The 143079-nt window shown below is 38.2% G+C and overlaps 11 protein-coding genes and 2 pseudogenes across 19 annotated transcripts; 6 read left to right on the top strand and 7 right to left on the bottom strand.

The window, feature by feature from the left end:
• Positions 1–15135: 15135 nt before the first annotated feature.
• On the bottom strand, positions 15136–23378 carry LOC105053777 (la-related protein 1C). Of its 2 annotated transcripts, none has more exons than XM_010935057.3 (6): positions 22685–23378; positions 21970–22534; positions 21703–21871; positions 21518–21608; positions 16594–16665; positions 15136–16029 (listed from the first exon to the last, which is right to left on the bottom strand). In XM_010935057.3, the coding sequence occupies exons 1-6, from the start codon at positions 23177–23179 to the stop codon at positions 15685–15687; spliced, it is 1737 nt and encodes a 578-aa protein (XP_010933359.2). In that variant the 5' UTR covers positions 23180–23378; the 3' UTR covers positions 15136–15684. The 2 variants fall into 2 exon arrangements, with proteins under 2 accessions (XP_010933359.2, XP_073101598.1); XM_073245497.1 differs by lacking the exon at positions 15136–16029 and adding an exon at positions 16153–16416.
• Positions 23379–46638: 23260 nt separating this feature from the next.
• Positions 46639–48271, top strand: LOC105053778 (probable aquaporin PIP2-6). The gene is made up of 4 exons (XM_029267341.2): positions 46639–47063; positions 47194–47489; positions 47621–47761; positions 47862–48271. The coding sequence occupies exons 1-4, from the start codon at positions 46772–46774 to the stop codon at positions 47979–47981; spliced, it is 849 nt and encodes a 282-aa protein (XP_029123174.1). The 5' UTR covers positions 46639–46771; the 3' UTR covers positions 47982–48271.
• An 8163-nt stretch (positions 48272–56434) lies between these two features.
• On the bottom strand, positions 56435–63703 carry LOC105053779 (probable 26S proteasome non-ATPase regulatory subunit 3). Of its 2 annotated transcripts, none has more exons than XM_010935060.4 (9): positions 63567–63703; positions 63338–63447; positions 63015–63205; positions 58334–58471; positions 58105–58241; positions 57930–57984; positions 57747–57857; positions 57261–57500; positions 56435–57188 (listed from the first exon to the last, which is right to left on the bottom strand). In XM_010935060.4, exons 2-9 carry the CDS (start codon positions 63417–63419, stop codon positions 56676–56678), a joined length of 1467 nt encoding a protein of 488 aa, XP_010933362.1. In that variant the 5' UTR covers positions 63420–63447; positions 63567–63703; the 3' UTR covers positions 56435–56675. The 2 variants fall into 2 exon arrangements, with proteins under 2 accessions (XP_010933362.1, XP_073101733.1); XM_073245632.1 differs by having other exon boundaries at positions 63338–63470; positions 63567–63700.
• Positions 63704–64123: 420 nt separating this feature from the next.
• On the bottom strand, positions 64124–67748 carry LOC140852434 (uncharacterized; annotated as a pseudogene).
• LOC105053780 (type III polyketide synthase B) lies at positions 67699–68944 on the top strand. 2 transcript variants are annotated; one of them, XM_073245951.1, is made up of 2 exons: positions 67699–67828; positions 67944–68944. In XM_073245951.1, the coding sequence occupies exons 1-2, from the start codon at positions 67747–67749 to the stop codon at positions 68942–68944; spliced, it is 1083 nt and encodes a 360-aa protein (XP_073102052.1). In that variant the 5' UTR covers positions 67699–67746. The 2 variants fall into 2 exon arrangements, with proteins under 2 accessions (XP_073102052.1, XP_029123260.2); XM_029267427.2 differs by having other exon boundaries at positions 67705–67828; positions 67959–68944.
• Positions 68945–69676: 732 nt separating this feature from the next.
• Positions 69677–73142, bottom strand: LOC105053781 (uncharacterized). The gene is made up of 4 exons (XM_010935062.4): positions 72891–73142; positions 71910–72044; positions 71697–71804; positions 69677–69990 (listed from the first exon to the last, which is right to left on the bottom strand). The coding sequence occupies exons 1-4, from the start codon at positions 73137–73139 to the stop codon at positions 69931–69933; spliced, it is 552 nt and encodes a 183-aa protein (XP_010933364.2). The 5' UTR covers positions 73140–73142; the 3' UTR covers positions 69677–69930.
• Positions 73143–79032: 5890 nt separating this feature from the next.
• LOC105053783 (DNA topoisomerase 2-like) lies at positions 79033–85062 on the top strand (annotated as a pseudogene).
• LOC105053782 (transcription initiation factor TFIID subunit 8) lies at positions 80834–81990 on the bottom strand. Its single transcript, XM_010935063.4, has one exon. It carries the CDS (start codon positions 81668–81670, stop codon positions 80948–80950), a length of 723 nt encoding a protein of 240 aa, XP_010933365.1. The 5' UTR covers positions 81671–81990; the 3' UTR covers positions 80834–80947.
• Positions 85063–85379: 317 nt separating the features above from the next.
• On the top strand, positions 85380–92203 carry LOC105054303 (uncharacterized). The gene is made up of 5 exons (XM_073245367.1): positions 85380–85457; positions 86203–86332; positions 91588–91689; positions 91770–91916; positions 92014–92203. The coding sequence occupies exons 1-4, from the start codon at positions 85380–85382 to the stop codon at positions 91913–91915; spliced, it is 456 nt and encodes a 151-aa protein (XP_073101468.1). The 3' UTR covers position 91916; positions 92014–92203.
• Positions 92204–103967: 11764 nt separating this feature from the next.
• Positions 103968–113936, bottom strand: LOC109506396 (uncharacterized). The gene is made up of 6 exons (XM_029267340.2): positions 113663–113936; positions 112618–112715; positions 107849–107896; positions 107733–107779; positions 104612–104669; positions 103968–104337 (listed from the first exon to the last, which is right to left on the bottom strand). The coding sequence occupies exons 1-6, from the start codon at positions 113934–113936 to the stop codon at positions 104287–104289; spliced, it is 576 nt and encodes a 191-aa protein (XP_029123173.2). The 3' UTR covers positions 103968–104286.
• Positions 113937–118655: 4719 nt separating this feature from the next.
• LOC105053784 (late embryogenesis abundant protein At5g17165) lies at positions 118656–120580 on the top strand. Its single transcript, XM_010935067.3, has 2 exons — positions 118656–118917; positions 120068–120580. Exons 1-2 carry the CDS (start codon positions 118793–118795, stop codon positions 120324–120326), a joined length of 384 nt encoding a protein of 127 aa, XP_010933369.1. The 5' UTR covers positions 118656–118792; the 3' UTR covers positions 120327–120580.
• Positions 120581–123425: 2845 nt separating this feature from the next.
• Positions 123426–129850, bottom strand: LOC105053786 (protein BCCIP homolog). Of its 6 annotated transcripts, none has more exons than XM_029267336.2 (8): positions 129565–129850; positions 129407–129490; positions 129050–129316; positions 128759–128968; positions 128603–128686; positions 128230–128322; positions 128096–128152; positions 123426–123902 (listed from the first exon to the last, which is right to left on the bottom strand). In XM_029267336.2, the coding sequence occupies exons 1-8, from the start codon at positions 129790–129792 to the stop codon at positions 123804–123806; spliced, it is 1122 nt and encodes a 373-aa protein (XP_029123169.1). In that variant the 5' UTR covers positions 129793–129850; the 3' UTR covers positions 123426–123803. The 6 variants fall into 6 exon arrangements, with proteins under 6 accessions (XP_029123169.1, XP_029123170.1, XP_019709130.1 ...); XM_029267337.2 differs by having other exon boundaries at positions 129050–129313; positions 129565–129849; XM_019853571.3 differs by having other exon boundaries at positions 128603–128668; positions 129565–129847.
• Positions 129851–132246: 2396 nt separating this feature from the next.
• On the top strand, positions 132247–134985 carry LOC105053788 (uncharacterized). The gene has a single exon (XM_010935073.3). The coding sequence runs from the start codon at positions 132848–132850 to the stop codon at positions 134750–134752; it is 1905 nt and encodes a 634-aa protein (XP_010933375.1). The 5' UTR covers positions 132247–132847; the 3' UTR covers positions 134753–134985.
• The last annotated feature ends 8094 nt before the right edge of the window (positions 134986–143079 follow it).

Genomic DNA, 143079 nt, shown 5'->3' with positions numbered 1-143079 from the left:
ATAAATTTGTAAATTTTCGAACTGAATATCCAGCTATTCGAATTCGATTCAAAAAATTATTTGAACTATTCAAGCACGATAATAATCAAGTTAGATCGAATTTCGATTCGAATAACTCGTAAACAATTCGACTTATTTGAATTTTTAATCATGATCATATTCTTAATCGATATTAACTGCTTTCAAACGGACTTCAATAGGAGACACATGGCTTTTTCAACCGAAATGGCACTTCATCCGGTCTCAAGGCTAAGTACTTCGAACAGCGCTGAGGTCAGATATTTAGGCCTACACCAAGATCAGGTTTGCAAATGCGCGCTATATCGCGTCTCTCGCGCGGAAGGGCTTCAATTAGTACAGTCATCTTTGTTGTTATTGGCTGTGTTGGCCCTGTATAATTGATTAATATTCTCAACTTGTATGTACGAAAGAATCTTATTCCTGTCTTCCTTCTCTAGCTGATGGAACCTTTGGACTTTGGTCTTAAACTCGTCAAGCTAAGAAAAGGAGAGACCCCAGTAAACATGCCAGCTATCCAAAAAAAAAAAAAAAAAGAGCGTGCGAGCTATCTAATCAGTACTTGGAACAAACCTATATGCAGCACGGCCACGATAGTAATAAATAAATAAAATCGCAAATAGAAGGCCCCTCAACCTAATGTGTTTAAATCCGACTAGGTTGGCAACATGAGGGATCAAATATTCTAGTGCCACGGTGACTGCAGGGGACCAAAAAAAAAAAACAAAGATCAGTTTCTCTCATGAAACTTTTAGCGTCTATCAAGGTTATCGTTATAAATAACGCATTATAACATTATAATTCACACAACTGAAATAATTATTGGCTGTTATAATGGCTAGATATGTTAAAAACAATTTTTCGAATTTTTTGTATTTATATAATAATTATTATAATGGCAGTTATAATGATATATATATATATTTTTTCGGTAGAACAGTTATAATGATATTTCCATGAAAAATAATGGACAATAACCGAAGAAAATGGGCCCTAATTTCTTTGTAATCATATTTTCCTGGAAAAAGATGTAAAATGTAATGTTTAGCTTTAAATGTTTGTCACAAAAATGTGCACATGGATTGATAAAGCTAAATAGTACAAGGGGCATCCAGCTTGGATGAGGTGAGGTACTGTGGTGCACTAAATATAATCTAGTACTGAAAGCAAAATCTTGAAATTGTTTACGAGAGTGATGATAGTTTGGTCTCGGAAAGGACTGGAGAACCAAGATGCTTTACACTGCCCATTTAAACCCTTCGTCGAAATTTTTGGTGTCCAATGGTAACGATACGGTTTATTGGAAGTGAGATGACATTGAATTCAAGTAACGCAAGGGTCCCAGATCCTTCATAGCAAGGATAAATTTGAGATCAATTATGAGAATTCATATCACAATTCGGTTATTCCAAGTCAAGATAATGTCATTAACATAGTAATAATGATCTTATTGCAGTTCATGCACGGATCATCAACAGAGCCATGTTATGTATTATCTAATGAGCTGGTGATCCCCACTTCTTGTTCTTCTTTTTTTTTTTTTTTTCTTTTCAGTTGATCAACAAAGGACATGCACACTTCAAGGAGCTCTAAATCAGAAGAGGGTAAAACATATAGTTGTTAGTAGGCATTGGATGAGAGAGCTTGACACAATACATAAATGTGCTTGGTAGAGGGTAGAGGTAGAACTAGGATAGGTCATCCCACCACTATATGCAGGACCTGTCTATGTTTGCTTGAAGGCTACGCATCTGCAGAGCCAACCTCGGCAAATATCCATCTCTAGCTGCACCCAAACACCAAATCAATGAAAACAGTTTGCTTCTTACATGAATTTGGTAGAGAGATTTCCCAGCCTTTCGTCCTCAAAGCCAAAGTGGAATGAGAATTCTGGAGTGGTACTGGAGCTATCTATAATTTCCACTCCTCCTTTCTAATGGTTTTGGGGGGAAAGCATGTTTAAGTTTTTCCCCCGTTGAACTCTAAAGTGCCATTGTTGCAGACTTCTAGGTTGGAGAGTTATGAAATGACCCATCTCTCAGTCTTCTCTTTTCACGCGCTCTGTGATGCCGAAAGCAAATAATCCTCTGGGCAGATGGCTGAGCGGTCAAACCGTTGCGCCCCGTGAGGACCGATCGAGTACGGTCCATATGTTGCTAGTTTGAAAGCAAGATTCGGAAAATCTAGCATCGATCTTGTATCGAATCCAAGTGTAGGAGTATGTATTGAACGGAGGATTGATTGTCTACCCAAAAAAGAAATATATATATATATATCCAAAAAAAAATTCCTTGATACGATTTTCTTTTTTTAATCTTCAAATGGATGTATCCCCTGGATGACCTAACCCACCTGTTCGAACAAATCTACCGCGCTCGTTTTAGCAGTTATAATAACAATCCAACTAAAGAACCCATGCAACTGAGTCTGTGGTATTGCCATAATAATTTAACAATTAATAACATACAACCGACCTTAAAGCAATCAAGGAAAACAACTCATTGCGCTTAATTCATGCTATTATTACAGTAAATTTAATAATTAGCATTTTGATGAAATAATAACACGACAGCCTGTATGGCTCTGTCAAACCATTGTTATAGCTAATGATCCCTATAAAATTATTTATTGCCATATTTTATTTTAAAAAAAAAACTATTTATTTGTTTCATGTTATTTTAGCATTGCATAAATGGTAAGGTTACTTCTATTATAGCATGGGTGCGATGGTAAGCGCATGCGGCTACACATTTTTTTATGGATGTCTTCAAAATATGCACAGCATCTTGCAGTATTTTTTGAATATCGCAGAGGATCTGATCCCTTCGAAATATGAAAATAATATATCCATACATAAAAAATAGCATTACTTATATCCCTGTAGTGCAAGGAGCCATCGATCGAGAGTGCTTTACCTAATTAATTTTAAAAAAAAATTATTTATAAAAATAATCTAATTTTTAACTCATTTATCAAAATGATGCAAACAGTATAAAATGCCATTCAAAATGATATTTTATGATGGCCACATCACCACTCTATTCCACCAACTTTTCATGTGGACGGAAAAAAATAAAATAAAATCACCAAATCAAATGACGTTTCTTAAAACGTCATTTGATTTGATAATTTTAATTTTTTTCAAAAAAAAGAAAAAAATAAAAAAAATAGAAAAAAATAGAAATTATAATTTTAATTTTTTTAAAAATAAAAATTATAATTTTGATTAAAATAAAATCATCATTTCAAATTAGCATCTCCATTTCAAATTATCTTTTTAAAAAAATATCTGAAAAAAATTGTTGTAAAAAAAATAAAAAATACCATAAAAAAAGAATTGAAAAAAATAAAAATTATAATTCTAAATCTTAAAAAAATAAAAAAAATAATTTTAATTTAAATAAAAATCATTATTTCAAATTACAATCCACTTTTCAAATTAATTTTTTTCAAAAAATATCATAAAAGAAAGAAAAATATGAAAAAATGAGAAAAAAATAAAAATTCTAATTTTAAATTTTAAAAAATAAAAATTCTAATTTTAATTCAAATAAAAAATATAATTTCAAATTATTTTTTACATTTAAAATTAAATTTTTTAAAAAAATATCCCCAAAAAATCTTAAAAAATTTTAAAAAATAAAAAATACCATAAAAAAGGAAAAAAGAGAAAGAAATGAAATAAATAAAAATTATAATTTTGAATTTAAAAAAATAAAAATTTTAATTTTAATTCAAATAAAAAACATCATTTCAAATTACTTTCTCCATTTCTAATTAATTGATTTTTTTAAAAAAATATATCTTAAAAAATTAAAGAAATAAAAAATATCATAAAAAAGAAAAAAATTGAAAAAAAATAAAATTATAATTTTAAATTTAAAAAAAATTAATTTTAATTCAAATAAAAATATCATTTCAAACTAATTTCTCTATTTCAAATTAATTTTTTTAAAAAATATTCTAAACAAAGGAAAAAACTACCTAAAAAAAGGCATAAAAATAAAAAAAATAAGAAAAAATTAAAATTAAAATTTTAAATTATAAAAGAAATTAAAATTTTAATGTGAATTCAAAAAAATAAAAAAATAAAAAATGCCATAAAAAAGTAAAAAAATATGAAAAAAATGAGAAAAAAATAAAAATTATAAATTGAAATTTTAAAAAAGATAAAAATTTTAACTTTAATTCAAATAAACAATATCATTTCAAATTACTATTGCTATTACAAATTATTTTCTTAAAAAAAATATCTAAAAAAAAGAAAAAAGTTGGTGTAAAAAAATAAAAAACATCATAAAAAAAGAAAAAAGGGAAAAGAATTGAAGTGAAAAAAATAAAAATTATATTTTTAAATTTAAAAAAATAAAAATTTTAATTTTAATTCAAATAAAAATCATCATTTCAAATTACAATCTCCTTTTAAAATTAATTTTGTTAAAAAATATCTCAAAAAATACCTTAAAAAATTAAAAAAAAATAAAAAATAAAATAAAAAATGAGAAAAAAAAATAAAAATTTTAAATTTTAAATTTTTTAACAAAAATTTAATTTTAATTTAATTAAAAATCATCATTTCAAATTACAATCTCCTTTTAAAATTAATATTTTTAGAAAAATATCCCAAAAAAATATATCTTAAAAATTTTAAAAAATAAGAAATACCATAAAAAAGAAAAAATAAGAAAAAAATAAAAATTATAATTTTGATTTAAAATGGGGATACTAATTTGAAATGAAAATTTTTATTTGAATTAAAGTTAAATTTTTTAAAAATTTTGTAATTATAGTTTTTATTTTTTTCCCATTTTTTATTCACTTTTTTATGGCATTTTTTTTAATTTTTGGAATTCAAATTAAAATTTTTATAATTTAAATTTTTAATTTAAATTTTTTTCCATTTTTATTCTTTTTGGTTTTTTTAGGTATTTTTTTCCTTTGTTTGTAATATTTTTTAAAAAATTAATTTGAAATGGGAAAAATAATTTGAAATGATGTTTTTTATTTTAATTAAAATTTATAATTTTATTTTTTTAATTCAAAATTATAATTTTTATTTTTTTCTCATTATTTTTATTTTTTTTTTATGGCACTTTTTATTTTTTTTATTTTTTAAGTTTTTTTTCATATTTTTTAAAAAAAAATTAATTTTAAATGAAAAAATTATTTGAAATTATGTTTTTTATTTGAATTAAAATTAGAATTTTTATTTTTTGAAATTCATTCAAAATTATATTTTTTATTTTTTTCTCATTTTTTCTCATTTTTTTCTTCTTTTATGGTATTTTTTTAAAAAAATTAATTTGAAAAGGGGATTGTAATTTGAAATAATAATTTTTTATTTGAATTAAAATTAAAATTTTTATTTTTTAAGAATTTAGAATTATAATTTTTATTATTTTTTAATTCCTTTTTATGGTATTTTTTATTTTTTTTACACTATTTTTTTAGATATTTTTTAAAAAGATAATTTGAAATGTGGATACTAATTTGAATTGATAATTTTTATTTTAATCAAAATTATTTTTTTATTTTTTAAAAAAATTAAAATTAAAATTTTTATTTTTTTTCATTTTTTTCTATTTTTTTCTTTTTTGTTGGAAAAAATAAAATAAAATTATCAAATCAAATGGCTATTTTTTTTCGTCCACGTTGGAAAGTAGGTGGAATAAGGTGGCGACGTGGCCATCATAAAACGTCATTTTTAATGACGTTTTATACTATTTGCATCATTTTGATAAATAAATTAAAAATTAAATTATTTTTATAAATTTTTTTTTTAAAATTAATTAGATAAAATACTCCATCGTTCGATCAGTGTACTCCAAATGATAATCTTTTCACTACCTTCTTGCCGAGTTTTGCCTATATATCTGCACTATGTTCCAAGATATGTGGACACATTGGCTTGGCAAGTATGCACGCTTCTATGCTCGTCCTTAATTCTGTCGCTTTGTCTCTTATACATGCTTCTACTAAAGACGAGTCTTTTTCTAAATAATACAAAAAAAAAATTATTTACCTAAATAATTCAAATTCTAACTTATTTACGAATTTAAAGCAAAAATGATAAAACACCATTTTGAATGGTATTTTATCAAGGTCACGTCACCCACAATTTCCACGTAGACATCGTCCAAAAAAAAAAATAAAAAATATCATTTTAAATGATACTTTTAAAAATACCATTTAAAATAATATTTTTAAAAATATCATTTTGAATGACATTTTTAAAAATGCCATTCAAAATGGCGTTTTCTAATTTTTTCTCCAAAAAAAATGAAAAAAAATAAAACAAATAAAATTTATAATTTTAAATTTATAAATAAATAAAAATTTTAATTTTGAATAAAATTTAAAATATAAAAAATTAAATTTTTAATTCAAATATAAAAATAATTGTAAATTATTTTTTCTTTTCAAATTAATTTTTTTTAAAAAATATTTAACAAAAATCTTAAAAATTTAAAAAATTAAAATATCATAGAAAAAAATGAGAAAGAAATGCGAAAAAAATAAAAATTATAAATTTAAATTTAAAAAAATAAAAATTTTAATTATAAATTTAAAATTTAAAATTTAAAAAAAATAAGAATTTTAACTTTAATTCAAATAAAAAAATATCATTTCAAATTATTTTGTCCCTTTCAAATTATTATTTGAAAAAAATATCTGAAGAAAAGAAAAAAATTGATGTAAAAAAATAAAAAATACCATAAAAAAAGAAAAAAGGGAAAAGAATAGAATTGAAAAAAAAAATAGGAATTATAATTCTAATTCAAAAATAAAATTTTAAATTTTAAATTTTAAGAAATAAAAATTTTAATTATAATTCAAATAAAAAAACATCATTTTAAATAACTAAATTAATTTAAATTTAATTTTTTAAAAAATATTCTAAATAAAAAAAGAAAATACCTAAAAAATGCCAAAAAGATAAAAAAAGGGAAAAAAATGAGAAAAAAAATATAAAGTTAAAATTTAAAATTTAAAAAATAAAAATTTTAATTTTAATTCAAATAAAAAAATAATTTCAAATTATTTTCTTTTTTAAAAATTTTTTCTTAAAAAAATAATTCTAAGAAAATCTTAAAAAATTAAAGAAATAAAATATACCATAAAAAAAAGATGAGAAAGAAATGGTAAAAAAATATAAGGTATAATTTTAAATTTTAAAAAAAATTAATTTTAATTCAAATAAAAAATATCATTTCAAATTATTTTTCTCATTTAAAATTAAATTTTAAAAAAAATCAAAAAAAATAATAAATTAAAAAAATAAAAAGTACCATAAAGTAGCCATAAATTTAAAAAAATAAAAAGTACCATAAAGTATCATAAATTTTTTTTTTCCATACCACACCGTACGTATCTATTCGTGCCTGTATCAGATCGAGATGTACCAGTACGATCCGATTCATCTCATAATTAAATTATTTGATATATTATTATTATTTACGTTATAATTTCTATGTCCTTTTAGCATAACTTTTTCTCTCCTAATGTTCTGAGACACATTCGAGTATGTGTATCTATATGCACAAAGTATATTATCCGATCATTTAAAATTAAATAATATAAAATAAAATTAATATTTAATATTATTAAATAGAATAAAAATATCAAACGTATAAAAAATAGTACAATAAAAATTTAAAAAATACTAAGTATAAATCTAACAAAGACTAAGTCTCACAAGGACGTCGCGGTGCCCGTGGTCGCTTGGACCTTCTCAAGAAGATCCTTGCCGGCTGCTCTTGCTCTTGCTGTGATGGCTCCTCCCCTATATCAGTGGAGGAGATCTGCTGATCATGCTGCTCAGAAATAACTGATGCTGTCGGATCATCTACGGATTGAGCGACCCGCTCAACCCTCTCATTTGGATACACGGATGGACCTGAAAAGAAAGTATCATACTCATGTGGCCAACTGGTACTCGGTGATGTCATCTGAAAAATGTAGGAAGAAGAAGGCACTGCCATCTGTGGATCAAAAGGCAATGGCATCTGTGCAGCATCTAATGATGACATCTGCGGAATATGCGGTGATGGCATATGTGAAACATGTGGTGACGGCGTATATCTCATATTTGGTGCCGGAGCTGCTCTATACCAAGTCGCACTGCTATATGGATCAACACCAATCGCCATCAATATTTCGAAATTTGTTCTCTCTATCTCCCGCAGTATCCGAATTCGTTCGACCTCATCAGTCGTAGATAAAGCACGACGAACGTCCAACACAAGATCCGACATAGAATCAGTCTACAAAATAAAAATAAAACAGTAAGTATACTGTAAAATATAAAATAAAAATATAACATAAATAACATAAAGTAATTTTCGTAATCTTACCAAAAGACGCACGGTAGAACTCTTGTCCTCATATCCGGGAACTGCATACCGAGGCTGTCTAATGACTCGCACCGTAATGCTAAAAAATCAAGCCATGTAGTCATCGGTATATGAACGGCCTCTCAAAATAGGATCACCATGAACAATGTGATCTCGACGTGCATCCCAAATATCGATGTACTCTGCATGTCTGATACGCCAGTCAATACGATCTCTCCCTCGTCAATCAATACGATGAAGTCCTTGGCTGGTATTAAACTGTTCTAGGATGTCCTAAATTTGACCAAACTACCGCAGGACACGATCGGAAAGATGCCACTCTACCACGATCGGAAGTCCCTGGCCCTTTGACGTCGGCGGCCAAGGAAAAAGAGGGAGAGAGAGAGGAAGAGAGAGAGAGAGGAAGAGGGAGAGGAGGGGCCGGCCAAGGGAAGGAGAGGGCCGGAGCCCGCCGTCGGGGCGCGCGGCCCGCCACCGGCCCTCTGACGCCGACGGCCAACGAAAAAGAGGGAGAGAGAGAGAGAGGAAGAGGGAGAGAGAGGAGGCAGCTCATCGCCACTAGGAGCTCACCGCCGTGCCGCCGGAGAGACACCGGAGATTGCCGGAGAAGAGGGAGAAGAGGGAGAAGGGAGAGAAGAAGGGGGAGAAGGGGAGAAAACGCCATTTCCTTTGGCGTTTTCTTCTTTTTTTTCTCTTTTCCTTTTTTTTTGATTTTTTAATTTTTTTTAATTTCTTTAATTATTTTTATGTGATTTTTTAATAAATAAAATTAATTAAAAATGGGGATAGTAATTTGAATGATAATTTTTTGTTTGAATTAAAGTTAAATTTTTTTTAATTTATAATTTTTATTTTTATTTTTTTACCATTTTTTTCTCTTTTATTCACTTCTTTTATGGTATTTTTTTTGGAATTCAATTTAAAATTTTTATAACTTCAAATTATAATTTTAATTTTCTCTCATTTTTATCTTTTTGACATTTTATTAGGTATTTTTTTATTTAGATTATTTTTTAAATAATTAAATTTAAATTAATTTAGTTATTTAAAATGATATTTTTTATTTCAATCATAATTAGAATTTTTATTTCTTAAAATTTAAAATTTAGAATTTTGTTTTTGAATTAGAATTACAATTCTTTTTTTTTCAATTCTATTCTTTTCTTTTTTTTTCTTTTTTTATGATATTTTTTATTTTTTTATAATATTTTTTTTCTTTTCTTCAGATATTTTTTTAAAAAATAATTTGAAATGGAGAACATAATTTGAAATGATATTTTTTATTTGAATTAAAGTTAAAATTCTTATTTTTTTAAATTTTAATTTATAAATTTCTTTTTTTTCACTTTTTTTCTCTTTTTTCACTTTTTTATGGCATTTATTTTTCTTTTATTAAAATTTAATTCAAATTAAAAATTTAATTTTTTTTAATTTAAAAATATAATTATATAATTTTTTTATTTTTTCCTGTTTTTATGAAATTTTTTTAGGCTATTTTTTTATTTTTTTGGAATATTTTTTAAATAAATTAATTTGAAATTGGGAAAGTAATTTGAAATGATATTTTTTATTTTAATTAATTTTAAAAATTTTATTTTTTTTAAATTTTAAATTATAATTTTTATTTTTTTTTTGATTTTTTTAAATTTTTGACATTTTAATGGTACTTTTTTTTAATTTTTAATTTTTTTAAAAAAATTAATTTGAAATGGGGAAAGAATTTGAAATGATGTTTTTGAATTAAATTTAAAATTTTTATTTTTTAAATTTAAATTTATAATTTTTATTTTTTTCACATTTCTTTCTCATTTTTTCTTTTTCTATGATATTTTTTCTTTTTTAAATTTTTAAGATTTTTGTTTAGATATTTTTTAAAAAAGATTAATTTGAAAAGAAAAAAATAATTTAAAATTATCTTTTTTATTTGAATTAAAATTAAAATTTTTATATTTTAAATTTCATTCAAAATTAAAATTTTTATTTATTTATAAATTTAAAATTATAAATTTTATTTTATTTTATTTTTTTTGAAAAAAATAGAAAACGCCATTCAAAATGATATTTTTAAAAACATCATTTTAAATGATATTTTTAAAAACATCATTTAAAATAATATTTTTTATTTTTTTTTTTGAATGATATCTATGTGAAAATTGTGGATGACGTGATCTTGATAAAACGTAATTCAAAATAATATTTTATTATTTTTATATTAGATATATAAATAAATTAAAATTTAAATTATTTAGATAAATAAATTTTTTTTATTATTATTATTTAAGAAAAAGGCTCCATTAAAAGCGCTACTTTTGCCGGAAGGGACCTTCAAGTACGGCATTTCTCGAAACAGGGCCATAGTACTCAAAAAGCCATACCTGGTCTTTGCTTGTAGCCCACGGGTATCCTTGCCCGGTGGCAATTGACAGGGGAGGCAAGGCTCGTTGTGAGCGGCCCTAACGTACACAAAGATGAAGTCTAGGAAATTTAATAAAATAGGACAAGCGTGCTTTTGGAGCGTTTAATGGTCTGAGACAAGAAAGAGAGCAGCAGATGAAGCTAAATGTACTAAATGATTTGTACTGAGGTCCGTGAGAGAGTACAAAGCGTTATTTATGGCATGGTAGAATAAGCTAGTCTCAACACCAAGCTCCAGCACGGGGAAAAGTGTTAAAGAATGGCAAGGAGGTCACCGACTCAAAAAGTCATGGGCCTTTCCTTCTTAGTTCCTCTCCCACACCTTAGGTATAATTTCTCGTCCCCGGACCACCTGTAGAAGATTTCTATTTCCCTGAGTAGGAGAGAGAGAGCATGGGAAACCTTCCTTTTAATTTGGAGACTGCCGTGCATGTTTTGTACTGCATGCAGAGAGCTACCAATACTTGGAGATGTTGAGAGATTATGCGAGACCTCTTCGTTTTGAGAGATGAGCGACGTGGTAACTGTCCAAGTCTGCACGGCTCATGCAGTGCAAAACAGCCACCTTAGAGAATCCGGACTTTCTTTTTAGACGTCCCCTTCCTTCTTTACTCTACTGAAACCTAGAAGGACCGGAAAAAAGGGGGGGGAATGTTGGTTTGAAGACACTGAGAGCCTAGTTTCCTACAAAAATAAAACAATAAAAAAAAAATATGAAAAGAAAAAGGATATGTTGCTTTAGTAAGAAGACTCGTGAGACTAGAGCCATGCCATGATAGGAAAAATGCCACGTATATTCCATCAAAGAAAAATACTATACTATACTATATTTTTACCAAAAAAAAGAAAAATACTATACATACTATATATATATATATATATATATATATATATATGAAGAAAGAGGACAAAGGGGAGACGGAGGAAAAACAATCAAGAAACTACTCCTTAATTGTACGATATTACCACATAAACTAGCTGCTTGTGCGGTGGTATGTTTTTGTTCAAGTGCATGCTGCTGCTGCATATGTAAAATGGAGAAGGGAATTAAAAGTGGAAACTTATATGAAGAGAAGCATCTCGGGATAGGAAATATTGTTCTGAAATTAATGATGCGATGACGAAGGCTGTAGCCAGCAAGCTCATAACTCTCCTAATTAAGAAAACACCCACTCGGTGCTGGAAAAACGGATGGGACACGGACGGTGTATAAAAATGCAAGGGCGGATCAACCCCCTCTTCGATGTAAGATACCAACTTTATGAGCGTGCGACCCCACCACCTTGGCACCCGTGGGAGTTTTGAGGCCACGGAGGGAGCATAAATGCTCCCCCCATCATGTCACAGCCCATCTAAATGGCTGGACTTTCTAGACCAATTCATATGTGACATGTCAGTTTGCAATGCTGCAAAGTCGTGCTCCTCTTCGAGTGGTTGTGGCTGGCTTGGGTTGGTTGCTTTTTTATTTATATATTTCGTAGTGGAAGTCCATGTCCCCAGCACAACAAGGCTAACCTTTCGCCATACAATCCGAATCTTGGTAAAGACCGCACATATTGATATAATTACTGGAGATTTTATCAACTTTGTCAACTAGAACTTTATCAGGGTTGTTGGTCGAAATGCTTGATTATTATTGCTGAAGGGAAAAGAAAGAGAGGCCCACTGCCCTATAATAACCTCGATCCCAATACTAAGAGATGCACCACCTAAAATTCAAATCCAAAAATTCCAGTAGCTAAGCAAAGGAATATAGACACTGAAACAAACCATAATTAAGAAAATGCTCCTTACTGTAACTTCCCACTACTGCAACGAAGGCTAAGAAGTTATGGTAACACGGGAACATCCAGAGATCCAACTGGAGAAAAATAAAGAAGAGATGGCTTTAACTATGCCACAACCAAGCTAAACTGGATTATTTCTGCAACGATCTAGAATTTCGTCCAAACAAATTAGCTAAAAAGCTGTTATTTGGACTTTACGATCTTGTATAATTTTCAAATTCTGCATAATAAATGACTGATGTAGGTCTAATCAAACACCCACATAGATTGTCACCTACTTCTTTCATTTAAACCATACCATCTTTGTCAGATTAAGAGTCTAAATCTATTTACATCTAACCACAAATCTTTCAAATCCAATCATAAACATCACAATGAACATATAATCATATTGCTGTGTCCTTTGATCTATATAGGTCATCGAAGAAGTTTGCTCTTGTACTATTTATAACAACTAATAATGATATCAAAAAGAAGCCTAGTCAAAAAGATATTATGTGAGTCCCTCAATCGATACAAGTACTTCAGATCTACCTAATGTATAGCTATTATAGAATTAAATACACATCAGCATGAAATTTCACAATTTTATTGGCTGGAAAAATTGTCTGGAGTAGAACGTCGTTACCAAGTGCAATAAAACAGAATTTCGAACAGATAACCCATATCTTTATGATGTCGCATATCACCACAGTGCTAGCGGGTACAAATTAAATCACTTCAGTCCATTCAGAGCTTCGATTTGAGTTTCTATTTAAATTTAATTAAGGAGATTTATTTGTTTTCCAGCTTCAGGCGTGATAGAGGATGAAGTTAACGAAGACCAAGATAATGGAAGATCTAAAAGGTGATTTCATTTTCACTCCACAGGAATGCATGGCCGGTCCAAGGATCAGATTTACCCAAACAAGATTGAACAAAAACAGATGATTAACGAGGACAAAGGCCTCTTCACATAATCCGGCATACCTGTCATGCCCCATGGGCTGATTTCCTGGAAGTATACTGATTGCCCAAGCCGGGAGCTATGCGGGAATATCCTAGCAGGCAATAAACCAATAAGGGTAATCTTAGCATATCACCCTGAACTAGTTGAACGACGCAATCAGCCTCTCCGGACGATAACTTTCCAATTAAATGGAGGCAAATTTCCTAATTTACAGTTCACTTGCATGGCCCAGCATCACTTTTTATTAAAGAGCAACCGCAAGCGACAGCAGTGTCGTTACACCAAGCAGAAGTATACAGGCTGGTGAAAAGAACAAAAGGCAGACCATCCAGGAGCCATTTTGCACTACCAACCATAGGCATTTGCACCTCAAAACATATGGCTTTGTTTCTTTTTCTTTTCCCATTGACACCTGATCGAATCTCCTATCCATGGAACACCATTAGAGAAGATCACCATTTGGGATCCCTGATCAAGGTAGCAGAGATGCTGCAAATGAATCCCATCAAAGACTCTTGGCTTGAGCAGGCAAAGGATTAGAATGCTTCGGATGGTAGTAACCTAGCTGTCTGCAGGGCCATGCAAGTTCGCAAATTTCTGTGCAACCGGGTGGTGAAAAAGAAATAAAGACAAACAAACACTCCAAATTGAACGGCAGCTCTGTCTATTCTTCCCATTCTCATCTACTAGCTTCCATCGGGTCAATGACTCCCCGAAATGTCCAACTTGCTCAAGTCCCAGAGCAAGAACGCCAAACCACACCATTCTACGCAACTGCATCCATCTCCGAAGCACCCTCTCATAAGAAGTCGCTGATTCCATCTGACTCCGATCATGAAACTATAATTCTAAACTAGAAACTTGCAACCACAAACCCATCAGTCTAGAAACCCATTATAACAAGAACTTACAAGATAAAAATCAAACTCATGTCTCTAGGTATCTACAACTCATAACCCTGGTTATCCTTTTCACTGATTCATTTTCCTTTTTCTATTCTTCATTTTCTAAAGGTCCCACAGGGAAAAGGTTCATCGTGGTGAACCACCTTGACAGAACACGGATTCCATACATTTTTGTTAACCGATAAATGTTCTAGGAAGTGCTTGTTCGTCTAACGGAGAACTCAGAAATGGAAAAATACAGGATAAATGGAAGACAAACATCGTGAATCTATTAAATTGTAAATATGAAAAATTTCAGTTCCATGATTTCGGCAAAGTTAACAACTTGAAGTAAACAAGCAAACACCAATTCTGTAAAATCTAACTCTCGATGTCACAAATTAATTTAATATCATAATACCATGACTTTACTGACAGTCCAAATGCACTCTTGCGAAAATCATCTATAGATATCATTCAGGATTGCAGATAACCCATTACTAGCGCAGTATACATCTCACCACATCATATCATCCAGCTCGAGTTCCAAAAAAAATTAGCCACTGAAATCAACACGGGGAACCATACCCTGTGCTGATAATTCTGGAAACCACTGCTTACTCCATGAAGAACATAAGCCAGAACTTACATAATTTATCTATAAAAGCAAACAGACCTACCGTTATTAATAGAGACATGTACTCTCACACCCAATAACCAAGTACTCATGCAGTAAGTCTTTAATTACTATTAAAAAAAAATCTCTATATAAATATGTGAATATGTTCTGATGTACCAAAACAGAAAGGTTTAAAGAAGAAAAAAAGTCCTCAAGGAAGTGCAGATATGTTTCCAGCCCTCAACTCCCAAAATGGAAGTCAACATCCTCCCAAAAAAATGGAGGTTCACAGCAAAAAAAAAAAAAGGAAGAAGAAGAAGAAAGAAAAGAAAAGAAAAAAGACCTTAAGACAACAGTTTAAGAACAGCCCAGTGACCCAGCATGGTAACGAGATATCACCATCAGCAAGCACCTACCTACCCAAGCAAAATTATGACCTCATACTCGTAACTCAACCTACCTTCGTCTTTCTTTTCATTTCTTTTTTTCCATCTTTCACTTTCTTTTTTTTTATTTTTTTATTTATTTATTTTTTAGCTGAGAAAGCAACACTTCCATGTTTGGGCAAAGAAAATATCTTACCCGGCAAACTAAAACTTTGCCTCTCCCGTTGACTCCCTCCGTCACATGAAACCTTCCCCGGGGCAAAAACGGATTTCTATAATGTGTCGCTCCTGATTAGACTTCTTCCAGAGTTGGAATAATCGGAATTCATGTGTCCAGTGACTTGCCCATTTCCACCTCCACTAGGATCGCCCACCACATGCAACTGGTTATTCAAATTCCCAGATGCCGATCTAATAAGAACTACCTCAGTATGAGTTGCACCCCTCATGCTATTATGGTTAGATGCCCCCTCAAGTCCGACAGTTTGCAACTGAGCCACCAGGGTATCATAGTCTGACGTTGCTGGAGATTGCAGACCAGGAACAATTCCAAAACGATTGGGAGATGGGGGCAGCACCCAATTCATCCAATCGTTGCGCTTCCTTATTTTTTCACCCTGCATCAAGGTATGTGTAAGAGAGAAAAGGGAGATGAATGGTAGTAAAAATGAGAGGAAGAAGAGATAAGGTCCTGCACGCGAAGTTGACTAGTTAATTTGAAAAAGAAACAGCTGAAAAGAAAGAGGAAAAGATCCACTCATTAGATTCAGGATAATGACATGTTTGGCGTGGAAGTCATCCCTCATAGTCCACTGCTCTACTTCTTAATCTTCTCTTTATACATAGCACATCAACAGGTCCAGTAAAAGTAATCAAAATAGTTAATTTGAAAAAGAAACAGCCGAAAAGAAAGAGGAAAAGATCCACTCATTAGATTCAGGATAATGACATGTTTGGCGTGGAAGTCATCCCTCATAGTCCACTGCTCTACTTCTTAATCTTCTCTTTATACATAGCACATCAACAGGTCCAGTAAAAGTAATCAAAATAGCAAGTACTGGACAAAATAATTTACATTTAACAAATTAATTGCTTGTTATATGATTTTTTTTTTTTTTAGTGGAAAACTACTATTAGAACCTAATCAAACATTAATAAAAAATAGTTAAATAAAAATATACCTGTACTTCCACTACATCAGACAGCCGTACAGTATCCAGAATATACTGTATGTTATTTGTTAATTGCTTGACCTGCACAACATTGCACAAACATACGTAAGATGGAAATGGAGAATTCCCAAACTTACATAATAAAAATAACAAAATCAAGCAAAGAAGTGTTTGTACCAATGAAAAAGAAATCACCCTAGTTGCATAATGCAAAATCTAGTTGCATGATTTTATGGTTCAGTAACCATCTTAAACAGAATGCCTCTATTAGGCAACATTTAATGGATTCCATCCTGTACTTGTATTTATCCTGAGCTCCATCAAAACTAGCATCTTCACAACTTATGCTTGGATTTATAAAGTTCACAAATGTCACAGAGCTGCAATATGGTTTACACCTACTATACTACTTCACAAGGTTCTACAGCGGCCATAGCAAAGCAATGTGGCTTAGCAACGTTCAGGCCAGACAATTTTGATAGGTCCATGCCCTACTAGGGAAATGAAACCAAAAAAGACTTTTTCACGAATGTCCAACTGTGCCATTAAAAGTTCATAACAAATAGATAGATTGAAAGATGGCATTAAAATAAACATAAGATTATTAATTAGGTAATTATTTTTAAGTTGAACAAGGCAATGACATTGGCAATTGAAAAACATGCTTTCCAAATCCAGTGAAGGACCATGAGATCTACAGATGATGATATCTGAAGTCTAACTATCATTGGTCCAACCTGTGAAGAAGATTTCTGGCTTTTGTACTACTGACTTCGTAGAGACAACACTGATTGATTTACTGGAAACTATACAAAGCCAGAATTGTAGGCATACATGGATATCAGAACAATCAAACGACCCCTCATTCAATCTAGCTGCATGTAGAGATTTCACGATGATACATAAGCAGCCACAGGATACCATAAAGTTGGCTTTCAAAATTACAGATACCATTTCAGCTAGAAGCTAAAAAATTTAAAATTATATTAATGGCATTACAAATCTAGCAAACAAAACCTCAACTTCATCAGACTTGCATAATAAAAACCAATTACCACTAAATCTTGAAAACAAATAAATACTTGGAAAAAGCTGAAAAGCTATCCTTGAGTACAATATCACAATAAATCTGCGATCTTACTTATAAATGGGCATAGAGAAGTTTTGAGTAATTGGTTATCAATTTTAGTGTTTTAATAATCAATTTTAGTTTTCTACTAATGTTGCTTCTGTTAACAATGCAAGAAGACCAGATTTAGTGATGCCAAAATGGTCACTAAGATGCAATGATAGAAGAAACAATCTGAACTGGAATGTAAAAACTGCAGCCATGTAGTATCGATAATTGCAGAAATAGAATGCAAACAATTTCGCAACTTGGAAAACCCTTTGCAAGATGTTTACAGACGCACAACAAAATGGAATTGCACTTTTGCATATAGGATTGGTCCAGATAGTAAGGGTAGGTCAGATAAGGATTTAAGGACCCTCATATAAGAAAATCTGATTAAAAGAAGCAAAGAACTTAATTACAAGCATGCAAGGTTTTAATATTTGCCTAATGATAATGTGTGGTAGAAGGGTTACATGAAAGTCTAGCCATGGGAAGGAGATTCTAAAGCAAGTGCAGCACTTAAAGATTTTAGTTATTTTGTGGATGATAAATCCAGGGAAACGAAGGCAACCACACTAGGGAATCTCTATGTCATCAATATTGACCTAAAGCACTTCTTCATTTGTATACGTACTTAGGTGTGTAAGTTCTTTTTCATATAAAGATAGACCAAATTATATACAATAACATAAAATGCAAGATCCCCTTAATATTAGCAACTCTTTAACAAAGACAACTGCTGTATAACAGAAACAAACATGACACGCACAAAGAACACATGGAAGCAGCATAATAATCTACGCCACACTTAGACAGTCACGAACCCAGCAACATGTAGCACAGTACACACTACAATAGCAAGCATTCATTGTCACGTACACAAACAGGAGGCACACCTTTTCTCTGCCTCATCACCCCAATGAGGAGCACTTCTTCAGTGCCTTGATGAGGTCACCTCACCTGGAGGTCGGCGAGGTGTTCAGGTTGCACTTGAGCATGCCTTGTGCCTCATGCACACCTCTAACAATAGCCAATATTTCTAGTCCACAATATTTGCAAGCATAATGGAAGTACTTGACCTTCAAAACATTTGGAAATGTTCTTGTTGCAGATATTTCTAATCCACAATAAACTTGTCAATCATAATCAATATGTTGCTAACACTTGCCCAAGCAGCTTCTTCTAAACAAGCTTTCTTTATTTTTCTAATCCATATGAGCCAGTAAGAAACATGCATATTCTACCTTAACAGCACGGTATGCCATTTAGAGCCAATCCAATCAAGTTTTCAGCAATTCCTTGAACCACTACTCATGGAACCCAACAGCAGTTTGATGCATGAAAAAGAATTAGTGCTTGCAGGAAATCACTGTTTCTTAAATGTTAAATACCGTTATATGGATGAGGTTTGAACAGAAAGAAAAAAACTTTAAGTGGAAGTAACAAATTTGGGTTCTTAGGGTGTAGATTTGGATAGGATCTGTAAGGAAGAAGATGAATTTGTTGTTAGGTTTATCATAAAATACTTTTAAGTGTTCATAAATCAAGTGTGTTGCTGCTGCAAGAAGAAAGAAAGGAAAAATAGAAGAAACATCACGTCCATTGATGATAAATAATCTATTTGATATCAAAAAATATCAACAACAATCTGTTCATAAATCATTCATTCTCCTTCTTTTTTTATCCCTGTTTTATGATCCAGTATTCCAGTTTACCATAAATTCCATATATTTTAGTACTAAGATCACTCTGTAAAGAGAAGAGGTTGCTTGCTTGTAATAGCTGGAGTTTTCCTAAATCATTCATTTTAATGCATACAATCAGATGCTTAAAAAATATATATGTAGTAAGAAAACCTGTTGGTAGTTTGAATCTAAACCCAGCATAACTGTTAATATTTCTTATAATGCATACAAGTGTTGATTACAGAACACAAACAAGGCGATGTTTACAGGTGTAACACAAGGTTTGACAACTTGATTTTGGTTAACCCCATCATGTTTTGGATTCAAAATTTTGGTGGTTTTCACATATTTGGTCCAAATCTCAAAACTTTGGTTAAAATAAATCAGACGAAGTCAAGCAAACAGAAACAAAAAAAATCAAAGCTAAGAAAACATATGCTCCACAATCTTTGTGTATTTTGTATTGCATGAAATCATTGGATGTGTGATTTCATTTTTCTCAAACTGAAACTCTGATGTTATAAAACATATAAACAATATACACTATAATTTCATTAAAATTCTATAATTTCTATCTCAAATCCATATGTAAGAGAGGTGCCACACTCAAACCAGTATCATCACCTTGAAATGGAAAAGTATCAAATTTATAGGGGATGTTAATGCATTCTGATGCTCTAGTAAAACATAAATGGTCGAGGCCTTTCTTTTGCAGAAGATGGCTCAGCACCAAAAGATTTGTACAAAGATCTACATCTGACTAAGCTGTATGTAAACAAGTGGAAAGCTAGAATAACAGCATCCTAGTAATTTAGTATAACTGTGTCCTTACAGACGATACAAACTTTAGGTTACAAAGAAGTGTATGATGCACCTTAAGTGTAAATAGGAGTGAGTATGTGCACAAGGTAAAGGTAAACAAGTGAAGAGCAAAGTGTAATCGCATCCCAGCCTGACCACCGACCACCTCACTAATAAACAAAAATTGTTGCTCTGACCGGTGACCTTTCTCGCATGCCCTTTTTTTACATCCATTCTAATGTTTTTTCAACATAACAAAGAATTTTGAATTTATGAAAATATGATTTTTTTTTTCAGGAACTTTAGTAGGTGAAACAGACGACAATGTTTACTAAGCAGCTGTTCCTTTACTCAAAAGATTGGTGTTGGAGTTCTTAAAAATCCATTATATTGAGCCTCTTGCTAACTTTCCACCATAATCATAACCAATGAATCAAGATCAGCTGATGAACAAATGCCACTGGAACTAGTTATTCCTGTAATATATTCGATGATTTTCCTTGGACCAAATTCAAGGGCATAAATAAATAGACCTCCCGACTGATGTTCATAAGCAAACTTCACAGCAGCAAACAAATGTATAAGTCAGCCTATGTGTCATACGAGCCAGATTAAACATCCTTTCTCAGTGCCAACTTTGGCGCATTATGAATAGATTAGCTTTATATGGGATGAATGGCCCTCACAATGACCAACGAATACAGTGGTCCAGAAAACAAAAGACTGAGGTGATGGATCTAAGGACAAACATATGCAAGTTCCATTGTGCACTCATGCACGACTGCACATGATCCCCATCGTCATGATCTATCTGTCATCTTGTATGTGTGTATGATGTGCAGTCTTCAAGCTCCGCAAGTTGAAAGAATACATTGAGGGAGAGAGTCAAATAATCTAAGATTTAAGGGTGGAATCAATCAAAGCCATCTAGAGCAAATACTGGTGTTTGGTCTGTGCCTTCTTCAAGTCATGTTTCCAAGCTAGGACTTCATTTGCTCCATATATTTTTTCTCATTCATAAGAGTTCACCTTAAGGTCTAACCTACTCGTGCCTCTTATTTAAGTACATGATGTTGCATTCCTGCTTCATCTCTCACTCATTCTTGGTAGAACACACATACACATCCATATATTACACACTAATATCAAAAGGCTAGTGGTGCAGGTGAGCTTGAAAAAAAAAATCCAGTCTCATAGACAGCGGTACATACTAAAATCCACAAAAAAGCAACGCATCTACTAATAAACTGCAGCATGCAACAATAAGGCCAAAAAGACACCAATCCACACATACACGATAGGTCAGTGCAGTAAGTGTTCTAAAATAACTTACTCTGTTGAAACCAGCAATCAAGTTAATAGGAACCCAGCCCTGCTCGTCCATGTTCCGCCGCAAGAAAATGTCCTTGCACAAATTATCAGAGCTGCACAAAAACAGAAAAAAGGAAAAGAAATACTAACATAAACAAATACTTCATTAGTCACCAGAAGGATTATATTTATGGACTATAGAATCACCTGAAGTAGTAATTTATCTGCTTCAGTAACATAGCACGCGGATGATCTATCGCCGGCGGGGAAAACATGGCGGGGGGTGGTGCTGCTGCTGGATGAGCAATATAAGGCAAACCACCGAGAGTCTCCGGAGGTGGGGGTGTTGTCACATAATACACAGGAGAAGGCATATCTAACAAGGAGAGCAAGATCGCAGTTATAAACAATGAATCTCAACACCACATGGAAGGATATACCACAAATCAGCCACAGAGAGTGCATGAAACTCACCAGGGTAGCCGATAGGATTCCCAAAAGGTCGGACCTGGGGAGGTGGACTGAGGAACGGTGGCGGAGGGGGTCTGTGATATGGTCGAACACCCCGCTGCTGCACACTGGTATCTCTGCTGTTAAAACCTCGATGACTCCACACGAAGCTCCCGCGATCCTGATCCCGTCGGCTTCCATAGCTGCCGCGATGGGACCCACCGCCACCCCTCCGGTTGCCGCCGTATCCCCGATGGTGATCATTCCCGCCATGTTGCTGGGGTGCGAAACTACCGCCCCTGGTACCATGGTCCCAGTTGGTGCTGCCGCTGTTCTTGCTGGGGAGGTCTCCGGCAGATGGTTCTGGGATAGTTTCTTTGGCTGGAGTGATCTGAGTCGCCGCTGCCGAAGCAGCCGGCGGAGATTGTAGTGGCGGGGCACCATTGGCCGGCGTACCGCTGCTACTTCCGCCGCCGCTGCCACGCTTGTTGGGTTTCTGGCGAACAGGAGGAGCTACGTGGTTTGGGGTTGAATTCAGGTTTATATTGTTCGAATTTGGCCTCGGAGAAGGTGTTGATATCACGGGCCCCTAATTCCAAAAGATGATATGTATATATACACTAAACCAACATATAAAGTAAAAAGAAGAGCATGCATCGCTATTGATCTCGACTTTTCTTTTCTTGTTTGTTTCATTACCAAATACTATTGAAATTTCAAGAAAGTTTGGAGATCTCACAGGGGAAGCAGAGACTGTTCCATCGAAAGGACCCTTGAGAGCATCGGAGGAAGACGATTTGGGGGAGGCCTTGGTGGACTCAGAAAGAGGGGGCCAGGACACCGCCCCCATGACAGGACCAACCTCGATCGAGCCGTTGGATGGCCTTTGCCACGCAGGCTTCTTCCCTCGGGCGGCGGCGGCGGCGGAGGAGGAGGAGGAGATGGAGGCGGCGGCCGCATCATCACCGTTGCTCCCGTGCTCCGGTTCATCCGATGACATCGGGGACCGAGGAACGGTGCCGGAGGATGAGGCCACGTTCTCGGGTGGCACTGCAGAGGAGCTATCGGACGGGTTCGGATGAAGGATCGTGGCCGCCGCAGGCGGGGGAGATGAGGAGGCCACCGGGGCGGCGGCGGCGGCGGCGACGTGGGACCACGGGGAGGAGGGGCCGCGTGCGGGGCGAGCGGAGCGGGGGGAGTGAGAAGTTGAGGAGGAATCGGCGATGGAGGCCATGGGGGCGGGCGGAGGCTAGGGTTTGGGTTCCGATCGGGGAGCTCCGGGGAGGGAAAGGGAGGGGGATTAGGGTTTTCGGGTGTTTTCTCTCAGTAATGCATATTTTCCAAATATACGAGGAGGACCCGAAGATCCGATCGGGAGCACGATCGAGCGAGAGAGAATCTCTCTCTCTCCTCTGCCTTGTTGTGCGTCTCTCCCTCTCGCCCCCTTTTGTTTGCCCTTTTCTTTCCTTGTCCGGTTTGCCGAGGAAAAACCAATTAAAATAAATCTCTTTTTGTTGCGATTAATAACCTAGGATGCATTTGATTATATTTTTTGATTTTTTATTTTTTATTTGAAAAAAATATTTTTTATTTTTTTAACTTTTTGTTATTGAGTAAAAATAAAAAAAATGTTTGATTCAGAGAAAAGAAGGAGAAGAAGATGGGGAGGCCATGAGTTCGTACGGAAATAAAAAAAATAAATTTTAAAAAATAAATAATTTTTATTTTATATATAAAATAATTATTTTAATTATTTTATTTTTTATAATATTATAAGATATTATTTTTTTTATTTTTATTTTTTAAAATTAAAAAATAAAAAAATATATTTTTTTAATAACTAACCAAATGCATTCTTAACGTTTCCAACTTATCGTGCAACCTGTCTGGTCGAAAAATAGGTGCTTTCAATTTTTTTTTAAAAAATTTATATTTTTTTAAAATAAAATTAATATTTTTTCATTGATCATCTGTGATTACACTAATTTAAATAGCAATTAGTACTTATAAGATTAAATGATTTTATTTTTATAATTGATTCATCTGGTTTACAAAATTTTTGAGTAAATATATCCATTTGAATCGACCAACATAATTGATCTTGAGAAATTAGAGATGGAGGTTCCCAAGTGAAATAAACCATATGGGACACAAAATCTAATGGTGCGGAAACCCATATTTCTCTAACTCCCATCAACACTGATCTAGCTTGCATGAAGCTAGAGATATTGTGTGATGCTCTCAGCATAATAACTTGAGGGCTTTGATTGGTATTTTGGAAGAATCTTCTACATCTAGCCAACCATAAATGATAAGCAATGTGGCCTAATGAATCTGACCTTCAATCATCTACCATTCTATGAGTACCCTACTTGACAATCTGGATGAAAACCTCAAAGTTCCAAGTGTGGAAGGATAGAGACAAATATCTGAAGGCTTGTCTCCCAATCTCCATAGCCTTGGGTACTCGAATAATACATGATCAACTGATTCTTCTGTCTCCATACAGTTGTCACAAAAAGGGGAAATACAAATATTTCTATGATCAAGAATCCTTCTGTATGGTAATTGTTCCCAAACTAGTTTCCAAAAATGCAATGTTACTCTTAAACGAATTCATACTTTCCACACCCATCTTGTATATCTGACGGCACATTGAATCGCTGAATAAGGAATAAAATCATTAACTTTAACTCTTGGTCCACTGGATACTTCCCATCCAAGTCTATTGATAAGATCAAAATGGAAAACACTTGGGAACTACCCTCATCTCCAAAGCAGCGTTCGATGAGTCCTCTATCCCATCTTTTTCCGATGTCCATCCAGTCACATACCTTTTTATTATTTGAGCCTTATATTCAATAATATATAGATAGTGCCATAGCAAAATTGTAGAAATCCAACTAAGGACCAGTTTAGATGATTGGACCTAAAATTCTATAGCATTCATGTGTTGAGACAACACAACCGTCAAAAAATATTAAATTAGATGCTGGGCCGAGCCTATATCTATAACCATCCAAGATTATCTGATTCTTTTGTATGATCTGCTTCAAATCTCATAGGAAAAAAAAAATGGTCTCAGTAGATCATTTTTTTTTTTTTATGAGATTCAGACCAATCTATTCTAAAAATCTTCAAATATTGAAAATATAAGTCTAGCCTATATTTTTTTTCTTCTAGTTGCACTAATCCAAACCCATGGATCTCAAAAAAAATTAGGTCTGAATATCCAAATAGATCCAGATAGTCCTCTTATCCCCAATTATCTATCTAAATACAAATGCAAGCATAGGAGAGTATATGCACAAAAGAGCTTTATTGATCGACATTAACTTTATGACCATGTAAATAATATTTCATCTATCCATCCAGCTAATTTTACATAAAAGAAAATAGCAAAATCAATGAACAGAACTATAGCCTAGGGTTTTCTCTCCTAGCAACCACAATGGGCTAGTACAAGTATTGAGGAAAAAAAAAAAAGGTGTCATTGAAATCCTGTAGGACATAGCCCTAGCTTTTTACCATACAACAAAAGCTATTACAAATTATTTGAATAATTAGACAAAATATCTAAATAGGTTTCATCTACTGGTCAGCCAAGAATTAATTTATGATACGGGGCAACCGTGGAGCACAACTATGACTTTGAGCAAGCTTCAAAAAGAAGGGTCAAATAGGTTGACATCAGTACTTCAAACTTTGGTATTGAATTCAAGGCAGATACGTTGCTAGGTAAACAAGTAGTCGTACTGTGAAAATTTAAAATTCAATATATGACGTTCTATCTTATTGATTAGATGTAAAGCTCTTCAACGAGGAATCAACTCCCCGGAGTTTTACGTTATACCAAATATAACCATAAACAAATATGATAGCGTTCAACAAAGAAAACATTCAAAAACAAGTAATGCTGATTCCATTGATTTCGTACCCTCTTCCCTCTTAATCGTCACATTCTCAAATTTATTGGCCCCTCTAGCTTCTTAGCCCTCAATATTTTGTGTTTGCTTACTTTTGCCTGTAACTTGATTAATCCTACTGGAAGATGTTACTTTTAAAACCTATGCTTTCCACTATGATTCCTTCTAGTTACTCTCAAATGATATATACTGTTCAGGAGATATTGATTGTTAATGCTAGATTTTTTTTTCTTCCAATCATCCCCTAACTATGCCAGATCAGTGAAAATGACCAAAACAAAGGATCAGATAACAATAACTTTGTATTAAAAAGCAATAGCAGAAACTAGGAATATTGTAGCATGACCAACTGAATAAAACTAACCAACAATTCTATCAATATTCAAGCTTGAGTAGCCTAAAATATTCCATAATTGCATGGGACATTAGAGAGTTTCAACCAAGGTTGAAGTACTAGCATGGTGCCTCCTAACAATACATAAAGATGAAATACCTTGTGCTTCTGTGGTTGTTGGTTTATTAATAAAATATTTAACTCAAAATTTTGAGATTTTAAAATTCCATAAGTATAAACCAATTTAAATATAAAACTTTATCTTAGACTCCTAAATAACTTGATTTTCTAAATAGATGACTATCATAAAATTTAGTATTTTATTTCTCTCCCCTCTATTAAAAATCTTCAAAATTTTGTAGACACATCTCTAACTATTTCTCGCATGGAGTCACTTTCTCTTCTCACAAAATATTTTGAATGGATTATCATAAAATGGACTCTTAGCAAAACTTCCGTAAATAAAAAGATACATTCTAATGAAGAGATGCATCTAATCAAATGGTAATTCTAAGAGATACAACCCTAGATTGATAGATGGATTATATAAAGGAATATATCCAATGAAAGGATGCCTAAGCATCCAACCATACTCATCCTGTTCACATCTATAAATAAAAAAGAGATCGTTCTTCTCATCTATTGGAACAATATTTCCTTCCATTTAAGAGAGAATTGAAAGTACTAATTGAGTGAACTCGAATGCATCCATTAAGCATTTAAGAAAAGCATTGTGTCGATATAAAAGGGATTAAGAGAAATTGTTTCAATCAAGTTTGCTGATTTTCAATATATCTAGATTTGGTTAGTTCAGGCCTGATCCTAATTCTCTTTTGTTAGAGCCTAATTCAAGAAGAATACAAAATAGTTTGTTGTATCTTAAGAGTAGACCGTCATTAACTATTTATATTTAAGTAGAATAAATTCTATTCCAAAAAAGATGTCTTCCAAAGCATGCCTCGAGCTGCATAATGTCAAACCTTAATTTATTTATTTATTGTATACAGAAAGTTATTAATTAAATATTAAAGATAAAATTATAATATTAAATAAAAAAGTATTTCCAATGGTGGTATGATTTATTACAGACCAAGATATCATAGTTAAATTTTTTATCTTTACTAGAGTTTGCATGAAGGAAAAAGATGATGAAGTTTGATAGAGGACAGGATAATTATTTTTGAGGCACAAATTACAAGCCAAAAAAGCAAAACAAGTTAAAGAACTCTCTTTGTTATTTTTTTTAGTATCAACCTTGAGACAGTCTCTTTTCAATATAATCCTTTTAGCGGCTCAAAGAGGTTAAGCTTTTTGTGATTTTCTGCAACAACCCTAGATAATATGGCTTTCAAATTGTTCAAAACCTATCATCACTAACATTGATCTATTACAAACAGCATATAGTTCTACTCAAGACCAATTTTGATTGCCCCTCCATGTTCCATCCTCCACGATTAGATGAGAAAACATGTTTCGGAAGTTTTTAAAATCTTTTTCATTAGCAATCTTTCTCAAAAACCTAATGCATTAAACAAAACTTGAAAGATTTAAACAAATAAAACTTTAAAAATTATTTAACATGTATTTTTTTTTCACAAATTGTAACTACACTCCACTTTTAGGATTATCTTGTTTGGAAGGTGGGAATAAGTCCCGCCAGTGACGTCAATTCATTGAAAGCACTTGCATGTTTGACGCACTAAAGCAGCCTAGTGTAATTTATCTAAATTTTTATTTAAATTAAGTTTATATTACTGAAATGTATTTGTTTTTGAGATAAAGCTTCGTTGTGATTAAAATTATGACAAAAGAATGGAGTTTTGGATTTCAGTTCCTTCCGATGGTCTATGTTAATCGTGATGTTTGATTTTGCAAATTCAAATATTAGAGATTTTTAAGATATAAAACCAATCTCTTCAAAAAATTAATTCTCTCTATAAAATTAAACGAAACTCATTATAACTTAGATTTCAGTAGAGCAACTTGGCAGGTTAGGATGCCTCTAGGGAATGTTACATGATGACATGGTTAATTTCAAAAGCATGCATCATAATGCCATCAACTCAAAAATGTGATGCACAAGGTGTAAGAAAAAATGTATATAAAAGCCATTACATTGATACTCAAGTGGCCATATGGTTAACGTTAATGTCCCATCATTAGTTTATTATTATTATTATTATTATTATTATTATTATTATTATTGATGCGAAGTAAGATTTTGATCTTGAAAGCATATAGAAAATTTTCAAAATCTAGGCCTAATATTGACAAATCCCTATATAATGTTATTGAAGAGTTTGGGCTTAATCGTATATATTATCAATATACAAACTTTGTGATTTATCTAGCATGATACATATATCAAATTACCATAAATTGAGTACATGTTTCATTATTCCCATGAAAATTAGTAAATGTCCATTTTTAGTTAAATAATATATTCAATCCATCTCATCACTCACGAAATAAAAGATGGAAGGAAAGCAAGATTGGTGAGAGTCTCTGAGAACATTGTTTTTTTGGGGAAAAAAATAAAAACAATTGGTATCTCAATCTCGAGAGTAGTCCAAAGACCATTAATTGTAGTCGCTTCTCTTCCATCTTGTGGCTTGCATTGAGCATCACATAATCCGAAGGCCTCTTCTATTGGCACTCCAGCAAAGGGAACAAGGAGGCTTGTACCAAAAAAAGAGAACGAGGAGGCAATTAAACAAGGCTTTGCCTCTGGCTCTGGATCTCACCATTCAAATCAGATCAGCGATGCTTGTCATATCCTTGATTTCCTTTCCACCATCCTCCTCCATTTAGACCCGGATTTAAGCACGACATGTATTGGATTGACGTACGAGAGTGATTGCTCTTCCCAAGCCAATGCTTTGATGGCCCATCGCTCGAATAGATGCAGCGTAGAGGGGACAATGCCCCTTTGATTGGCCCAAGGGGTAGAACACGAGAAAATGGGAGCATGAGTAGCTGTTCTCATAGCGGACTCAGAACGAGTCCTGAAGAGGGGGACATAGTCTCCCGACCATGATGTCCTTATTTCATCCCAACTCACCCATTGAAAGACATGCATCAAGGAAGGAGAGAATGGAGAAAGTTAACCATTACATTGAGAATTCCTAAGGACGAGAGGGATACCATCTTTTACACCAAACTATTCTTCTTGGATGCAAGAAACAAACATAGGCACTCTTTATTCCTTGGAGCATTTTGGGGCTTCATGCATCCATTTAAAATTGATGGATTTTGTATCATGTGTTGATGTGCATGGCAATGACATGAATCATCTAATTCACTTATCAAAGCGGCTTAATCCACCTGAATTGTTACATGTCATAATTTTTGATGATATCTTCTGCAAATACTCATTAGTTGCACATTTATATATGATTGTGAATTTGGCTAAACTTGGTGGCTATTAGAAGGAAAAGATCGGCGTGGTGACTCATTGGTTTCAACTTGTTATATGGATATAAATCATTTGATTCCCTCATCAAAAAGCAACTCAATTACCTAAATTGTTGCATTTCATAAGTTTGAAACATTTCATAGTAGTAGAAAAACTAATTGATCTAGCAATTTGGCTGTTGCAATATGGCCCGATATGCTCGATGATCATAGATATGTATAAATACTTTCCTTACATAATAATGGATAAAATTGTAATCAATGCACAGACATACATTTATAGAATTGAAAATCTGTTGTAAAATATGCATACATGGTAGATGGACATACTCATAAGAGCCATTTGGAATCCATTGTATCAGTGAGACCGGCTAAAACTGGATAGAAACAGTTAATGCGCCACCAAGTTTGTAGCATTGCATTGATAAGCGCCAGCCTCTAATCTACTGTTCTGATAAGATAAACTTTTATCAGCAAAAACAGGAGTGCTCTAAACAAGCAAAGTATTAAAATATTTAAGTTTTGGGGGCATTGAGAAATTGTTCAATTCTATTGGACTATCTCTAATGGTTGTTGGATAAGATATCCAGCTGGGTTCCGTGTTCCCTTAAGATGAGTTCAGAGCAGGCTTAGTCAGAGGCCCACCAACACTTGTCCTGTGGAGGCCCAAGGCGGCTTTCAACTTGACCTTTTGTTGTCAAAGCAGGCTCAGCCTACATTAATTTTAGAGCAGCCTCAGTCAGAGGCCTACCAAGAGTTCTTCTAGCCCAACCTTTCCACTTGTAAATATTTCTTGGATCAAATAAATACAGGATGGTGCCGCTCTTGAATGCATCTACCTTTGCTTAGCTGGGCCATAGATATTCCTGGAAGAGTATTCGGTGATGCTTTCAGCTTGCTCTGCTTGTTATAATTTCTTGATTGGATTTTAGGCTTCTTCGGTCATTTAAATCCTCTTACTGTTGCATTTTTTTTCCCATATAAGTTTGTTGAAATGCCTTGATCTTGAATCTTTTGCTTTATTGGCTTATGTTCTCGGTTTTTAGGTGGCTTGAATTAGCGAGTGGGTTCATAGATGGCTTATGTTCTCGTAGCTTATGTGGTTCTGAAATTTGCACAGTTTCCCATGACATCTTATTGTGCTTCTCCGAGAAAATCATACAATGTGTTATCATTCACAGGCCGCACGATGTCAAAGTAGATAATTTATTTTAGAGCATATTTGATTGGGGCGAGTTGGAGCCTAGAACTGGCATTACAATAGATAACTTCCATCCAAGTATTTAATTGAGGGGTTCATTTCAGATGGTATTACCAGGATTGAGGGTTCCCCCATGGTTGTATTCTGGGCAATACGCCACTCCTTTGCATATGTGTGGACGAAGCAAACTTCAATTAATGCACAAGACCTTCAGATTTTTGTGCATTTTGTATGCTGCCTTCGGGATAAGATTTCTTCCAATCCTCCATCACCTACCAAATGTCAGAGCCTGTCATGTTTTAAATGCTGCTTTGAATCTGCTCCGTTTTACAATGGGGGAGTAAAAGACCTTGGAAGGAATGGAGGCGATATAATTCCAAGAGGTTTCTTGCTCTTGCAAACATTTCCAAGAAGGGTCAGTGTATTTCAGGGCCCTAAGCTTGGTGGCCGTGCTAACACATCAAGATACAAAGTTGATTGGGCTACTTCGGTTTATATCGGTTTATTCCGTTAATCCATCGGTATTTCTAACCATTTTGGGCATATGAAGTACCATATGGAACTGGAAGAAAAGCATACAGAATAAATGAATTGAGGTCGTAGCGAAGCTAAAATGACCCTTCGTGAATATACAATGCAGTAATTTTGGATAGCTCAATTTGCATCTGAAACACCACTCTCCCGAACAATTCGAAGATTCTCTCTTCCTACCGAATAAAATGTCAAAAATGTAGAGAAAAAGGTATCTTTCGCAATTTTTGGTGTGGATGCTAACTTGGTATGGTTGTTGTTGGGGTTTGTTTCTGATTGACGTCAGAAGATAAGGAGGTGCAGCGCTGGAGCAATCTATAAAAAAATTCGAACTGGAGGATTGTACTATGATGAAGACTCTCTTACGCTCAAAACAAAATGCGCAAACAGAGAAGCAGAATTTTTAGCTCTCTGAGATGGATTATTTTCTTTGATCCTCAGGATTTAAGCATTTATAGAGGAGATGGCTGTGTAACCATTCTCAGAAGACAGGCTGGCCGAATCTGATGCGGTTATTTGGTTGTGATTCTCAAGATCAGACGGTTGCACCTGCAAGATTCTCAGAATCAAGCAGTTGCATCTAGATAAGATTGACAGCTGTGGTCAGTTGGTGCTTGCCTTTTGAACCTGAGCCTGGTCAATCTGCTTCTGAAGAGAGATCAGAGAATGTGGCGTGCCGACTAGGGCTTGAAGCTAGTTGCCGGCTGACTAGGAGTTGCGACTGATAGTTTTTCGATCAAGGCTCGGTTAGATGGATTGATCCGAAAGACTAGCTGACTCGCAGTTGTTATGCTGACCAGAGATTGTTCTGATACGTAAGTCGAGTAGAGATCGGATGTGACTGCAGATCGACCAGCAAGTTCTCCGATCAAGAGTCGGATCTAATCTTTTTCGTCCAGGATTCGGACAAAGAACAATCCGATTAGGAATCGAATTAAAGACTAGCCGACTACGGGTCGAATCAGGCACATGCCGACTAGGGGGCAGATGAGTCATAATTAATCATACGACTGTGCTGCTTAAAGTATGCACTCCGACTAGCTCTTTTAGACCAGAAGTCGGATCAAAAATATATCGACGAGGGGTCGGACAGAATATCCTTTGACCAAGAGTCGGGACAGACATTTACCGATCAGGAGTCAGACAATCCACAACAATTAGGTCGTTTGAGAGGCGTTGATATGGATCCGATGGGTCATAATGGGCTTGAATCTTCATACATTATCGGTTCATTCCAAATTGCTCCTAACAGATACCCCCATACTCCCTAGTCCGAGCTCTGATCAGGCTATGGGAGTATTTATTTTGGCATTATGAATGGTCAAAGATGTGAAAAGCTCTTTTTAAACTAAATATATGCGCACGATTTTTCAAACAAAAAAATTATCAAACTAATGATAAAATTTTTGAAATCTACGCAGATGCCACTCTTCTCTGCTGAGATATATTAAATGTGGAGACCGTCGGTCAGTTTTGAGCTAATGAAGGCTTGACGCGTGGTCCATTTTAGGAATTCGTAATTCTCTGCAAAGCGCGGTGCATCGAAGATCTTGATGATGAGGTAATTTTTGAGATCGACGAAGTGCAACCAGCCGACGATGCCCCACCAGTCGAGTAGTCAATTTTTTTCTTTTCTTCATTTTGTCTTTTCTTCATTTTGTAATATCAAACAAAGAGTTGACTAGACTTTTGTAAACACTTTTATTTGAAATAAAGTAATAATTTTTTCAACTATGCATTCATATTTTTTTTTTCATATTATTATTTTTTTGAATCACACTGACTCTATATGGTCACCGTAAAAGCTTTAACTTAACAAAATTTCAATCTTTATAATGCTACCCCCTTACTTTCGAGTCTGAAAATCAGACTGAGGGAGTAGCTATATGATATAAGTCATCAGATTATGCACTGGTACCTTCTTTTTGCCTTTGACGTTAGAATAGGAGTAGTTATAACCGATCTCAGGCTTTTAGAATTTCTAGGCTGACCAAAGATTGAGTTTAAATATAAGCTGATCAAAGATTTTTAGCATCTCAAGGTCGATCAAAGATTGAATTTCAATATAAGCCGATCAAAGGCTTTTAATATCTCAAGACCATTCAAAGATCGAGTTTTAATATAAGCTGATCAAAGATTTTTAACATCTCAAGGTCAATCAAAAGTCAAGTTTCAATATAAGTCAATCAAAGGCTTTTAACATCTCAAGGTCGATCAAAAATCGAGTTTAAATATAAGTCGATCAAAGACTTTTAGCAACTCAAGACTGATCAAAGATCAAGTTTAAATATAAGCTAATCAAAGGCTTGTAACATCTCAAGATCGATCAAAGATCGAGTTTAAATATAAGCCGATCAAAGATTTTTAACATCTTAAGGCCGATCAAAGGCTGAGTTTTAATATAAGCCGATCAAAGATTTTTAACATCTCAAAGCCGATCAAAGGTCGAGTTTCAATATAAGTCGATCAAAAGCTTTTAATATCTCAAGACTGATCAAAAGTCAAGTTTCAATATAAGCCGATCAAAGACTTTTAACATCTCAAGACCGAACAAAAATCGACTTCAAATATAAATCGATCAAAGACTTTTAATATCTCAAGGCTGATCAAAATTTGAGTTTTAATATAAGCTGATCAAAGGCTTTTAGCATCTCAAAGCCGATCAAAGGTCGAGTTTCAATATAAGCCGATCAAAGATTTTTAATATTTTAAGGTCGATCAAAGATTGAGTTTAAATATAAGCCGATTAAAGATTTTTAGCATCTCAAAGCCAATCAAAAGTTGAGTTTCAATATAAACCAATCAAAGACTTTTAATATTTCAAGATCAATCAAAGATCGAGTTTCAATATAAACTGATCAAAAATTTTTAACATCTCAAAGATGATCAAAGGTCAAGTTTAAATATAAATCGATAAAAAAAATTTAATATCTCAAGATCGATCAAAGATCGAGTTTCAATATAAGCCGATCAAAGGCTTTTATCATCTCAAGGCCGATCAAAGATCGAGTTTAAATGTAAGTCCCTCATTGGTATTACTCTCATTTATATATGGAAGTATCGATGTTGACAAATTGGAGCATTCATTCATGCATATACTTCAGTAAAATTACAATATCATTAGTAATACATATGGAGGTTAGCTGAATTCTATGGTCTTTGGAGTGGAGTTCCATCAAATTGCCTTAGTTTATAAGTTTCGAGGCACTCATCTACTTGATAAGGACCTTCCCAATTAGCGATAGCTTTCTCCGCTCCATAGGCTGTGAGACTTCGACGCGCCGCAACACTAGATCGCCAACTTGAAATTTCTTAGACTTGACTCAAAAATTATAGTATTTAGCCACCTTTTGTCGGTAGGAGGCCATTCTCATGGCAGCTCGTTTCCTATTCTCCTCAATCAGGTCAAGATTGGTTTGCAGCTATTTCGAGTTGGTGTCCTCGTTGTACTCCTCGATCCTGAAGAAAAGATGTCCGATCTCAATCGGTATAACTGCTTTGGTTACGAATGCGAGGTTGAATAGAGTTTCTCTGATCAAAATCTTTTGAGTTGTTTGGTATGCCTATAACACATGATGCAGCTCGTCCATCCAGAACCCTTCAATCCGATTAAGTCTAGCCTTCAGGCCTTGTAAGAGAGTTCTGTTCTCCACTTCAGCCTCTCTATTTACTTGTGGGAGTCCAACTGAAGTGAAGCATTGTTCAATTCTAAGGTCTTCATAGAATTCATGGAGTTGAGAGCTGCTGAATTGCCTGCTATTGTCAGTTACCAACACTCTCGGAAGACCATAGCTGTAAATAATGGATTATCAAATGAAGTCTTTAACCTTAGCCTTTATTATACATACTAAGGGCTCAGCTTCCATCTACTTTATGAAGTAATCAATGGCCATCAGGAGGAATTTGCACTGACATGAAGAAAGGGACCCAAAATATCCATTCTTCATTGAGTGAAAGGTCATGGGACGGTGATAGGCGCAAGGGACATCGCTGGTTGATGCTGAATATTGAAAATCTTCTGACAGCGATCTCACATTATGACAAAATCGGAGGCATCGTTTTGCATCGAAGGCCAATAACAGCCTTACCGAAAAATTTTGTAAGAAAGAGTCTTTGCATCCAAATGATTTCCACAAATATTCTCGTGGACCTCTCTTAGTGCATTGTCTGCTTCGGACGATCGCAAACACCTTAGAAGTGGAAGGAAAAAGTATCGCTTATATAGCTTGTCGTCATGAAGCACATAGTAGGTAGTCTGCTTGTGAATTTTTCGAGCTTTTCGATGCCAGATGGTAATTCGCCTGACTTGAGGTACTTTAGCAAGGCGTCAATCCAGCAAAGCTCTTCATCAATCTGCTGGACAGCAAGAGGTTCTTCCAAGCTTAAGGTTTTCAATATCTCGATGTAAGTTTTTTTTTAGAATTTGGATGGTAAAGAGGCTGCTAGCTTTGACAGCACATCCGTCCGTATATTTTATGTCTGAGGTACTTGTTGGATATTAAAGCTTAGAAAAGATGTGGTCAGTTCTTTCATTTTTTTGAGGTACCTCTTTATGTTTTCCTCCCAAGCTTCATATTCGCCCTTGACTTGTCCCGTCACCAGTTAAGAGTCACTAAAGATCTTCAAGTGTTTGGCTCTCACATCCTTTACAAGTCTGAGCCTGATAATTAAAGCCTCATACTTTGCTTCATTGTTGGTGGCTAAAAATTCAAACCACAGAGTGTACTTTGCTACACCACCTTCTGGCCTGATTAAGATGATCCCAACTCCAGATCTCGATGAATTGGAGACCCATCCATATGAAGAATTCACTGGTCTTCAAGATTAGGGTTTATATATATTTGTTCTTCTAGCGTCATTGAACTACCATCTGCAGCCTCCGAGCCCTCCTCGTCAGGGATGGTGCACTCAAGGATGAAGTCCGTCAAGATTGGAGCTTTAATTGAAGGCCTTGGACGAAACTTAATATCGAACTCAGAGAACTAGAAGGCCCATTTTGCAACCTATCCCGACATGTCCTGACGGTGGAGGACTGCTTTGATTGGCTGATCCATGAGCAATACTATTGTATGAACTTGAAAATAGGGTCGGAACTTCTTTACCATGACGACCAAAGCGAATATTAATTTTTTCAACTTTTTATATCCGGTCTCTGCATCTTGAAGGACCTTACTTGAGTAATACATTGATTTTTGGATTCGTCCTTCTTTTCAAATGAGAACCGAACTAATTACTGTCGGAGATACAGCAAGGTAGAGTAGTAATTTTTCTCCAGATTGGGACTTTGTAAACAAGAGTGCCGAGCTAAGGTACTACTTCAACTTCTCAAATATTTTCTGACACTCAATCGTCCATTGAAAGTCCCTTGGCTGCTTGAGAGTTTGGAAGAAAGACAAACATCTCTCAGTCGATCTAGAGACGAAACGAATGAGTGAGGCGATCCTTCTGATGAGACGCTAAACTTTCTTTATATTTTTTGGTGGGGACATCTCTAGAATTGCCTTAATGTTCTCCAAATTCATCTCAATTCCTCATCGGGAGATCATAAATCCAAAAAACTTTTTAGAGCTAAGAAGGCACATTTTGTGAGATTTAACCGTATCTAAAATCAACGCGGAGTGCTGAAGGTTTCTTCGAAGTCGGCTATGTGATTTGGGATGGCTCGATTTTTTACCAACATATCATCTACATAGACCTCCATATTTCGATCAATTTGATTTTTAAATATCTTATTCACTTACCGCTGGTATGTTACCCCTGTATTCTTTAGCCCAAAAGATATCATCCTGTAACAGTAAAGCCCAGAGTCAGTAATAAAGGTTATTTTCTCCTTGTCCTCAGGTGCCATCCGGATTTGATTATAACTGGAGAAAGCATCCATGAAGGTGAAGAGCTCGTGCCTAGAAGTGGCATCCACCAATTGATCTATCCAAAAGAGAGGATAGCTATCTTTAGGGCAGATTTTGGTCAAATCAGTGAAGTCGATGCACATGCACTATTTTTCATTCGTCTTTTTGACTAGCACCACATTGGCGAGCCAATCATGGTATATTGCTTCTCAGACAAAGCCGGTCTTGATCAGCTTATCCACTTTCTCAGCAATTGCTTTCTCGCACTCTAGGGCAAAGCTTCTCTTCTTTTGCATTATAGGATAGAAGGTCGGATCCACTCCCAAGTGATGGGTCATCACCTCTGGATCTATGCTAGATATATCTGCTGTCGGTCAAGTAAATAGATCCGTATTTTTCTGCAAAAGAGCAGTTAGCCGAGCTTTGGTTATCTGATCTATGGATGAACTGATTTTTACAGTTTGATGAAAATTTTCTTTCCTCAAAGGGACCTCCACTAGATCCTCAGGCAGCCGAGCATGCTCTCCAGCCAGATCATTACGGGCGTCCAAACCCATTGGGAGTTCAGGTTGGGTTACCGTCGGCTGTTCCTCCGCCCGCAGCTTAGCAGCGAAATACTGTCAGACCATGGCTTGTTGCCTCAGATTTGCCCTACTCCAGCTTTCGTTGGAAACTTCATCTTCAAGTGATAGCTCGACACCACTACCTTTAGTGCCCCTAGACTTGGTCAGCCAAGTATTGCATTGTAGGCTGATGGTAGGTTAAGCATAAGGAAATCAACATGGATGGTCACCCGCCTAGGTTTGGTTTCCATGACAAGGGCTAGTCTGATGGTTCCCTCCAAAATTACTAAACTTCTAGAAAAACTTTGGATCGGAGTACTGAATTTATTTAACTATTCTAGAACAAATTCCATTGTAGTGAAAGCACCAAAGTACAAAATATCGACAGAACTTTTATTATCAATAAAAATATGGGGTACATTATAGTCAACGATATTAGCAGTAATAACCACCGCATCATTGTGTGAGATTTGTATACCTTCAGCATCTTGTTCGGTGAAAATTATTGGCTCCTCGAGTCGAGTCCTCTTTGCCGCATGCGGCTCCACCGATCCAGACGTCCTCCCAGTTATCATATAAGTTTTATCTTGCAGGGGTCGATCTTCTGCTATCGCCTACCCCTCCACCTGTGGTTGCGCTGGTGCTGGTTGAGGTTGAGGCTAAGGGGCCTGGCACTATTGCTGTTGAAGCATGGGACGTCTCCGCTACTGCTGTCCGATCCTTGGAGGATATCGGCATGGAGGATCTTGTCGTTGGATGAATCGATCCAGCCTCCCTTCTCAGATCAAACAATCAATTTTCTCTTTGAACTAGTAACAATCTTCGGTATCATGACCGTGGTCACAATGATAGAGGCAATATTTGTCTGGATTGTGGTGCTCCGGGCTTGTCTGCATCTTTGGATTCGGTTCGCACTTTCATTAAAATCTCTCTTCTAGAAATATTCAAAGGAGTGAGATTGTTGAATCATCTCGAAGGTAAACGATTCCTCCTCGATGAAATATTCTTCCTCCTCGGTGGGGATCTTGAATGGCGGTGATTTTTACCATTTCGTTTGGACGAGCAAGCCCTGCTTTGCTCTTGATTCCCCACAGTTGGGGTTATTCAGATGATTTTTTCTATCAGAAAATCTTTCGATCGAGCATATTTCTCTGCTCGAGCTAGTATTTTTAAAAAATCTCGAGAAAAGATCTTCAACAGCGATATTTTGAAGTCGTCCATCAACAATCCGTCCTTTAGGACAAATATTGCGATCGAGTGATCTAGATCGTAGATTTTCAACATATGTCTATTGAACCAAGCTACGTAAGATTGAATGGACTCATTCTCCTTCTGTTTGATGGTCTGGAGATAGTCCAAGTACTTCTGTTGTTACCGGCTGATGATGAAATGGATAGTAAAGGCTTGGCTCAGCTGTCAGAAAGAGTGAATAGAAGCCAACTTCAGACTGAAATATCAATATCGGACTATCCCCTTCAAAGTAAAGGGGAAGGCTAAGCACAGAATAGCATCGGAGGCTTTCTGAAGGAGCGTGACTACTTGGAAGCTGTTAACATGATCGGCCAAGTTTGTGATCCCATTATAGCTCTCTAGTTGAGGAACCTTGAAGTTTAGTGGGACAGGTTCCTGAAGAATATTCACCACAAAAGGTAGTTCGAAATTGAACCAGTCAAATGGTGCTAATGGATTATTGTAAATCTACTGGATCTTTCGATCCATTTCTCGAAGTCTTCGCTCGACTTTCACATCTCGATTGGTATACGCTTCAGAGAGTGGAGAAGATCATCGGTCGAGGGTTGAATCATGCCCTGACTGAGAACTCGGAGAACGTCGTCTCTTTGGTTTTTGGGTTTGATCTGCCATCAGTCACTGGGCTGGAGGGATTTGGGTTTGATTCACCGGCCGTGGTGCTGGTGGAGCTTGGATCACTATCTGAACGACAGCCATGAGTTATTGCACCTGCTGAAAAAGTTGATTGAATTGCTCCATAGTCACTACCGCGGGTTGCTGTATCGGTGCAGAAACTTCCACCATCACTAAAGTTGCAGGAGTAGAGTGGTTTACTTCATTCTGCACCTATCGGGAGGTGGAGGTATTGGTTCACCGGAAGAAAGTCCTGCGTGGAGCCGTAATTAAGAGTTTCTAACTTGTCTGCTTCTTTTTATAGGACCTGAGATTCGGTCCTTCCTCTATTTGTTATGGCTTGTTTCTAGTTAACACCGGAAGATAATGAGGTGCAGTGCTGGAGCAACTTGCAAAAAAGTTCGGGCTAGAGGTTTGTGCTCCGGTGAGGACCCTCCGACGCTCAAATCAGAATACGAAATAGAGAAGCAGAATTTTTATCTCTCTGAGATGAATTACTTATCTGGATCCTCGGAGTTTAAATATTTATAGAGGAGATGACTGTGTAACCATTCTTGGAAGACAACTGATCGAATCTAGTGCGGTTATTTAGTTATGATTCTCAGGATCAAATGGTTGCACCTACAAGATTTTCAGGATCAGGTGGCTACACCCAGATAGGATTAACAGTTGTGGTCAGTTGGTGCCTGCCTTTTGAACCTGAGCCTAGTCAATCTGCTTTCGAAGAGACATCAGAGAATGTGGTGTGCCGACTAGGACTTGAAGCCAATTGCCAACCGACTAAGAGTTGGGACTGATAGTTTTTCAACCAAGACTCGATTAGATGGATTGATCTAGAAGACTAGCTGACTCTCAATTGTTATACTGACCAGAGATTGTTCTGATACGCAAGCCGAGTAGGGATCGAATGCAACTAGAGATCGATCAGTAAGTTCTTCAACTAAGGGTCCGACCAAATCTTTTCCATCCAGGATTCGGACAAAGAACCATTCGACTAGGGGTCGGATCAAAGACAGATCGACTAGGGGTCGGATCAGGCACACACCGACTAAGGGTCGGATGAGTCATAATCAATCTTGTGATTACACTGCTTAAGGTGTGCACTTCGACTAACTTTTTTAGATCAGAAGTCGAATCAAGAATATGCTGACGAGGGGTCGGAAAGAATAGCCTCTGACCAAGGATCGGGACAGATATTTGTCGATCAGAGATTAGACAAACCACGATAATTAGGCCGCTTGAGAGGCGTTGATATGGACCTGATGGATCATAATGGACTTGAATCTTCATATATCATCGGTCTATTCTAAATTACTCCTAATAGTTGTTATAGTCGTTGGTGTGGTAAGGCTACCATGCACTTGTTGGCATTTACCAGACATAATGTTGTGTTGCATAATATCAATGCAGCAGCATGTCTTGATGCAATAATGACGGCAAGAGCATCAAGGATCATAATGCAAGTGGGTTGGTAGAATTTGATTCCACCTGCATAGTCTCATTTTGGCGTGTTGGTAAGTGCAGGAGCAACATGGATCCAAACATTCCCTTTTGATCTATAAATCGAATTGTCGACATACAATCCGAGTAGAACTTGTCATGCGAATGGATAATTTCTAGGTACACCTCCTAGATTCATAAGCCTCCATAGGTGGCAATCATGTGGATTCTTTTATGAAACCCTTGAATTCATATAGATATAAATCATCTCCAGAACAATATAGAAATCTCAAGTACTATCATGAGTTATTTGAATTTGTCCAGGACTGCACAAGGTTTTCATCAGAGCCATGTTCCCAGATTGCAGGACCCATAATAACCATTATTGGTTACTATAACAGATTGGGCAGATTGGCTTTTAGTCTTTCTCAACCTCTATTATGCCTTGATAAGCAATTCCCATGAGTGACCCTAGAATCTAATAAATGATGACTCCTCTTCTAATTCACTCAAACCTGGATATTGTTGTAATATTTTTGGCACATTAGCATCATCAGAGTATATGCCAAATTGATGTCATCAAAGTTTGCAACCCGATCACATTTAAACTAGTATTACATGTGGCATATAAAGTCTACCCCACAAATAATAATAATAATAATAATAATAATAATAATAATAATAATAATAATAATAATAATAATAATAATAATAATAATAATAATAATAATGAAATAAAAATCAAATATAATTAGAATAAAATGGTGAGAGCGACGCCATCTAACCTACTACTTCATTGAAGTCCTATTCGATTAGATGTCAATCCAATATAATTAGAATAAAATGGTGGTGGTTGGTCTAATAGCTGATGGCCAACGCGAGGTTGGGAAGGCATCCAACTGACCACATCCCCGTTAGCTTGTGGCTTGCAATGATGGAGAGCCCACCTTCGTCGGTCTGCTTTGATTAGTGCTTCCATTAATCCTCTGGGCATATTCTCCTCCTCAGTGGAAGCCGCCAGAATGGCTTATTGTCCCTCTCATGTATGTCTCAAGAGATGAGGATGAGTAGGTGATATGACAGCAGCCGACCAAGGCTGTTGCTTGATAAAATAGGCTACCATGTGAGGAATATGGTTTGCTATTAGTTTGCCAGCCCTAATTTCCAACCCAACATGCCTCATACTTTCAAATACCTCATTCATCTCTGCATTCTAAAACCAATTGGAATTGATACTCTTGAGGACCCATCATTAGGTGTACAATCTGGAAATTTTCACTACATGCTACATCCATTTTCTTCCATGGGGTAATGTATGTATTTATAATTCCACGGTGACATCATCACAGGAGGAAGAATAGTCGAAAATTTAATCTTCATTTGGAAAATTGTTGACAAAACTGCTGCAGAAACTTAAGTCTCTTGATGCATCCCTTACAAACACGCATCGTTTATAGGAAAAAGAGAGAGAAAGGTACATCGCCGGAAAAATAAGAAAAATATTTGTGTTTGATTGGAAGTTTCAAATAAGAGAGAAAAAAAAAAAGATAGTACTTTTATAGGAATAAATTTATCATAGAAAATAAAAATTCATATGAAATATAGAAAATTCATTTTCGAGAATCAAGATAATTTTTTTTTTCAAAAATACCCCTAATCTTAGTGCCTCGTATTTTTTTTTATAGTCAATTTATTAAGGGCATAAAAGATATTTTATATATTTTTGTTTAAAAAAATAGATATCTTTTAGCTGAACATAAATAATAAAAAATATATGCAAGAAAAAATTAAAATATATTTTTAAAAATTAGTTAATTTTGTTTTCAAAAAAGATGTAGAAATTTTAATGCACGATAGGTTTGTCGTATGATATGACAATTCACTAGATATGTCTAAGGTTCCGAGATAAATGATTTATGTTAAAATATATGATGAATGAGCGCCATAGAAAAGCAAATCTAACTCTTATGGAAGTGCATGGAATCCACTCGTGACATTTAAGGAACGAGTGTGATAGAGGAGGATTGGGGATTATTGGAGGGGACCACAAGAATGGAGATTGGGATTGAGTGTCCTATGTAAGAGCTCTAAATAATGCACAATAAATAAGTCCATTGGGAATCTGCCCTTTGAATAAGCCTTGGAGGGGCACTGTCATTGTCATTTCGCCAACCTGATGGAATAAGGTTCATTTTAATTAGGTTATTTCATGTTTTATTGCGAAACATCTTCTAAATCTCCAACCGCCCTCCCTTCATCTTGCATAAGAATATGATAAATTTTGGAAAAAAAACAGACAGAATTATCTTTTCTTTTGAATCCAGAGTAAATAAATGTGCCATATAAATTACAGAACTAATTATTCCATTGATGGTTTAGTCGATTTGAGCATGAACGTGGGCATATATATTTTTTACACACAAAAGTAAGAAAATGTACATTTTTGACACGGTGAGGAGTGCATGCAAGGGTGCAAGATGATTATTTTATGCAGATTCATTGCATGGAAACCCCTCATTTAAGAATCATTTGGTTCACAGATTCAAATATTATTTTTGAGAAATTAATTTCTCAGAATATAATATTTATGAAAATATTTTGGCATACGTATTTGGATAATCATAGGACAGTGATTTATTTCATAATAATTTATATTTATTGGAGCATTTATTTTCTCAAAAAATTATATAAAATATATATTATATTCTTAATAAATATAAAATTATGTTTTTTACTTTCAAATTTTATATAAATATTATATAATATTATATTATTATAAATATTAGTATAATATCGGAATCTTAATATGATACTTATTGACATAGATATCAATATAATGCTAATATAAATATTAATATAATAGTAGTATAAATATTAATATAAATATTATATCAAAATAAATAGCAATATTACATTGATATAACATTATATTAGTATAAAAATTAAAATAACATTAATATGTTGTAAATATTATGAGGTTAATATTGATTTTAATATTAATATTATTTTTATATTTTATATTAACATTACATTATTATGAGGTTAACATTAATATTATTTTTATATGTTATATTAACATTACATAAATATAAATGAAAATATAAATATAAAAGGATAGTATTAAAAGGTTATTTTTGAAAAATAAAAAGTGTCTCTAATTTCCATCAACGGTAATTTCAAAAATCCACCTCCAGTATAAATTATTTTCTCATAAAATATGAAAATTAATATTTTTATAAATTTTTTATTTTTTAAAAAATTTAATTAAATAAAAGATTTTTTGGGAGGTACGCCGATGGGCACGTCGAACGCCTCCAAACAGCTGCTCCGAGATATTTTTTTTTTTTTTCTTTTTTTCGTGGGTAAACTCCGAGACCCATCTTGGGGCGTTCGTTCGCACCGAGCCCAAAAAGAGGGTTTCTCTTGACCGTTGCGGGGTCGCAACGGTAAAACGAAAACCGAAGCCTCTCGAAACAGGTAGCCGCTTGTTGAAACTTGCCTGATTCTATCCAAATATGGAGGGATCTGTCACTCATGCTCCTTTTTAATACCCAAAGGCACCGAAGGTACGGCGATTATCTAATATTTCAATCGTTTTATTTGCCTCACCACCCTCATTTCTGACTTTTTTATACTGTGTAGAATCACATGATCACATACCGAAAAGCAAAAAAAAAATAAAAATAAAAAAAATTCTACAAAAATATATTCTATCAGATTTATTATAAAAAATAATATTTAAATTTTTAAAAATATATATTATTCACGTAGATATATATTGAAGAAAATAATTATGCAATCTATCAAAATAATCTAGAGCGATGAGTCTATAATAGCTAAGGCGATTTGAGACTCTTCTGCAATCTCATCTTTTATTAGGTTGATATTTATTATTTAAAAATTTTTATCTTTAAATTTAATAAAAATTAATTTTAACTATTATACTTGAGGAGGAGGCGGGTCTAGACTCTTAATTTATTGCATCAAATATTTAGAGATTAAAGTTTCAAAATACATTTCAAAAAATATAGTATGTTATTATTTTTTTAAAAATTAATCATATTCTTAAGTTATTATGGTCATATAGATACTCGGAGACTAGCAGAGAATTATACATCATTTATTGCGACTCATTTTTGCAGGAAGGTGAATTGTGTGATCAATTTTTTTTGAAAATATTTTAATAAAATTTTATAATTTTTTTATTTTAATAGTTTTATTTAGTTTGCATGTGGGATGCATGGGCCGTCCAGTTTTTTTTTTTTTTTTTTTTAATAAGTAGCCGTTGGGTGTGATGTGGCACGTGTTGCGCTCTTCGGCGCGTTTTCCGGTCCGTTTTACTCGGCGATGGTGGGGATCACGGTTTCACTTTTACCCCATGCGGGAAGCATGGGGGAGAGGCTGCGGCAAACTGTACACGCTCGACTGAGAGTTTGCTGTTGCGGGTTCGGAAGGACCTTCTGTGCTGACGAGATAGACGACAGCGACAGCTCAGCGCTGCACAGCGAAACAATGACAACATGCCTGGGGCCCACACACTAACTCTCTGACCAACCACGCCATACCACGTGTCGAAACTCCGGCCACTCATTTGGTGGGCTCGTGGGTCACCCCCAGACCTCTCTCGCTGATGGGGGTAAGTGGTACGACTACTTTATTCATCCAGGATGAGATCGGCCGGACCGTTGGGTTCGTAGCACGCGGGGCTCTAGGTGTACGTTCGAACTTTGAATAATTTCGAGCCTAATCGCCGTTCACTTCTATCTGAACGGTCGTTGCCCGGATGGTCCAACAGGCGGTAGGTCGGACCGCACGGGTGGGGTATATTTCGAGCTGGCTGGATCATTCTCCCCTCCGGAAGCGGCACAACACGCCGATTTGTACACAACTTGCGGTGGACCGTGTCAGCGATAATCGGATACTCTAAATACGATATTTATTCGATTGGGTGGTAGAAAGCTGCCACGTGTCCGAATTGCTTCCCTTGAACCCAACCCGGCCTAACAGCAGCCCTGTACCCTGTTTGCATCCCTTTGAGTCGGGAGAGGAGGGTTGGAGCCCAAACTCCGTTTCCCGGGCCCCTGTGCAACGTTACGCGGAACCAGGCACGAGTCCGACATCAACCGTTGGCTATTGAGTGAGCGGTGATGACTCATTCGATCAGAGCTCGGACAATTAGCGCCGTGGAGTTGGAAAGATAGGAAGCTGTGGGATTTTAGATGCCAGGGGGACGGATCTTCTCATCCGTCTCACCTCACCCGCTCCCCACCAGCCTTCATGATATCATCACATGGTCTCGCTGTAAGCGGGGCCCACACCTCTCTTTCTCTCTCCGTCCTTTCAACCATGGCAACAAAAAGGCCCCACAACCATCTGGAAAATAAGGAGGAACCACAGGACATGCAAAGCTCCTCTGCCTCCGTTGTTGATAAGGGAGCTGTGGGACTCATTTGGCCAAACCTTTTGTTTTCGTAAGTCACTCTTTAATTTAATACATTAGCTAACTAGGGTATGATATATTGCTTTAATACAAAAAAAAAAAAAAAAAAAAAAATCTAAAGAAAGCATGGCTTTTGCAGCCCACAGCTTTACATAAATCCCCCCTGACCCCCTCACCTCCTCGTTCTAAATAGAGAGCAGGAGGGAAGAGAGGAGGGAAGAGAGGAGAGGTCCGAGCAAGGAGCAGGGCAGAGAGAGGGAGAGAGATGTCGAAGGAGGTGAGCGAGGAGGCGGAGCAAGCGCCGCCGAAGGACTACGCCGATCCACCGCCGGCGCCTCTGCTGGACATGGGAGAGCTCCGGCTGTGGAACTTGTACCGGGCCTTGATCGCCGAGTACGTGGCCACCCTCCTCTTCCTCTACGTCACCATCGCCACCGTCATCGGATACAAGGTCCAGTCCCAGAACGACCCGTGCGGCGGCGTCGGCTACCTCGGCATCGCCTGGTCCTTCGGCGGCATGATCTTCATCCTCGTCTACTGCACCGCCGGCATCTCCGGTTGGTCTCTCTCTTTTTCTCTCTACCTTTCCACTTTCTTGTCATGCACTCGCTTGATCACTTTTTTTTTTTTTTCTTCCATTTTTCTTGAAAAAAAAAGTATTGACCAAGCTTGTATTTAAAATGGAAGGGGGTCATATTAACCCGGCGGTGACGTTCGGGCTGTTTCTGGCGAGGAAGGTGTCTCTGCTGAGGGCTTTGCTGTACATGGTGGCGCAGTGCCTGGGTGCCATCTGCGGCGTGGGCATCGTCAAGGGGATCATGAAGCACCCCTACAACTCTTTAGGTGGAGGGGTCAACGAGGTCGCTTCCGGCTACTCCAAGGGCACCGCCCTCGGCGCTGAGATCATCGGCACCTTCATCCTCGTCTACACCGTCTTCTCCGCCACCGACCCCAAGCGCAAGGCCCGTGACTCCCACGTCCCGGTCCGTACTCTTATACCTACCTAGCTAACTAGCACCAAATTTATCAGCCCACTCTTCTTTCTTCTTTCTTTCTGCTCACCTTTTTTTCCCCCCCTTTTCTTCTCTTCCCTTCTGGTGCTGCTTGTATGTAGGTCTTGGCTCCGCTTCCAATTGGGTTCGCAGTGTTCATGGTACACCTGGCCACCATTCCCATCACCGGGACCGGCATCAACCCGGCCAGGAGCTTGGGACCTGCCGTTATCTACAACAACAAGAAGGCCTGGGACGACCAGGTAATTACGATTAATATGAAAAAAAAAAAAAACCTTAAGTTACAGGTTATAATTATCTGGACTCAGTTGTAACGTTATATGTTTGTCGGTGGTGTGGCAGTGGATCTTCTGGGTGGGACCGTTCGTGGGGGCGTTGGCCGCGGCGGCGTACCACCAGTACATCCTACGCGCGGCGGCCATCAAGGCGCTGGGTTCGTTCCGGAGCAGCCACGGCAACTGAGCTTGGAAGGAGTAATTAGTAAAGTTACGAGGAAAGGAGGTGGTTGGGATGGTGTAGCCGGCTCGCTCTATCCTTTCTTCTTTGTCTGTTGTGTATGTGAGAGAGAGAGAGAGAGAGAGGAGGGGGGGAGGAGAAGGACGAGTTGTTGGTTTCACTTTACCTTCTTTTTCTGGTTTCGTTTTGTGCTTATCTCTATCATGTGTAATGTAAGGGGGATGGATGTGTGTTTAATTTGTTTGATTAAGTTGGGGAATTAAATTAAATGATCCGTCGTTTTCCTGTTGCTGTTATTCGTTTACAATTTCGATGATTCTATTATCTCCACTAACCATTCTTTTACTTTACGTGCAATGTGGGAGGGGAATTCTTTTTCCAGAACATTCCCTATAATATGTATATTATATAATGGCCCTTGGGTGATTCTCACCAACTTTATCCTCCTCTTCGAAAAGCCCCGCTCCCTTGTTGGCTCGTTTCATGATGCCTTTTTCGGTGGGAAGAAGACGGTAAATAGAAGAATTCAATCAGTAAAGCAGGTAAAAGACTTGGAATCCTATGATTTTTGGGGAGTGAGAGGTCGAAAGTGGAAAGCTATTCAGCTTGGGACTTGGAAGGGAGTGCGAAAATGTGTGGTGTTGGACCCGCTTTGCCAGACTGTAAAGCTTGTCGTGGCCCTTGGGGAGGTGGGGGGGGGAGGGGGGGGGGGGTGTGTCCGTCCGGGGTGAAGCGTGAGAAAAGCCGAGGGAAAAGCGTAGGGCCGGATGAATGGTGTGGCGGGTATTGGTGTGAGCCTGGAAAGGATAGGGAGGTCACGGGGAGGGCACGGTCTCCCAGAAAGAGGAGGTGGTAGCTGGGTCTACCTGAGGCCTCCGTATTGCATGCACCAGGTGCAATTGGACCGCGCACACGCCACGCGCTTCCCACCGTGCATATGCTCCGCGATTTGCCCTGGTTCGCTTGCACCAGTAATTTCTCCCATCTGAGAGGCTCTGCACGGATCCATCCATCGGTTTAGATCACGTGGGCACGGCACTTGAAAGAAAGGAGAGCTGTTGGAGTATTCCACACTCATCAATTAGGACTCGTTTGAATCGTGGTAATTGGTGGAAGGCCGAAAAAAAACAAAAGGATTAGACTTTGAGGATTAGAAAAGGGTCATTTTATTTGGTTGAAATTTTAAGGGGAGGAATGATGATTGTTTTTGTGTTTTTTTTTTTTTTTTGGTGTAAAGTGAAAATATTCATATCATTTTAGTACGAATATAATCTTAAAAAAAAAAATCATTGAAAAGAGTCTTATGAAAGGATAGAGGGATCTTTATTGTATCAATCCACACGGTCTCATCAGTATGCTTTGGCATATAAGAGACTGTCTCATCAATATGTTTTGCCATATAAGGGTCATCTAGTCGTAGCATTGTTGTGCTCTCTATATACGTGATGGATATCGACGGAGATAAAAAAAATTAATAAATTTTTTTTTTTTATGGAGAGATGGATATATGAATTTTGAATTTTTCTAAGATAAAGATAGAAGTTCATGATTTATTTTATAAAAAAATAAAATATTAAATAGTGATATATTTATATCAATATAAATATTATAATATTTATAATATATTAAGATTATTAAATTTTTTATTAATATTATATTAATATAATAAATTATTATGATTTAATAATATATTATATATATATTAATATAAAAATATTAATATTTATATAAAGTTTGGGAGAAAAAAAAAAAGATATGGTCATATATTTATTAAGAATATAATAGATATTTTATATAAATTTTTTTTAAAAAAATAGATGTTCAATCATTTATAAATTATTGTGGAATAAGTTATTTTTGCATGACTAATCAAAGTTGTATATTTAGATATTATATTTGAAAATTAATTTTATAAAAATATTATATTTGAAAAGAAAAAATCCTTTCTACGAATTATAAGTTGGATGGGTAGGGAAAAATATGTGCTGGGGTTTCAAAAATGGTGGTGTTGAGCAAGAGGCATTTAGGATGACAGGGAGTGAAGAGCGCTGCTTTGAAAGAAAACAAAGTTGATGGGAGCAGGTAAGGATGGGACACGGAGTGCTCCATCGTTGTAAACAGCAAATAATTTGATGTTTGGATTCTCACGTGGGCTGTTGAGCTGGAGAGCTCCGTTGTCTGGATTGGTTGCCGAGCATGTGCTTGAGCAATTGTGGAAATGAGGGAATCTCCAGGCCGGCAGATACGCCACACTGACTCCGTCAGCGGACGGATGTGGACTCTACCGGCTGAAGGATGGCAAGTGAATAGAGGCCAGAGGTGGATCCCTCAAGAGATAACATCGGACAGCTACATTTGAGATCATTTGTATCACGTCTATTTCGAAACGTGACGGAGAGGATCGGGTTTGGCTTGTACCGTTGGATCACATCTTATACAGTTCTCAAAGCACTCCAACCCCTTTCTCCCATCTGTTATATAGGCCTCCAAATGGCTATTAGGAGATCCAATGGCCGGGGTCTCGAAAGAAGATGAATCATTTTTTTTTCATTTCCATTCAACATACAATTGAACCCATGTTACATGAAAACGGCATCTGGTCTGTTGATCTTTAACGGTACTACAGTGACATATTTATCCGTTAGGTTCGTCCATACGGTGGGAAAGAAGCCGTCTATTCATCCAAAGCAGCCTCAAAATGAATATTCTTCGGTGGAGATTGGGGCTCTATGGTCATACCCAGGAGAGATAGATGTGTCGGGTCATCCCCCTCCAACTTCCTTTATTTTAATAAAAAAAAAAAAATCCATCCATGGCTAGAAGAAACTTGAATTAGAGCAGTCAATTTTTTTTTTCCATCAGTAACATAATTGTCTCATCTTATTATGGTGAATCTTAAGGTTGTCATCGTGTTATTATAACTAATTAACTAATAGAATTGCCAAATTGGTCATGATTGGCCATTTTAATAACCAATCCGGAGATAAAGTAAAATGTTGGCATTTGCTAAGGTCATTATCACCCAACGATAAAAATGCTATCGTTTTGAATTAAGCATTCTACCGGCTACAATCCATGTTAAATTATTCTAACTGTGATGAGAGGCACAGGTTCGTGGAGTTCATAATGTAAGAAACAAGTCCACCGCTAAGGAAATGTGCAGAACGAGATAATAAACTGTGGGATAAAAAACAGGAGATTGGACCTGGAATGGGATAACTTTGCAGATTGGATTTGGATGAGCTTTAAATTAATGTGAGAAATATTGTTTGATTCTCGAAGAGTAAATATTCGTTGCAACGATGATATCATATCAAATTTATAAAAAATTAATAAAAAATTAAAAATCGATGGAACAGTGTAAAATATCATCACAAAAATTCATAAAATATATAATAATCAATAAAATATAAATATTTTATTGATTTATTATAAATTTGATGTGATATCACTATTATAATAAATATTTATTCCAAAATGGGGGTCATCATCGCCCCTCAATCTTGTTATCCCCCTCGCCAAGTTTCAAGATTATTATTATGTCATTGTTAAGCCTTTTGAGCTCCACATCTCCAGTGCTGGGTCTCGTCTCCAGAACGTACAGATTCGATGCTTACTTGCTTCCTAACTAACCTTTGACAAAAAAAAAAAATCTTGACCATCCTTTTCCAAAGTAGTATTTTCTTAATGTGTTATCAAAAAGATCAACTAAACCATAGTCAGAAATTTTTATCCCTCATCCAACAAAGGCAGCATCATGTAATTTTTTTTTTTGTTTAAACAAAAAATATTCTTTCTCAGCAGGAAAGGACGGTGGCTTTTGGTAGCAATGAGGTCAGGTGAATATATAAAAATAAAATATATTGCAACAAGCAAGGAGAATAAAGAAACGAGAAAAAAAATATAATATTTATATAGTTTGATTTATTGATCTACATCTACAGATAGAGATGATATAAAAACTTTACTATAAAATAAAATATTACAAAATATAAGATTTTTTTCATACAAACCCTAGATTCAAATACACTTGATTTGTAGCATACTTTATTGCCTGGTTCTTTTAAACTTGAACTGATATTCTACAATAGCTAGGTTAGTCCCTCTAGCAGAAGCTCAGTTCTCACGCTCTCAAACTAACCATTCATATGGTCCAAACAATGGGATCCTTTTCCGGTGTGGAGCTCATGAGAGCTTCGAAAAAAGGTCCTTTCCTGGCTATCTAAGGCTCGTAATCTTGAGATATACTCAACAAAATAAATAAATAAATAAATTTGCAATGAATTAAAATTCAAATAATCAAATATGTTGATATAAAATAACAATCACTTCATTATCTATCTATAAATATCAGAGTCTATTAAAAAAAAAAAGCAATCTCCAAGTATATTCTTCATAAAATAGGATATGGATGCCATGATATGATCTTAATTAGAGGTAGTTTGGATACCCTCACAATCTATTCGAGGATAAATTCCCCTCATGCAAGCAAATTTTGTGAAAGAGGCAGCATTAATGAATAGATATATCGGGTAGCAAGAACACAAAAAATGCAGGAGCTAGCTTTCATATGATTAGAATTCTAAAATATTAGCATGCTAAATACCTTCTCAAACAAAGATGATTTAAGGTGTCCTATTTATTTTTAGAATTTTGGGAACTAAAGTTTCGCTCGATAGAAAAATTTCTTTGCTTTTTACACTAATCTTTTCTCAACCGATACGATTACTTTTATATTTTTAAAATGATAGTTGGGCACCGAAATAGGTTCAGTATTGAGCGTGCATGCGACGCAGAAGCATAATAGTTGCAAGCTACCATCTGATTGGAGATTTTCTAAATATCTGATAAAAAAATTCGCACTTCAGGCTGGTTATATTACAGCAAGCATAAAAATAGGACACACAGATTCGTACAATCACACAAAATAGAGAAGAGAAGAAAAAACAAACACAGGATTTACGTGATTCGACTGAAAAACCCACGTCCACGGGCAAGATACGAGAAAAAAATTCTACTACGATGAAAAGAGAGATACAATCACTCAGAACTCTCCAAATTCTAGCCGCAATTTGATTTCCCAAACCTTTCTCACAAAATTATCGAGATTGGCAGAAAATATAATATTTATCGGCCCATGCCCTTCGCTACCACCACAGACCTCTCAAAAATTTCATTCAGATCGCAACGCAGACTTTTCAGATCGGATCATAGTTCGAGCCTATAAAAATATCCAAAATTCAAGCCACATTAACAGGTTAACATTTTCTTTTGATCACATCTCTAAGAAAAAAAAAAAAGAAAAAAAAAATTCATCCAACTTAAGCAGACATAACCACGCTCAAGCAATAGATATTATAATATGCTAGAGATATATTAAAAAACAGTATTCTTATAATGCAACGTCTCTTAAATAAAGAAAAAAAAAAAAGGTGATCACAAGAATCTCACAAAACAAAAAAGGAAGAGGGTGATTTCGACAAACCATTGCATGTTGTAGACGCTATGGGAAACTCATGTTCTAACTTATCTAAAAAAATAAATGAGTGACGTATGATGCAGACTAGCTGCAAGCTAATCTAGTTAAATGTATTGGAAGCTCAGTTATGATGGCAATGCTGGATGGCTAAACTTTTTAATCCGCCAAGTTGCTTCTTCCTCCATTTTTCCTTCACTTGATGCCTTTCGTTCTGCCTGTCCTTCAGGCCACTGCTTCCATCAGCAGGAGCAGTGGTCCTATATATCTCATCTCATATATGAGACGTTACCTCTGTCTTCGAGTTGGTGGGCCCACCCCGATCTTCTATTCCTCTAATGTTATTGTAGACTTTGATATCCTGCCCATGCTGCGGACGTTACAAGAATTCAGAAATTTAGTGACAAAGTTTTTCATCTTTAAAAATCGAGATTCTTGTAGTATTATTTGAATGGGCTGTTTTCCCTGCCATCTCTAACTCACTCTTTGTGGGAACAAAGACCTTGGATGGCTCAAGCTTCGGGGTGGCCATAGCTTTATTACTTTCTTTCTGGCGCTCTCTCTGCTTTCCTGTTGCTGGATCCCGGAAGGCATAGGACTTGGAAATCGATTTCAGCAAGGATTGGTACTGTTATAGTTGTGTGTGTGGATTTATGCTTGAGATAAGCTCACCTAAGCGTATTCGGGATCTTGGGAAGCAATTCGATTTCGATTTCTTCCCGTTGGAGATGAGCTGGCTATCCATGGAAAAATTTTGCCTACAGGCTAAGGCTAGGCGTGTTCCGGATCTACAAAGGAAGGGGCTGACACATTATTAGTTAAGATAAAATTTTTATAATTGGTTCGATGATGGAAGAAATTATAGTCGGATATACTTCGAGAATGTCTATCAAAAGATAGATGGCCGTCCACGTTAAAATACTAAGAAAAAAAAAAAGAATCGTTAAACTTTAGAGATATTTGAGTAATTTAGATAAATATCATATAATTATTTTTTTTATCTATATCTCAATATATATGTGGTAGACGATGATGGTCCGATCATAATTTTTTTTATGATCGATTCGACTATAAAAATATTTTTCTATGAGTTAGGCCAGACTAAAGACGTAATAGGATAATGGATTGCTATGCCCGGCCCAAAATAAATACCGAGTTCAAAGGCCTTGTTGGCAAATAAGGAGCTGATTGAAGAAGTCAGGCTTGACGGTCCTCAAAAACAAGGCGATTGTTGGAAGTGTGGCCTCGAAAGCCCACCTAATTAGATGTAAGATTATTCCAGCCTGACTGGTCCGGCTCCTGGCCCCGCCCATCAGCTACGAGGTGCAAATTTAATACACGGCCAGTTTTCATATTGGAAGTGATATCTTAATTTGAAAATTAAGGTCTTGCAGTCTACCTTACCTTTACTCATGATTGCTCTAAACCTTCGTGGCAACCCAAGATGGCAGGCAATGTAAAGATCCCGAGGATTCTTCGACTTGGAAGAAGTGGAGGTGGTATTTGATGCATCCAACATTAGCGGATTGCCAATACCTAAACATTCCTCCACAAACTCGGCTTGTGAAGCGATGCGAAAGAAATCAAGTACCTGCAGCTCACACTGGCCATAATTTATATCAACCAGAAAACTCGCTGGGAGTTCTATAGACGTATGATCAAGAAGGATGCCACACTGCTGACCCATCAAATACTAGGGCCGAGGAAACTATAAAGTGAATGTTGGTCCTACTTCAAGATCCAATCATGTGAAAAAGTTTCAAAGCGCGTGCTTTTTAACAATGGGATGGCCCACCTTCACCCAAAAAAAAAAAAAAGCAATGGGAGGGCCCACTGATCTTGCTGCTTAATGAACAGTACGGTGACATGCATCAAGGACTGGGAAACCCACCTGTGCAGCATAAGGGAGTGCACGTCTTTCAAGGGATGCTTTACTTTTGCCGCGGCCTCGTTATAGGCTTATACCATGCATTTTCCTGTTCCGGCACGTGCCAAAGCGCTAAATGCCAAAAAGGTGTGGCTTTTAATGGGTAAGGAGGTGCGGCTCAACGGAGAATAGGTGGTTGGCCCTTTTTTTTTTTTTTGGGCGAGCAAGTACATCACCAAGCTCTAATCCATGGTAATTCCATTTGATATCTAAATGAGACTGCCACACTTTAGTTCTCCATAGCTTTGTTTTCCATGTGTAAGTGATCTAACCGGTGAAGAAGAGACGGGGGGGGAAATGGGGCACCACCATTCAGGCTCTGGTTGTGGCTCCGAGACGCCAGGCGAAGACAGTCAGTATATGAGAACTGAGAAGGGAAGCTGATAAAGCCACATGGCCCACACCATGCCATACCGAATTCCAGTTTGTGGATGATGCTGACTTTAAGGCTGGTGAATATCTTCTTATGTTAGCATGCAAATCGTCATATCTCTCATTTGCTGCTGGGATGCCATAATATATCCTGAATTTGAAATTTGGAGTCACGGGAAGCTAGCTTGCAAGGAGCAAGTGGTATCTGTTTGATGTAACCTCAGATACTACCATGACAGAGAGCTTTAGAGCATAAAAATTCTCCACTGATTCGTGGTTATTGCATTACATTTTCCAGATACCCTACAATCTTCAGTATTTGGCTATTCTATCCTTCATTTCATGAACCATTCTTCTGATCAAGTGTAGCCTGGATTCCACAACCGTAACACACGCCTCAACAAGGATACCAGAGAAGGCAATAGCATACTGAATTTCACGTCCTCCCCGACCCCCCCCCCCCACCCCGTTTGCGGAACTGGTGGGATCCGGCTCAAAATGAACTAGCATACATCCAGTGGAAGAGAGATTAGATTATTACTATTAAACAAAAAACGTATACCAATAGGATTATTAATTTCAAGCAACTACCAACATCATCGTTGTCATCATCCAAGCCTTTCTCCTGTCAAGCAATCAAAAAGCAATCATTTCCCATCAAAACGTATTATCTGAGGCAAATAATTCCAATCCAAGCGCCAATCCATGTCATCTCATTTTAGCAAAGTAGATCCAAAAGTAATCTAAATAAAGAATCCAAATTGTATGCTCTGAAACACAGATCGGTGCATCCTGACTACTGCAAATTAGAAGCAACGAAGAAAGAGTAATGACAGAAGAAATTTCAACTTGTAGAATCCTCGCCAATTCAATGAGCTTGAGGAACATGCACACTCAAGCGATGTAGCATTTAACAAAATCATCATCAGAACTCGTCATCATCTTCCTCAGCGATATGCTTCGCAAGCTCCTGTTCCTGCTGTTGCCTCTCCCTCCTCTTCTCTGCACTTTCTTTCTCCTTGTGGGAGTTGGGTGGGAACCTCAGTGCCCTCACTGCTTCATTGTGCATGTTCAAGCAGAAGACAATCCTGGAATTGAATGCAATCTGTGGTTCATTAGTTGAGTAGACATCACCAGTCTCTTTAGAAACCATGCACCCGTTTGCATGATCTATCATCGCATCGACTGCCCCATCTCGGATGGCCTTGGCTACTATGCTCTCAGCATCAGCCACAGGATTCTGAGAGTCCAATCTCAACTTCCTGGCTACATCAGCCAGAGATATGCGGGAGTACGAGATGCTGATATTGCGGAGCCCAGTTCTTATCACATTGTGCCGCAGTCTCACGATCAGATTATGCGTCCTGTCTGAGTTGAAAGTCCCAGAAAACTTCTCTGCAACAGTCCTAAACAACTCCAAGTCCCCAATTCGAACAGCCTAAAACAAGGAAAAAATTTAAAAACCATAAAATGATGAACATTGTTTATAAAAATAATAGAAAATACTCACGTTTGTAAGCTCAAAGTATGGTGTCAAAGCCTTCTTCATGCCCTTCTGCATAAAAACAGTTCTCTCAGGGATCTCTCCAAGAAGTAAGCGGACAATAACAGCCCACTTGTTGCATTGGATACGGAAGCCCCGGGCTGCAACTGGTGCCTTCCGAGCAGCTTGCAGAAGACTCTCCTTGGCATCAGTATACTCCAACTGAATGGTTCTGATCTTTCCTAAATAGAATAGGTACCGACAAAACTGCAAGAAAATTCCTAGTTTTAGCATTCACTGGAAAATCAAAACATACTGCTTTCTGTGCTAATGACATAGCCTAAATAATAATGCTAGCTAACTTTTCCCTATGACTACCAGTTTTAGCAGAAAAACTGTACCAAAACAACCAATAATTGCAATGATTTTTTTCCCCCAAACAACCATAAGCTGATCCAACCAAACTTGAAAATGAAAAGGAGAAAAAAAAAAATCCTAGGAAAGATGGTATACTTGTTGATTTGAATGTGCCTCGAAACGTGGTGCCTTCGACCTTAGCTTCTCTGCCTGGTCATATAAGTTGTAGTGGAGGTAATTGCGAAGCAGAAGGTTCAGAAGAGTTTCCTGTATGTCACCATCGTTAATAGCTAGTGCCTTCCATATGTCTGAATATATAAGAAAATATAAGAAACAAACCTGACCCAACTCATCATGCCGTAAGGTTGCCATTCTATGCAGGGAAAGGAGGGTCCTGACAAGCGGGGAAAGAAAATATTTTATTCTAAAACCATCTTCCTAAGGCATTTCACGAAAAAGAAATTTGCTAGGCTCATGAGGACATCGATACTTGTTTATTTAATATAAAGCTCACCCACGAATTTTGGCAAGACTATCCGTAAGTTCATAACTATAAGAATAATAGAAGTACAGCCGAGATGCTAGAACATCAACTGTTCTTCTATTCATATTCTTCAGGCGAACAATGCTGGCAGAGGAACAAGCTTTAGCCTGCAAGAGAAGAGGTATTGGAAAAGTGAAATAACATATCGATTTCAGTTCCAGAAAGGGTACTAAAGCAACCATTCATTATAGAAACTTACCTCATTGTATCTCTTCTGGTCAATCAGAAATATGAGAACAAGCAAGTAACAGTAGATTTCAAGCTCCGGCAGAGAATACTTAGCAGGACCCTGAGCTGCTGAAGTTGCTGTATCCACATCCATATCATGTTCCTCATCCTAAAATCAAGCTGACATAAATTTAGGAAAGTGTTCTACACATGTAGATAAGCATAAAACAAGAGTATAAACATTATCGTATGCAGCTGAATGATACCATCCATTAATCACATCTCATGGGAAACAACAGCTTCATGACCTGTACTTTGTTAGGAAGCCTTACAAGAAAACTAAAAGGCTGAACTGTTTGGTATCAGGTGATGCATGAGGGTATCTTGGGGTTTGATCCAATAAAGGATGCTAAGAATAAACAAAAACATAACAATGAAATTAAGTTTATCTACTTCAGAAATTAGATGCCCATACTCATGGCAGTCATCTGCTGTATGGTATCCATAGAGTAGAGTGATGCAATGGTGCTTCGTAAGAGTTGCATAAAAAAAATTATGGGGCACCACTATAATTTCCTGCAAATCTCATGCAAAGAAGACAGGTGCAATATAAAATACCATAAAAACAAATCATTGAGATAAAGCAATTTGGTGAAGCTATTTATACAAGGCTATGAGATAAAAATGGTAAATGGAAATATATTTTATTTTGGATTGAGGAGCTTCCAGGCCCTCTGGATCACAGTGGTGGGTTCTGCATTCACAAACAATTTGGCTAGAGGCAGAGATCCAGAATTTAGACAAAGTGCAAAGAACTCACCCATATATTTGGAAGGAATTGGATAGTAAACATGGAAAAAGAGTTGTAACAAAAAATAAATTGGTGATGTATTTGCCCATGCAATAGCAAGCATGGAAAAGACAGAACAGTGAGCTATAGGAAAAGACCACCATCACCAGCAACTTGTAACATGATGAATTTGGGATTGGTAAATGTTCTTAAATTAGTTGTGAATAATTCAGAGGAAATGTAAAATGGATGAATAGTTGAATAATTCTTAATTAATTCAATTATCTAAGAACAAATTAGAATTTTTGAGAACCATTTGCCACAGGAAGAAACTCAATAATATTTTGAGAGTTTTACAACTTTCCACATTATTATTGTCATTCTCTAGAGTGACTCTTCTTCCTTATATCACATCCACAACTTTGAGCTGCCTACTCTTGAATGCTCACGGGAGACAAGTGCTCCTATTCTAGTGAAGTCATTTATTATTCAGCTGTAGAATATTCGATACTTGTGAGAAATAACTAAAAGCAAACCTAAAGAAACTCTCAGTTTTTTGCATCATGTACAAGGGCAAAATATATAACCCACTTTGCACTACAAGCATGCTATAAAGATTTGAACCTGTTTTATATATTAGATGGATATAAAATCTCGGCTTTACCTTCCAATTCCATGGTACTTGGTTGCAGGATAAACCCAAATAAAAAAAGGGATCATGGGTTATCCTGCCAAATGCCTTAAACTCTTGTGGAATAGAGTTACTCCAGTCAATGCGATAACCCACTTTTCACGAACTAAGTCAAACCAAAAACCTATCTACTGGTTTGTCCCATTAATTATTCCTCTCTTTCCCACTTCTTACTTTTTTATTATTTTTCATCCCTGTTATTGCATTATCTGGTTGCAACCAACCAATGGTACCTACTGACAACACGATATGAGTACCCTTTATGGAGGAAGAATGAATGCCCCCTGCACCCAACCAACCCACCCCACAAAAAAAGGGAATTCCAATGCAGAAGGCTCCCACCATTGCGAGGTCTGAAGAGGACTAGATGTACAGCTTTATCCCTGCATGCAGGGAGACTATTTCCACATTTTCAACCATTGACCCCAAGTCAGAATGGAGAAAGCTTATTGCTAGGCCTCCCTCTAGACTTGAGAGTGAATGAAAATGAATTACATGAGACTTAAAATAATAATAATAATAACAAACCCGATTCCACGCCCAAAGAAAGCTCTAGGATTAAAAGAGAATGAAAATGAACTGCACAAGAAATCGTTTTGAAGGCACCACTAAAGTATCATTGCAAGGACAAGAATGACTAAGAAGTCATTTGGATAATTTATTGTGTAGGTTACCACTTTTATGTATTCTACTTAAAACCTGAGCCAATGTTGTACTAGCCCTGGTTTGGTTTAAGCCCACTCATTTTATGCATTCCAACCGTTGTAAATTGGGACTACAATCTTGACAAGAAGCTATAGCTAGTTCTTGGATTTAAGACTAAAATACTTCAAATATACATCATCAAGGTTGACCAATATGTGTAATCCAAGCAGTACGAAAAATTGGCAAGGGTGGTGAGCAAATTAGCTACATACAGTATTGAAAAGAAAAAAAAAAAATCTACCTTGTTAAAAACACAAAAGAAGGAAAAGCAGGAAAAAGGTGAAGGCGACCTCAACTATTTAAATATACAAGGCTCACACAGCACAGAAGGCAAAATCATCCCCATGGCCAACAACTACAAGGACGTCTCTTAAAAATTATCCAACTTAGCCTTAAGATGCCTTGTATGTGAAACATACTACGACAAGTCTAGGACCACACTGGGAACATATTTGAAAAATCATATATAGACACACAATATCGAATTTAGGTATTGCTATAGAGTATCTCCCACTTTGAGCACTCCATAGAGTAGTCCACATATCTATGAATTATTGATGCCCCATATTTCCACACTCAAAATGCACTCAAAGTCATTTTTTATTCCCTTGGAATTCAGCCTGGGACCAATAAACTTTAGTATATTCCCTTTTCCATGTGCAACGCCCTGACCAAAGCAGTCTCACATGAAATTTATATCACATTTTTAAAATTTTGTATATTGTTTCATCCAAATATAGTCAAATATGGTACATGCTGGATAGGGTATCAAGTCAAGAGTCCGATACATTTTGAGAATTCAAAATCAAGTTCCTATCGGATTTGTGCCACAGCAGGACTTTTTCCTCCCTATGGGATTCGTGCTGGCCCACTCCATAGGCGTTTTGGGTTTTTGTAAATCTAGCCTTGCTCAACCTAATTTAGAAGGTTGTATTAGCCTAGTCCATAAATCCTATGGGATTTTGGACCCAACCATCCATACAGACCCTTAACCTTTCTTTGAACCCAAGAAAATCATCTTAATATGTTTTCTTCATGTCCCATAGTGGAACTGAAAATGAAGTCGCCAGGCACCTATAAACAGGCCCCTACTTCCCCTATCAGTCAACCATAAATCTGAATGTATGGTGATCCATTCGTGTAGATGTTCATGGCCACACTATACGAAGCACCTGACCATTGTTGGATGCCTTTAAACAATTAGATAGCCTGTATATGGAAATACCAGCAACATCACCACCACCAATATGACCATATACATAGACATATATAATCCTTTTTTTTGATCCAGCAAAGTACAGGTAAGAAAAAAATGGAAAGATAGGTACACATTCTCATAGACTGAAAGCTGATTCTACCTATATATTGCCATATGTGTATATCGCAACATCATAATCAAGACTTAGTTGCTGATGCACGTCAAACTTAAACATATATCTTTCTTGCAAAAAAAAAACTATAAGTATCCATATATAAATTGAAGGTTCTAACAAAAATTAATCCATAAGTGCAGATTGTCACGGAATTATGCAAGAACAATACGAGGGACTATTAGGATTTAGCCAGAATTCATGATTTACACTCAACATGCATTCAAAGAAATCTGTTATGCACTTTACCTCAAAAAATAGTATCCACTTTTCAGCTGCCCCCTCCCCTCCTCCTCCCCCTCCCCCTCCCCCCTACCAACCTAGTATCCTCAGTATATAAAAGCATTTGAAAGCCAAGAAAAGGATTATCAAAGCTTATACTACTTAAATGGATATTGCTTTAATGAGTTTTCAACAAATCCTGACAATTTCATTCAGAGTCATGTGTTGCGATGGCAAAAAGAGTCATTTTCATATGATTAACAAACTCTGACAAGTAGAAATAAGATCCTACAGAAGTCTTCAAGTTAGCCACAATGACCTGAGAATTGACATAAACAATAGTAAACGAAAGGTTAAATCATTCTCTCTTGTTCTAACTGAAAATCTAAAAACCATATAAATTCTTTGAACAATTTAATGACCTAGCAGTTGTGTTGTTTTAAACATATTATGTTCAGCCCCTATACCATTAGCTTTAGTAATCTATACCTCTATCTGTTTGACATCATTTTCCACCACCATTGTTATAAAGATATTATGATCCGAAGACCTCAACAGGAAAAAAAAAAAAGAATATGAGCCATTAAACTCTAGGAAGTCAATATCAACATGAATCTACCATTTTTCCATACTGAAACAGAAGTCACTAAGGTCTCGCTTGTGTTGTGCCACCAAATCATATCAGGCACAAATAGTCAAATCATAATCATAGCAATATTATAGCCTAAATACCCCATCCATTACATGTCTGATCAACAACAATGCATTGAACAAGCAAATTTCCACAGAACAGCGATACTGTGATTCTTGGACAAAAATTAGCATTGGACAGATTCAAGATTTCCAATTTCATATGCTTATTATAAAATATTAAGCAAGTAAAGATTATGGTACATGGGGAACTAAAGTGTTTTGTGACGAATCGCTTTAATACCTTTGGAAGAAAGGAAGAGAGCCTCGAGTGGGCCTCAGAGCCCGGGGCAAGGGCATAGCTAAGGAAGGCAGAGACCACAGCCGCCCTTAGCTTCCGGCGGAGCATCATGGTGAGCCGCACCGCGCGCACGATCCGCCGCACCTCCTTGGCATACGCGCCGGTCTCGATCAGGGAAGAAATCTCCTTCAGATCTGAAACCAAACAAGAACCCCATAATTACTTTTTTTTTTATAATCAAAAAGGAGCAAATACAAGAAATTGGAGAGAATTAGAAAACAAAACCGTTTTTTTCTAATTTCTTTGCTAATTTATCGTAATCTTACGTTGAAGAGTGGAAGAAGCGGTGGCGGAGGACAAGGAATTGGATGGAGCTTGAACCTCCTTCATCTCCACATCGTTAGTCATCTTTTCCTTCCTTTTTTCTATCTTTTTCCTGGTAAAAATCAGCAGAAGATACTGAAAAAATCGAAGAATAAAACGTAAAAACAAGGAAATCATGGATCGTATCGTGGAGAAAAGGAAGAAGGGAATAAGGGATTAGAAGTTGCTCACGTCGCTGCGAGGATACGAACAGGACGACCGAGCTAGGGTTTGGGCCCGCGCCCCTTTGCTTAGATCGCAAGAATTCCTTTATTCCCTCTCTCCCTCCTTTGGCCCTTTGAGCACCAAAAAGAGAGAGTATTTTTAGTACAGTGCCACGGTCCAGGGGCTTAAGCCGAACCCTGCAGACCTTGACCCAGGCGAAACCAAGCCGACCAGAGATTTGGTCAAGTACTTTTATTTTCCTTTTTGATACGGACGACCACACCACTCGAATGCGAATACAGTCAAAAAAATTCAAATAAAAGATCCTACAGGATTTTTGGATAAGCACCATCCTATTTGATCCCATCTTCGATGTGCTTGATAACATAAGATGTAATTCAATTTATTATACTTTTTAATTATCGATATCCGAATCAAATCATTTGAAAAGATCCATAAAAACATCTAATTTTTACTCCAAAATGAATATTTTAGATAACCAGTTGCGACTTATAAATTTGCATTTTATATAGGGTCGCTTTGCCCTATCATAGCCCCATGAGCTGTATTTTAGATCAATTCAGTCATGCTCCACCATTAACTGCATGAACTGATCCATTTGATCTGGAATCACGAACCCTTCCTCCGTTTTGACCCCTCCCACGACCACGACCTGCAACCACATGGCTCCACAAGTCAGAGATACCAAGATCATAAAAAATAAAAATAAGAATTATGCTGAAAATTTGTTGTCCTTGTATTAGGGAAAGAGAGCATTTTTTTTTTTTTTGAAAAAATCTCAAGCTCTGAGAAACTCATTCCAATGGGGGACGTAATGGTATAATAGGAGTCACCATATTCAGATCTGTAACCAATCAAGATAAACAAGACAGGGACTAATCTTTCAAGCAAGCAATGGACATTGGGACTTGGTTGCCAGGATTGAAGCCAATAGGCAAACTTGATAGGTGAAGTAACAACCAATGTAATACCCCTGCTTTGATTGAAAATTGCTGCTTCATCATTATATTTATTGGGCTGATGGTAGTCAGTCCAGTAACCATAGCCTTTGCCATGGCCTTGGAAGCCATTACCTCTACCGCGGCCCCAACCACCAATGCCATATCTACGTCCCCTGTTGTCCCTTCCTCCATTGCTGTAATCCATGGCCAGAGAACCACTTCCCAGATATGGATCCTAAAACGTCATGCCTTACATTACAAAAGATGAGCAAAGATTTAGGTCTGACAAGGCAGGTTGAAGCATCATGACACACCTCTAGCCCTTCCCCTGCCATGACCCCCATGACCTCTGCCTCGACCACCAGGTAAGCCCTCTAGAATGCAAATAAATTGTCCACAAAGATGAGCACATAGAACATTTAAACAGATGATGGTGAAATGTACCTCCATCGTAATCGAATTCAGCAAGTGGTTTCACCTGATCCTTGGCAAAGGAGGTTGATCTCTGTGGAAAGAAAGGAATAGAATATTAACTAAAATATGTCATGATTGCAAAAGCAAATCAAAATTGTGGCATCATCAAACTTCAATAAGATAAAAGCATCATCAAACTTCGATAAGATAAACAAGCTCCACAGGCAACTAAATGAAAATGAACACAAGGTCAAGTGAGAGTGGCAAAACCTTTAGAGTTTACATCAGCACTACGAAATTTTAAATCAATATTTATGAATTAGTTACTTGTATGTGTTTACAATTTTTCAGACTTCGGTTCATGTTGCAAAGTATAGACCATATTAACACATCCAACATGGTCAGTGGATAGTTTGAGCACCCTTGTTTTGGATAACTTGTGTAATTTGGATTAGAGATCCAACAATAGATGGTGTAGGTAAACTGTAAACATGATTAACACATCCACAGAAATCTAGAATAACAAATCATCTTAGATACAATTATGTATGCTGTTTAGCATCACATACATAGGACCAGGATTCTTGCATATATTAGACTAGTACACATTTTCAATGACAAAAACTAGTTTCATATGGGCAGGGCATCCTGCCAATATTTTGGGAAGTTCATATATCAGTAGTCAATGACAACTTAGTTTAGACCATAGCTTAGTTCCTCCAAAACATTATTTTACGGCATGGAAACGTGGTGCAGCCCAACCTAACTGATTTGCTTATTGCAAGGCATATAGGCCTCAAACTAGACCAAATCTATTTCCTGTTTCTATGACCTCAGCAATACATTTCAGAGGATGAGTTTTTAACTTGTGTTCTCAATAAAAAAAGGGCATTCTACTGGAAAATATTACAGCAATTACAGTTGTTTTACGTCACACAAATGTTGTAAAAGCTGTAATGAGATAGAAATGCATCGGATAATTTCATAAAATTACTTGTGATGGAATATCAAAATTGAGGAGAACATGGGAAAATCGAGCAAAATTTTTATAGGCCGATATACTGAATGATAATGAAGTAAAAAGAGGAATAGTGAATGTTAATTTCCGCAAGTTCCAGATCAACAAATTATGCTTCTCTATTATTCATTATGGCATTTAGCAATATAAATTAAGAATCATTCCTATCTCCTAAGAAACAAAATGACTAATAAAGGAAATTTTGTGAGTGATTTGCATGCATGAGTGTGATCAACTCTAAGCTTGTTGTCTTTCACAAGTGCACGTCAATGTCCAGATATCCAGTCAAGATGATTCATTCACATATGCCCCCAAATTGATGTTAGCTATCCACAATATTATGACATATTATGCAGGGTAGTGATCCCTCTTGGCATGGGATGATTTTTTTCTGAAAAGCTTTTCAAGCATGGATCATTCCTTTAACATGACGCTCGCATATTTGTTTAGATTTGTATTTTTCCTTGTTTCTTAATCAATCGAGCTGGATAGTTACATTCATGCTGAATATATATTTTTTAGAAGAAAAGTTGAATATATTCTCGTGTCTAAAAATTTGAATCTAGGCAAAAAATTAAGTTAGGATTTTGAAGGATACGAATGAAAATATCGACGACAAATGATAACTAAATTTTGTGGACGTTCAGATTGGGGCTGACACGTAGAATAAAGAAATTAATATTTATAAATAAATAAATATTTAATTAATTAACGTAAGGGACAAGCAATTATATGTGAGAAAGATTTCTTGACGATGTCTTAAAAATCCTATCATATTCATTTCTTTGTATCACTTTCAATTTATACATGCAATATATGGACTTTCCTTTTGTACAAACCATGTCAACTCCTGTAGTTATGTGTGAAAATAATAATCATAGAAGATACACTTATAAATCCCACCAAGTTATTTCTCTACGAATTCAATTTGTACTGGGACTCCTTTTTTTTAACAAACCATTACCAAACAAACCATATCAGTTTTTCAAAATAATATACATGAAAACAATAATTGCAAGAGTAAATATTTGCTCATGAATTCAAGTTGTAGATGGGCTTTCTTATTTCCACAATGCGTATCGCTTATGGTAAATTATGTGTAAAAATAATAATTGCAGGAATATTAGCTAATCTGGATTAGACATAAGCTAAAATTGACCTTGAGGTGTTGATTTATTCAGTAAGAGTTGGAAATGGTTGTCATCAATGACTAACAATTTAAAGTGCACGTCTGTAGCGCATCAAGATCTACACGTTACACAGATCATTATGTAGATCCAACGGTCGACTGTACCAGATCATCAAAAAGGACTATAACATTATAATTTGCTAGAACAGTTGCATGGCTATGTGCCCTAATAGCTATCTGCTTCCTACCAAAAGCAGGGAAGAAAAAACTAGAGGACTGGGGGAAAAAAGGGGGGAAAAGCACAAGAACTTGTGAGGTGATCGTTACTTCCAACACCAGTCCTACTTCTCAACTACAACGTCCTCTTCATGCATCTACTGCTCTTCAACTAGACCAGGATGCTGGAAGCAAAAATATACTTTTTATCTGGACCCATCTTTTGGTGTGCAAGTCTTTTTAAACTCTTAATCCAAATGTACATAAACTCCATCCACTACATCTCTCAACACAACCAAAGCAAACCTCCCAGATTCTGAGAGTGATACAACATTCCTCATTTGGCTATCGGCATCACTAGTATTCTCTACCCACATGGAAAGCACTGGAGAGATCAAATCACGAGACCCCACCCCAGGAAAAGCTAAAATCCTGGCACTTGGCAAAGCCTTCCCCCACCAACTGGTCATGCAAGACTTCGTTGTTGATGGTTATTTCAACAACACAAAATGCCATGACCCTGAACTCAAGCAGAGGCTGACTCGACTTTGTAATCCAACATTGATGGCTCCTGATCAGCTAGCTCATTCTTCTATTCTACTGCTAAAATATTTGTATCTCTTCTTTAACGAAATAGGAACTAAGGTGTCTTCTTTGGATTGTAGGCAAGACAACCACAGTTAAAACGAGGTACGTGGTCATGTCCGAGGAGATCTTAAGGAACTACCCAGAACTGGCAACAGAAGGCCTCCCCACGGTGAAGCAACGCTTGGACATATCCAACAAAGCGGTCACCCAGATGGCCATAGAAGCCTCACTCTCCTGCATCAAAGCATTGGGGAGGCCGCTCTCTTGCATCACCCACCTGGTCTACGTCTCGTCCAGCGAGGCCCGGTTTCCGGGAGGTGACCTCCACCTCGCCCTCGGCCTCGGCCTCAGCCCCGACGTCCGTCGCATCATGCTCTCCTTCACCGGTTGCTCGGGGGGTGTCGCCGGCCTCCGTGTCGCCAAGGACTTGGCTGAGAACAACCCCGGCAGCCGTGTGCTGCTGGCCACATCTGAGACCACCATTGTCGGGTTTCGACCCCCGAGCGCCGACCGGCCCTACGACCTGGTCGGCGTAGCACTTTTTGGTGATGGAGCAGGGGCTGCGGTCCTCGGCGTCGATCCGATACCGGGCGCCGAGACTGCGTTGTTTGAATTGCACTCTGCGGTCCAGCGGTACCTCCCGGGGACTGAGAAGACCATTGATGGGCGGCTCACCGAGGAGGGGATAAACTTTCAGCTAGGAAGGGAGCTCCCACAGGTCATTGAGGACCATGTTGAGGGGTTCTGCAAGAAGGTGATGAGAGAAGGTAGGGAAGGAGGTGAGAATACCAAGTACGATGAGATGTTTTGGGCGGTTCATCCTGGTGGGCCGGCGATATTGAGCAGGGTGGAGAGCAGGCTGGAGTTGGGGCCTGAGAAGTTGAATGCTAGTAGGAAGGCATTGAGGGATTATGGAAATGCTAGCAGCAATACTATTGTGTATGTGTTGGAGTATATGGTGGAGGAGAGTAGGAAGAGAAGGGAGAAGGGAGAGAAGGATTGCGAGTGGGGTCTCATACTTGCTTTTGGGCCTGGTGTTACCTTTGAAGGGATTCTGGCAAGGAATTTGGTGGCTTGAAACTTGAAAGAGAAGAACAATTTTCCCTCAAAACTACTTGAAACAAAATATACATCAGTCTGTTTACCAAAAGAATAATTTAGCATGATGACATAACATCGTCATATGCAAAGTCCTGTTCTTTATATACATCTATTTGATTGCGAAAAAAAATAATACATTCTCTCGCCTTTGTTTACCGTTCTTCCTCTCTCTCCCTCTCTCTCTCTATCTCTCTTCTTCTGAAAAAAAGAAAGAAAGGTCTTATAAAATTTCATGATGAAACAGGTAAGAAAAGACTCGAGTCACCTTTAAAACATTTGCATGCAATCAAACAATCTATTTCCAACTTTAGTGTATTTAAAGAATTTAACCTGCACCTAAGTTATAATTTAGTCAGAAAAATGAAAATTAAATTATAGGAAAGTTTAGTTTCCCCCTCCAAGTTCACATCTCAAATTAAGTTTTTTCAGATGAAAATCTGTTAAGAATAAGTTAGATGTTACATATTGTTCATTTTGCCCGAAGGGAGCCTGCTGAGGCAATTTAAACCTTCCATCCCGACGGTGTTCGGATCGTGCATACTTTTTTGGTACTTGGATTTATTTAAACCTCGTGCACGCATCCAAATTGATACATGATACATGTAAGCTATGTGGATCTCAGGTGCCAAACGTCTGTATATATTTTTTTAGTGCCAGGATCAAGTTACAGCTTGCATAACTCTTATAAAGTGGAGTACTACTACATCAATAATCCAAACTGTTGCATGTAATCTATTACCTTCAAACTGTTTATGCACCAAAAATTTGGAAAAATGTTTATAAAGATAATGAAAAATCATTTACAATTGAAACCCAATTGCCAAATGTATACATAGTGAACAGAGAAGGGGAGAAAAATGCCCGTCTAGGAGACACTGATTCATCTTATCTATATTCTTGGAAGAGTTCATACATAATGTGTCTGATCAACTTTAACCAAAGACCACGCTTTTCTCAAAAATCTTAACAGGAACCTACATCAATCCCCTTATTCTTCAAGAATTCCCGAGCCTCTGCAATATCCTGCATGAAAAAGATATGTTCGTATCAGATACAAGATGCCACAAATAATACAAGGAATTACCCCAGCATTCCTATGATGCAACACATGCATACGCAAGGGTGCTTGTCAGAGCAAACTTCATTAAATTAACTCCTGATCTAGCATCACAATAGGGGTCATGATTTCATTAATCACATAATGGAAGACTGTGAGATGATTGTTTTCCTAATATGCGTGAGCTTCTCTGTCAGTTTTCCATCAGGCACTTGTTTTTTTCTTTTTCCTTTTTTTTTTTTTTTTTTGGTTGGTTGGGGGTGTGGGGGTGGGGTGGTTGGAGGAGCCCATTACAATCTAACATAGAGGACTCCTCTAGCATCTGCAACACCAAGACACAACAGTTCTTTGCAAACATCAGACGTATCCAAGAGGAAAATTGAGAAGAAACAGCACCCCAGATGGCTAACAAGTCACCAGGCTGGCTGCCTCCCAGCAAATGTGCACTGCAGTGAAGTCAGGGATAGCTGATCCATCGGGCACTTGACAATCATCCATCACATGGGAAGATGGAAAAGAAAGTGCAAGGAAGATCAGATTCATGGTGGGGTCTCATGTCCTTCCCAACAGAATGGCTTAAAACTAAACAAAGTAATGGACGAGACCGACCATCCTTACATCTATATTGCCCATCTAATTTTAAAGACTCCAGCTATGTTTGAGGATAAAATTGAAAAGCTACAATGACTTTTTATTTCCCGGGTATGTATGGGATATACAGATACAGCATTTATTAAAATTGTACCCAACGAGAATCAGGTTCTGCGGCCCCAGGTCCGCATACTTGATTCAGACTCTACAAGTGGAAGATTTTAATTATATAAATCTTAAAACATCAGTACAAGGAGTTTGAAAGAAAGAGGATGGAAAAATCTATAAGGAAATTGATAAAAATGGCAGGATATTGACACAGTATTACCGACATCTTGAAATATAAAACATGTCCACTCATTAGAAAAATTAGAATTGGAGAGTATTAGCCATCATTTTAAAAGCACAAGTAATTCTCATTTTCTAGCATAATAGGCATTCCAATCGAAATGAGGCCATTATCAAATTAAAAGTCCATTATCAATGTAAGTTCACATTTATTTGCTGAGGTCAATTTTGGAGCTTTCTGATGTTACTTACAATAATAATAACTGCCTATGCTCATTACTTCTGCGAATGGACTATTCTACCAATGCTTAATTACCACATGGAGATTCTACATAAAAAGATAAAAGCTGTAAAAACCTGTCATCAAAGAGTTGCTAAAAGAGTTAATCTTCTTGCATTTTTTTTATATCCTTAAATTTTTTTTTATATCCTTGCACTTTTTATATGAATAAGCCTCGCCTCTATCCCTACAAAAAAGGCACAAATAATGAGAGTCCAACATTTATAATTCAAACTATATTGCAAATGGAAATTTCAACTCTTAAAACAAATAACATCAGAAGTAAAGATCGCTCAAGTACTAAAGCACATATTATGATCCAATGATGCTACAAATGGAAATATTCCTCTGAAACCTTAAGGAAGGATTCCTTTTTTTGCCCTCTTTTTGGTAAAGGAGCATAACCAATTAGACCTTTTCTTTGGCTTAAGAAACTAAGCTGGAAGAATATTATATGCAAAATCATAAAATAGAGACATAACATGAGCTGAAACAAGTTATGAACCAAAGAACCTTTTGCAGTAGTACAGCTTCTTGAGGACATGTTGGAAAGAGCATCAAGCCAATTCCAACCATGAGAAGACCATAGCATCCTAGCGAAACAATTAAGTAGATTGGAAGCTGGAAGAAAATGGTAAAATTTAAGCATATTTACTTAAAGAAAGGTAAGAGTAAATAAAAAGCTACCTTATATCAGATAATTCAAGAACAATATTTGAAACTAACCACCCAAGTATAGCTTCGTCGGACCACTGATGTTTCCAACAGGCCTATCCAAAATGCAGAGATAGCCACCAGCAACGCCATTATCTTTAGAACATGCTTCATTCCTTCACAAGTCAGTTGGTTCAAAACTACTACCTGCATGTGAACAAAAAGTAGATATTTACATCAAGAAATCAGCAAATATGCAACCAAAGAAGTTTCTCATTAGAGAGATCAACGAAAATGATCTTCATGACTACTGCCCACAAATCAGTAAAGCGAAATGGATGCCTGATTACAATGATAGCCTGATCATAGTATTCTTTTTCTAATGACAATTTGTACAAACAGTTCCTTTTAGCTATTACTGGACATCCATCTTATGCCTGAATTGTATATCACTCTGCTGCATTGTTAGAATTGAGATTAAGTATACTGGTTAAGGTTTTAGATTTAAATTAACTAATTGGATGACTTAATTAATGCTCGAAGGGGTTGATATATGAAAATAATTTAAAGTTTAAATATTATTTTTTTCCCCCATTCTTTCTTTAGGTACTTAAACTTTAAAATCATAATCTTCATACATTAACCCCCTTTGAAGACTACTTAAGTCAGATAATTGTTCAAATAAGCATAGCATATATTTCTGTGACAATCTTTTAATGGTCACATCAACCCGGAAAAATCAATGTCAAGATTCATATAGATGACATTGCTATGAACGTTGCACAAAAGAACATCACCAGCCAAACGATAACATCCACAAAAAAAATCCAGTCACTTGCACCAATTATTAACATATTAACATACAAACAGCAAATGGAAGCCCTACCACTGAACTTTGTTCGTAAATCCCAAAAAAAAAGAAGAAGAAGAAGAAGAAGCTTTTGATCTCAGAAACATAAACAAGGGGGAAATGAAACTTTGTCAGCTATAAAAACGGAAACAAAGAAGACAGGAGAGCGAAGGAGGAGAGAAGGATCGAGGTGAAGCGCTTACAGCCGCGGAACTTGTGGATGGGTAGAAATCGAAAGAGGGAGAGAGATTGAAGGAGACCTCCGAGGCTTCAAGCCACGCAAGGACCGTAACGTCGAGGAAACAATGGCTACAGTGGCAAGCTGACGACGGTACGGCGGCGATCGGCGGCGGATAGGATGGAGGAGGGGGGAAGAGATGGAGACCTGGGTTAAGGCTCGAGGAGAACAGGGAGGTGGTGGCAATCACGGCCATGGGCCACGGGCGCGCCATGACCCGGGTTAGGTTGGGTTGCTAGCCTGGACTTTTTAGCCCAACCCCAAGTCGATCAAAACAATAGAGCAGGCCGAATCATAGACCTCAACCACGAACCAAATCCGTAAAGATCCAAAGCCCACTCATTTGGAAGGATCGAAACCCATGGCTGTATCAGCTAGAGGTGGTAACGGATCGAATATAGATCGAATTGATCAATATCCATATCTAATTTAATAAAAAAAAATTATATTTATATTCATCCCATATCCATCTTGGATCAGGATCCAAAAATGAATCTGATCGGATCGAGTATGTCCAAACTGATCTTCCTTCTTCTTTCCTCATCTCCGACGCTGCTCCATCACCGCCGACGGCCCCATCCGGCCATCCTCAAATACTTCCACCAAGACGAAGCTCTCAAAATCTCAAGGGACCGACTCGCACGGCCATGACTCACACAAAATCCCATATGCTTGAGAAAAAAATCCCGATCGTAACCTAAAAACCCCTCCGATCTCACTCAGGTACTCTCGCTCCCCAAAGAGAGAGAGGGAGATGGTTTTTTTCTTTTTTTTGAGTAAATGGGGATAGATAATGCAGGTTTGATGTGAGAGAGAGAGAGAGAGAGGGGGGAGGGAGGGAGAGAGGTAGGAAATTTAAATTTAAATAAAAATTATATTAAGATGGGTTCAAAGCAGAATATATCATTATCTATATCCAATCCGAATCTACTTCGGATATTTTTTCTAAAATTCATACAAACCTCACCTTTTAATTAGATCAAATAAAATCCATCCCATTCAGATTGGATTAGGTCGGATATCCATTGGATCGAAAAAAGTTGCCATCTCTACAATATCAGCCCTAGGGATGTAAAAAATTCCATTCAATCTTTCTAAATTGTCCAATCCAATCTAAATCGAACCAAATATAGCGGTTTGACGATTTAACTAGTTTGATTTGATTGAATAAAATTAAAAAATTAATATTTTGATTTGATTATTGGTTTATTGATTTATATGATCCGTTGAAACCAAACTAAATCAACAAACTAAAATTAAAATGCTGCATTTTATATATTTATATATATACCTATATTATATGTTTTATATATTTATATATACACTCATATTATATATTTGTTCAAAGTTGGACTGTATAGTTTATATGAATTAAGAATCTAAAATATTGATTTGATCCTATTTCAATCCAACTTGGATCAAATTTGACTTGATTATGGACCATAACAAATGAACAAAAAATAGAAATCAAATCGACCAATCCGTTTAAATCGAAAAAAATGTTCAAACCATCCAAATATTTGAAAAAGCTATGTGAACAAACCGAATCGATGCAAAATCGAATCAAAAAAATTAATTATATTTAATCAAATATTTGATTTTAGAAACCTCTTAAATCAAAACGTTAGTTCGGATTGAAAAAAATTATTCAAAACTGAATCGACCAAATTGTTTTCAGCCCTAGTCAGCCAGCCCTCATTTGCTTTGGAATGCTCCCATAGTGAGAGAGAGATTCTTCGAGCTTTAAAGCTGATTTTAATTTAATTTAATTTATTTATAGTACTTGTTAAAGCATAAGTAGGAGTTTTCATTACTATAGGAGTGTTGGGTGTCCTTATATGAATGACTAAAATGTTTGATAACTGTTGCAGTCAATCCTTAATTACGTCTGTCGCTGATGAAGAGCACCTGTAAAATGAAGTTCACACAGATCGAAATTATGTTCGATAGAGACTCTCCGATATTTAAGTTAGTGGGGAGTGATGAACAGCAGATGAAGAATATTTGAAATGACAGAATTTCAGCCCAAAATTATCTTACCAATGCTGTTCATTTACCTTCCTTTTATAGATGATTCAGATGTAACCGTCGAGCACGTGGTCTCACTTTTTATGATACTAAATTATCGAACCATAATCATGGAGTTAATGGGCTGTTTATACTCATTAATAACCATGACACGTAGTTGATAATCTTTTATAACGATTAGATATATAGGTTCCGCATATTCCGACCTTATGTGATCGTGGAAAAATAAGCCGACTATATGTCGGTAGTCGTAAAGATCTGAATAAACATTGGTCGGTAACTCTAATATGCCAATGATCATCAGTTGGATATTAACTGAGTTGTCCGTTGATGGTTGAAAACAGCCAACTATCGACCTGTCAACTGATTGTGAGTCGGCATACTGTGTTTGTGAGACCAATCTATAATCGAAATCGGGCGTCGATTGAATTATCCCAACAATAATCAAAAATCTTGCATTAACTCAAGTAAAAGTCTGACATTTTTTTTTTATTAATCTAGTATGGCTACTAAATAAAATTGATGCTATTAAAATAAATTTAAAAGCTATCAAAAACTGGAAAATAAAAGGAAATTGCTCCACATAGCATAATCCTTCTTCTCTCTCCCTTTAAGTTACCATTTATATTAGTATTTTAGATTATCAATGTATAAATTAAGAAGTAGAAGAATTTCCAGGTTGGAACACTGTTGCACGGTGGAAGATTTTTGGAAGGCAATACTGAAAACTATCTTTGAAGGTTCGGCCAGATAAAAATAAGGCATCCGCACAAAGGGGTGGCAATACTTAATTCATTTAACTCATTTAATCAGATTCAATCTACCATAGGGTAGCTTAGATTACTTATTTGATAAAACAATAATGTTTACATCTAGAATTTTTTACCTACTAGATCAAAAAATCAAATTCAGGTCCCAGATTTTAGACCTAATCTATATGACCAAACCTGACTGTCGGCCTTATCTGCATCAGGAAAGCCTATAAGGCAGTCTGTAAAGTTTGAGAGCAGGGAAAGGTTAGATTCTGTTGGGTCCCAGATGTCCGTTACAATAGGGCTGCGGCAAGGAGCCATGACCGTTGGTTAGATCAATGTTATTTGCCTTACCATGGTCCTTGTGGATCAGCTGGCTGCAGCGTACAGCCTTGGGTATATGGCAGAGCCTGCTGAAGTCTGAGCCAACTCTTATGGGATTAATATGCATTTTAGCCCACCAATCTGGAAAGGACACCTCAGGAGAGGGACAAGCCATTGTTTATGCAACGTATCCAATGTACGCTCAAAAGAAAATATATAATTGATTCAAATGGCATGAAGACAAAATCTGCCATAGTGACTTGAGTTCTTATCCTCTAGTCCGAATTTTGACAAAATGATGTCTCATTAAGTCAATAATAAATTAGTTGATATGGTGCAACTTTTTGTTGGCCACTTTGTTGGTTGATAAGCCCTACAGTACTCTAATAATGTGAAGGGATGCATGATGGCTGCAGGTTGATGATTGTCTGCTGGCTCTGCAAGACACTCCAGTCGGCTGAGAACATTTCAGATCATTGAAAGGTTGATCTACCGTCATGCAAAAGTAGCGAATTTCATGCAAACAAAAGCTCAATGGACCTACATGAGACATCCAACTTGGATTCCTATTTGAATGGTCCACCATCAACATCTCATATTATGGTAGTGATTTTACTTTAAAGGACAATGAGTGTAACACTTGACAATGCATTGAGGCATGCATGGCACATATTGCATACACAAGCTTTAAAACCCTGTGATTCACAATTTGCCGAGAAGTGATAATGATACATCTTATTAAAAATTTGTGGTTCTGTAATCTATGAAGGGATTCCAAGTACTCAGGGCTTTTGCCATCCAAAAATGTGTGTTTGCCCTTCCTCGTTATCTATTATATACTGGCCGGAAGGAGGGCAAATAAATCTATGTACCTTTCTGTAAGCTGGCCATGGTCATCGGAGCATTAGGATAGGAAGTAATATGATTATTTTTAGGTCCGGTTTGGTTCAGAATTTACATGCATGCAGTATTTCTATCCAGTTTATTTCTGCTTTTGTACTTGAGGTCAAAGATGATGTCCGAGCTATATGTTTATGATTGGACTTAAAAGAAAAGGAAATAATTATTTGAACGCCATTACCACCGACGCTCCCTTTCTAAAAGCTTTCTATGCTACATTCCAAACATGATCCCATCTTATTCATGACAGACTTGGTAGCTTACTAAGTGTTCTAACCATTGCCTCACAATTGCCTCTTTACATTTGATTACACTCAAACTAATTTTAAGATAAAGTACCATCAATCATAAAATATGGTACAAAAAGCCCAGCTTGGATCGTTCTTGCAACCTTAGCCTCTTCTATCATTTGCATTTCCGTGAGTTTTTTAGGGTACAGAGAAAAGAAAGATGCTTCAAGTTTCTCAGCTGAGGTAGATCTACTCCTAGCATTCCAAAAAGACCATCATAATTCATGTGCAATAATACGCCCATGAAAGACTTCTTTTTAACATAAATCCAAGCAATGTCAGCAAAATTTTGGGGTGGCTATTGTTGCATGGAATGATGGAAAACCTCATCCCTTGGCATGATTGCCACTGTATGTGCACCCATAATTCATATGGTGCCAGAGTTGAGTGCAACTTCACTGAAGCTGAATTACTTCGTTTTCTCTCAATGATAACCATCAAATAATTCGCTCCTCCATTAAGTTCCTTAAATGAAAGGACTTGGAACATGAACCAGATCCAACTCTTTATCCTCTTCCACCACACTACGGGAATGGCAGTGGACTTTGTGGTGATGCTCAAGCTAAAGCTTCTGGCTGCGAGTGGTGGTGGTGGTCACTACCATCTCCATGTAGCCCTCTTGTGGTTCTTCTTGCTTAAGCTTCCACTTGCAGTGCGGATGAGGGGATCCTATACCGACATGGTCTTCGCACTGAGGCTCTTCTTCTTTCGACTAAACCGTGTGATCTTCTCTGATGCTCCGGCGCGAAATGGCCATAGATGGCAGAGAGCACTGCGACTGTTCCAAGAGAGGGTGGCCGAAGAAGGGCGGTTAAACACCCGATCCAATGAGGATAGCCTGCATACCTTCTCCATGCTTGCACTTTAATCTACACTTCAGCCAGCAACAACTCTAAGGATTAGAGATGATTGTGTTTCAGTACTGCATCAGTGAAGCAGGTTCATTTTCTGGTTGGTTATGTAGAATGGTGCAGTCCTGTCAATTGGAGAAGCGAGAATAACGACTGTAACATTTTCTTGTTTTTTCTTTCTTTCTTTCTTCTTCTAGTTCTCTGTTTCTTTTCTCACTGAGTTCTGTTTCTAGGATTGTGTTAACTTTAAAGAAAAATTGTCTTAACTTCTTCAGAACGTGTCCTGTTGTATTCAACATCACATGTTTTGCTTACCTGGGCACTATGATTGCTATCGATCTTTCATGAGAGTTCATCCACCTCTTTGCCTCTTTTGTTCTAAAATTTGGCTAACAGCATCATGCTTGGTATTAGATATATATGATGCTTGTAGGATATAAGAATGAAGTTTAGGAAACATAAATTTCTTTTGTTCATGTGAAGAATGGGCATTTACTAACTCCACGGTAGCGTAGGCATAAGGTGAAACTTTCTATCAGCGCAGCTCATTATTTGTTTAGCCATATAAGAATATCTATAATATGCTAATTATTTTGTTAAAATCGTGCTTAATTTTATTCAAAAGCAGATATTCATTGTACTATCATGTATCTAATATGCATCCAATTAAGCACTACGATATCAACGTAGTAAAATACAAAAACCCAATGCAAATTATATCTGTGTAAGAAATGCTCCATCTATCTTTATGATTGATGTTTATCCAACTGGGCGTCATCTAGGACAAACAAATAAATGAGTTATTTATGAAAAACTTCTGTTCAGCTTGAATTTTGGCTTGACATGAGATTAGAAGACTGGAAAAAAAATTTAAAAAAAAAAGTGCGCAAAATAAATGAGACTCATCAGATGGTGGAATAAATATTTCATGCGACTCCTGTTTGCAAGGAATAACGAAAAAATGTTGATCCCCCGTCCTCGAATCCTTCCTTCGCGCAAATCCACCATTGGATCATCCTCTGATCATGTGGATTTTGGAGTGCTTTGAGAGATGTGCGTTTGGTGATCCAACGGTGGATTCTCGCGAAGGAAGCTCCCCGGGCCCGCACTTCCTTCCAGCGGACGCCCCACGCTTCGAAGGAGGAGAAACCTACAAGCGAAATTAAAAACAAGAGAGGAGAGAAATCCCGGCCGCTCGCCTTCCCCCCGCCATCTCGACGGAGTTCTTCCCAGGGCATTGGATCGTCGAAGCCCCCTGGCCCAAGTCGAGGAATTGGATGCTTCCATTCTCGGATGCAAGCAACCGTACAAAACTATTAGGGGTTTTCTTTTCCTTGCTTTTCAAAATTAGGGATTCTTTCTTCTGATTTCTGCGACCAACTTCCAAATTCCTTGCAGCTGTTATTTACGGGGTTCCGAATTTCACCGAGAATGCTCCCAAAACGGTGCAGGAGAGAGTCGCGTTGGGATTCCCGGAGAAACTAGGGCCGTTCCCGTCCGTTACGGACGTTCCTTCGACTTTAGCTTCCATTGACGACTGTGAAAGTTCCAAGAAAGGTACAAGCTTTTGCTTCCTCTATTTTTGTGGTGGTTTAAGTGCTGTTATGATGATTTTGGTGTCTGGTTTTGTCTCTTTGATGTTCGATCTGATCAGTCCGATCTTTTTGGAGGATGTTTTTTATTTGTCTTTTATTTAAATTGCTATCTTCGGTGAACTTTTGATGCAGAATAAAAGATAATTTGGTGGAGTGAAAATATTACGATGATGATATAATTATGAAATCTCACAGTTAGATGAACGGGAAAGGGTTATACTCATTGATTCTTTTCTCCTCAAGTAAAAGAGAAGAATATGGTATTGAGTTGGACTAGGTATCCAATCCAGATGGTCAAAAGTCAAAACATCAAAAAAAAAAATTCTAGATTAAAGCCTGTGGACATTTGCTAGATTTATGCGCACATAGTGGTGACTGATGGTTATGCATGTTAGGCACGAAGCAAAGCAGGTTATCTGTTAGTTTTTACTAAAGCAAACACTCGTAATGAATCAGAAAAGCATACTTTTTATGTCAAAAGTCCGAACCAGAAATATGCAGTTTATGTACGTTGGTGACACCGACAAGCTCGTATGTTTATAAGACACGTTCATGATACTAAACTTCATTATGTTTATCAACATAGGGTTATGTTATAACCGCAATGATATGGTTCGCATTTACGATATTGTTTTTACCTTACATGATTGTATATTTTTATTATTATCATGCAAACATTGGGGAAAGTGCTCCATGTCACCATGCTCTTATGGATTTTGTCTCCATCGGCCAGGTTTAAAAAAAAAAAAAAAAAACTCTTGAAAAGATGACCAAATCTATGAGTTAGAAGAGGATGATCCGATGCATCTATTTTTTAAAAAAAAAAAAAAAACTCTTGAAAGGATGACTAAATCTATGAGTTAGAAGAGAATGATCCGATGCATCTACTTTTTTTCAACTCTCAATGAAGAATATTCAATTTGAGATCGAATTTGGATGAATAAATAATTTCATTCCTACTATATGGACGAATTCAATTGATGAATTCATCGTTCTTATATTATCGAAGACGAACGGATCAGATGCCGTTTTTCATGCATTGCCTGAATGAATTAGAGAAGTCTACTTTGCCCTATTTGTTTATTTTCCATCAAACACTTTCAGTTAACTTAGCTCATAAAAATCATTAGGCATGATGCTACCAAAAAGTTGTTTGGGAATAACAATGTTTTAACCTTCTTTTTGCTGTTCGAGTCTATTCTTTACCAAAGACACTTGAAAAGAGAGAAGAATTTAAAAACCAAAAAAAGAAAATTCATGTACAGGTGTTGGAGGCTATTTTTTACTTCCCTTTCCTCTCCTCCCTTTCCTCGACGCCATGCTCTCCCTTCTTCTTCCCCTCCCCATCCGAACCACCATAACACGCCAATCGGAACCTAACTCTCTCCCACTCCGCCGGCAAAAAACCTTCCTCTGAAAGCTTCACCGCCGCCGAAACCCTGTCCCCCTCCCGTTCTCTCCCTTCCCCGCAGCCCTCCTCCTCTCTCCGCGACCTCTCCCACGACTCCGGGAAGCACGGCAGCCACCGCGGCACGTGCCGGAGCGGCGGCTCCCGCCCCAGCTGCGCGAAGCTCGGCGAAGCCCTAGCCCTTACGGATTCGCGCCGGATGGGCCTCGGGAATGGGATTTCGTGCACCGATCGGACGAACGCCATTAGCTCTCTCAAAACGCTCGATCTCAGAAGCGATCTCGTCGGGTCGGAGGCGCCGGCGAACCCCCGCGGGAGGCTGAGCTCCTCCATCGCCCGGACGAGGTCGAGAAGGTTGACGTCGGTCCGGCCGTGGACGGCGGCGATGGAGGCGGCGGACCGGGCCAGGATCTGAATGTAGCGGCCGGCGACGTCGGAGAGGGAGCGGAGGGCTGCGGGCTCCGCGGCGGCGTACCCGACGGTGAGGCAGATCTGGGCCACGGCGATCCTGGAGATGGCGGCGGCGGCGGCAAAAGGTGGACGAGGGCTGGGCTCCTCCTCCTCCTCCTCCTCCTCATGCTTCGCCGGCGGTTCCATACATGGCCGGAGTTAGGGGATTTGTGGGGTTGCAGAAGGCTTCTAAAGATGAAAGGTGTTACCAAATGGGACGAAACCGTAATAAAACCCTAAGATAGGTTGGTATCGGGCGTATCGACAATATTGTTCGATAGGCTTCTCAGATCCCATCTCTTCTCAGCAAACAAGTTCTGGGTCTGTGATAGGCGTGTAATGTATTGTAAACAGTGTATGATGTATATAACTAAAACCTAAAGAAAATGCAATTGAATTTGGGGAATCCACATAGGTGATATGTTACAGAGAAAGACAATGATCAATAATCTTCTATTGGTAGGATATTATTCCTTTCCCAACTTAAAATGCACGAAACTGACAAAGGTGAAAAGAAGAGTTAAACTATGGAATTAAAACAAGGGATAAATATTTATAAAGTAGAGGTGCCTGCTTTATTTAAAGTAATCATACGCGAACCATAAATACATACAAAGTTTCAAATGATTAATAAACCCTAATATTTAGAATCGCAAATCTCCAATGTTGGAGTCTTGTTTTATTTAAAGCAATCATAAGAGAACCATAAATGCGTGACCAAGTTTCCAATCACTAATAAACCCCAATAGATGCAATTACATATAACGGCAAAGTAGAAGCTAAATCAGGGAGCTGGTTTGGTAAAATCTTTAACATGCTTGGAGCCAGCATCATCACCATCCTTTCTATTGTCATCGTCGAGCCTGGATTCGTGGGAAGAATGCTTCTTCCTAAAAAATAACTTCCTACAAAATTATTTTTATAAAATATTATTTATTAAAAATAAGATTTTGGCATGTTTGATTAGTTATAAAAAAATGACTTATTGCATAGCAGTTTATATTTGGTTGAGCATCCATTTTTTTAAAAAAATTATGTAAAATACTTATTATGTCCTTCGTAAGTATAAGATCATATTTTTTTATTACTAAATTTTATATAAATATAAATATTATATTTATATTAATATAAATATAATATAAATATATTAATATGAATATTATATTAATTTTGATAAAAATATTATATTGATGTAAATTTTAAAATAATATTAAAAATATAATAAATATTATAATATAAATATTATATTATATTCATATAAATATAAGGATAATATTAATATAATATTATATCATTATTCAGTATTTCATCCTAATTATTCATTGATATTTTGCAAAATCTTAACCATAGATATTTTTAGAAAAAAAAAGCATCATCAATTCTCATCTCATAGGAAATGTCAAAACTCACCTCCTCCATAGATTTCCACTTTCATGAAATGTCGAAAGTGAGAAGAGATTTTTTCACTCTCTTTCCTCTTGAAGTTCCAACTAAACAAGATATCTTCACTACAATTTTCAGAAATTGCCTTTTTGCTGATGCTTGGTTTTCATAGCAGTTGTCGAGGACTCCTTCCATTTGAGACTTGAATTTTATGCAAAAAGGAAGGTGAGATATTACTGGTCTTGGTTTTGAAGTATTTTTTGGCTTACGGAACTCTTTGTACAAGTTGATGATTTTTTGCCATTCTCATGCAGAAAGTGCTCTTAGAGAATCTTGTGATGGATTTGCTGAAGCTGGATAACAAAGTCAGATTCATTCTTGGTGTAGTTAGAGGTGAGATAATAGTCAGTAATTGGAAGAGAGCAGATTTGTTCCTTGAGCTGTAGCAAAAAGGCTTTTCTCCTTTCCCAAAGAAATCAAAGGGCATAGATGCTGCCATTGGTGGGGCCACAGTAGAAGAAGACGACAATGAAGATAGCCCTGAAGTGGTGAAGGGCGGAGCAAGAGTTACTGATTGTATCCGCTCTCCATGGCCATAGGAACCTTGACATGGGAAAATGTTCAGGAGTTCTGCGCAGATAGGAAGAAACTAGAAGATGCAGTTGAGGAACTGAGGAAGTCCTCACCAAGGGATTTATGGATGAAAGATCTTGATGCATTTGAAAGCGAGCTTGATGTAAGTTGTTGCTTCAAAACTTCTAGCTTCTTTCTCATTTTTCTTGAGCTCAATGAGCCCATCTTTTGAATCAGGAGCAAGAACGAAAAGATGCTAAGGAAGGAATGAAACGAGAGATTAGAACGAAGAACATTACCAGTGCTGCTGTCTCTAGACAAGGACCAAAGAAGCCAAGGAAGAACAAGGAGAATAACTCCTCTAGTATACCAAACGTTAACTCAACTGATGCAGGTATATTCTATATACTATTAAAGATATGACTATGACTTTTTCCATGTCAGTAGTTCTTGTGGTTTATTTACTCAATCAATGCTGGTTTTGCAGGCAATGCTCCTGAGGCATCAAAACTAAAATCTAGAGGCGGCGCAAAGAAAACTCCTGCCAAGAAAGTGAGTCTCGGTTATTCCAATATCTTGCCGGTAAAAGAAAATGAGATTCCCTTATTTGATTGGATGCTCTCTCTCAAAGTTATGGTGGCTGAAAGTGATGAAGATGAAGAAGTACTTGCCTTAAAAAATCAGTTGGCTGCTTATAACCTTGATTCTTCTCCAGATCAATCTGGTATGCTGTCTTTCCTGCTTATAACCTTGATCCTTTGCAATTTGTCTTTCCTGCTGCAAAATCCTGGCATCTTGGGTGATGGTTTAGTTTCTTTGCAGCCATGGAAACTGAAGCACTACTAAGCCAGGGAGAACATAGGAAGAAAGAACCTGGGAAAAAGACAGCTGCAAGGAAGGCTCCACCAACCTTTACGGAGATATCTGATTGTGATGATGTTGAAGATAACATGCCGACTGTTCTAGAAGATGATGATGAGGATTTTGAGTCAGTGGAAGCCCCTGAAGGAGGGAAAGGTAGAGGAAGAAAGCCTGCAAATGAGAAAGCAAAGGGAAGAAAAGCTGCCACAACAGCCATGAAAAAGAGGGGAGTGGCACAGAGCGAGCCAGTTCTGAGCCAGAAGCTGATTACTGAAGTGCTGAAGCCAGCGGAGAATGCTGGGATCTCACCTGAGAAGAAGGTGAGGAGGATGGGGGCATCTCCCTTCAACAAGAAAAGTGAGTCAGTGTTGGGTAGGACCGGAAGTTGCTCCAACTGATAGTGAAGAGTCTGACTGTTGCTCATCCGGAAGCCCAGCAGAGATGAATGAGGTTCCAGTAGCAGCGGCTCGACCAAAGAGGGGGAACAGGACGAGAGCCGTGTATGTAGAGAGTGATTCCGAGATGGAAGATGAACCTGAGACTGATGATTCAGATTTTGAGGAGGAAGAAGATTTCGTGGTTGTTTAATTTCATGACCAACGTTGTTTGTGAAATTTGTCAATTCCTTATTGCTCGTTGTTTTCATGGCATTTTTCATGGATTCATGGCTTTCGAACTTGGTTATTGTAATATCTCTGTTGTATTATATGTTGTTTCTTTAATTTCTTTCAGTTGCATTATGTTCTCTCTCGGCTTTTGTTATGTTTCCATATGTCTAAAGAAATGGTATCAAATCTCATTATATTTCTTCCTCCCCCACAAAAAAAAACTCTATGTTCCTCTGCAACTTGAATTCATCTCCAACAAAGTATCATGTTCCTTTTCAAGCTCCATTTCGGTATTTTTATTTTCATGTTTACAATTTCAGAGAATGTATCAGTAATATTTATACATTCAAGTACAGTAGATTGATGCCACCAAATTGTGACTAATCATCCGGTCGGAAACTTTTTTTTAAGAAATAATCATCCATCAGGAAATGATTGCAAGGTTTTGGACAGTTTATGCATTTTCTATTACAGTTGTTGAGATAGTGAAGATTCAGAGGATTGCAATGGTGATTGGAGCTTTTTTTTCTCATTTCTAATACTAAATTTTCAGTCCGTAATAGCAATCGATAATAATGTGACCAATCTAAAGTGCCCCATCCAGTCATTCAGTTATGCAAGTCTCATTTTATTTATCTAATGCATTAACATGTTCACATTGTATGATGCAAGACATTGCCAATTTCTTTGTATAATCTGGAATTCATTATTGTCTATAGCATGTATGCGCATATCAAAATCACACACATTATAGATATAAAAATATATACACGAAAAATAATGCAAAGGATATCCCTATCTCTATCAATAACAAAATTTAAGCAAAATGCCTTCCAGTCTACTCATATGTTGGACATATCAAATCAATTTAATATTGTAATTTTATATAATTAACAAAACTAATTACTCTTGTAGAAACCTACAAACTCGCCACTTATGATGAACCACAGCATTTAAATCGATCGTTTATTTATTTAGTTTTCTGATTTCATTTGATGTTGAAAAATATTTAATCCCCTATTTTCTCTGGCCTAATCCAAATTAATTAATAAAATTAAATAAATAAGAAGGTTAGAATTTTACCTAAATTAAAGGATTAGGATGTAAAATTCCACCCTGAATCATTTCGTGTCCGGATGATCGAATCTGGTGGCCGAGGATCGCCTGGCTTCTATTGAAAGAGGCGAGATCTGATCTAGACAGAAACGGCCGGGGCGGTGGATGCCGGTGTCTTCGGAGGAACAGAGCTGCTAGCTTTCTCTTCGTCGAGGAACGGACCGGTGCAGTTGGACCGGTCATTGCAGGCGAACCCAACTTCGCCCACCGTTTTGGTTCGGCCTAGAAGCAATCACGAACCGGCCGGTTCAGATCCATCGGAGGTTAAGTTATCCCATGCATTGACCGGCTCTCATTTCCTTCGACGAGTTCGATAGTTCCTGAGAAGATCACGAGAGTCGCCGACTCGGAGGTGATAAATTTTGATTTGTGAAGGTTTTTTTTTTTCGATTGTTCATCTTATATACTGTCTTTTGAGGACTCAAATTCTTTGTTCGATCTTCTCTCTTTCTTTTTTTAAAACAATCTTGGGTTTGTGCCGTTCCGATCTGTAGTTTTGCTCTCTTAAACGGAGGAATCGGGTTCTTTGATCGATCTTCTTCCTGTATCTCTCTTTAATGGATTTAGTGTTTGTCCGTTTCGATCTGTGGTCTTCCTCTCTTAAACGGATGAATCAGGTTCTTTGCTTGATCTTCGCTCTGTCTCTCTCTTTAATGGATCTAGGGTTTGTCCCATTCTGGTCTTCTCTCTCTATCTCTCTTTACCCGTTCCAGTCTGTGGTTTTTTCCTCTTAAATGGAGGAGTCAAGTTCTTTGCTCGATCTCTTTCTCTCTCTCTCTCTCTGTAGTCAATCTAAGGTTTGTGCCGTTCCAATCTGTGGTCTTGCTCTCATAAATGGAGTAATCAAGTTCGTTTCTCGATCTTGTCCCTCTAATCAATCTAGGGTTTGTCCTGTTCCGATATGAGATTTGCTCTCTTAAATGGAAGAATCAAGTTCTTTGCTTGATCTTCTCTCTCAATCTCTCTCTAATCAGTCTACCGTTTGTTCTTTTCAGATCTGTGGTCTTGCTCTCTTAATCGGATTTAGGGTTACTGTTTAAAGCGTTCGTAGTTTTTGTTTAGGATTTGATGCACTATGGCTTTGTGAGCATCGGTTGTAGCCTCTGACCTTCGATCTTTGAAATGCTTTAGATCATCTGAGAAATTTGAAAGGTTCCGAAGAATCTTTAAAATACAATGGTATTGTTTACAAGGATGTTGGAGGAACGGGGAGCAATGGGGCTTTCCCAGCTCTTCGCTTCAAACAAACAATGGACCCTTTTTTTGGTTAGGTTGAGATCATGTACGCTTTAAGATGCTTAAACTTTTCTTTTGGAGAATGCTACTGCACATTGGTCTGTCAAACTTAGGAACAACGTTTTGTGGTGAGACAATTTTTAGAGAGGAATTGCGAAACTATATTGGTAGCTCATGAAAAATTATTGTTGTTCAGGCTTTTGCTCTGATTATTTTTCATTAGAGAATCTAAAAGTTAATGGTGGCAACTATGCCTTGATATAGTATTTAGGATGGGATCTTTTTAGGTTACCATGTAAATCGATCACTTGGATTGTCTTCTTTGTTGATCAAATCATCTTGGATCTGAACACATCTTGTTTTTGTGTTTGGTGTTTCGTTTGAGTAGCTTAAACTTTATATGATCAATATCTCAAGTTATGATTAGTAAGTTTTCACCTAGGGTGAGTCCAATAGGGTTAGCCATAGGAATACATCTTGTGATATATAAGTAGGTTATATTTTATCATGTTTATTTATTTGTTATTTAAATGATTTTGGAAGCTTAAACTTGTTATGGAATTGTAATAGTATTTTTGGTTCCACTGTTAATTGCTTCATTGCAAAATTAAGATTCATTAAGAAGAAGAAGAAGAACAAGAACAAGAAGAAGAAGCTTAAATGTGGGCCGAGAAAGTGTTACATAGTATCAGAAAAATCTATATGTGTGTGCGTGTGTTTATATTTATATGTGTATGTATATTGTGAGGTTTTAAGGACTTTCAAGGTTTGTTTCAGGAAATATGTGGTTGATTTTATTTTTTAGATAAAATCTTTAGGACATTGATTTTAAGAGAATTAAGTGATCTTGGATGCCATTTTCAGTTGAATTCTTGTTTTGTTTTTTGTTGCTGGAAATAATTAGTATGTTTTTTTTTTGTCTGGGTTTGTGATTTCTCCTTGGATCATTTTTATCTTCAGTTTGTGCAAGAACATCTACCAAGGGTATGGAATTGGAAACTTGTCCTTCATGGTGATATTATTAGGTGCTTTATAATCAGTGCACATCTGCCACGGGCTATCACATTTCTGCACTAGCAACATTGGTGATGAGCATGAGTTGTTGCTCAGTTGGATAATCCCACTCTCTAACATTTCTTTGGATTGGCATTCTATTTTTCCCTTTGGAATGCGAGGGTACTGATAAGGCTGGATTTTAAGAGGACGACTTTTAGGCAAGAGAGGAATTTGATAGTCATGCAAATGCTTGGGTGGGAATCCAGTAGGAGTAGAAAGAATACCTTCAATTTTTTTGTAATAATTGCTGCAAATCCTAGGGCAAGTCTTCTCTTGGCTCACTGCCTTACATAGAATACAAGGTTATGTACATAGTGGTTCTTCCTCTTGGCTATCATCTTGTCAATGGAATGGCTACAAACAATCTGCATGGGAGGATCTCCAGAGCCTTTCAACGTGTATTTTTTCCTTTGCCCCTGGAACTTAAATTGCATCAAAAGTATAGAGAAATCCCATAAAACAAGGCCTAGGGGTAAAGCCGATATGCCCCTAGCACCGCATCACATCCACGAAAAGGAACCATATGGAAGTCAGATGTAAAATTAAATCCTTGCATAGACATAGGAAGATTATCACATATACCTTGAATTCCGATATGCTTCCTGTTTGTTACCATGACGTCAAGAGCTTTGTCATCAAACCACCAGAAGTTGAGGTGCTTGACTAGATCAGGATGAGTGAAATTATGTGTGCTCCTACAGTCGGTAAGAATGGTAATCAATTGTTTCTTGAGCTTTGCTTTGACTCACATTGTTGGAGGATAGAAAGCCCAATTATGGCATGCATAGAGATTTCCAGTGGCAAATCCTTTTAGTGTTTCCGCCTTTCCTTCAAGCTCTTCTTGTTCATCATCCTATCAATCACCTTTCTCTCTTCTAGCGATCACTTCAGATGACGTTAATTGCTTAATTGGTGCAGGTGGAGAATGGGGATTAGGTATAGGATTGGAAGAAGGTGTAGAATTTACTTTATTCTATTTGCATAGAATGAGTAATTGTTCCTCATTAAGTCTAGCCAATCCAATAGCCCAGGTGGAGGATGGGGATTAGATATAGGATTACTTTATTCTATTTGCATAGAGCAAGTAATTGTTCTGCCTTAAGTCTAGCCAATCTAATAGCCCTTGTAGTAGTTAGAGAGAACATACGAACTTCATCCTTTGGTTCCTCCTTGAGTCCACTCACAAAACAGCACATAAAGAATTTCTCAGTTAAACCCGTTATGCGCTTTGCAAGTTGCTCAAAACAATATTGATGCTTGTATGGTGGAGGTCTATCGAGCTTGGTGAGTTCTTCTGTATAATCCTCATACATGGTCTAGCCAAAAGAGGTGCATAGCTTATCCACAAACTCTTTGCATGATGTTATACCTCAAACCTCCTTTTAATCCATGGGTACCACTAGAGTGCTTCCTTCTCGAGGTGGGAGGAGGCTAGAGGAAAACTTTGTGCTTTTGGGGTTAGGTTAAAATTGCTCAGCCCATCCATTAGGGTCCTCCCATCAAAACGAGGAAATTCAAGATGCAAAATTGATGGTTGGATCAATCCTCCTGACTCAAATTAGTGTTCAAATTCCTCCCTATGATTAGAATGGCCAAATCATCCACCACTTGCTGATGTCTCACGTGTTGCAGATTGATTGTGACATTGACCATATTTGAGATCCAATGCTTTGATTAAGTTCTTCAAATTGTCCATCGCATAGGCATTTTGATAGGTGGCTTCTCAAATCTCTTGGATATTCACCTCGTACCTTTCTATTTTCTCTTTCAAAGACTTAATCTCGTTCTCCATTCGTGCCTGAACTTGAGCGCATGTTCCCAAGTTTGTGGTTCTAATACCAGATGATACTAACCTGATCATAATGTAGAAGAAGACGGATTTTGGAATGACCACTTCATAGGGATCAAGCTTCTAACAATCCCTTTGAGGGTGATTAGCCTCCAAAAACAAGTGTGAAATTTTATTCAACAATGAAAAGCCATTAGGACACCTACACTTATATATGGATCGGTTCCTAACCAAAGTAGGAATCCTAACTCTAAAAGGAAAATGCAATTGATAACCATTAACCTAATTATAATAGGAAAAGTAAGAAAAGTAAGCCTAGTTCAAATAGGAAATAGCTCAAAAGGATTGCAATAATTTGTGGTGGCATCCAAGGGACCGCATTACTGTCGATCACAATCCTGGCATGCAAGAACAATTCAGCTTCGGATATAGATTTGGAATCAGAAAATTGAAAAAAATCCAGTTCTTATGAAGGAATTTACAAAAAAGAAAGGGAAAAGCAAAATAAAGAACGTGAGCGTGTTGAGATGTCTATATAATTAATCTTGTGAAACACCAGCAGAAAATAGGTGAGTATAACGAACATTTGCAGGAACCTTCCCAGCAACAACGATAGGTAGCACAATAAATTGTATTACATGAGGATTACTTAAGACAATCATAAAGAAATTGTGAATCTAGTAATTCTTGATGAATATGATTGTTGAGGAATAACTCAGAATCATTGTGCCTAGAAAAATTGTAAAATTTAATAATTTTTTTATAATTTGGATAACTTTGTTACTATGGTAGCAACTAGCAAGATGATTCTTGGATGCTTACATGTTGTATCAATTTCTTATGTGCATTTGATTTTGTTGTTCAACATATGATTGTAGAAAAATCAATATTTTTGATAAATTTGTGCTATGGTGGGAGCTCTGAGCTATAATCTCTCTTAAAGATTGACAATATAAATATCTCGACTTTTAATTATCTCAAAACTTGTGCATCCACATCATTTTCACAAGTGCCAGTTTATCTTAATTTGATATTATTCCATAAAAAAACATGCTTGGAAAATTTAATCTGAGCCTTACTAGAGATCCTCAGATCTAGATCTTGTGATTGGGAGAGTCCACTATCTGATAATTATTCAGTTTTTGTGATTATCTCGATCTTGAGTAGGCTTGCCATTAATGAGATTCACCATTGGTCTGTTATGGTCATATATACCATTTGTATATGTTGTTGATTTGTCCTGAATAATTGAATTAATGTGTATATCAGGGATCAGTTCCTGCAGTAAAACTTTTAGATATAATGTCAGTGTTTTTTATGGATTTCCTGTATTATTCTCTTTTGTTATTCATCTTATACCAAATCACCATATTGTGGATTTGGGACAAATTCTGGATTGTGGTACATGTTCCTTTGTTGATGCTTTGGAAAATTTTCACCAGGAAGTCCAGACATGGCAGTCAAATATATTGGAGCTGTGACTGCAGCCTTCGCAATTGCATATCTATTTGATATGGCTATTGCTGAAAAGAAGATATTTGGAGGTAGATGAAACCAATCTTTGTAGAAATCCTGCTTTCATCTTATTGAAAACGTACTGAGCTGTTGTATTTTTTAAAGCCAGGCTCCACTCCAAAGACTGTTGCTGACAAGGAGTGGTGGGAAGCAACCGATAAAAAGTTTCAAGCCTGGCCACGAACTGCTGGACCACCGGTTGTCATGAACCCTATCAGCCGTCAGAATTTCATTGTCAAGTCAAATGAATCTTAAGGTGAATAAATTGATGCATCTATATCTCATAAAGTGCGTTCCCTGATTTCTCAGCGCTTAATTTGTTTTGTTGAAATTTTGTCCCCCAAATGATAAAGGTACGATGTGGCCTTCTTTTGCTGGGAAGGATGGCTTTCACGCGTCCCAGCTCTGCTGTCGCAAATGGAATACTTTCCTTTTTGGTTACACAAATGCTTTCCTTTGTAATGAAGCTTCTTTGTAGTTTTGGATATGCTGAATGAGCCTTCAACTGAATAAAAGCTCAGGAAACTTCTTTGATTGTGATTATTCAACAGTAGATAAATTTTGTGATCTTGTAAGCTGTTGCTACATGTCCATCAATGCATACCTCTTTATGGAGCTTGAATGGATTTGCATTGGCTGAGCCAATTAAGGTCTACAGGACCTGGGTGAGATCTTTTCCTATTCAGGACTCGCGCGTGTTAGGCTGTCTTGTGTTGACGATGTGCGTTGTTTCATTCGGCCTGCTCATATTTACATTGACATAGAATCTTTTTATATTCTTTTGTTCTGTCGTGGCCTGTCGATCACTTCGTTATTGTAACGTGATGATACAACTGCAAGATAAAGCATCAATGTCGTGATTCCCTGTTCTGTTCGTACAGCTGATGTTAATTTGATGGTGTCGATCTGGTGTCTTTGCAGCTGACGGCAAGGTCATTTATGACTATTCATATGCCTTCTCCGCAAGGGAATGGGAGGGGGGCGACGTTTTCGGCCCCCAACATCTACATCTAAGAAAAGCCGAAGAAAGTTGGATTGTTGCACGTTTTGTTCAGAGTCCTATTGCGCTGCAGATTATTGGAGGGAAAAGCACAACCTGGTCTTACACCTAGAGGGGTAATGGTTACTGATTAGAACCAAAGCCTCCTGCTAGATTTATACAAAGATGATTTGCAGGGCCTCTGGTTCTCGCTTTATCCCCAGGCAGAGTTGAAGAATTGAAGATTTGTTTTCAAACTATTAGTTGAACGTAATTTGATAACCATGGTTCAGAGAATCCAGTGCCTGGCAAAGAGGCATCTAGCTTATTTCAACCTCGCAAGTCATTATTAGAAATCGAATTTTTAATAAGCAGTCAGTTACCATGGCAAGTAGATTGTCCACCATTGTGATGGCATACTTTGTTGTCTCACATCAAGGTGCAGCTAATTTTGGTGGTTCTGATTTCAAGAATGACGATGGTTGCGGATGAATTCGTCGGCCCTATTTGGATCTGCTTATAGCAAATCAATAAGCAAATATGCATTCTACCCACTGTATGGTAACCTTTATTCAGTGTGATCACCACACGTCAATGGAAGCATGTGCAGGTTCCGGTGATGTCAGGAGTGAACAGAGTTTTAGTCTTGTTGCGGCCAATTCTCTCGTCATCCGATCATCGGGGATGCGCACCTGTAAAAAAAGTCCTCACTGATCGAAGATACCTCCGGCGAGGACCCTCCGACGCTTAAGTCAGAGAAGAGATTAGGCAACAGTGAAAAAAACCAAGGGCTCAGTGAGAGAGAGCTTACCAAAACTGTTGTCTTACCCCGTTTTATAGTAGAACGCGGTATAGTCCCGCCATTAATGGTGTAGACAACTGAGGAGTTGTCAAATCATCGAAGACTGTCAAATCATCGTGGGTTATCAAGTCATTGAAATTAATCCATGTCCTTGACAGGACAATGCCCCATGGCGGTTGTACAGCATGTCCTTGACAGAACAACAGCCCATAGCGGTTGTACGGCGTTTGGACGGGCTGGCCAACTATATGTCAGTATTTGGTTGCTGGGACGTTGGGTGATGACTCGAAAACACCGTCGGCTGATCTGGTGCCTTGTGAAAGTCGGACATCGGCTGCCACCCCCGACAGTGAGTCGGTGATATGGGTTCGGCCGTTCGGCCAGTTGGAAACAGTATTGGTCTGTTTGGCCGGCATACCTTTGGCCGATATTGTCGGCAGTCATTGTCGGAGCCGTCTGTCCGTCCGGTGGGTAGAGTCAGACGTCGGTCGGACCGTTCCAAGGATAAGTCGGCGTATAGGGGTCGGTCGGTATATCCCAACAATTGCCCCCCCCACTCCTGAGTCCGATGTCGTGTTGGCCCGCGTTACCACGTGGGCGACGGTCTCGGGCGAAAGGAGTGATTTTCCATCACGTCATGTCCCGACTCTGCCGACCGTACCAACGGACGATCCGGTGTCAGACGTCTCATTGGGAACGCAAACCGCCGTCGGTTAATTAATTCCGAGATGCAGTTTTTTCGCCACGCGTCAGGGGGCTATTGGGCTGGAACTGTTCATGCGGATGGAGGCGACGTGGCTTGATCTGGAGCAGGTACGTCGAACCGTCTGACCGAGGAAGGGCCCAGGCGCCGCCACATGTCAACATCCGGGAAACCCTCGTCCAGCGTGCTTTCATCTTGACTGTCGAAGGGTCTTATATATATATGGTCACTCGTATCCAAAGCTTCACTTTTTACTGCCCTATTTCTGATGCTGAGGCCCTGTCGAATTGTTTCCTAGTTCCAGATAGCTGTTTCCATCCTCCTTTGAAAGCTCTTCTCGAAGCTTTTCATTCTTGTCCCTTTGCATCTTCGCTCCCTTTGCATTTTCCTTTTTATTCTCTTTTCTTGGGGCTAGCATTATGGCTAGAACCTCTCCTCTAGGAAGTCAGTCGGAGAACCCGACCGATGATTCCCAGTCGACCCCGAAGGTGGAGGCTTCTTCACTTTCGGGGCTGAACGTCGAACGGCTTAGAGAACAATATGGTATCCCGAAGCAATTCCGACTTTTCACCCCTGGGGCTGAGGTCGGGTTAACAACCCGCCTCCGGGCCAGGTGGCCTTTTATGTTGAGGACCTTCGGGCAGGTCTTCGCTTTCTGATTTCGGAGTTCGTCCGGAATGTCTTAGATTATTACAGGCTTTGCCCAGCGCAACTGGCGCCGAACTCAGTTCGGTTAATAATCAGCTTCGCTTTGTTGTGTCGGCTTTTGTCGACCTTTCCCCGCATCTCTCTCTTCCGGGCGTTCTTCGTCCTCCGACCTCACCCGAAAGCCTGAGGGTGGTGGTTCTTCAATCCCCGGAAAGGTCTTTCATTCATTACTGATCTTCCATCGTCGATCCATGGGTGGAAGAACTAATTTTTCTTCGCTTCTTCTTCACTACCCTGGGGGTTTCCTTCTCGCTGGGGTGACCCTCAAACTCAATCGAACGAAAACAGTAGGATGGAGGCAGAAGATCGAGAGGACTTTCACCGACTGAAGGATGTGTCGGTGCCGAAGCAGAGAGAGCTCGTCACCGAGCAAGCTCTCTATGACGGTGACCTAAGTTCGATTCTTCGCTTAGGTACAGTTCAGTCTGTCGGTCGTCTTTTGACTTTTTCATCCATCTTCGGACTTGTGCTAATCTTTCGTTGAAATTGCAGGCATACCGCCGAGAGTAAGACTAACAGATGCCGACATTCGGCAGCATGCGGCGACGAAGAGATCGGCACCTGGGGTCGGACCTTCGCGGCCACCCAAGAGGCCCCAGACATCATCCCCGACTGCCGTTGCGATGGTGGCTGCACAGCCTGACACCGAACGAGCGTCGGGCTTTGAACCGATCATCGCCTTATCGGCGCCGGTGGTGCCACCCGAGGCACCATCCGAGGAAGGGGCGGCAGAGGGGGCAGCTGAAGGAGTGTCGGTGCCCTCGCCTGTGGAAGAGGTTCGGATCGAAGCATGTGAGCCCGAATGACCCGCGGCGGCTCCCGTCGCGCCCTCGGGAGGAACTCAGTCGAGTTCAAGATTTCCATCCCTCTCCGATCTCCGAGCCTGGGCGACCGATCAGGGGAAGGCTTCGATGGCGCCGGCGGATGACTCAAGGTTGGCGGGCCACATCGCATCGACTGACGTTCGGGTTCCCGAGGGTTCATCGGCCCTGGCCAACCACAATTTGGCCAGGAGGTTGTGTCAGGCAACCATTCTCCCGACTGATCGGGAGCTCTTGAAGAGTCGGCCGGTGATCGAGATGCTCTCTTCATTCTACCCAACCATGATTCAGGTGAGTTCTTCTTTTTCTTTCCTCTCCATTATTATTTTTATCATTTTATTTTTCTGATGATTGGCCTTCTACTTGCGGCTGATCTACAACATGTCCGAGTTAGAGGTCGGGTACCGGAGGTTTGGCGACGTCCGGGCGGTCTGGAAGAACAGGGCCAAAACCACCGAAGCCGAGAAGACGACGCTGGTGGAACAGCTGAAGCTGTCGGTCGACCACGAGACCAGGCTCGAGGAGGAGATTTTTCGTCTCACCGACGGCCTGACTGCCTCGGAGGCCGAACTTCAGTCGGCCATGAGCAGGTCAAGCGCAAGATCCGTTCCGTTCATCGACTGCGGTGTGAGCGGGATGGCTGCATTAGTGAGCTCGAGGCCGAGCATGAACAACTTCGGATTAGCTTGGAAAATCTAGCTAAGGCCGAGGAGAACTTGTCCTCCGCCCAAGCCAACGCCGACATAGCTATGGCGGAGGCAGAGTCGGCTAAAAAGGCGCTAAGCCGGGCGGTGGAGGACTTCTGCGGCTCGGACGAGTACCGGGAGGAGCTTTTCGAGAGCGGCTTCGCCTCCTACCGAGTGGGGTACGAAGATGCCCGGGATGCAATTCAGAGGTTGCACCCAGAACTCGACTTGAGCAGCATCATCCCTCCGGAGTCGGAGGACCAAGCCGCAGAGGAGGAGGCCGACCCAATGCCGGAGGATCAGACGGCTGTGGAGGAGGCCGTCCCTGGGCCGGTGGAATGAGCTACCGAAGGAGAGGCGGCTCCAACCTTCGATCCCACTCCGATCCGAGCGGGTACACCGATCGCTCCCGAACCTTTTCTGGTGCAGGAAGTCGATTCTGACGAGTAGTCGGAGTGTCTCCTCCGTTGTTTTTATTTTGTTTTTGTTTCACCTTTGATACTTGTAATCGGACTTCGGCCCAATTTTGTAAGTCTAATTTCAACTAAATGAAATCGAAGACTTTTCAAATTTTTTCTCGCATGCGGTTCAAATTGTATGTCTCATTGAGACAACCCCGAGTGTATAGGTCGTAGCTCCGACATACCTCGTTAGGACGTTCGGTAGGATCCAGCGTAGTTGATCAAGGTAGTCAGTGGCGTGCACTATGCTAAGGGCAGAGCAAGCCCCGATCGCAGGCCGGCGTCCTGACTGTCATACAGGTTGCATAGGATCCGATGGTCGAGAGTCATCCCGATTGTAGGTCGAGCGTCCGTCGCCCGGACCTTGGTCGGGTGTGCACGTCGGACCAGGTGTCGGCCAATCCCCGAACGTAGCTTGTCGACACAATCATTCTGTAGAATCTGATAATCGAGTAGTGTCCGACGTATTCGGTTAGGATAACGATGACAAGTCGAATATCCGTTGTTCGGCCCTTGGTCAGGCGTATACGTCGGGATGTATAATAAACGGTGGCAAGCCGAATTTCTTCGATCGATCGTGACCAAGTCGGTATGTCGCGAATGCGACCGTGGTCGTCTTGGCATTTTGTCCTTCTTAGTTGAAGCTAAGTCGGCAAGTTAGCCAGCCGCGTTGATCGAGAGTCGACTGTGGAAGGAGCGCGGTTTCAACTTAGAGAGGTTTTATCACCAGCGCTGGCCTTCCGTTAGTGTAGACAAAACGGTTCTCGTAAGAGTTCGATGTGTCGTCAGCGATCGGGCTGTAAGTTTCCAACGAAACGTTGGGCCTGAGTCGGGACGTTGGGGCTCGTACTTCTGGCGAGGGCCGACCCTCGATGGAGGGCCAAACTTTGTTGACTCTGGGGTTTTGAAATTGAGTTGTATTCCGAACAAGGGCATACAGAATTCACTGATGATACAATTTTAGGTTGTCAGTATTTCAAATCCGAGGAATGGTCGTCCCTTCCAGGGTCTCAAGTCGGTAGGCGCCCGACCTGCAGGTATCCACTATCTTGTAGGGTCCTTTCCAGTTCCGAGATAGTTTTCTTGATCCAGAGGCTTCGAGTCTTTCGCCTTTCTTAAAACCAGGTCTCCAGGTCTGAAAAACTTTGGCTTACCTTTAGCATTGTAGTATCGGATCACTCTTTGTCGATAGGAAGCCATGCGGAGTTGAGCCTCGCGTCGGAGCTCGGATAGGAGGTCCAATCAGCTCTCCGACACTCAGAGTTGCCTGGTTCACAGTGCTGCTCAACTCTAGTCGATGGCAGCCCGATCTCGAGTGGGATCATTGCCTCCGTCCCATAGGCCAAATTGAAAGGAGATTCTCCGGTCGGGACACGGAGTGTCGTTTGGTACGCCCACAGGATCGAGTGTAATTTCTCAACCCAGAGACCTCTGGTTTCGTTCAGTCGAGTCTTCAATCCCTGCAGAATGGTCCGGTTGGTTACTTCGACTTCCCCATTGGACTGTGGATGCCTGATCGAGGTCAGCTTGTGCGTGATATGAAATCTTGCATAGAACTCTCTGAAGCTTTGGTTGTCGAACTGTCGCCCATTGTCAGTGATGATAGTGTGTGGCAGTCCGAATCTGGAGATGATAAATTTCTGGATAAAGTCTTCCATCTTACGTTCGATGATTTGTGCCAGGAGTTTGGTCTCCGTCCACTTGGTGAAGTAGTCGATTGCGACGACTATGAACTTTCTTTAGCCAGACGTCGGGGGGAAAGGACCGAGTATGTCGATTCCCCATTGGGCGAAGGGCCACGGGGCGATAATGAAAGTCAGCTGGTTGGCGGGCCGGTGTTGTATGTTGGCGTACTTTTGACATGGCTCACACCTCCAAACCAAATCAGCCGCATCTTTCTTCATGGTGGGCCAGTAGTAACCTTGTCGTAGGACTTTGTAGGCTAGGAATTTGCCCCCCATGTAACTTTCGTAGATCCCTTCATGCACCTCTCTGAGTGCGTAGTCCGCATCCGTCGATCTCAGGCACTTCAGCAAGGGAAGGGAGAATGACCTTTTGTAGAGTCGCCCGTCCATCATTACATATTGGGAGGCCATCCACCGGAGTCGCTTGGCTTCCGCGGGGTCTTCGGGGCTGGTTCCGTCAGTCAGATACTGAACGATCGGATATATCCAACTTGGCTCGATCGTCAGTTGTAGCACCTCCTCAGCCTTGTCGATGCTCAGTTGCTCGAGACTCTCTACGAGTGTCCGACCCAAAGCACCGTAGGCGGATGTCGCAAGCCTGGAGAGTGCGTCAGCCCGAGCATTCTCCATCTTGATGTGGGAGATCTCGAAATACTTGAGGTGCGCCACGAGATCTCTCACCTTCTGAAAATATTTCGCCATGGTCGGATCCCACGCTTCAAATTCACCTCTGACTTGCCCTACAATCAGCTGGGAGTCGGAGAAGACTCTGAGGCTGTCGATCCCGAGCTTCTTCACCACTCTCAAGCCAGCGAGAAGTGCTTCATATTCGGCTTGATTATTAGAGGCTTTGAAGTTGAATCGGAGGGCGTACTCGATAACTACTCCCTTCGAGTTGGTGAGCAGGAACCCGGCCCCGCTCCCTTGAGCATTGGAAGCTCCGTCTATATGTAATACCCAGGTTGACTCGGGGTTACATTCAGAGGTCGCAGCTTCTTTGGAGCTCCCATCTTCCGACATTTGGTCGGTTGTCTGGCATTCTGCAATGAAGTCGGTCAGGACTTGGGCTTTCAAAGCAGGTCGCGATCGGTATTGGATGTCGAACTCGCTCAGCTTCACCGTCTATTTCGCTAGTCATCCTGATGTGTCGGGGTGATGCAGGATCGCCCTCAGGGGTTGGTCGGTGAGGACCACGATGGCGTGCGCTTGAAAATACGGACGGAGTCGTTGCGCTGATATGACCAAGGCAAATATCATCTTCTCCGCTCTTGAGTATCAAGTTTCGGCTTCGTGGAGCACTTTGCTGGTATAATATATGAGTCGGTGAATTCGGCTCTCGTTCTCCCAGACGAGTATCGAACTAACCACCTCCGGGGTGGTAGCCAAGTAAAGATACAATATTTCTCTGACCTCTGGCTTTACAAGCAGGGGTGGAGAAGTCAGATATTTCTTCAAATCTTCGAAGGCTTGCCGACACTCATTCGGCCAAGAGAAGTCCTTTGTCTACCTCAGGGTTTTGAAGAACGGGAGGTATCTCTCAGCCGACCGAGAAATGAATCGACTGAGTGCGATGATCTTTCCATTGAGCTGTTGCACTTTCTTTTTGATGTTCGGATGCCGCATGTCGATAACGCCTTTATCTTCTCGGGGTTGGCCTCAATTCCGCGTGGAGAAATGAGGAACCCGAAGAACTTCTCCGAAGTCACCCCGAAGGCATACTTGGTCGGATTTAGCTTCATCTGATGTCGTCGAAGAGTGCGAAAGATTTCTTCCAAGTTTTGGACATGATCTGAAGCCTGTGCGCTCTTCACCAGCATGTCGTCCACGTACACCTCCATGTTGCGCCTGATTTGAGCTTTCAAGACCTTATTGATGAGTCGCTGGTAGGTTGCTCCGGCATTCTTCAGACTGAAGGGCATCACTCTGTAACAGTAAAGGCCCTTGGTGGTCATGAAAGCCGTATGCTCTTCATCCTCGGGTGCCATCCAGATCTGGTTATATCTGGCAAAGGCATCCATGAAGCTGAGCAGTCGATGATCGGATGTCGTATCTACCAGTTGGTCGATCTTCGGCAGTGGGAAGCTGTCCTTCGTGCAGGCTTGATTCAGGTCGGTGTAGTCGATACAGATCCTCCATTTTTCGTTGGCTTTCTTCACTATGACGACATTGACGAGCCAGTCGGGATATGTGGTTTCTCTGATGAAGTCCGCTTTGAGTAGCTTGTCTACTTCTTCGTCGATGGCCTTCTGTCTTTCGGGGGCGAAAGATCGTTTCTTCTGTCTCACCAGCCTCATGCCAGGGGCAATGTTCAGTCGGGTAGTCATTGTTTCTGGAAGGATGCCGGACATATCCGCTGCCGACCAAGCGAATATGTCGGCGTTGGCTTTCAATAGCTCTATTAGCTGCTATCGCTCCGGGTCGGGCAACTGCGAACCGACCCAGATCACCTATTCAGGATTCTTTGCCATCGGGATGGAAACCAGCTGTTCAGCCGGTTCATCCCGTTCCTCCTCTTTCTGTTGGTCCAACTTGTCAACCGGTAGGGAATCCTTCGATTTATTGTTTTGAGTTGAGATTTGAAAGCATCGCCGAGCGAGCTGTTGATCCCTGCATATTTTTCCAGCTCCATTTTTAGTCGGAAACCAGACCAGCAAGTGATACGTCGAGACTATCGCTCTGAGGGCATTTAGTCCGGGTCTTCCAACTATGGCATTGTAGGCCGAAGGTACTCGGACGATCATGAAGGTCATGTAGATGGTGCTTTGTCGTGGTTCGGCCCCAGCTGTCATGGAAAGAGCAATTTCTCCTTCCACTGCGACGGCCTCCCCGGCGAAACCTACTAGGGGCGTAGAGACTCTCCTAAGTCGGTCGGTCGACAGTCGCATTGGGAAGAAGGTCGAGTAAAACAAAACGTTAGCCGAGCTTCCATTATCAACAAGAATCTTTTTTACATCATAATTCGCTATTGTCACCGAGACAACAACAGCATCATCATGGGGAGTTTGGATTCTCCAAGCATCTTCATCTGTAAAGGTGATTACATCATCCTGGCGTGGCTTCTTCGTCGACTCCCCTTCAGCAGTCGTCCCTCGATCCAGTCGTTTGGAGATCATGTTGATGACTCCGACAGTAGACTGATTGTTCGCCGCCTCTTCAGTCGGTCGGGAAGGGGTCGAGTCGACGGGTCCCATCGATACTTTTTGAGATACCCTCGTCATATTAAGGCCTCTATTTCATCCTTGAGTTGGATGCATTGCTCGGTATTGTGACCGTGGCCCCGATGGAATCGATAGTATTTTCTCCGGTTGTGGTCCTTTGCCTTCAGAGGCGGAGGCCGTCACAGATATTTCGCTCTTTCGATCTCCATCAAGATCTGCACACGAGGAGCAGAGAGAGGGGTGTAGGAGTCATACCTGCGATGCGTCGGTCTCGGACTCCGTCGTCGGGGCGATCTCGGGCTCCATCGTCGGGGCAAGACCCGTTTATCGATCGGGGGCCTGCTGGGTTCAACAGGAGCCCGATTTTTCTTTCGCTTCTCCTTCTGGCCCGTGCTCTCGGTCAGACGCCGGTCGGAAGCTCCTTCGTCCGCACACATGTATTTGTACATGCGCTCCAGCAATTCGACGTATGTCTAGGGGAGGATCTTGTCTAAAGAATATGTGAATCGGGATCCCCTTAGCCCCCTCTTCATGGTCGAGATAGCCATGTCTTCGTTGAGGTCCCGAACCTCAAGTGTGGCCACATTGAATCGGGCCACAAAGTATCGGAGTGTCTCATTTTTTCCCTGCTTGAGGGAGAAAAGATTGTCCGAGGTTCGTGGCGGTTTTCGGCTGGTGCTGAAATGGGCCACGAAAGAATGCTCGAGCTGCCCGAAGGAGTGGATACCTCTTGGGCGGAGGTCGGAGTACCAAGCCCTGGCAGCTTTACGAAGTGTGGCGGGGAAGCCGATGCACAGGAGGGCATCGGTTGCCCCTTGAATTGTCATGATAGCCTTGTAGCTCTCCAAATGGTCAACTGGATCGGTGGAGCCTTCGTAAGGCTCCACATGAGGCATCTTGAACCAACTAGGGATTGGTTCGTCGAGAATAAATCGAGAGAGAGGCTGGGTGTTCGGAAGTCGACGTCGTTTGAAGACTTCTGACCATCCGCCTGGAGCTGGGCAAGCCGACGGTCGATTTCTTCGAACTTACGTTCGTAGTCGTCCAACCGTCGGTGTTGAAAAACCCCAGAGGTTGAACCTCCCGACAAATTTGAGAGTGAGGCGGACGGTGTCCGCGGCCGCTTCTCCTTCCTCGCTCGCTCCAGCTGGGAAGGAGAGAGACGCCGAGATCGGTGGGTGTCGCATCGTTGCTGCCTCCCCCTTTCTCGGTGGGAGTGCTGATGCAGCTGCTCTTGAGAAGGAGACGGAAGTTGACGCGGACATCGGCGGCTGCTTCTGGATGGCATCGGGTGCGCCGCCGGTTGTTTCGCCAGCGGTTGCGCAACTGGGTCGGTTGTTGTTGGAGGTTTTTGACCGCGTCCATCAGAACAATCATTTGCCGCATGATCGCCGCAATCTGTGCCTTCGTGGTCACCACCGGATGCGGAGAGCTGGATTCCGCCACGGAGGGTAAAGGAGGACCCCTTCCCGACGGAAAGAGTGCCTCGTCGATCCGGTAGCTCTCGATCGTTGAGCTCTGATTTTTATCATTTTGAGAGATTTTTCAAGCTCTATAGAGCTCGCTGTCTTACCGCCGCCGCGGCCACAGAACCCCCTACCTGGCGCGCCAAACCTGTTGTGGCCAATTTCCTCGTCGCCCAATCGTCGGGGACGCGCACCTGCAAGGAAAGTCCTCACTGACCGAAGATGCCTCCGGCGGGGACCCTCCGACGCTTAAGTCAGAGAGGAGACTATGCAACAGTGAAAAAAATCAGGGGCTCAGCGAGAGAGAGCTTACCAAAACTGTTGCCTTACCCCGTTTTATAATAGAACGTGGTATGGTCCCGCCATTAATTGTGTAGACAACTGGAAAGTTGTCAAATCGTCAGGGACTGTCAAATCGTCGTGGGTTATCAAGTCATTGGAATTAACCCATGTCCTTGGCAGGATAATGCCCCATGGCGGTCGTACAGCATGTCCTTGGCAGAACAACAGCCCATAGCGGTTGTACGGCGTTTGGACGGACTGGCCGACTATATGTCGGTATTTGATTGCCGGGATGTCGGGTGATGATTCGAAAACACCGTCAGCTGATCTGATGCCTTGTGAAAGTCGGACGTCGGCTGCCACCCCCGATAGTGAGTCGGTGATATGGGTTCAGCCGTTCGGCCGGTTGAAAACAATATTGGTCTGTTTGACCGGCATACCTTTGATCGGATATTGTCGGCAGTTATTGTTGGAGCCATCTGTCCGTCCGATGGATAGAGTCGGACGTCAGTCGGACCGTTCTGAGGATAAGTCGGTGTATAGGGGTCGGTCGATATATCCCAACAAGTCTATACAAGAATTAAAATAGTTTGTAGATACCAGGTAAATCAGCTCCAGTTTAATATCTTGACCTTTTACAGTGAATTCACCTGCTCTGCTTGCTATTCTAACAAACTGCAGAAGAGTGCTGCAAAGGTGAATACGAATACATGGTACAAACATGCCAATGCAGCTCATTCCCTCTCAGAACAACAACCATGTCCCGTGCAAAATAGGAATGCTGAACCCAACAAGTTAAAAAAGGAATTTGAAGTTGCATGTGTGCTACTCTGTGTTCTTGCCGCAGCCAACATGAGTTATTTTCATAAGCACATTTACCATAGGCGATTTTCAACGACAGCAGAAATCACATCTTTCAAGGTTTCCTGCGAAACAATAAGATGAACATGACTTAGGAAGGACTACTACTCTCTAATTTAAATTCCAAGGCAACATGATAGCGGCGTGCATTATCATCACCACCATTTAATAGAAACATCAATATTTATTCATATTAAACCCATTTGCCAGAAAGAAGAGAGGTCCCTTGGAACCTGGATGCAGGCCTGGTGCTTATCATGCACATTGTAGGCGTTTTTGAGGGTATACACAAGACATTAAAATCTTTAAAAGAAACATGCAATTTGTTGGACATGTTACCAGGGAGCGGTCCTTAAGACCAATGGGCAGCAACAATGACCAGGATGAGCCGCAGCTACTGCAGAAATGAATTAAAATTGTGAGAACACTCCATCCCATTCCAAACTATCTTTTCATAAGTGAAATGGTTGCTGCACAAAAGCCAACCTAGAACCTTCCGTATACAAATCTATTTGAGCATTACATTTGTCCTTTCAACAATGGAGAACAGCAAATAGTACAACAAGGAGCTCAATGTTCAAAGCACGTTTGCCTGTTTTTGTTATTAACAGGTAGATTATGTAAAAAGCATCAATAAAAGCAACACTAGACACAAGCTTCCAAGAGAGACAATTTAATGATAGGAATACTAAGCAAAGGACTTTCAAGAGTAGGATGCAGGGTTCATCGAACCAAGTGGTTTCGGGCTTGCCGAACCGTACCGATAGCTAACTGATGCAGTTCGAATATTTGATTCAGAACACCGATGAAAATGGAGTGAGGGAGAAGGAAATAGAGGAAGAAAGAGATAGAGAGGGGAGGGAAGGTTGAAGGTGGCCGACGGGGGCCCGATGAGGCCACTAAGGCCTCCGCGGCTTCGCACCGTGGGATGTTTTTGTGCCATCCGGCGGTCTCCCCACCGTCTTCCCCTTCTTCCTCTTCCCTCCCCCCCCCCCCCCAACTCTCTCTCTGCTCTCGTTCTCCCATGGAGGACCGTAGAGCGCGAAAGGCCTCTGCAACCCTCCAGTGGCCATCATCGGCATCTCCGCTGGTCTCCCTTTCCATCCCTCCCTCTCCCTCTCTTCCCCCTCTCTTTCTCTCTATTTCTCTCTCTGGTTCATCCCTCATTTTCATGTCGGTTTGGATCTAGTACAATCTGGTACGAGACGTATCAACTCGTACCGCCGGCTAACAGGCATGGGATCCGGTTCCGAGTTGGCAATCCTTGACGGATGATTTCGTAATATTCAAAAAATTTGATCACGGTGATGAGCGAAATAGAAAAAGAAGCATCAGATACTTGTTTGTAATTTAAAAAACAATATACAGCCAATGGAACTTCCATAGTATGGATACATTTTGACCATGCCCAAAAAGTCAATTCATGAGATTGCTTTTGTCCAACAGTATCAATGAGAAGAATGTCAAAAGACAGTGCTCGTCCAGCCAGTTGACATGATGCAGTAACCTTGTTTTGTTAGAATTCCCCTCACCATAAAATTTCACAAGCAGAATAGCTTTACAGATGATATTATACAGCAACATTCATAAGTATTTGACAGCATCCTAATGCCAACAAAGAAAATTTTGAAAGACATATGATGTCTCAAATGCTGAAGTTTGATTGAAGTGATGAAATAAATTTCCAATTCAAGATTCTGATTGAAAAAGTTTTTTTTTAGTTATGAAGAGAAGGGATGAAAGCACACATTTGGATGATAATAAAATAACATGAAGGGCATCTACAACACTTGTTAAATTATGTTATCCTTTAGTTACTTTTGATTAACCATACTCAGAATTTATCAACATTTGAAAAGTCGATAACCTCAACTGATTTAGAACTCATTGGAGATTTGGCCTATATTTTCAAAACATTGGGCACCCAAATATAGTATAAAGATAGAACAACTTGCCTTATATGTTCAATCAGCTGGCGTGCACCTCGCTAGGTACTGCTGGGAACATCAAGTTGTAGAAGCTTAAAGTCAGTGTTACCTCAAGACAACTAACATTGACTAGCTACACAAATAGGAGCAAACTTACCTCATCTCTTTTACCAAATATTACAAAAACATTAAAAGTTGGCTCAAGGGATACACTTCCCTCCTTCCTACCACCACCAAAAAGCTTTCCATTACCAAACAGAAACTTGTAATACTGAGAAAAATATGAAAACTTCCAACAAAAATATTTTGGAATTGATTCCAAGACCTCAAAAATTGCATCAAATTCCTCTCAACCAAATGAATGTGGACCAACAAGCTTAAATTAGAACTTGCATACTACATCAGAGCTGCAAAATGAGGCTAGTATTAAGTTGGATTTGCCTATTCAAGGTTGGCAAATTTACCATATGTGATGTTTCCTAAAATAGTATAAAATAAATGGCACACATAGTACCACCATTTTTGACAGCAACGAAAGTTCCCTCTCCAAATAAAGAAGCCCCACACCAACACCACAATCACCACCACTGCCATCACATCACTGCCTCCACTCATGGAGGCAGTTGAATGGTTTCGTTTTCTTTTCCTTTGAATGAATCCAGGACATATACACTTTTGTTCTAAAATAACAAAGTAAACAAAAATCAGAAAATAATTCATAAAACAATTAATGCAAGAATGTGAACCATGTTTTGCTAAATATAAGCCGCTCACATAAAACTTACCATAGTCCATAATGACGTTCTTCATAATGCAAACAACTATTGTTCCTACCAAACAAAACCTAATGTTTAAAAAATATGAAGATGCATGCCAACATATTTAGAGTCTCCATTCCTACTTAAAAAAACAGATGTTTAAAAAAATGAACACGCAAACCAACATATTTAGACCCTCAGAGGCGATGCACAAACCTTAAAGCATCAAGCATATGCTTTATGGATTGCCTATATCTTTATGCACTCGCATGAGTGCACAACGTGATGCACCCACTGTGAGAGAGTTCAACATCTCAAAGTTTGTGCTGGATAAAATAAAGGAGGCAATGCACAACGCGATGCACTTGCTGTGAGAGTGCAACATCTCAATTATTAGATATCCATTTTTTTCCTAACAATGAACTAATTCATTTCAAAAACAACAAAAAATTCAAAATCAGCACGTGATCATGAATCCCAATTATACAATGTGCATTGTATCTTTGCTCCTAAAAACCCAAATAGTCAGTGGCTAGATCCTGATATAACTCAGGCAACAAAAATCATGGAACTCACTAAGACAACCAAAACTGCAGCAGAGAAAAATTAATGCAGACCAAGCTAATCATATACTCATTAAAAATAATATTAAAGAAATAAGCTTTTTCACACACACACACATAGAGAGAAAGAGAGAGAGAGAGAGAGAGAATATTAAAGAAATAAGCTTTTTCACACACACACACATAGAGAGAGAGAGAGAGAGAGGCTGACCTGGCATGCAATATAGTTCCCATGCATCCTATCTGAGTCACCATCACCTGAACAACCATTTGAAAATGAGCATCTCTAAAGTTAAAGTTAGTATGTGTTTGTAAACTGCAACTGACCAGAAAATTATCATCATACTTGCAGATTACTATGTCTGTCTTATTTCCCTACAATGCCAAATACAACATTGTGTAAGTATTAATGCTGAGGTGCATGCAAAATATATTTTATATTAAACAGAGCTTTTCTTGGTCAAAAATTAATTTCAGGAATTTGAGATAATAGTTTAAGGCAGAAGATAGCAAAATAGACTTACTATATACTGTGAAGAAGCCATACCAAAAGAAGATAATCATTGCATAAATGATAAGGATGTATGCTGGCAACTATGCTGGGATATTTTCTTTTTATTTAAAATAAAATAAAATAAAAAGAGTGGATGAGAAAAGACAAGAAGTTAGGTACATCAAGCAACCATTTTCTAAAAGAGAACAAACAGAAATCATAGAGGTGCATTCCCTGCATGCTGGCTACGTCAGCTCACGACCTTTCAAGCAAGAGAACTCTGCATCATTTTGGCATCCCTACCAATCAGTAGCAGGTGAAGCTACACGTCAAATCCTATGGCAAAGTAATGGCAGATTCTGCCCCTTGTTTCTCAAATTTAGACTCTTCAGTCTTAAGTTTACTATTACTAAAGGAAATATTCTCCACCAAAAAAGGAAATATTATAAACTCCAGTAAACATTAAGATGATAGAACCAAGGATGACAGAAAACAGTCAACCGGCCATGCATGTCAAAATAATGGAAAGGGCAGCTTAAGGATTATCCTATGAAATGAAACATTCCATAAGCTATAAAAAGGTGAATTGCATGATTGGCAAGAGCAAAATGTTGGTTTGTGAGAATTGAAAAAAAAAAATTTAGACTGACTCAGTCTGTCTAGTTGTTCAGTAGAAGCAGAATTTTTCATTGAAACAAAAGCAAACACAACAACAACCAGCAAGGTATCGACAAAGAATTAGCAACATCAACATGTTAAGAGAGCAGAAAATGAGCAAAAAGAGATAAATTCTCATGGCTCATGGAGCACCATAAATTTAGGAATTACCGTTCCAATAAAGATGTGATATTTGAAAGAACAACAATCACTTCAAATTTGTAGCAGCATTTTCTTGCCTGACATGTGAAAAATTGATATTGAGATCCATTAAATATTTATCCATTCCACTTCTAGGTTATGGGAATCTAATAGTCAACCAAATGAATGTATATTTTTTGGCATCATCATTCTCACTTCTAGATTTTTGAGGGCAGTAAGTCTTAATATGTAAAGCATTAGGGAATCTAATGGTAAACCAAAACCACCCTCCACCAGGGAGCCAAATATTATGGGAATCTAATAGTAAACCAAACTGATGTATATTTTTAGCGCCATCACTACGACTTCTAGGTTTTTGAGGGCAGTAAGTCCTAACAAAAATTCATCTGCAAATAAGAAGACTCAAGAGAGAGAAACTAATTTTCACTCACAAGCACCAAGAAGATTAAGATCAACAACATCAGAAGAATAGGTTATCATTTAATTTATAGAACCATCTATGATGAACTTCCAAAATCAAGAATCACTTAAATTAACAACCATTATTCAACCTTATGGTGAGTACAACTTTGGAAGTGGCAACTAGGATATGAGATAAAACTACATAGTGAAATTTAAAATTTCCTCCAATTCAAAAATCATTCGAATCAAAACACATTAGATGGGTATATGCAATCTTAGTAATGGATTGAAGAAGTTACTAAACAAAAGATTGTAATGGAAATAATACTTCGACCAACACTAGTTACTAGGCAAAAATTGATACATGACCAGAAGATGGGGAAATAAATAGGATGTTTCTAGTAGACATAAAACTGAAGAAGAAAGACAATCCATTATTGGAGTGAGCATGATAATAAAGGAACAAGAAAACCTCTCCAATTTTATATTGCATCCTGTGATGATGATGATACATGCATGTAAGATTAGATGAGGATGCCAAAGTGGATCCATGACTGGTCTAGAAAGCCATCACCACCAATTCTGAAGAAAGTTAAAAAGCAAAATCCAATCCGTTTCACACCTTTTTTTTGCTTTCTTTGGGGGAGGATGATGGAAATATTGCCCCAAATAACATCCTAATGCCCTGCTGAACCAGATCTCACCCTGGACATAACGTACGGAAAAAAATTTATGGGGTGGTCTATTATCTATTATTATTGAATGAAGTTGTACTTATAGCAGCTCCAAGTTTTCCACAATCAGAAGAGGATTGATGAATGTAATTCTAGAACCAATCCTGGCAAAAGATATAGTGAGCCTTAGACATAATTAAGGGGTGTATTTAACAATTAGAGTATCACTAAGAAAAAGGTGTATGAACAGAAGTAGCATGAAAAATTTAGCATATAGAAAAGACTAGGGACAGAAAACTGAGAAACAATTTGGAGCCTAAAATATCCATAAAAAAATGTCCAGCAGAATAGGTATCATAATGACAATCTATCATTAATGTTGTATGACTGATCATTTGTAGTTAAGATTACCAAGTTTAAGAAATTTTCAGCAACAGTTTGGGAGAAAACCCCATAAATAAAAGAACTTGATTATGGTCAGGTATTAAAAAATCTCTATTTCTCTTCAATGGTAATTGCAAAGAGACTGAATTGATAACTTCCAATGCTAAAAAGCTTTTAAAGTCAATAGCTCTTACTTTTGATGCATTTTTTTTCATAAGGAAAATTGAAGTCTGTTATCTTTAACCCTTAACTGTTATGCAACCAAACTAGAATACTACATGGAGAGAAATAATATCACAAATTTTACAAAAGATAGCGGATCAAATTAGATGAAATTCTATGTTCATTTTTGCACTTTTTCTATTCAAGAGATGTCGAAAGGACAATATCAAGTAAATAAAGATATGTGGATCATATGAACCTGCATCATCAAGTAATAAAATAAAATTTACATATCATACTATGAACTTATAAAAGAGAGTGATGGATCAAGGTTAGGGAGAATAATATCCTTGACAACCACTATATTAGTGCCTTCAAGAATGTATATATTAGATGTTAAAGTAGAGGGCAGTGTCAATAGGCTAGAATGTGATAATTGAGCTATTAATAGAATCCTAAACGGGCAATCCATGTGATGAGTAAGGGACAAAAAAAGTGGGAAGGAAAACTAGATGGAGGTAAAGAGGCATGCACATGATTTTTCCCCTCTTTCTCTGCTCATGACATGGGAAGAAAAAATAAAAGCAATGGCAAATCTGTTTTTTATTTTTTCCTCATTTTTATGTGATTCCACAAGAAAAGGTAAGGCTTCAGGCTTTGGAGGCTGTCTTCCAAACCTTTCCCATAATATAAAGAGAGTTAACTTTACATGAGGCTAAGAGAGCTATGTGGTTTTAAGTAGGATAGAACCTAGAAAGTATTGCTGTTGAGCCCCTATGCCAATAAACTTTTCAAAGATCCATTATTGAATGATTTTCATGTAAAGGCACCACAGTGTATGTTATTATGTAAGATGCAATATTTTCTTATCAAACAAGAACATTTTTGAAATTTAAGCCGGATCATGAAGAAAAGATTTTAGATATTTAGACCAGATACTTAACAAATTGACTTGTCTATGGAGATCAAATCTATAGTCTTATGTATGTGATTTCTTGTTCTAACGTATTAGAAAGAATAACCCCACTTGGATGTGAATAATATCACCAAGAACTCACAAACAACAATATTATTATCTCCACAAGAACTGCCATTGATGCTATTAAGAATAACAAAACTCACAACAAAATACTTTATCTTATATCTTGAGACTGAAAATGTTAACTTTATTGATGTGTACAATTGCCTACCAACGAGTCCAAGCAATATACTGACTTGTACCAGGTTATACCCCATTTTGAAGACTAGGTCACTTCACCATAGCAAAACAAGGATGAAGGCACGATGATACATTATGATAATTAGTGATGACCATATTGTCAACCTCTTTAGCAGGGTTATATTCTATGATGGTAAACTCAGTTTCAGTGATGAATGTGCATATTATTGATGGAACTTCTAGCAAAAAATAAATAACCCCTTCTCCATTTTATCCCTGAAGTTGATAAATCATTCTCTAGGAAGAACATATAGATTAGGAATGGAAAGCCAAGATGGCTCCTAACTCACTGGCACATAATAACTTCCCTAAACAATTATTGAGAGCAAACTCTTATGAGCAAATGTAAGAAAAATATGTTGCATGATCTTTCATAAAGAAAAAACTTTATTAAACACTATTATCAACCAATTTAAAACCTCAAAAAATAAATAAAAAAAAAAAGGAAAAAGTGGAGACTCTCAACACCAAGTTCCATCACAGAGTTCAAATATGTAACATGCTTTTTAAAGAATGTGAGAACATGTTTCTGCTGATACCAAGGTACCATACCTATCACCAAAACAACAACATAATAGATAAACACATCGAACTTTCTTGTGACATTACCATGTCTGTAGTATCTATCAAGAATATTGTCTTTGCACTTTCTTAAATATCAGCTATCACCCAAATTTTTCTGAGGGTAATAATGATTCAGAACTTGGTTGTATTCTCTTTCAATATGTATTGTGAAAGCCATGCATGGAATTGGCATTTAATCAGTCCTGATTTCCCTCCAAAAGGCATCACCAAGCATAGAAGTAAGCGCTTGCAGTATCCTATGAATGAATAATAGGGCTTGAATATAAATAACATGCAGGTGTTCCTATCACAAGAAATATTGAATAAGATATGTGTGTGTGTGCACATGCGCGCGCGCGAGAGAGAGAGAGAGAGAGACCTTGATATCCAGGGATATCGACTTGTGGGTGACAGGAAAATGAGTAGACAGACGACAATCTGATTCTATCTCCATGAATCCACCGATATCAGAATATTCTGAAATAGAGGCAGTAACAGGTCAGAATTAATTAGATTTACATACACAGTAAAAAGTGAACACGTAAATGAAAAACAGAATGTCAAAACAATACTGATGATAAAAACAATACCGGATTTTTTTTTTTTTTTTTTGAGGATAATAAAAACAATACAGGACCAAAAAAAGATTGTCTCAACACATATCCTCCATCAAGAAACACACAATTCTTGTGCCAAAATCATTAGCCTACATGGCTATGAAAAACTTAAAAACCAATGATTGCCATTCATAAAACTAGTTACTTGGCAACAAATTTAAAAGCTACTCAAAAATAATTCCAGCTTTAGAAGAAATATTGGTATCCACATTCTTCCCGTGTTTGCCTGAAAACTCTTCTTAATTCGACGCACTTCCATTCTTGGATTTTAAAGAAAAGGGGGAAAAGCTTCACCCCCCTCAAATTCGTGGCAATCCTCCAGGACCAACTCAAATTAAGCTATACATGGGAGTCAAAACTTGCTCGAATTAAGAAAAATTCCGAACAGCATTCTACTTCTAAATCAGCTCGTTTCATTCCAGTAAAACACTGGACGAGTACTTCTATTTTTATACCAAAAGCAAAATAATGACAAGCCCTATTTTATTTAATAACGTTCGACAAGGAGAAAACAAAGAACCGAGCGGGGAACTGGAAAGGGGATACTAGGGGATCAAGTGGCCGAAGAAGAAGAGATTTACTTGAAAAAAGCGTTAATTTCCTCCGCAGGAATAATTCAGGGGATCGAATTGAGGCGAGGTAAATTCTAATGTCTAGGGTTTATTGCAAGAAAGAACTCAATTCACAAGATTGCGTTATATATGGCTTTCTATACGTGGATAGGTAGCTCGAATCATAAAGTACATGAACTCCCCTCACTTCGTCAGAATAAAAGCGGAGGACCATGGAGAGGGAAAAAAATAAAACCGGTCGGCTGCAAGCTTCGAAGGCGCTGGGCCTGGCCGCCGGTAATGGCAGACGGGCGACGGCGAGCGGAGACAGTGGCGGATCGCCGACCCCTTCCCTCGCTGTCCCATTCCGAACGGATCGGACCCGACCAGACCGGTCTGGTTTCATCTTTATTGGGTCCTGGGTCAGCCCCGGCCAACTCGAGTTCTAATGGTCCACAATTGCATGCGACATGCCTGATGCCCGGTCCATCTATCTCTTCTTCTAAAGTTGCTGCGATTATTATAACCATGGGATAAAATAAAATTTGATAAGGACTATAACCATTTAGGATTATAGGTTTCTTAAAGGATGGCTAAGGCCTTATACTGTACCTCATACTTTTGAGTAGATGCTTTTGATGTGCTGTACCTTATTCTGTAGTTTAGCTATTGCCTCTTTGCACCATGGGCTCCAAGTTTTGTTCTGCATACAGGATGGTAGCCTAGTGCTATATTACGACGTTGTGCACTCTTAGCTAAGGCCTTATTCATATCATATTGATATATTTAATTACAAAGTTGATGCATGAGCTTTGTTATTCATCGGGATACATGCCTTTGCTGAAGATTATGGGTATGTTAAATGATGGTCAAGCCACTGATCGTAACATATTGATATATTTAACTATAAAATTGGTGCATGAAGTGTGCCATTAGGCTGGATGCATACTTGTTATACATATTTAATATACTATAAAGTATAAACCCACATATTCTATCTAAGCATCCAGAGAGCGTATTGAGAACGCCAAGTCTTATCCTCTTGGTTAATTAACTTCAGTAATTACGAAGGCATCAACTGACACCCTTGTCCTGGCCCCTTTTTTTTTTTTCTGGGCAAGAATCTTGTGCTTTTCAAAGCACATCTAAGGGGCTAAAACTATTTGACCACTAAAGAAGTAGATGCCACTTTCTTGGTTACCTCCCACGTGTCCAGATTTTTTTTGTTTTTTAATATATACGGCAGGCTAAAATACGGCCCACTACTCGAGATACAGCCTCCCCCACGTGGGTGGTTCGCGTGCTGGAACTGATGCAGGGTATGGTGTATATGGATAATGGGTAGAAAGCATCCAGTGTGCTTCGCATATGGGGCCGGCACAACCAAAATAGTTGAAGAAACTAACTAATTTTTTGGTAAAGTCGGAAGGGCACGGCAATTGAGACGGCCTTAGGGCTGTGAAATGAATGCGACATCCACCAAAATAAGAGGATGATGCAATTGAGGATGGCCAAGGACTCGGTCACAGTTTCTAGGCATGGAGCCTGGAACTCTAGCATCCATGCATGACGATATCCGACTGAGGGATATGGAGACCATCAAAAGGTCATTTATTGGAAGGTGTTCCAATCCTGTTGGGTTGGCCATAACTATTTCAGGATCAGCTGCGTGTCTTCGATGATGAAGAGTGTGGCAAGAAGGATAAGGCAAGGCACGCAATTCTTTCCAGGATTATTTGTCCATCACTGCTTTTGAGACATCAAGTGGTCCAGAGTGGGAACAGAATATTTCAAGAATTGAGACAAACTTGCAGTTTCCAGAAGCATCAATTTCAATAAGTTAGAATAAAAAAATTAAAAAATTATTGATTAGAATTATTCTATCATACGTAATTTAGATCATCCAGAAGAAAGTCATCACTTTATTCAAAAATATAAATTTTCTCGTTCAAGTAAAAATTGTCAGCCGGTCAATCATAATTGTCAATAAAAATTTTCTATTCAACTTAAAAAAATAATACATTATTTTTTAATAATAAATAATGCAATGATTTTTTATTAATTGAATTGAGGTATACGTGGTAGAACAGTTTTTTAGTCGGTCAATCATAATCACCGGTAAAAAATTTTCATTCAACTTGAATAATGGTGCATCCCTTTTGAATAATAAATGATGTAATGATTTTCTGTTAGTTGAAATGAGATGTATCTGATAGAACAGTTTTGGCCAATAATTCTCCAGCGCGGGATGTCGGACTTAAATATGACATTTTGGTGTTTTTTTAAGTTTTTTTTTTTTTTGCCGTCGCAAGTCGGAATCTGTTGTGGATGGGCATCGGGGGCTTCGAGCCCGAAAGTCCCATACCGAAAGTTTACAAAAGAGGCTACTGCTTAAGTATTGCCAGCCTCCCTCTCCCACGTGAGGCGCCTTTTGCGGGGCAAAACCGTGAGGGGCGGGGTGTTTACCGGGTCAAAGGCCCGGGCCCCGCTTCAGAGCGGACAATACCTCACGATTGGTGAGGGACGATGGGTTGGTACGACTTGGGTAGTAGTGCTCTAACAGTGGCGCCGTCTGTGGGAACCTGCGGGGCAAAACCGCCCCTTTTGCGGGGCAAAACCGTGAGGGGCGGGGTGTTTACCGGGTCAAAGGCCCGGGCCCCGCTTCAGAGCGGACAATACCTCACGATTGGTGAGGGGCGATGGGTTGGTACGACTTGGGTAGTAGTGCTCTAACAGGAATCAATGCGTGTCGTTTTCGAAGGGCAACTCGAGTGGAGGAACCCCAGTCACAATTATTCCCAATCAAGACAATATTACGACATTGGCCTCCATCCACGGGCGTACGTGAAGTCCACCCATCACAACCGTCCAAACTTGTGCTCTAACTCGATGATGATGCATGTTTCGAAGAACATTTCAACAACGGCCGTTACTGTACCGAAAATAACTGTCACTATAATGGTTTCGAAGCAACCTTTCCGTGACGTACGATAATTTTGAGTATCGCTAACTATTCTCGAAGGCATCTTGTGAGCGCAGTACCCTTATCATTTGAAAGGCATGACAATTTATAATTGAAAGTCGATCCAATGTGCTCATAAGAATCTATTTTGTGCTATAAAATATTTATAATTTTAGTTTTTAATATAGAAATTAGATAAAGGCTTGGGAGGGATTTAAACAGAGCTGACCCAAAAAAAAAAAAAAGGGTTTTATCTTCATAATAGGTGGGACAGATAGACTTACATCCTAATCTTATTTTTCTGGGCCAAATTATTTTTGTTCCAAGAAGGTTGGATCCAGTGTAAGATCATTCAAACTTGAAATAGTTGCTGATCAGATTGATCAAACTTAGAAAAATAAATATAGTTAATGACTAAATAATATAATTAACTATAATTTTTTTATTAATATGAATAAAAATATACATCAATGCCAATGCAAATGGGAGCAGTCATTTCTAGCATCTGTTCTCAAGATATTCATTAATATTTGCAACTTGTAAATAGATTATTATATGATTGCTGTATGGTCAACAATTATTAATAATAGATTTAGCACCTATAATTTAATAATTTTAATATTTATTTAAATAGAATAGATATATTTATTGAAATAAAATAATATTTTTTGAAGATTTTATACCATGCTAAAGATAATAATTTTACTTCAATAGACAATGGATAACAAGGGTGCAAATGGTCGGATCAAATCGGATCATGAGTGATCCCGATCCGATCGGATCTGATCCGACTCTTTGATCGAGTCTTGATATTGGATCGAGATCCAATCCAATAAAAGATCGGATTAAATGAAGTTAGATCGGATCGGATTCATGGTCAAATATTTCAACCCAATAGATCATTCTGATCAGATCGGATCCATATATAATCCAGCTCTAGTCTATGAAATATGGGTCCGATTCATATCTAAATTGGATCTGAGTTGGATAGTGGGTCAAATTAACCAATAGGCATTAGCTATAGCTATTCAAGTGGTTCATATGGAGTTGAAATTGATCTTACAAGTTTACCATCCAATAATACTCGCGATATAATGATTTTTAGAATAGTCATCAATATGTGACAATTATATTTTAGAAAACTACCAACATAGACCTCATGTATACATGGAAGTCGATCGTGGGATATAACTAGAAGTGAATATCTATTTTCTACTAATACTCTAAATTTTTTGAGTTGGAAAGGTTGTGCAGATTTGATATGAAAGATTTCTTATGGAGATGGAAAGGAAAGAAGATGATATTTGTTGGAGACTCTCTTAGTTTAAATCAGTGGGTGCCACTCAATTATGAGAGTGAAAAGGAAATAAGATAATATTATGTAGGTGGGTAGCTCACTATACTTTATATCTAGCTCATGCTAGCATATAATAGATTTGGATCATATAATAGATTCAGATCAAATTGGGTCATTGAGCATAAAATTCATATAAATCTAAAAATTCAAATGGATCAGATCAAATCAGATTAAAATTTAGTAAATCCAAATCTGACCTAAAAAGTAGAAGAGGTCCAGTTTTAAAATCCAATCCAAATCCGTGGGTCCTTTTAAACGATTCGAGTTGGATCTCTATGGGTCGGGTTGGATCAGATCATGGGTAACAATTGAATAACTATAATAATTAAATCATGGTTTGCATGGGTATATATTTTAGGTAAAATTGTAGTCACAAATTTGATATTTGAAATTCGACTAAATGTAATAATTCAAAAATTTAAAGATTCAAAAAATTCTTCAAAAATTTGAAAAAAAAATTGAATGATAGAGAATTAGAAAAATAATAATATTACAATATAAATTTTAAAATAATTTATGATATATTACTTAAAACAATCATCGGAGTGCTAAAATAACAAGCAATGGCAAAAACACATGATATACGGTTTTTGAATTATTTTTCCAACAGAAAAAACTATATATAATTTAAGAAATTTTCATTTATTCTCACAATATTGTGACTGCGATACAACTGCCTTTGCTGTAATTTCCAACCTTTGGCATCGGACTCACGAGTCATTAGCTAATTCTTATGGTCATTTCACCGGAAATGTGGAAGACCAACGGAATCCAAGACCGCATATTCGCATCACCATCGGCGAATGCCCGTAATGCCGTCGAGGAACCGCTCGTTAACAGACGGCGAACGTCGAGTGTACGGGTTACGTAGCACGGAACTGGGGGAGTAGGCGGGCGATTGGTTGGCGGCCTATAAATAAATACCCCGCGATGGTAGTTGTCTCTTCCTCTCCATCCACCCTCCCTCTCCTTCAGCGGAGTCCCACACCTCTTTTTCTCTCGGTGCTCCGGGCGAAACTCTCTCAGACCGAGCTCGATCCGAGAGGGGATCTTGTTCTTTCTTGTGTATGGCAGCCAGTACGAAGGGGCAAGTGGTCGCTGGCAGCTTCGCGAAGCGTTTCGTGAACCAGATCTGGGCGGCCGGCTCTCGAAATCCTGCTTCCTTCCCTTCTTTCGTGGCCTTGGCTTCTAAGTATCTCTCCGCTCTATCATCTCTCTCGAATGCCCTTCTTTTTGCCCATGGTTTTTAGTAGTTATTTCTGACCAGTGAGCTTTAGGATCTGTTTTTTTTTTTTTTTTTTCTACGTACCCATCTTTTAAGAGCGATTCCACTCGTTATGTTGGTATTTTTCTTGATTTGTTTTAGCTCGCAATCTCGAACGGATTTTTCTTTAGAAACTTCTTTTAAGACCGACGATCTCTACCGATCTACTATCTACGTTTTGTTTTCTTTTGCTCTCGAATTTTTTTTGTTGTAAAAAAATATAAATTTATCTCAACACAAGAAGTGAGTACAAGAGACAAACGAAAACATTTACCCAAAAAAAATATATTCTGGCTGGATTTTTTGATCATAATAGGTTTGTTTGTATTCTTTTGTCGAAAAATTATCTACCACAACAACCGTCCTAGTACTGAAAGCATCGGCTGGACCAGGTCCATCAACTCAGCGGTGGACCATTCCAACTACAAATGGACACTCGGACAAGCTGAGGTGGTGGACCTGATCGAACCAATAAGAATTCGTCGCTGTCAGTCACCGTACAGTCGTTGCTGCCTCCTTCTGTACCCCTCTTATTCTCTCTTTCCTTTCTGTGCCGATAAGCGGTAATGGGAAGGAGAAAGCCAGAACGCATCCACTACGAACGCGATTCTCGATCCGGACAGTCAGAATCCGATCCATTCAGATCACCTGCCCTGGGGCCAGACCAGCAATAGCAACCGTTCGATTAGCATGTTATCAGCTTTCGGAACGTTTGGTTTGGACGGTCCTGATGATACAAGGACCCTTCAACTGCTTTAAATGACGTACGGGTGAATTAAGGGATCCCAATGGGGGCATTTAGGTCTTTTTCTGTAACTGTGCTTCCATCACCGACGCACGTGGGATAGGTCTTGTCTCCCTCGGTGTTTGTTCAAGTACCGGCCCGTCCGGCCCCGGTCCCGACTCCCCTAATTTACCAAAATGCCCCTCCTTTTCCAATTTGTGGTCGGCAAGTTAATACTTATTTAAGCATCTTGCCCGTTTAAAAGAATAAAGGTGAGTGGTCCTTGTTTTGTCGTCGTTCGCTGACTCGTGTACGTTTACGTTGTTTTTTTTTAATCTTTTTGACGTGCTGCAGGAGGGGCGTGCACGAGTCGACGTACGATAAGAACATCGACGATCAGGTGCGTCCAAGCATCGTGCCGGACGATGTGATCTCTGTGCAGTCGGACAAGTACTGGGGCCCGCACCCTAAGACCGGCGTGTTCGGGCCTGCCGACCAGAACTCCGCCGGCGGCGGGGATCTCATCGCGCCGGCCGGGAATGGTCCCTCTGTGCTGGACCAGAAGGCCTGGTTCCGCGCCCTTGAGGACGTCGACAAGCCTCCCCACGCCTGATCGAGCCCGCCGACTCACGGGCGGAGAGACGATCGTCGGCAATTCTCGTGCTGGGCCGTCAACTCTCTCCGGTTCCGAATAGTACCGTGATAATACTACTGTAATAAGCGTGCGCCGTTTACGTGCGCCGGTGCTTGTCACATGTACGTGGCAGTGTATGGTGTGATTGTGACAGTGACGATGATGATATATGTAATATGTATTCTCTTTCTTTCAATTTCCGTATATTGGAAACGTTGTGATTTTCAGCTCCATTCTATTCTGGTTGCCCGTGTGTCTTTTTTTTTTTTTTCTTTTCTTTCTTCAAAAAGTAAAAATTGGTTCCTCAATGTGTCTTTTAAATATTTATATTTTTATATGTCATAAAAATCTTTTTATAAAATATAATTTATTTCTGTTTAGATGCACGATCATATTATACACAGTGTATTATCGTAATAAGTGCAAGCACAGTCTGGAAAGGTCTTGCTATTATTTCATTACACTGCATCCCCAGATTTTAAAAACTTCAGGATTATTTCTAGTAAATTTTTTTTTTTTAATGGAATCATTGCATTATGAATCCTGGCTTTGCGAGATTTGATGCCTCCATCAATTAGTTCCATTTTTTGCTAAAATTACTGAGCAAGTCTCGCGCACTTTTTTTACTCAATCTGCTTGACAAATCCCATGCAAGTGGGAGGCAGGTAGGTAACGTAACTGGAATAATGCGCCATTCAGAAAACATAACCCATATTGTCTCATGCTAATATCTAAAATTTTAAAAATAATCATTCGAAATAAAAGCGATGGCCTTCTCAGAAAATACTAGCTAGCTGAAAAGAAAATTTCATACATCCGGTTAACATATCACTTAATTTAAGGGATCTGCTTAACCTAACACCTCATCCGGACTATTGAGAAGTTCGTCGATCGAGGGACTACTCATCAGGATTATTTGGTGGTTCGTGGAGGGGACATAGGGAGGGGATAAGCTGTCAGCATGTTATCGTTTCGCGGAGCTCGGTGCAAGCTTGGACGATTAGATGTGAGGAAAGAAGGCCGTTAGGACAAGGGGAACCGTCGGGCAAACGGGCGTTGGAGATACAACGGAGGCCGAAAGGTTAGGTTGGGCAAGGCCTTCTTCGCCCTGGAAAGAATGGAAACAAGCTGTACAAGCGAGTGAGTACAAAAGGTGCTCGCGTGGGGAATAACCTGTCACGTCAGCACCAATATATATATATATATATATATATATATATATATATATATATATATATGCCGTCGGAACGTGGAAGGTTAAGTCTCTTTGTAAATTTGTAAATGAGCTTCTTCTTGTTGCTTTCACCATGGCTACAAGGGGATGCAAGTTTTAAAGGGGAGTAAAAGTTTGATTCGTTGCCTTTGGGTATGGTGCTCCATACACTTTTATATTATTCTTCACCATGATACATGATACCAGATTGCCTTTGGATATGATGCTCCATATGATTTTATCTTATTCTTCACCATCTTACCAGAATTGGCCGTGTGCAGATGAATTGATTCGTTTGACATAGCATCAATAATGAAAATAGTTCCTTCAACAATACCATGAATGATTTGGATGGGAAGATGTATACCAGGGGAATACCACGGAAATAGATCAAGTACTTCGCTTTCATGATTGAGATGGATACATGCTGTTAGATGACACTTAAAGGACTTGATACATCTGCATGGCATTCCCTGAATCGATAAAGATCGGCATGGGGCCTTGATACATCTGCTTAATGTTTAGAGGCTGGGCAGTAAACAGCAATATTTTACAGTACATTAAAAAAAAAAGTGTTTAGAGCCTCTCCTTCGCGACATGTGGGCTACTGAACTCCCCTGTACACAGTAAAAAAAAAATGGTGGAATTTTTTTTCTTCCAACAAGATATAGGAGAACCATGAGAATGCTTTCAATGAAAAATCCCCAAATCCTTATGCTTCTACCGAGATTAAGCTCTCAAAACCTCAAAGGAACCAACTCACACCGACACAACTCGTGCAAGAAACCATATGCCTAAGACAACCCCAACCGGAATTTGGAAAACATCTAAAAAAACATCGAACATAACTGGTAACATACCTTAATTATTAATCTTTTCTCTTTTCTTTTTATTTCATGGGAGATAATTTAATTTCAAATATCATAGTTTACTTCTTCAATTATTTTATTCATATTTTGTTATGGAATCTTCCCAATACTCTAATAATTTTTTGGATAATCATATTTCTAATTTAAATGAAGAGATTTTGAAAGATGAAGATTAATATGGATATTAGTTCATTAGTTAAAAAAAATACTATATATTATATTACAAAAAAATTTATATAATGATGAAATATTTTAAAGTTTATCTTTGATTTCAGTTAAACTACATCGCTGCTGCGAAGCGTAGGTTATATAATAGTTAGTCAACATGGTTGAGATGTTTTAAGCAATTAAAATTGGCTGTAGATTACAACAGCAAAGGACCAGCAAGTTTAATCAGCTTTAATCTATTTTCAGCTGGTAAACAACCAAATGGAAGGTAATACAGAAGCTTGACACCTACTTAAACATTAAAAAATCAACAACCAGAGCAAAAGACATAACTAATGCATAAAATGCATTTATCAGTAGGTAAAGTCAAAAACTGAGGTTTCACAAATAAAGATGATCCTAAATTACTTTTATTGGTCGTAAATTCTGCATAAACCATCTTGACCATAGGATAAAAAGGCAGCAAGTCTAGCAATTAAGTATCGGGTCAAATGGCCATTAGATGCCCTGAATGATAATAGCCACTTCAGCTGGTAAATCACATGATAGCATCGGATGTTTCTGGTGGCAAATTTTTAATTTTCTCATGCAAGGTCCGATAATGACTGATGATGAAGACAATATGGAGACACCAGTCCTGGCTCATCCAATAACAAATTAAATTATTGCCTAACTTTGTCCACAACATAACTTGGATATAAAATTATGAAAGATTCATGAAGAATAACTCAGTAAAGGAGATAACCACCAGAATAGACAAGTTTACTGGCCTCATTAATTCTCTTCTCGACATTAGCAAAAGTTGACATCTTCCTGCAAAGACTCGACTCAAACCCAAAACGATGGTTCACATCTGTATAATAGTCAAATGAGAACTGAAATGAATCTGTCAAGTCCTTTAACTCACCAAACAACGTAATACCCATCTCTGCAACCCCTGAAATCAAAAGGGAACAAGGGGGAAAAAAATGAAGTACAAAAGAAGAAGCTCTGCATCATTGTACTTTGGTCCATGGTACAATCTCACCACTTCCAATTATATCAGACCATTTACCATCTCAAGCAGGTGATCCACGTCTGGCACCATATGCAACAGTAGTGGTGCGAGACCTGGAGAATTCCATCTCCAAGGAAAATGGCAGCAACTGGAGGACGTGATAATTGTGGGGTCAACATTGCTGTCAATATACCAAACCGCCTTTAGAATTATGATTTGGCTAGTAATGATTTTAACTTCTCACGGAACTTGGAAATGTCATCAGCTTTTACAACCATGACTAGTCCCATCTCCCTGTAGTTCTTTAACTGCAGTAGAACACAACTTCCATGGTTAAGCTACCTTACAGAATATTAAAAAATGACAACTTGCACTGGAGACATACCCTGACATGCATGTTTCAAGAAAGCTATACTTCCTTCAACAATTGCTGTTGATTCTTATAACTTAAACATCATTTTCTTCAGGACATAACAAACTTTTACAGATCAGATAGATGTAATTCTCCATTTCATCTGGACTACATTGGAATAAAGGTGTGACTCAAGCATGCATGAATTTCAATATTTGAATACAGTAAGAGTGGCCTCATAAAAACAGAAACAGCTTTGTCCCTGATGTTCGTCACAGTCATTATTCGTAATCTCCTTCAATTTAACATCACATTCAACAGGACCACAAACTAAAAATGCATTGAGAAGGTTAAGAAAAGTCCCCATAGCGAAGGTAGAAAAATGTACGCAAGCTTACAATGGAAAAGAAGCAAATATTGCACCATGTATCCTATCTATTCATGAACCAATAATGAAAATATAATCAATGGGTTCTATCTTTCATTAATAAACTTCTTAGATTTCTGCTGAGCCATGACAAGACCATTTTCATGACCACTATGAGAGGAAATTCCGTGCCTATTTCCTTGCAGTTAAATAATTTTCCTTCTCCAGGGAGCAAAATTTTTCCATCGATGAACAAGACCAAGCCACTTCCTTCAGTTTCCACCCATAAGCAAAATGGACATTATTTAAAATTCTTCCTTTTTTTTTTTTTTCCAATAACAATATAGACAACAAGAAAAAAAAATAAATCATATGCTTTCTGCAAACTTCATCACATCAGCCGATTCAGCCCTTTGATAATTTGGCTGTCAGAATTTTTTCTGAAAGTTCCAATTGGGGCACGTGAAGCTCCCTTGAGAGTTTCCATTTGTTTAAGGAATTCTAAGTAGCACAACAAAGAATTTGATGTCTAATTATTAATGGTTCCCAATCAAATATAATGCATATCCAGCTTTGAGCAGGGAGAATAAATGATAATAATCTGAAAATGTTGTTCCAAGCTGTTTTGACAAAATATTTGCAATGTGCTGGTAACTGGCTCACACTATAGGGTTTCTACTTTCTAGGACAAGAAAATGGGAAAAAAAATCTAGAGATGACAAAATACTATGAACAGTAGACCTTGATTGCTACTTGGAAGGGATAATGGGCTCAAATCTGCATCCAATTGCTGTTTCTCTATTACAAAGAATGTCCTGATAAAAAATTTTGAAGTGGCTGGGAACTTAAAATCTCCATTCTCTCTGCCTTCCCAGAAACCAAATACTCTTTATCACTAAAAAGTTTCAACAGAGAAGTTTGGAAGGTTGGTTGAATTTTACCTTCTGTCTCTCCTAAATCCACCTTTCCAGTATGATGACTCAGATACAGTATTAAACGAGAAATTTTGTTAAAATATTATTCTCCTTCTCATGCTCAGATTTAATGCTCATACTTGGATTAATATAAACAATTAGTTTAACAAGATCCAATTAAACCATTTCTTCCAATTCTTTAGCTTCTCCCAATACTTTTCCAAATACTTCCCATGTATCTTAGGTGCATAACCACTAAAACAAGTCATGGGCCCGAAACATTTAAATGACTAAGCAGTTCACCCCAACTTATGGGCTCAGATATCAGCAAGTCAAGGCCATCAAGCCCATAGGCCTAATACTTCTGTGGCAGTCATGTAAAGACAATGACCATCTGCATCCTTGTTCAGCCTCATATTTTGCTCGTAATTGGCCTCTGGATCACATATACACAATGTCAACATGTCTTCAATTAGAACAAAATTTTGCTCTCTCAACAAATTATGACGGCATAGGTGCTGCCCAGCATCACCCAATGCCATGATGGGAGCCTCCAGAATCAATGTTCCATTAATTTTATGATTACCTGCATCTCATTTAGGTTAATATGGTTACTGTGAAGTGCAGAACTGAGTGTATCATGGTCAGCAACCACAAGACAGCTAACTGTAGGAGGGCTGCGACCCATGCAACCCATAGGCAAATAATGAGGCGCTAACCCTGATTTACAGGGTTGTTTGTGAGGATTAGTGTTGGTTTAGCATTTTCTATTTTAACAAAAGGATTATTTAGACTAAATTTTTTGTTTAAGTTCCTGCAGAAATAGACTATTAGACTATTAAAGGGAGTTCCTGAGGGCTTTGGCTGATTGATGTAAACCTTGTTTATGATCAAAGAAGCACTTGTGATAAAATTTCAGGCAAGAAAAGAAGTGTTTCGGCATTTTCTTTCAATCAAATTAAATTTGGCAAAGAATTAAGGTCAAATAAGACAAATGAAACAAGAAGAGGGAGAAGCAAAACTGATGAAGAAGAAGGTTAAGAAAAAGAAAACATAAAGGAGGAAATTAAGAGCAAAAATTTAACATGCTGTTTCAGTGACCAACTGCATGTTGAGACCACTAAAGTGAATGACCACGATAAAGATTGTATATTAGTTAATATGTTTGGTTCATAAGTGGTGGGCCCTGCATTCTTCAATATAACTTCTTTTACGACTTTATCACCATTATAAAATCTTTCTCCAGTTTAGAAAACGATCAAATAGGTTGGCCGAGCATAAGTCAAAATGAAGTATTACAATTCTATTTTATGCCTAAGTTACAGCAAGAAATTATAATTTCAGCTGTATAATCCTGTTTTGCACCATGGGCTTCATGCTTCCTCAGTAAATAAGAAATTAAGGGTTAAAACTAAGATCTGGTCCAAAACTAAACAGACTTGTTCAAAATGGTGATGAGCAATATCTAGCTCAATCAGATTCAATGATGTCATTTACCGCAGAACTCTACCACTTCTTTCTTAATGCCCTTCTCATTGTTAGACATCTCTCTACAATATCATCAGACAACCAACTCTGCTATCTGGATCATATCGCATCTTACCTCAATTATATGGGTAAAAGGGGCTTTTTTCCACATGGTCAAAATGGATGAGCAAATTCTTTATCCAACTTTAATTTGATCATTGCTGATCTGGAGAAATCTGCCACCGTATATGCCTTCCAGTGAATTGTTTACACAATTCAGGATATTCTTACCTTGCAGATCACTACTGCCAGATTCCTTTAGCATAGGGCTTACATCTGCGGCAGAACAGCCACACTAGGAAAATGCTGATAAGATAGATCCTTTCTCTTAATTGATTTACGTGAATGCATAATGGTTAGATGAGTTAACAATTGCTCCAAGACCAGAAATTTGATCTAGAATTTTAGAGCAGCAATTAACTTGACGTAGAAAATTAAAAATCAGCAAATAAAAGGGGTAATTAAATGGAGAGCTATTGGAACAGCTAGAAGGAATAAAAAAAAATTCAAAAAAGGTAGCCCTTATTGTGATAATTCACTAACAATAACCATTGCATGACAACCCAAAAAAATAACTTGTTCCAACTTTTTTTTTATTTTTAAAAAGGATCCAATAAAATTGACCTACTTTTGTGCATAATTTTCTCTTATTTACATATAAGCGGTGATAATACCTAATAGTGCCTTCTCATAAGAAATAACCATAACAACGTAGTAACTCCCCTTCTAGACGGTCTTATGTTTTAAATCCTAACATGATATAAAAGCAGCTACATTTCCCAACTTCTCAATTTCTGTAATAATCCTAATCAAATTTCTATCTTAAGAGGTTAAACCATGCTAAATTTTTATAATAAAAGGCTGAGGTTTGAAGATTGCTGGACTCTGAGGAGTCTTAGGGGAAGCCATCCTAAAATTGGGATGTCCATAATTCTATGCATAATAAGAGCCCCATGTCCTCTGAAGTCCAATTTCATAGTCAGCAAAACTTAAGCTTATATAGATTAAGAACAGCATGTAACAAATAAAATTTAAGCAATCTCATAAGCTATGTTAGATACCACTTTATGCTAGAATCTTTTTTAAAAATATCCTATCTCTAAAATATTGAGCAGCCACGTGCATTTGGGTTTAAGTAAAATTAACAGGAAAAGCTTTCATTATTAAATTATAATTGGTCACAAAGGCATCGTTCTACACATAATCAATTACATGTTCTGCCACTGTGAAAAGTCTCATTTTTTTCCTTTCTAGCACGATAATAATCTTTGAAAAAAATTGTAAAATGGGAGAAGAACAGCAATGTAAAGCATAATCATGGACAGCTATATTGCAGCATACCTCATGTGAAATCAACTGCTCAGCATGCAGACGAAAAGTAAAAGATAACAAGCTGAGCTGAAATGAGAACAAAGACCATATAAATAACCTAAGTATTAAAACAAAATGATATCATATATACTGACCATAAATACCTCACGAAAAATCTCATCTTCTGCCTTTATATAAATGAAAGGTTCCTCGTAATCCTGGCTTTGTTTTGCCTTGCGTTGGTTGACATTTTTGTTCTTCAGTAAGATACAATAAGAAGGGAACTTAGGACCATAGAAAGATCAAGAGAAGCAGAAAGATAACTCTACACTATAAAATAGAGATTAAATTCCATGGATCCTGATCCTCACTAATATTCTTTAAAAAATAAAAAAGCTACTAATCTCCGCTTACAACAGAACATGTTTCCTTGGGTTATTACCAGCCAGCTAAGTCACAAGACACTATAAGCTGATGTTCAATCACCAAGATTTAAATGTCAATAAAGAAGTAAATTTGGATAGGAAAACAATATACCTCCAAGATTCTGGTAAGCAACATATAGTATTTGAGGCGGAAGGAATCTCGAAGCTCCTGTGTGGGCTTTAAGAAGCAAAACAACTAAAGGAATGAAGTTAACAATTCAAGTGAACTCAGTGAACTGATACAGAAAACAAGTAAATTGCCTCGAACCTCATCCTCTGTTGCCCATGAAACCTCATCAAAGAGCGCGTCATATAGTGGAGGCACCAGTTGGTAGGGGCAGTTAACAAACCGCTGCGAGACCAACAGACCAACATCACTCGCTTGCTGTTCCAACAGCAATTTCAGCTTTGTCTTTGTACTCTCGTCACTACAAACTTCAAGAAGGAACCGCTTGAGCTCCTTGATGCATCCATGGCCCTGTGAGAGATCAAAAGGTAAAATTTTGATCAGAAAAAGTAAACCAGCCAAATTGAGACACAGGGTTTAAGATATTCTTACAGCATATCTCCCCAGATTAAGGGCGCTGATGACGGCAAACAAACTCTCGTCATCATCCCCTCCATCATCATCTCCTTCCTCCTCTCCATCCTGACTGGCGGATTTCACAATGGTCCCGACAGTGGTCTGCTCCAGGATCAGGTCAACGAAGCCGCTGAGATCCCACGGCTTTTTATCAAGGTAGCTCTGGAGAAGAAGCTTCACCCCATTGAAATCTCCGGGCTTGGGATCGAAGAACTCAAAATCAGCTTGCACCATCTCGATCTTCTCCGAATCCAAACCAAGAAGACAAACGAATCACAAGGTGTAGCACAAGATATGGGATCGTAATGTGAAGAAGTAAATCCAGATTCTTACTTCTTGTTTCTCCTCTTCATCTTCGGAGGACTCCATTCGTTTGATTGCTTTTGGTGGCTTAGGATCGGCGATTCCATCCACTGACTTGAGGAAAGAAGTACAATACGTGAGGATTGGGAGATCGAAATGATAGAATCGGGTAGGAGGAAGTGACGTACCTGTGGATTTGGAGGAAGGAGAGGGATCGGGAGAGCCGGATTTGGGGACGGAGGACGAGTGGGCGAAGAGGAGGAAGCGGGAGAAGGGGGAAAAGGAGAGGAGGAGGGAAGGGGTCCTCGAGAGGCGGCGCCGCTTCGCCGGCCGTCGCTGGCCCATGGTCGCCGACTCGGGTGAAGAAGGCTTGCGAGGGTTTTGGGGTTCCCCTGGGTTTTAGGCAGAGGACCCATTGCTGAGTTTTTCCTTTACATTTTTACCTGAATACGGCGGATTGAGTGCAGCCTCTGGCATAAGACACGAAAAATGCTCACCCGGGACTCCGTGCAGAGCATTTAAGTCCGATGGACCAAAACTTGTGTAATACATATCTTCGCGAGATTAATTATCCAAAAAATAAATAAAAATGGCTGTGAACTATATATAGTTTCCGTTTCCATCCAGAAATTCGATTTAATACGATCGAATTATCTAATTTTTTAAATTTATTTTAATCAGATTTTAATCATAAATTTTATCAGATACTATAATATAATTATGATGTGATATCATCTTCTACAACATCTCTTCCTATCATATAAACTGGTTAAATAATATTATATGATAATTTCATTGCATCAATTAGCCAGAATTTATATTCAAGATTCAAATTAAATAAATTTGAAAGTTGTACAATCATATTGAATTAAAATAATTAAAAATTTATTAAATAATTTAAAATTATTTATATAATGAGTCTAAATTTAAAATAATTTTATCTACTACATGTGGGGCTCCATCCAACTATTCCAAAGAATCGAGATTTTGTAAAGAAAAAAATGAGCTAGCTCCGTAGATATGTTGCACAATAAAAAAAAATTATTGTTTAAATATGTAATTGTGTGTCACTTCAATATGTCTTAAGATGAAAAAAAAAAATATTTATATAATATTTAATTTATGAAAGACTCTATAACCCCCGAAAAGAAATATTCTTGGAAGGATGATTAGCTCGAAGATTCGGATGATCCTAAACGAGCTCCTTGGCTTAGAGAATATTAAGTGAACTGAAAAAAAAAAAAGTAGATACCATATTCAAAAAAAAAATAATATTCAAGCTAAAATTTTTCTTTTTTAAATAGTTGGAAGGCGATGCTTTTAAAGCCAATATATATATAAATTTTATGATACATTTTAATTTTCATATTCTCAAAAATTTTATCTATAAATTAGTATAAGAGAGAAAGTATAAAAATAATCATATATTTAAACATGTTTGGATGTTTGTTTGATATTTTTTTCAATTTTTATTGATTGTTATTTTATCATTAATTATCAAGTATTGATTGCTCATTATTTAATTTTTGAAATATGTAATTAAATATTTTATTGAAATTTTTTTTGACTTAATCATAAATTTTATCAGATTATCATAATAAAATTATGATGTGATATCATCTTCTAAATCATCTACTTCTACCATATAAATTGATCACATGATATTATGTAATAACTCCATTACATTAATTAGCTGGAATTCATAATTAGGATTCAAATTAAACAAATTTGAAAACTATATAATTACACTAAATTAGAATAATTGTAAACTTCTAAATAATTCAAGATTTTTTGCATAATGAGCCTAAACTTAAAATGATTTTATCTATTATATGTGGGGCTCCATCCAACCATTCCGAAGAATTAAGATCTTGCAAAGGAAAAATAAGCTAGCTCAATAGATGTGTTGTATGGTAGAAAAAAACTCTTGTTTGAATGTTCGACTATGTGTCACTTCAATATATCTTAAGATGAAAAATTTTTTTGTTCATATAATATTTAGTTCACGATGGATCTTATACAGTTATAACCCTCTCGATAAGTATTTTTGGAAGACTGACTAGTTCGAAGATTGGAATGACCCTAAACGAGCTTCTTAGCTCAGAAAAGATAAAGTAGGCTAAGAAAAGAATAGACATTATCTCCAAAAAAAGAATGATATTTAAGCCAAAATCTCCCTTTTTTAAATGGGTGGAGGGTGATGCTTTGAAGGCCAATTTATATATATAAAGTTTATGATATGTTTTAATTTTTATATTTTTAAAAATTTTATTCTATAAACTAGTATAAGAGAGAAAGAATAAAAATAATTATATATTGGAACATGTTTGGATGTTTGTTTGATATTTTTTTAAAAAATTATCAATTATTATTCAACCATGAATTATCAAGTGCTGATGGCCCGTAAATTAATTTTTGAAATATATAATTAAAAATTTTATTGAAAAATTTTCCAAAGCATGGATATTTTTGACTTAATTAATTGTCCAACATATATATAATTTAATACTCAAAAATTGATGAAATGGCTTTTGTGATACTTTTATTTCGAACCACGACCAGGCCCGATTCTCTCATGCACCGAGCATGAAACAAAATTTAAACATAAAATTTCAATAGATTTGGTTCGGAGTTTATTAAATACCCAAATAGCCTATGCTGACATCATATGATACCACTTTACCAGCATATAGAAAATTTCTCCCCTTCCGGTATCTATTCCCGCCCCGGAACGAGTACCCTTGGTTTGGGCACTTCCGCTTCCGGTGTCCCCCGTCAACCCGTCTCAACCGTTCGATCACATCCATTAGACCCCTAAGAGGACTCCACACGTTTCCTCCGCAATATACCAGACATATATACCGCACTTCGTTGCTCCTAACGCGCACCGCCCCCGCCAACCCCTCCTCTCTGGTCCCTACCCCACCTCTCCCTCTATCGCGGTGGGATGCCACGGTCCGCAATTCCTGACACAACATCCCTCTTGTCTCTCTATCGCGGTGGGAGCTGGGAAGACCCAATCCGCAGCCCAGGAGCTCGCCGCCGCCCCAAACCCTGGTAAAAATCGCTCAGATCCTTTCTTTAGCCCTCTCCTGGTGCTTTCCGCTTTCCTTTCGTCGCTTGTAGTGGAGATTCCTCTCAGATTCGGGCTAGATTCCAACAAATTTCAGTTTCTAGGGTTTTGTATTGTTGTCAAATTTTTTTGATTCCAAAACAAGAAAACCTAATCCTAGATTCGCCCGTCTGGGAGACGATTACGTAGTGAAAAGGCCGTTCGTCGCTAATAGGAAGGGCAAGATCCCAGATTTTTGGTCATGGGTCTTATGATTCAGCTAGGATTTTTGGCCCGAGACTGCTGAGATTTTCTGGAGGGGTTTCTGATGGTGAAGTGGAAAAATGAGGGATTTTTTTGCTAGGGTTTGAGGTTTTCTTGCGAAAAGAGGGAAACTTGGGATTTTTTCTTGACCGGGGATGGCCGATGAGGGAAATGAGAGCAGGAGCAGGAGGATGGATCTGAACCTCTATTTGGGCCTGCCTCGTTCCCCTCGGCCTCGCAGTCTTGATCTTGGTTCTGATCTTGCTCTTAGCTCGCTTCCTTTGTCATCGTCATCCAGTGCCGGAGACAGCCGTGCTCCTGCTGACATGTCTGGTTCTGTGGAGCAGCAGCTGGATTCTCATCCTCCATACTCCCCGTCCCATGCTGCTTACACCCCTGATCAGCCCTTGGTCCATCCCCTAAATCCAGCCGACAGTAATGCCATTCCGGAATATGCCCCATACTATCCATCCTACGAAACTTTTGGCCCACGCTACCCTCCCATCCAACCAATCATGCAGGAACCCGAAGGTGCTGATGCCCCTTATTCTCCATCACGCGTCCAATTTCTTCCTACTGTTCAGGAGACTGATGAACCTGCTGTTCAAGATGTGGACTCCCATGTGCCATATGATCCTCCTTTTCCACCTGGACTTGCTGATGAACCTGTTACCCTGGGCGGTGAATCCCATGCACCTTACTCGCCACCTTATATTCCTGAATTGGCAGTCCCTCAGGGCCATGATGAGGGAACCTTTGGCTTCTTACCACCAATTCCTTTGCAGACTGGTGAATTGCTGGGCCGGCAAGGTGGGTCATCTTCGCAGCATGATTTCATTCGGTCCCCTGAAATCCGTTTCAGAAGGTTGATTGAATCAACCCATCGTTGGCCAACCAGGCGATTTAGGTCATCGCTTCCATATGTCGGTGAAAGGTCTAATTTTGGTTCGCCATCCTCACCCAGTCCTGAGCAGTTGATACATGATACTGTGAATTCCCAAAGATCCTCAGAATCTAGTGGGAAGAATAAGGTGTCTGCTGAAGACATTGTGGCGGAGGCTTCAGAAGAGGAAACAGAAGAGAAGAGCAGAAATGCTGCTAATTTTGAGTGCAACATCTGTTTGGATATGGCCACTGAACCTGTTGTTACCTCATGCGGTCATTTATTCTGCTGGCCGTGTTTGTATCAGTGGCTACATGTTCATTCTGATCATAAGGAATGCCCTGTTTGCAAAGGAGAAGTAATTGAATCTAACATCACGCCTATTTATGGGAGAGGGAGTTCAGAAAACAGTGCTGAGAAGAAACTTGGAGAATATGAGGAATCAGGTTTGAAAATACCACCAAGACCACGTGGAAATAGGTTAGAGAGCTTGAGGCAGCAGTTTCGGCCTATTTCAAGAAGACTTGGGGAGGGAATTGCCTCATCATGGAGACGGCTCCTAGATCATCAGATGCGTGGTGGAAATAGATTTGAAGGGAATGCAGACCCAAGTCTGCAGGAAATTTTCAATGGTGCTCATCGTAGAGCTCTAGCTAGACTGCGGGCACGGAGATTGCAGAGAGAGGAGGGCAATCCTGAAAGCAGGTCTATTGCTGCTGACGAGATTGGATTGCCTAGAAACAGTACATCAAATCCATTTAGTAGCAATACAAGCTCAATTTTTCAAGATGGTATTGATCTTTGGCACCGTTTTTATGGTCTTACTAGTACAGAGAGATTAGCTGCTATAACTGCTGATGTCGGTAGGGTGGTTGGGCGGTTTAGCACTGGTACTAATAATAGATATGGAGCATCCTCTTCCTCTATCAACCCTCCAAATCCAGAGCCACCGGTTAGTGGCCCCCATATAGGAGCAGCATTGGCTACAGACCAGGCCTCTGCTTCAAGTACCATGGCTGTAATACAAGGAGATGTTGCTACTTCTGATGCCCCAGCAGAACCAAATAGTGCAGGATCTTCTAGGTCCCATAGGAGGAGAGGAAGAAGTAGTACCTCCAGTTCTTTGGATGTAGATGGAGGAGCACTGCATGCGCGTAAGAGAAGAAGGCTGAACTAAATTTCTTTTATTTCATACAATTTTAAACAACTCCTTGCTTTTTTAGCTTCTAGTATGTGTGTGCTCTTGGAGCATATTTGCTGGTGTGTATGTTAATGGTCTTGTATTATTTTGTGTTAAGTTATCATGTCCAGTTTGTCTTTTGATTTTCTTTATTTTCATATACCTTGTCAGAGCATGTATACCGGATACGCTTTTGACAACCCCAATGGTCGATTTACAAATTTTCGTAATTAGTTTGCGTACTTGAAATGCTTTCTTAATGGAACAAAATTTTACTTGGTTCTAGATGAACAACTCTTTAAACTTCTGGAAGATTTTGTTTGTGATCCATATATACAATGTTTATTTGAAGGTTTTTAATAGTCCTGTTTTTGGTAGCATGAGATCATGTGTAACTGCTTTATTCTCTTTTGTGGTCCAGGGAAGTCACAAGCAACTTTTGTCATCTGTTCCTTTGGCTGATTATTCATTTTACATGCATTTTTTTCAAAAGAGATGGCCTAATTTAATTATTTCTTTCTAAGTAAAGTAGAGGCTGTCTCTTAGTTTACGTGTTATAGATGATTACATCATAAACACTAGCCGCAAGCCTAAGCTTAAGTTGGACCAACAAGATGCTTTTCATCAGTGGTGGAATTATCCTTGCCTTTCCTACATTTTGTGAATGACAAGTGCTTGTGCTTTATGATGAACATTATTATGATATCCATATATCATATTTGAAACAGTTCCACACTGTAGGTAGCTCATGGCATATCCATGGTCAAGATGGCTTGAGGTTTGCAAATCCATAGACCAAATCTTTGCACTTTGATCACATCAATCTCACATTCCCATGGTTATGGAGAATAGCCATAATTGATGCGGGCATCAAATATTTTTATGGATATAGTTAAAATAGTCCTTTTTTCCCAACAATTCCTTTTTGCTTTAGACAGCAGGCCTTGGTGTGACGATAAGATTGCTCTATCGTAACTTGGGTGTTATGGATGCGAAACACGGAAACAGCCTTTTCACATGCGGTGGCAAGATTGTGTACGTTTGACACCTCCCTAGACCTTGCAATGGCGGAATGCCCTTTTCTATTTGAATTTAGGTATTAAAAATATTCAAGCATGATCAGAATATCAGCAACAGAAGTGTAGCTTAATGGTTGTTTGGGTGATCGTGTGGTGTCAGTGATTGGGAGATGAAGCAGAAGGTGTTTGTGCAACTGTTGATTTTGATATTATAAATGTTATTACACTTCGATTTTGTGGTCCTATTGTATTCAGACCTAGGTATTGTCTTAACATGCACAAGTTATAAGTTTGGTGTTCTTGGGTTCATAGGAAGGTTGTGGCTTATGTCTTCTGTAGCATACTGCTTTATTCTAGGGTAATGAAATTTTAGTGGTGCATTGGTATCATTATCGCTCTAACTTTTATCAGAAGGCCGAAGAAATCCAACACCCTCCCACCCTTTCAAAACAAAGTGTTGCATGGACATGTACATGAGAATCAGATTTGAACATGTATATGTGTCTGACATGGCAGGATGGAAAAAAAATGAGATATGAGGACGATGGCACCACAAAGTGTTCATGCAGCCATGGACCACCCATTAAAGCTCAATAGGATGTATCGGCATTGGTCACATCAAACTTCATCTCGCTCTCCAAGCTTTCAAGGCGAAAAGTAGAAAAAACTTAAACTAAACCATGTATATTTAATTTTTAAAATATATGTGAAAATAAAATGTTAAAGGTGGTGGTGGCATCCTCACTGTATTTCTCAAAGCAAAAAAGAAAGCGTTAAAAGATTTTCTTTGATCGAGTTCTTTCAATGTAGATGTTACTGATCCATACTTCCCAACTAGATTAAGAATATATAAACAAATGATTTTTTTAGAAGTCATTTTAATGCCTAAATCCTTCAATCTCTAAAAAGAACAAAAGTTCACTTTCACACATAGAATGTAATAGGCCTTTTTTTTTAACACAAGTGGACCTAGTAGACTGAAAAAGAGGGAATGAGATAATGGCACATACAACCATGATATTGTAGCCTTACTGTAGCGGCCACTATAGTGGCACTCATCAAATTATGTTAGTGGTGCATAACAAAAGCCTAAATTTGATTTAGGATAATCATAAAACTACAGTGGAACTGTCTGCTCATACATAGCTGTCCTTTTATCTTCATGTTTTGGTATAATTTGGACATAGACTTCTACCCTTGACCCTAACTTTTAAAGCTTGCGTATGTTTCTAAACAAAATCTTTTGGCTCATGGAACTCCTGCATAGAGTGCAAAACAAAAAGAGTTGTCATCCTAGGAACCATTTCATCAATACTTAACGTGATTTTTTATACTGCACAACTTTAAATGGAATTCATGTTGCAAACCAATGAATACTTGTAGTGAACTGTTCTTGTTACCCATATCCTACTTTCTTTTGGGTCTTCTTCTTAGTCTTGTTAAACTTGGTCTATTTCATAGATCTTCAATTTCCAACTACTGAATTAAGCATTTAATGGAAGTGTGATGAATTTTTCAACTTCTCAAAGAGATTAGAGCCTGATACTTATTTTGCTGAAGTTTCTGTTCTATAATTTAACACATTGTATGGCTCTAGTCTTCTTAGATAAGATTTCATGTTTTCTTCATTTCTTTTTCTTTCTTTCTTTCTTTCTTTCTTTTTGGCTTCAGGCATCAATTTATAGATGTCAAGATCCATCCAGGCCTAACCTAGTTCTTAATTCTTCATGATGGATTTGTGTTAAATTAGATCTTCATGATATATACTGCTGCTTGATAATTTCTTCTTTTCAGGGCAGTCCTTTTGTAATCATAGATTGGAGCCTTGTAATTTTTTAATCAACAAACAAAATGTGCTTGAGAGATCACAATGACACTATTTTATATGATGATTTTCTCGGTTTTCTGTCGAGCCTTCTTAAAGATCAGCCCTTATATTCTGCTTTTGAAAGTTCCAACACCTTTTGTACGTTAATTTGGGCTTTCATGATTAAGTTTCAGGCCTTTAACTCATTCAAGTTTATCTGTCATCTTTCTGAGCTTCATTTTTTCCTCATCTATACTCAAATGATCCGACTCATCCATGTCATTCTGCAACTTTCTACTCCAAATCAATCTTCAGCTTTGATACCTGAAGCAGTGCAGAATTGTAGGCTCTCTTATGCAAAGTCTCATGAACTCCGATGCTGTCTTTTTTTGTTTGACACGAGTTAGAAGGTGACAGTTGTAAATAATGAAGTTAAGCATGCTAAGGACAAGTTGGAGATATAGGATTGGTCCCTGCTGCAGCACAACTATAGTTGGAACAGTATTCGTATCATAACAAAATTAGTTGCTCAAGGCAACTGAAAAGCTTCACACACACACACACACACACACACACACACATGTATGTATGTATGTATTATGTATAATAGTGATACTTGGAAAGACATCAGGAGTTTGTAACTCCTCCTTTAATATTCATTATGAAGGCTTTGAGGTTGCTCCGCTGCCTGATTCTTCATATGAGTGTTGTCTTGGACACTTTCTATGACAAACCTAAAGAAGTTTTGCATCAAGTCTCTCCTTTATTCTCTTGGCGTTTTGTGTGAAGGGTGTCATCTAGGAAGATATTTGACATAGTAAAGTCACATATAGAGATGCTCCTTTCATGCTAATTTATCTAAATTTATAGGACATAAAATTACCTAGGCTAGACTTGTTTGAGCATTATGTAACATCTGGAGATGAACATGACATTATCCTGTGATGAAGATAAAATCACTATCCTTTAGAAGAGTTTAAAGCATGCTATGATCTTTGCATGTGCTTCAAGCTAGTTCTTAAATGTCTTCCAGTTTACTGAAAATTCTTATCGACGGTGTTGAGTATTTAAACAGGTAGCTGATTATATCATTTTATTTACCTAGCATGCTACTTTATACACATTTTCTGGTGCACCCCGAGGAGGCAATTGTTGTGCTTTTTTAATTTTATATATTATATATATATATTTTTTATAATTTGACAAGTGTAGCTATGATTACTCAGACCACACTTGTGTGCCCAGGTATTTTCTTTGCACTACCAATCAAAGTTTTACTTAATTTCTTTTTATACCGGTAACTTGTCTTTTATTCTTGTCTAGTTAATTGATTGTATTGCTTGATGGTGACTTCTGATCCCACTGTCTGGGAGTTTCTAAGTTAGTTTTCATACAATTAAATATTTTGCATTTACTTAAAATTTAAATTAGCATGATGCTAATTCCAAAGGTTGCTTTATTTGGTAAAGTTCTTTTTTAATCAGGCTAGGTTCTTTTTGGAAAGCTAGGTATTGTCTATTAATCATTTGGGACTCCTGTTTTTGACTGTGCATGCACATTGATTTGGAAGCGTTGCTTGCTATTTCTTGTGTATTTGTACCTGTTTTCACTTCCATGCAATAACCATTGGTGACTATAGCAATGGGCAAAATTAGTTTTTGCATGAGATGTTGCATTAGGCGGTACAGTTGAAATGACAGTTTCTTGGACTCCCCAGGTCTGCCGGTTTTTGGGATAGGTTTGAGCTACATTTTCTTCACTTTATTCTATAGATAGTTCTCTCTTTCGAGTACCTGAGATGTTTGGCCGCAGAATGAGGTGAGAAGTAGAACTGAAGCTTTAGGCTTATTTCTTTGTTACTACAGAAAGAAGCAAATGTAAAGCCGGGTTGTTGAAGAGATGTTGACTTGTGGTTGGTGGAAAGAGAGCTGGGCTGGTTTATGTGGTGTGGTGGAGGTGAGTGGCATGAGGGAAAAAACTGTTGTGTGCGAGGTCGGTAAACATGACATTGGAGTAAGGCAGAAGCCATTGTTTGGGGTGGCGGTGGAGTTTGCAATGTAAGATTGCAAATGAAAGTTTTTTGTTCTAATTTTTCTTCTTTCATACATCTAATCTGATATGCTGTTGGCATGGTAGTGGACTTCATTGCAACAGACAGTATCTCATACTCCCATCTATAGCTTCCATCGGGGGTTGAATTTCAGGTCGGATGAGCCCTTAATTTCTTCTATTTGTATGAACCCCATAGATTTTCCTTTTATATTTTTTACTCGTGTGGTCAATTGCTTTAGTGCAGGGTTCTATGCCCGTTGGGATAGGATATGCATGTATGGTGCTGATACATCTCTTTTTTTTTTTTTTTTTGAAACGTGGATCAATTAGGTCAACTTTAGTGCATTGAGTGAGTTTTTGAACATTTGATTAGATTGGACAGGATAACATATCACCACTTAATTGTGATAACTGGTGCAATGTTCAGGTTGTAGGAATGAAAACTGGATCAAATGAAATTAATAAAGGGAAATGATCAGGTAGTTTAATTACTCTATCATAGCAAGTCATTGGAGATGGGGGAAGGGGTAATATTGGCTTGGTTGGTGGAAAAGGTGGTATTGGCAAGTTTTAGGAATGAAAAGTGGATCAAATGAAACTAACAAAGGGAAATGATCCATTGGTTTAAATACTCTATCATAGCAAGTCATTCAAGGTGAGGAAAGGGGTGGTATTGGCTTAGTAATATGACAAGTCAGCTACTCAACTAAGCCTTATCTCAAACTAGTTGGGATCGTGGCATGAATCTTTTTCCTCCATTTCGCTCTGTTTAGAGTCTTAGTTTCTGAAAGATGTGGTGATATTAAGTCCTTACTATTTCATCCCATGTGATTAGTACTACTCTCTATTCTTTTATAAATAGCCTCATTTCTTATTCTATCTTCATTTTTTATGAATGACTTCTCTCAATATTGATGCATGCACCAATATTATATATGTAAATTGCAGCTATATAACTTTGGGTGTTATTTAAGTCAACCCATTGCGCATGAAACACCTGCAATGTTTCAGAAGTTACACTGGCAGAAAGTGTAGACCAATTGCGGCTGCTGCCAAGATGAGCTGCAGGGTAGGTGGGATAGAGGCCGTGGTGCCCATGTTGATATCCCTCTCCCAAGCATTTCTAGCAACCCTGGTGGTTGCTTTAAAGAGGAAGATGGCCCGCTTCATTGCCAAATATCCTTCAACAGTGAGGACGTCCTGCATATTTGGTTGAAGAAGGGGAATTAATCCAGGAGATTATAGTGCTAGAAACCCCTTCCAGCCAACAAACCTGTTGCGCCCTAAACTGGAGCACTGTTTGTGCAAGCCTGCTCAGGCACCCACCAGCTCTGCAAATGGCATGGTACATGAGTTGAGGTGCAGCCCAACAGCCCTCATCAATGGGTGTCCCTGCTCATCTCTTATAACAAACCTAGGTGCAGCCTTGTCATCACACCAAGGGGAGGGGGTGGCCGGTGGATTGATGTCATGGTAGTAGGTAAATTGAGGGCTACCTCGGGACCTTGAATGTGTTAAATTGCCCGCCCGGTGGAGATATAATGGAGATCAAATCAGTAGGAAAGCATAAAGACTGCCTTACCAGCTGATTTGGATGGATGCTAACATAACCTTGCATTCCTTGCCTCCCAGATCAGGCAAATGGTGTATGCTACCAGGGCGGTGGTCAAAACATAGAGTAACGCTGGCAAAGCTGCCAACAATGTCTGGGCACAAGAGAGCCTAACTGGCTTCTGACGGCCGACCATACGCCTTTACAACAAGACAAAACACTAAATGAGGGAGATCTTGCAGTGGCTAGACTTGTATGCCAGCTGCTCGGTCATGTACAACCAAACACTACCAAACCAAGAAAGTGGTGGTGCCGAATCACTCTGCAGGTAGCAGAGTGGAAATCCTCGAGTTTTCTAAATTTTTTTTATTCTGTTGTTTGACTTTTATTGATTGATTTTATATGGGAAATTTCTGGAGTACCTGTCTTGGGTCTCCTTCCACGTTTAGCTGTCCCATTTATTTGTTGTGTGAATTTATGTATGGTTTTGCATCAAAGAAGTCTCTCTTTTAGGGAATAAATATCAGCATATTTATTTTAGAAGGCAGATGGAAATCTGAATGGGGTGTTAACTATGTTCTATTCGCATCTTGTTCAACAAAGGATAGGATAAAAAAGAAGCCACAGAACATGATCAAGTGGAGATTGAATTGCAGAAAGGAAGCAGTAAGAATCAATTATGGCCGGCCTTTTTATTCCCGAGAAAGAGGGAAATGAGGGACAGCCATGTTTTTGAAGCAATTTAAAGGTCAAAAGAGCAAAAGAAATGGTAGATGTGAGATAGTCTTGGAATCTTGTTCCTTCAGATTGTCCTTTGTTGCAGCACCTAACTTTTCTTGAATCCTTTTTCCATTCAATAAAAACAGGTTTCTTAGCTTTCCTTTTTTCTCCTCTATTTTTCTGTAAGCATTCTTGTAAAAAGTTAGTTGATATGCTAACCTATAGGATAAATCTTACAAGAGGCAACTTATCGAATCTTAGTTCCTTCTCGCTAGGTTCATCGAATTTAATATTGCCTTTTTTTTAGAATTTTGAAGAGTCCATCATCAAATTTTCATTCTTTTTGTAATGAGTGTCTAGAAGAGAGAGAGAAAGGAAGACCTGAAAACGGAAAACTTCAGAGGGTGCATGGTTATGACATTTTTTCCCATAAACTATGGTTATAAAAGGTTGATGCCTTCCCTTGTTTTGGTTATTCTCTCTGCATGTAGTTATGTCAGCGGATAGGTGAGGACGTATCATGTGTGCTGATGTTTTCTACTCTATCTTGGTATAATGAAGAAAGGCTGATTCCTTTCTGTACCAAAAAAGAAAGGCTGATTCCTTTGGTTTCTAATAGTTTTTCTTTTTTTTTTGGTTGGAGAGAAATGGAGGAAGCAAGTTGCTTCCACTAGAGAATAATATATTAAGATAGATAGTAGTAGTTGGTATGGAGATGCACGTCCTAGGATGTGTTATTCAGGTCTTGTAGGTCTTTTGGTTTTTTTCACGTCCATGACAGACCTGAAAGATCTGTAGGGAACTTCCAACAGTCTATATTATGGAAGACATTGGTGTTTTAATGCATGTCTCCCGATTTTTTAATCATACTTTTGCGATTTTTGCCTTCAGTCTCAGTTAATTTATTTTGCTTTATTTGGGCGCTAAATCAACAGGCACTGGTGATGTAAACTCCTACCAAAAATCTGATTTGTAATAGTTTTTGAGTTGGAGGTTAGGCAAAATTCCTCCTGTTACGTTGTTTGTGTGATGTAATAATAATTAGGCAATGTATTAGACAAATTGACTCTCATGCACCGGAAGTTTATATTGTAAAAGGGATAGTAAAAAAAAGAAAAAGGAAAAGAAAGGATACTGATGTATCACCCCTAAAAAGAACTGATGAAGAAATCTT

The sequence above is a fragment of the Elaeis guineensis genome, chromosome 11 (genome assembly GCF_000442705.2).
Source record: "Elaeis guineensis isolate ETL-2024a chromosome 11, EG11, whole genome shotgun sequence".
In the NCBI taxonomy this organism is placed as follows: Eukaryota; Viridiplantae; Streptophyta; class Magnoliopsida; order Arecales; family Arecaceae; genus Elaeis; species Elaeis guineensis.
This window is presented reverse-complemented; position numbering and strand designations above follow the sequence as displayed.

What these genes read in the sequence shown, in the direction of transcription:
- LOC105053777 (XM_010935057.3), bottom strand. Translation starts at nt 23,179, where the DNA reads ATGGCCTCCATCGCCGATTCCTCCTCAACTTCTCACTCCCCCCGCTCC. An exon ending in GAACAGTCTCTGCTTCCCCT is followed by an intron (nt 22,535 to 22,684) that starts GTGAGATCTCCA and finishes TTTTGGAATTAG; the next exon opens with GGGCCCGTGATATCAACACC. An exon ending in CTGATGTAGTGGAAGTACAG is followed by an intron (nt 16,030 to 16,593) that starts GTATATTTTTAT and finishes ACCTTGATGCAG; the next exon opens with GGTGAAAAAATAAGGAAGCG.
- LOC105053784 (XM_010935067.3), top strand. Translation starts at nt 118,793, where the DNA reads ATGGCAGCCAGTACGAAGGGGCAAGTGGTCGCTGGCAGCTTCGCGAAG. An exon ending in TTCGTGGCCTTGGCTTCTAA is followed by an intron (nt 118,918 to 120,067) that starts GTATCTCTCCGC and finishes GACGTGCTGCAG; the next exon opens with GAGGGGCGTGCACGAGTCGA.
- LOC105054303 (XM_073245367.1), top strand. Translation starts at nt 85,380, where the DNA reads ATGATTGCAAGGTTTTGGACAGTTTATGCATTTTCTATTACAGTTGTT. An exon ending in AGATTCAGAGGATTGCAATG is followed by an intron (nt 85,458 to 86,202) that starts GTGATTGGAGCT and finishes CAGAGCTGCTAG; the next exon opens with CTTTCTCTTCGTCGAGGAAC. An exon ending in TCAGATCCATCGGAGGTTAA is followed by an intron (nt 86,333 to 91,587) that starts GTTATCCCATGC and finishes AATTTTCACCAG; the next exon opens with GAAGTCCAGACATGGCAGTC.
- LOC105053778 (XM_029267341.2), top strand. Translation starts at nt 46,772, where the DNA reads ATGTCGAAGGAGGTGAGCGAGGAGGCGGAGCAAGCGCCGCCGAAGGAC. An exon ending in CCCGTGACTCCCACGTCCCG is followed by an intron (nt 47,490 to 47,620) that starts GTCCGTACTCTT and finishes GCTTGTATGTAG; the next exon opens with GTCTTGGCTCCGCTTCCAAT. An exon ending in AGAAGGCCTGGGACGACCAG is followed by an intron (nt 47,762 to 47,861) that starts GTAATTACGATT and finishes GTGGTGTGGCAG; the next exon opens with TGGATCTTCTGGGTGGGACC.
- LOC105053781 (XM_010935062.4), bottom strand. Translation starts at nt 73,139, where the DNA reads ATGGCGCGCCCGTGGCCCATGGCCGTGATTGCCACCACCTCCCTGTTC. An exon ending in CATCCACAAGTTCCGCGGCT is followed by an intron (nt 72,045 to 72,890) that starts GTAAGCGCTTCA and finishes GTTCACATGCAG; the next exon opens with GTAGTAGTTTTGAACCAACT. An exon ending in AAGCTGTACTACTGCAAAAG is followed by an intron (nt 69,991 to 71,696) that starts GTTCTTTGGTTC and finishes TTTTTCATGCAG; the next exon opens with GATATTGCAGAGGCTCGGGA.
- LOC105053788 (XM_010935073.3), top strand. Translation starts at nt 132,848, where the DNA reads ATGGCCGATGAGGGAAATGAGAGCAGGAGCAGGAGGATGGATCTGAAC.
- LOC105053780 (XM_073245951.1), top strand. Translation starts at nt 67,747, where the DNA reads ATGCAAGACTTCGTTGTTGATGGTTATTTCAACAACACAAAATGCCAT. An exon ending in GCAGAGGCTGACTCGACTTT is followed by an intron (nt 67,829 to 67,943) that starts GTAATCCAACAT and finishes TTTGGATTGTAG; the next exon opens with GCAAGACAACCACAGTTAAA.
- LOC109506396 (XM_029267340.2), bottom strand. Translation starts at nt 113,936, where the DNA reads ATGGTTATAATAATCGCAGCAACTTTAGAAGAAGAGATAGATGGACCG. An exon ending in CGATATCCCTGGATATCAAG is followed by an intron (nt 107,897 to 112,617) that starts GTCTCTCTCTCT and finishes TTGGCATTGTAG; the next exon opens with GGAAATAAGACAGACATAGT. An exon ending in GGAACTATATTGCATGCCAG is followed by an intron (nt 104,670 to 107,732) that starts GTCAGCCTCTCT and finishes TCATTTCTGCAG; the next exon opens with TAGCTGCGGCTCATCCTGGT.
- LOC105053786 (XM_029267336.2), bottom strand. Translation starts at nt 129,792, where the DNA reads ATGGGTCCTCTGCCTAAAACCCAGGGGAACCCCAAAACCCTCGCAAGC. An exon ending in TCCTTCCTCCAAATCCACAG is followed by an intron (nt 129,491 to 129,564) that starts GTACGTCACTTC and finishes TCTTTCCTCAAG; the next exon opens with TCAGTGGATGGAATCGCCGA. An exon ending in AAGATGAGATTTTTCGTGAG is followed by an intron (nt 128,153 to 128,229) that starts GTATTTATGGTC and finishes TTCTCATTTCAG; the next exon opens with CTCAGCTTGTTATCTTTTAC.
- LOC105053782 (XM_010935063.4), bottom strand. Translation starts at nt 81,670, where the DNA reads ATGGAACCGCCGGCGAAGCATGAGGAGGAGGAGGAGGAGGAGGAGCCC.
- LOC105053779 (XM_010935060.4), bottom strand. Translation starts at nt 63,419, where the DNA reads ATGACTAACGATGTGGAGATGAAGGAGGTTCAAGCTCCATCCAATTCC. An exon ending in TCTCTTCCTTTCTTCCAAAG is followed by an intron (nt 58,472 to 63,014) that starts GTATTAAAGCGA and finishes GCTTGATTTTAG; the next exon opens with GATGAGGAACATGATATGGA. An exon ending in AGGCACATTCAAATCAACAA is followed by an intron (nt 57,501 to 57,746) that starts GTATACCATCTT and finishes ATTTTCTTGCAG; the next exon opens with TTTTGTCGGTACCTATTCTA.